At 43.2% G+C, this 139,194-nt stretch overlaps 2 protein-coding genes and 2 long non-coding RNA genes across 10 annotated transcripts; 3 read left to right on the top strand and 1 right to left on the bottom strand.

The window, feature by feature from the left end:
- Positions 1 to 15,804: 15,804 nt before the first annotated feature.
- LOC148108865 (uncharacterized) lies at positions 15,805 to 17,967 on the top strand. Its single transcript, XR_015726816.1, has 3 exons — positions 15,805 to 15,865; positions 17,255 to 17,377; positions 17,782 to 17,967. It is a non-coding gene; the product is annotated as an uncharacterized LOC148108865 (long non-coding RNA).
- Positions 17,968 to 35,464: 17,497 nt separating this feature from the next.
- On the top strand, positions 35,465 to 64,277 carry ZBTB35 (zinc finger and BTB domain containing 35). Of its 6 annotated transcripts, XM_045787368.2 has the most exons (8): positions 35,466 to 35,686; positions 36,621 to 36,759; positions 37,836 to 37,937; positions 43,814 to 43,958; positions 55,376 to 55,736; positions 55,839 to 56,061; positions 61,785 to 61,915; positions 62,736 to 64,277. In XM_045787368.2, the coding sequence occupies exons 2-8, from the start codon at positions 36,636 to 36,638 to the stop codon at positions 63,420 to 63,422; spliced, it is 1,773 nt and encodes a 590-aa protein (XP_045643324.1). In that variant the 5' UTR covers positions 35,466 to 35,686; positions 36,621 to 36,635; the 3' UTR covers positions 63,423 to 64,277. The 6 variants fall into 6 exon arrangements, with proteins under 6 accessions (XP_045643325.1, XP_045643324.1, XP_045643320.1 ...); XM_045787364.2 differs by having other exon boundaries at positions 55,376 to 56,061; XM_045787367.2 differs by lacking the exon at positions 35,466 to 35,686 and adding an exon at positions 36,100 to 36,142 and having other exon boundaries at positions 55,376 to 56,061.
- A 9,296-nt stretch (positions 64,278 to 73,573) lies between these two features.
- On the top strand, positions 73,574 to 135,503 carry NIM1K (NIM1 serine/threonine protein kinase). Of its 2 annotated transcripts, XM_087867906.1 has the most exons (5): positions 73,574 to 73,784; positions 94,748 to 94,871; positions 117,735 to 118,743; positions 132,280 to 132,548; positions 134,612 to 135,503. In XM_087867906.1, the coding sequence occupies exons 3-5, from the start codon at positions 118,452 to 118,454 to the stop codon at positions 135,359 to 135,361; spliced, it is 1,311 nt and encodes a 436-aa protein (XP_087724032.1). In that variant the 5' UTR covers positions 73,574 to 73,784; positions 94,748 to 94,871; positions 117,735 to 118,451; the 3' UTR covers positions 135,362 to 135,503. The 2 variants fall into 2 exon arrangements, with proteins under 2 accessions (XP_087724032.1, XP_045643327.1); XM_045787371.2 differs by lacking the exon at positions 94,748 to 94,871.
- On the bottom strand, positions 112,836 to 120,074 carry LOC123785528 (uncharacterized). Its single transcript, XR_006777659.2, has 3 exons — positions 119,903 to 120,074; positions 115,789 to 116,067; positions 112,836 to 114,397 (listed from the first exon to the last, which is right to left on the bottom strand). It is a non-coding gene; the product is annotated as an uncharacterized LOC123785528 (long non-coding RNA).
- Positions 135,504 to 139,194: the final 3,691 nt, after the last annotated feature.

Here is a 139,194-nt window from a genome sequence, read left to right as displayed (position 1 = left end):
CATTCTCTCTCCCTCTCCCCTTAAAAGATATGCAATTCCATATGGGTAGTTGGGGTTTTTATAACAGCCGAGCCACAGCATCCACTCTACACTGGTGGCACCCAGAATCCTGGCAGGAAGAGGAGGAAAAGGCTGGGTTTGCGTGGGGTTGGGTGGGATGCCAAAAACTAGAGGTAAGGTGAAGGGATTACAGGAAATAGCCCCCATGGAAGATAGTGCAAACTTTCAGACACCTGTGAACTCAATCCTTGTGATTTTTCCCCCCAGAGAAATCACAACAGGAGGATAAGAATAATCACAGCTAGCATGTATTGAGCGTGCACACCTTGCTGGACATCGTTCTGAGCCGTTGCCTTTTCACCCCCGCATGTGGTGGATACTCTATCATCAACTTCCCGTTTCTTTTGAGAAGTAAGGCGTCTTGGAAACTCACCAGGTTGAAGTGGGAATTGGAAGCAAGCATGTCCAGTCCGGAATCTAGGTGTATAAACCCCACACTGCAGAGGACAATTCGCTCGTTTTCCGAAGTCCGTCGCCAACGCTGCGCTCGCACTCTTTCCAGCCGCCCTGCGCGACTGCAGTGAGCCCCCGGGAAACCAGGGTTCTGGGGGGTTCCAAGCAGAAGGGAAGAAGCTCCCTGAGGAGTTCCTCAGGGCGAGAGAAATCTGGACCCATAGGAGGCCTAAGAGAATGGGTGAGTTTGGAGGTGGGAACGTGCGGAGGAGCAATGCGCAGATACCAGGAGACTCCCGCAGACGGGATCCGAGCGCGGAAGGGCCAGGGCCACGGAGCACGGGCGCTTCCCCGCTATGTGGAGTTCTTGGGGCCGCCGGCTGCCGGCGTGCTGGATCTGCTGGACGTCTAACAACCCGCCACCTCCCACCCGGCTCGGCATCCGTGCGCGCGGGAGACCCCGCCGCCCGCCCCGTGCACAGCAAACCAGGCTACCGAGGGTCCCCGCGCGAGGACCCGCACAGGCCTCTCCCGCTCCAGAGCCTCGTCCTTCCCCATCAGCCACCCAGGAACATAAGTCAGAAATAAGGATTTGAGCATTTTCGTATAATTTTATTAAGAAAGCTAAAATAAAATCTCCCAATGTCTATGAAGGCCAAGTTTACACTGATCAATTATAAGGGATCACTGCAGCATCGTTGTTCCCGAGAGAATCCTGCCGTGAATGCTCGCAGAGGAAGTCTCAGCGGCCCCGGGGACCCAGGCCGCGGCGTGCCGGACCCAATCCGCTGGAGGGGAGGCTCCTCTGGGCAGGGGGAAGATGACGTTCTGAAGAGTCCTCTGGCAACCCTCCCCCTCCGAGACGCCCGCGGAGAGGGCTGCGGGGGCGGCCGGCACCAGGCTGTCCCGCCGGGCTCCTCTGGCTGCTCGCCGGTCTTGGGGCTTTGAGGTCAGGGCCGGTGGCTCTGCCCCTGCCTGAAGGTGATCTGCTTCTGGGTCGGTGTCTCTGGCAGTATCCGCTCAGAAGCCCGCAGGGCCTACAAAGCAGCTCCTGGTTGAAGTCCTCGTCGTCCCAAGAGAGTTGGCCGAGCTTAGGATAGAAAAGGAGCGGCCAGGGCCCAGAGTCCTCAGAGTTCAAGGCTGGCAGCGTGCTTGGTCCCTGCACCGGCTTCGCGGAATCCCAGGCCTGGCGCACACAGCGCGGTAAGTTCAGCTCCATTGCCTCAGCCGAGGAGAGAATGCCTTCAGGGACTCCTTCCTTGCCTATTTATATTCCCCTGGGCTCTAAAGCACCCGCCGAGGTTATTAGGCTGGGTGGTGAAGTTTGCTAGGGTGTGAATTGCTTCAGAAGACAGAGCCTGATGAAATTAACGGAAAATTCAATCATCTTGTGTGGAATTATCCGAAATTGAGCTTTGTTGACTGATAAGATTAAAGATTGGGTTTTTTTTTTAAAGATTATTTATTTGAGAGAGAGAGCGAGCACGAGTTGGGGGGGGCAGAGAGAGGGAGAAGCAGACTCCCCACCGAGCAGCGATCCTGACAGGGGCCTGGATTTCAGACACAAGCGACTGAGCTACTCGGGTGCCCCAAAAAATTGGTTTAAAAGAAACTTTAGGTAGAGGGGCTTGGTCAAGACAAGCTATTTGGAAGGTTACTCTTTTATTTAAAAAATCCTATGTGCCTGACACTTTTAGGTAACTACATCCATTGATTCTCATGGCCCTTATGCTTGGAACAAACTCGTGGATTTTACTCGGATGACTAGAGTGAGAAGCGGGCTTCCCTGCATGAAATCACACTGCTGGTTAGTGACAGATGTCAGACTCACACCCTCGTCTTGTATTTGTCTGTTTCTAAGTTGAAACAGAATTTCAGCCAGCATGTGTAATGGGGAGGGGTCAAGGTCTAGGGATACCGAAGCACACTGTTTCTGTTCAAGTTCGGTCCATTGGGTTTTTTTTTTTTCTTTTTTTGCTTTTGGCTTGGGTTTTTTTTGTTGTTTTTGTTTTGTTTTTGAGATTTTATTTATTTATTTGAGAGAGAGAGGGAGAGAGCTTGATCAGAGGGTAGGGCAGAGGGAGAGAGAAGCTGACTTCGCGCTCAGCAGGGAGCGAGGAACAGGGCTGGATTCCAGGACTGGGAGATCATGACCTGAGCCACCCAGGCACCCCTCCATCATCTCTATATATGTGACACTCAGCTAGTTCCTAGCCTCTCTTGTTCATATAGTTTCATCTGTGGATTGGAGATAAAACTTAATATTTTATAAGGTAGTCTTTGTGATTAAATTGATAACAAAGGCTAAGTAATCAGATATCCCTGGCAGAAAATAAGTTGTTCTGTTACACTTATTATTTTCATTGTCATTATTGGTGTCATTATTGGATATGGCCATTGATATAAACATAATATCAATGAACAAAATATAAAATGTTTTTTGTGTGCATTTACTCTTGGTGGATTGCTTTTTCCTCCTTGTATCATATCTATGGTGAAATTGCATACTATTACATACTTCCTCAAGAGTTCCAGCCCTTCTGTTGGTAGATTTGTCAGTGCATCCATGCCTACATTTCCTTAATCAGACATTTATCTTCAATGTAACAAAGTCAGTTTAATTCAAAGAGCTTAACAAGCATGTTTTGATCACCTGCCATGAACAAGGTGCTATGATTGGTCCTGCACTTTCGGAGTTGAAGAACTGGTTCCTGCTCTTGCAGAGCTCACATTTTAGGGGGAGAACAGAGTCACGGTCAAGAAACCATGAGGATACAGCCAGCTCTTATTCCCTATAGTGGTTGATTTCATGCCAGGAAAGAAAACTTCTAATGTTTTGGGTTTTTTTTTAAGATTTTATTTATTTATTTATTTGACAGAGAGAGAGAGACAGCCAGCGAGAAAGGGAACACAAGCAGGGGGAGTGGGAGAGGAAGAAGCTGGCTCCCAGCAGAGGAGCCTGATGTGGGGCTCGATCCCAGAACGCTGGGATCATGCCCTGAGCCAAAGGCAGACGCTTAACAACTGAGCCACCCAGGCGCCCCAGAAAACTTCTAATGTTTGAGATGACCCCCACCAAAGACAGTCTTTTCGCATGAGCTGAGGAAAAAAAGACAATGGTAGAGGTAAAATGAAAAATAAATAGGGAAAAAAAAGAGGATGATAGACAGTCAAAGCCTAGAGAGGGGGAGAGAGAGGAAGAGAGAAAGGAATAGATTGAGTTGGTGGTTGTGGGGAGAAATAAGGAAATAAAGAAAGAATATGAAAGTGTGGAATCTGTGGTCAAGGGAGCCAACTGCTCTAAGTTGAAGGGGTTCATTGGAACAACACAGAATCTTTGCAACTAACTCAGGGCATGGGATAAAGATACTCAAGACTGAATGCTCCACTGGGCGGAGTATAAGAGTGGGACAGGGGCGCCTGGGTGGCTCAGTCGTTAAGCGTCTGCCTTTGGCTTTGGTTATGATCCCAGGACTCTGGGATCAGCCCCGCATAGGTCTCCTTGCTCAGCGGGGAGCCTGCTTCTTTCTCTCCCTCTGCCTGCTGCTCCCCTGTTCACGCTCTCTCTCTCTGTGTGTCAAATAAGTAAAATATTTAAAAAAGTGGGACAAACATGGGTTCAACATCCATATTCCCCTTGAAGGCTCAGCATGCTGCTCACTGGATTTGGTGCTGTAGAACCTTCCCTGAGAGTTGTTTGAACCACGGTTGACAGCTGATTTCTACCAGAGAGGTTAGGGGCAGCCAGTCTGTGTTGTATGTAGATGCATCAGAAAGAAGCCACTGCGTGAGAACCAGCAGTGTGGCCAGCCTGCAGATAGATGATAGCACCATTCTCCACAAAGTAGGGATCACCTGGATTCAGACAAGATCTATTCATCACACACAGTTGAGATGTCTTAAAATCTCTTTTAATCTATGAGATCCTCGTCTCTTTTACTTTTTCCCTTTCATTTTGTGGACAGGGTATGCCAAGTACAACATCTCACCTATTCTTTAAAGTTTCTTTTGTCAACAACCTTTCTGAACATCAAAAATAGGGACGTTCCCCTGACCCTGTGTGCCGGCATCGAGCAAGTTCATCCTTCGGTCTTGGGCATGTGGAACAGCAAGGAATTATCTAGGTAGTTACGTAGGTGGTCATCTTCTCAAGACAAGAATGAGGGGATTTCAAGAAGAGGAGGCAGAAGGAAATTTTACAGACTTCACAAATGATCACTGAAATTGATATGTAATAAATACAGATGGATTTTAGAATAAAATAAGCTCCATTTCTTATCCATCTATACCAAAAATAAGTTTTGACCTATTGTTAAGGAAACAGGGTAGCATGAAAGAATGTAGATTTATGAGAATGGTTAATGAGAACACGTATAGGCAGAGATTGGACTTCCTTGGTGAGAGAGAGACAGTCTCTGTGTGGGGCAACAGGGTTCCTTTTCCCAGAGTTTGGGGTTCTAGTCATTTATTTTTAAAGATTTTATTTATTTATTTGACAGAGAGAGAGGCAGCGAGAGAGGGAACACAAGCAGGGGGAGTGGGAGAGGGAGAAGCAGGCTTTCTGCCAATCAGGGAGCCCAGTGTGGGGCTCTGATCCCAGGACCCTGGGATCATTACCTGAGCTGAAGGCAGATGCTTAACGACTGACCCACCCAGGCATCCCTGGGGTTCTAGTCTTAGAACGAGGAGGTCTTGTCTGTTGATTGTCTTTTTTTTTTTTTTTAAGATTTTATTTATCTATCTATTTATTTATTTATTTGAGATAGAGTGAGAGCGAGCAAGAGAAAGCATGAGCGCGGGGGGCGGGGGCAGAGGGAGAGGGAGAAGCAGGCTCCCCGCTGAGCAGGGAGCCTGATGTGGGACTCCATCCCAGGACTTTGGGATCATGACCTGAGCTGAAGGCAGATGCTCAACCGACTGAGCCACCCAGGCGCCCCTATTGATTGTCTTCTTTTTGCTAATCTTTTTGCTTTTGAGAAAATAGTCCAATAAAATGCAGGCTCATTAAGGGGGAAGCCAAGGTAGTGTCTCTCACATGTAGTGCACAAGTTGGTGACCGTGGTCGCCTTCCTTAAGGAGGGGGACGTTATGACACGGAACTGGCAGGGTATCTGCTTAACACTGCTTACAGCACAGAGTCAGTAAATGTTCTGCTTCTAATTTGAACCATTCTTGAGCCCTATCAGTAGACTACTTCTTTTTTTTTTTTTTAAGATTTTATTTATTTATTTGACAGAGATAGAGACAGCCAGCGAGAGAGGGAACACAAGCAGGGGGAGTGGGAGAGGAAGAAGCAGGCTCCTAGCGGAGGAGCCTGATGTGGGGCTCGATCCCACAACGCCGGGATCACACGCTGAGCCGAAGGCAGACGCTTAACCGCTGTGCCACCCAGGCGCCCCGCAGTAGACTACTTCTAAAGAGGTTCACTTTCTCTAGAGGATCATAGGGTACTCTCAGCAATGATAACTTTTCTTAATATTCAGTTTAATTTTCTCCCATTTTATATTGTAATTTCCTGCAATCCTTTTGTAAAAACTGATAGCGCTGTTTGACTTCAACCTCCTGTAATGATGCTCACCCCTGGTGGGGATAAAGAAGGGGTAGTGCGGAAAGCGCATCAGGAAAGAGTCATCCTTTTGTTGGTACCAGCGCACAGACTGCAATATGCTATTAGGGTGACTATGTCCTGGCACACAGAGGGTGAGCAGCGATGATGTCGAGTTTGCTTATGGAGGAGCTGGGAATATTGGGGTGGACCAGAGTGGGGACTGTGATGTAATGGCTATGTGGCCAATACAAGAAGAGATGAGAAAATCCCTTTGCACATAGACTTGACATAGGTAACAATAAATTGGGAAGGAAACTGACACCTGGAGTCCATGGTATGATCAAATTCTAAGCCCCAGTTGCAAAACCCAGGGTAGGGACTTAGGAGCTCAGCTTCAGTAAGATGCCAAGACCTAGGCCAACAGCCAGTACCCAGTTAACACAAGGGTTAAGCATTAACTTGTCTACTCCTGCAGACACATGGATGGGGCCATGGGGGGCAGTTGTGAAAATGGGGGAGGGGTCAGATGGTGACTCCCACAGTAGTGCACTATAGCTACTTCTTCCACTATTAAGTATCAAGACTATGAGAATATTACTATTTTTGGCAAAGTTGACTTTTTCACACAGTAATTTTTGTTCTAGCAACTTATGCTAGAGCATAGTCCATAAATTGGATTGCCATGCTGCTTTAAATGGAAGACAGGATCTTTGAATAAAGGGAGAAAGGTGCCCAAAATAGTAATAACTGACAAGTTAAGTTATTGCTCTGTGTGCATAATATGATTTTTTGGAGGGGAATGATTTTTGTACATTTCCTTTGTATTGGTGTGTTTGCATTTGTATAAAACTATAAATACACTCCAAAATATATCAGTAGTGGTTACCTATCAGTTGAGAGGTTGGGAGAAGGAGGGTGTAAGTCCCATTTTCACTTGACACCTTACTGTCCTATTCATTGAAAAATATATAATTTTGATAGTAAAAATGTTTAGAAATAATTAAGAAAGAAATAAAAGGATTCTAATGTCCATTCACTTTACCTTTAAATTGTAACAGCTAATATTTACTAAGAACTTATACATGATAGGCATTATATTGAGTTTTATTTTTATTATCTTATTTAATTAGGTGCTATTATTAAGTGCATTTTGGGGAGCCTTGGTGGCTCAGTTGGATAAGCAACTGACTCTTGATTTCCATTGGGGTCTTGATCTCCAGGTGATGGGATCGAGCCCTGCATCAGGCTCTGTGAGCCTGCTTGAGATTCTCTCTTTCGTTCTCCCTCTGCCCCTCTTCCCCTTTCTAAAAAAATTAAATAAAATAGATTGTAAATGCATTTTATAGGTAAGAAAATGTAGGGTTGCAGAGTTTAAGTAATATTTCAGTGTGAGAGGATGCTCAGCAAATGTTTGGTTGAGTAATGTAGCTTCTCATTGGGAAACCCCACACCTCTGTGTGTTACAAGCACCCAGGCACTGCCCACTCTCTACAATGCAAATGTCCACCCATTCTAATGCCTGGAGAAACACATTCAAAGTCACAGAGCTAAGATATGCAATCTATTTAATTTACCTTTTTTTTCAGGAAAGGAAGATTAAAATGATGGACATTTCTTCTATCAGGAAAATAATGTGGCGTCAAAGGGGTCCCCATCCAGTGACAAATGCAGAGAAATGAGCCTGCATGCTTTATTCCAACATCAAATCTAGAGAAACAAGAGGTAAATATATAGATACATATATGTATATATATATGTTTGTTTATTTTTTTGTTTGTTTATGGTGCAAAAAGGTGGTTTTATTATTAAAGCATAGGGACAGGACCATTGTAGAGTGTTACTTAGAAAACAGACTAGGAACTCTTGCAGACAGAAACGTATCTCTGTAAATGGACGTTAGGTGTCTGGGTAATGGATACTGAGAGCAGGAGCAGCCTTAACTCTCAAGTGATTATCGGGGCTACTTCAGCAGTGACCCCCAAAAGCTGGCTTTAGCTTTGCTGTGCCATATAGCAGGGATATATCTGTCCAGGTGTGAACAGCGAGTGCATGCTTCTATTGTACAGACAGGAAGGTGCCTGGGTGCCTATAACTCACAAGAGTGGCGGTTCCCCCTGGGAAGCCCTACTCCCCAGGCAAAGACCTGCTGAGCAGCCCTCAAGCCCACAGGCCCCTCCTTCCAAACTGCACAAAGCATGGCGCCAGTTCCTTTTAACTCCCCTAGACAGAAACCGCTGACTAAGACAGAGATGACTTATTAGGGGATCTGGAATTTACGCAGTCTAAAATTACCATGTTACTTTCCAATCAGAATTCTACTGGTCTCTAGTGTCTGGAAAGTCTTCTTGAATAACCACGTATAACATTTTTCTCTTATACTCTCTTTGTTTTGTATTCTACCTGGGAAATAACAATACCTAGAAGTTAAAAAGCTCGGCTTATGTGGAGGGGGTCATATAATCTGACAAAATGAAGAAAAAAATGTGAACACACTTTCCAACACTAACAGTTAGATCTCCCTTATCCCTTGGTTTACATTTCTGGCCAATGTCATCATTTATTAGATCAGTATCATATTTGAGTAGTGTTATTGTCGGTAATTAGATCTTTCAATCAAAATGAACTAAAAAAATCCAATCTTCCATTTAAATGATCAAGTATGACTACATGCTAGTAGGGTCCTCTTGGTTAGAGGACTCTGGGATTGCTGTGGTCCAGATCTATCCTGCTTGGGCCACAGAAAGCCATCATTTGCTTTCCGTCTGCCCACGACTGTATTAATCTTGTTCTGGGCTCAGAATCCTTGAATTTGATATTGTCTCTTGATAACTGCTCCCCTAGATTCTGGATAGTGTTTTCATCACAGTGTCCAGTTTTAAGTTGAAAGAACACTCCCATATCTCTAATAAGTCTATTTTGACTCTCCAAAGTAAAATAGCACCCTCCCAGTTACCTTCTTTTCAATGAACTTGTAAAACATTCTTGATAGCACTTGTTATACTAGCCTTAAGTATTTATCTGCTGGCATGCTTACTGTCTGTTTCTCTGAATAGAAAGAGGGTAGATGTCCCTGAAAAAGAGAAAAGTACCTTTCCTAGAAGAATTTTTTTTCTATCTTGCTTCTCAGAAAATGCTAGTAAACTTGCTGTGACTGTCTAACACTAGCATGACCCAATCAGCAGACTCAACCAAAACCATACTCAACTCAGTTTTGTTCAGTGTCATTTGGGAAAAGCAGATTTATGTGCTCCCTCTCACCAGGCCAGGCTTTCTGAAGCAATTTGCACTGAAGGTTAACACCAACACCTTGTTTCTGCTAACTCAAAGTCCTAGGCTGGAAGACTGCTGCTTCCTTCTCTCTCTTGGCCCAGACATTGTTTGACCATCTAGGAGCCTGATGGATTGGAGCTTCATCTAACTTGCTGCCAGGGTTTGGTTGTCCGCCTATGAGGCAGGAACCCTGGTTACTTTCTGCCCTGCACACCACTTAAGTGTGGGTCTGGACAACCTCCAGTGACTGGGAGAAGGCTCAGAGGAATGGCACCCTCCTCCCCCTCCCCAATGGGAGCTACTGGATGGGGGAACAAAATAATGGGGACTCAGAGACTTTGTGCAGTGAGAAGTTAGAAAGCTCCCATATTGGCCTGCCTCAGAGCTGATCCTTGGGTTCCTGTCTGGTCCAACATTAGCCTCATGGATCCCAATACTACATGTCAGGTGCCTGATTAAGACTCAGAAACTCCAGAAAACACCAGCATAGGTGGTTGTGGAAGGAATTACAACAGGGTGTCCACAGAGGTAAGTCTGGGGAGACTTAGCCCTTCTCTAAGCCTGCCTGGGTGGCTGAGCCTCAGTGCTTCCCTCCCCACCTTGGTGAAACTACACCCTTTTAGCCCCATTGCTATGGTCACTGCCTTCCCAGTGTCCAGAGTCCCCCGATAGCATATTCAGCCTCAGGAACAGCTTTTCAAAATCATGCCTTCCATTTTATTTCTAAGGGCTGCATAGTTTGGGATTATGCAGATATACCATGATTCTTTTTCCCAATCTTTTCTACTAAAAAGCAGGCTTGTTTTTTTTTTTTTTTAAGGATTTTATTTATTCATTTGACAGAGATAGAGACAGCCAGCGAGAGAGGGAACACAAGCAGGGGGAGTGGGAGAGGAAGAAGCAGGCTCATAGTGGAGGAGCCTGATGTGGGGCTCGATCCCATAACGCCGGGATCACGCCCTGAGCTGAAGGCAGACGCTTAACTGCTGTGCCACCCAGGCGCCCCAGCAGGCTTGTTTTTGAACTAGAATTTCTTGCCTTTTTTTTTTTTTTTAAAAAGATTTTATTTATTTGAGAGAGAGAAAACATGTGCCCAAGTGGGGGGAGGCAGAGGAAGAAGCAGACTCCCCACGGAGCAGGGAGCCCGAAGTGGGGCTTGATCCCAGGACCCTGGGATCATGACCTGAGTTGAAGGCAGATGCTCAACCAACTGAGCCACCCAGGTGCCCCTAGAATTTCTTGCTTTTAAGAAAAAGAATTTCTGGGCCAAAAGAATGCTCACATTGAAATGTTTACTATGATATTGCCAGCTTGCCTTCCTAAAGAGCTTTTCAAATTCATTCCCAAAATGGGTATCAGAGAGTTATTATTTTCTATATGTTTACCAACATTGGATAAAATGAAAAACTTTAATGTGTGCCATTATGGTAGTCAAAGTTATATGCCAATGTTTTGTTTTTTACTTATTTAAATTCCAGTATAATTAATGTAGTGTTGTATTAGCTTCAGGTGTATAATATAGCAATCGAACAACTCTGCACATTACGCAGTGTTCATCATCACTGTAAGTGTGTTCTTCATACTCTGACAAGTTCACCCATCCTCCCCTCCCACGACCTCCCCCATAATCGTTTTAATTTGCATTTCTTTGATTTTAACGAGCTCTGACCTGGGTCAGTGCAAGCCTTTCAGCCCCAGACCCACCAATACTCTTCCGGTCCTGACACCGCCCACCCAAAGTCAAACCCGCAGGCTGAGAATAAGGAAAAAAAGGCTTTAATCGTCATGTGCATTTAGAATAAGATAAGAACTGCATCGATTCTCAGTAGATTTAGAAGAAAAGTTTTTAAAGATATTGATTACATGAAGAATGTTTTCTAATTAAAAAACCTGTAGGTAATTAAGGAAAGGAAGAGCAAATAAGGAAGGTTCTCCACCATAAAGACCTCAAGGCTCAACTCGGTTCGGGGCCAGCGTGGGGGGCGGGGAGCCGCAGTAGTCGGAGAAGTCCATACAGACAGAATGAGGGCCCCCAGTCTCCTGTTTGGACTCCTGTCGCAGTCTCCTTCCAGGGCATCGGTTGAAGGGGTGCTGGGGGCCACAACAACGCCGGAATTCTTTTCCTGTCCGGATTCCACCCAGTTTTAAGCCCTGGTTTTCAGCACCTTCCGGGGGCGGCCTGGGCTCCTGGCGGCGAGCTGGCCGTGGGTCTGTCCCCCTCCGCTGGCGCGGGCATCTCCTGGCTGCTTCAGGCCCCAGTGGGCAGCGCTGTCTGTCGCGTCTGCCTCTTGCGGCGGTGACTGTAGCTCCACCGCGGTTTCAGTCTGGACCCCTGGGTCCTGGCAGCGCTTGTGGCCCCTCTCAAGTGGGGGACCAGCTCCGGGCCCGGTGCAAGCGCGGCGCAGCGACCCGCACGCACAGTAGCTCCCGTCCATGCAGAACTGGGGGTGCTGGCAGGAGCGGCGGCTCAGCGCGGGGAAGTTGTCCAGCGCCCAGGCCCAGGCCTGTTCTCGATTCAGGCCCGGTGGCATGTGGGGCTCTGGACGTGCCCGCCAGCAAGACAGCTCTTGGAGCGTCGTAAGATGCGGATCCATAACTTCGGCCTCCTGACCAGGCGGGGAGCACAGGGGGTCCAGGAGAAGAGGCCAATGCTGGAATCCGGCGAGTGCGCCCTTTTATACTGCTCTGGCGGGTCTAGGAGGTAGGAACAGACAATCCAAACACTTGGAGTTGATCTTTATTTGCCTTGCAAATTGCCTCAGAGCCTGATAGGATTAAGGAGAAAATCGCATCATTCTGGAAGGCGCTATTGAAAGTTTGAAGGGTTTCTGTGATTGGATTAAGGGAGGGGCACGGAGAAAAAGAATGGTCTTTGGAAAGAGGTCCAGTTCCTGGCTGTTTCCATTCATTGTAGAAAACTCCTGGGTGGCTCAGTAGGTTAAGCGTCTGCCTTCAACTCAGGTCTGATCCAGATCCTGTGATGGAGGTGCCCCCACCCTGCTCCCCCCCCATGAGTCTGCTTGTTCCTCTCCCTCTGCCCCTCTCCCACTCGTGCTTTCTCCCTCCCTCTCTCTCTTTCTGTCAAATAAATAAATAAAATCTTTAAAGTTAAAGAAAAGAAAAGAAAAGAAAAGAAAAGAAAAGAAAAGAAAAGAAAAGAAAAGGCCTCTACTGCCAGGCTCCCCTAGAGAAACCACACTTTTAGCACAGGGGAGAGGATTGTCTGCTTTTAGAGGTGAGACCCTGAGGGTTAGATACTTACAAGATGGCAACATGGCTTATGCTGGAGCTGAATGGAGAATATAGGTCCTCATGCGCACGTATCAGGTAGGTAAATGAGCAAAGAAGTAATTAGGTAGAGGTGGGAAAAGGAAAGTCCCATGCCTTACTTAAAATTGTATTTTTTCTATTTTTGTCTACATTAGGTTATTTGAATCAAAGGGAGACTTCAAATATGCTATGCTTTTCATACCTATTGGGCAAAATGCACTGAGTTAATGCAACATTTTTGAGTGATTTTTTTGCAGAACCTCTATCCTGTTTTATGTGATTATGTCCATTCTGTCATTAGTGATTGCCCTTTCTCTGCTCTCCCTACTTCTATTGTAATTCTTACCATTAGAAACTATTTTTATGGGTGTTTTTCTATCAGTCTCGTAATATCTGACATTCTTTTAAGTGTATATATCTTCAATTCAAGTAAGGTTATCAAGTTACATATCTAATTTAGTATTATTCATTTGCAAGTTTCTAAGATTGTTACATGTACATTTATTTTTTTAAAACATTTTTAAGTTTATTTTTTTTAGTAATCTCTACTCCTAAGGTGGGGCTTGAACTCACGACCCCAAGATCAGGAGTCCCATGCTCTTCCAGCTGAGCCAGCCAGGTGCCCCTGCTACATGTCCATTTCATCTGTTGTTTCCTATGCTGACCTCTGATGAATCCTGCCACATTTTACCTATCTGCTGCCCACAGTGGACATTCAGAATGTTATTCACCACGTGCGGTAGTCTCCTAGTGAAAGAATTTCTCTAGGTTACATACCCATGAATAGAAGTATGCCGTGTAAAAGTGCAAAAAACTAAATTTGTTGAGTAATGCCATATTGTTCTTCAGAATACGTGCAACATTTACCCCCCAACAATAACGCATGAGGATTACACAATACACACATTCCTCACAAATATTTGGAAGGACCCAATATTCTAACATCTGCCAGGGGCTTGGTGATTCTGAACGGATCAGCAGTGGTGGTAGCTGCAATTCAGTGTTCTCTGATTTCTCTTTGGGAGCCACTTTGCTGTGTGGTTCTGAAAGCCATTCCTGATGTTCAGGCAAAAATCTGTGTCCCCATTGTTCCATGAAATTAAAAAAGATTTATTCCCTAATACATTCTTTCATGCTTAAACTATTTGAGCATATTTCATTTCTGTTCCTAAGAAGCATAAAAAGAAATAGAACAGTGGGGCACCTGTGTGGCTCAGTCGGTTAAGCATTTGACTCTTGATTTTGGCTCAGGTCATGATCTTGGGGTTGTGAGATCTAGCCCCATGCATGGGGTTCCAGAGCTCCCCACTCAGTGGGGAGTCTACTTGAGATTCTGTCTCCCTCTCCCACTGCCCCCCCTTCTAAAATAATAAATAAATACTTTTTTAAAAAAGAAATACAACAGTGATATCACATTCAACATTATATTTACTTATTACAATCTTTTCCTTTTAACAATCTTAGAAGAATGAATCCAGATTTCCTTGATAATGTGTAAATATTTAAAGATTTTTTTTTCTGTTTTCAGGATATTTTAAGAATGTTTTATATTAATCTTGATTTTTAGATGAGATCATAAACTTAAATGAAGAAAAATTTCTCTCAATTTCCATCTTGAAATTTTACATCTTTCCTCCCATCAAGAATTAAATAAACCGTTTTAATAAAGAATTTGATCTCTTCTGTATGTGTTAATTTTCTTAACACAGGGGTCCTGGGATAGGAGCAAGGAGCCTCTCCAATCCCCATGGGCACAAAGTAGTCCAGAGAGTGGGGCATCCAGAGTCTGATGTGGTTAGGGGCTGACACTGGTGCTGGTAGCGAGGGTGGAGGGTTGGGAGGACCCTGAAACTAAAGACCACAGTATAGCTCCTTAGCTAGACCAAGCAAGAAAATTATCTGAGAGAAAGACTTGGTGCTTAACCTGACTCCTGCCTCAGTCTACTCATACTCTGTGCTCTTGTGCTTGCTTTGCTGACACAGGATACCTTCTGGCTAGCTGACCTCTGCAGAAGCCCACTTGGCAAGGAGCTCAGGACAGCTCTCAGCCAACATCAGCCAGGGAATTTAAACTTAATCTCAAACTAGTAAAATTTAGCTACCCAGTTTTGTTGAAAGCAAAATACCACTCATGTCACATAAATTTCTTTTTTTTTAAAGTTTATTAAACAGGGTTCAAATTCCTAAAAATAAAATTAAAAAATCGAAACCACAGCATGTATCTTTCACCTACCGAATGGAAAAGATATTGTACATCTATATTACCAATGATCTTCGCATTGTAAGGGAACACGTATTTCATATACTGCAAGTGGGGCTGTATTTGGTACAGTAATACCGTGAGATAAAGAGGTTATGAAATGTACAAAGCACATATGCTCCAAAAACAAAACTTAAACTGCAGCCTGTTACACGCAGCACACAAAGAAGCACCCCCCACCCACATACACACACAGTATGCCCACAAGTTCAGCATGCTTATGGTCAAAACTAAAAATTGGGAAGAATGTAACAATACGAAATTTGAAATAAATCATTTTAAACCCCAAAAGAAATGTGTCTAGTGGGTAAATGAAACCAAGAAAGTTCATTTCGGGGGCACCTGAGTGGCTCAGTGGGTTGAGCATCTGCCTGCAGCTCAGGTCATGATTGCAGGACCCTGGGATCCAGCCTCCCATGGGGCTCCCTGCTCGGTGGGGAGTCTGCTTCTCCCTCTCCCTCTGCCTGCCGCTCCCCCTGCTTGTGCTTTCTCTCTCTCTCTCTGTCAAAATATTTTTTTTTAAGAAAGTTCATTTTGTAGCTACAAGAAATGGAATGAAAAAGCTAGCTACATAAGGGTATGTATGTTATTGTTCTATTTCTGTGTTACATATTTATATGCATATATATTATGACTAGAACACTGACAGATTCACAATAGCTTCTCAGAAACATTGGGGCCAGATGCGTGTTAGAATTCACCTGGTTCGGCAATTCCAAAGTGGTCGCACATGCTGAGCCTGATACTATTACCATCTTGTTAGGCATTGTTTTCAAGGGAGCGCTCCCTCTCACATCCAGGTTGGAGTAGATACTCTAATGGTATTGGGAGTTAAGGCACCTTGGGCTTGCTAGCGAGCACGCCCACTCTGAGACCCCCCCCCCCGACCCCCCTCTCTGCTGGGTGGCTAGTTTCCCAGGTCACGTGCGCAGGTCACGCTCGCCTCCGCTGTGCACGTTAGGCGGAGGCTGGCAGGCGCTGCGCAAGAAGGTTTTCAGAGAGTCGGAGGGGTAAGGGACACTAGCTGGGATTTGGTCAGCGCCTGAGGAGCCCTGAACTTCTGGGTGAGTTTGGAGAGGGGGGTAGGGGAAGGAGGCGGAGGGCGGGCAGCGCCTGCGGTGGACTCCCAGCCAGGAAGGGCCGGGGCCACGCGGTGGGGGCGCTTCCCGCGCTAAGCCGAGTCCCCGCGGCGGCCGGCTGCCTGGCTGCGGTTCTTGGAACACCCGCTCCCATAGTCGGCAGGTCAGACAAGGGGCCACGCTGTACCCCTGGCGGCCCCCACCAAGCCCCAATGCACCGCAGACCCCACCGCCTTCCCCGAGCCCCGCGAAGCCAGGCGACCGAGGGCCCCGCGCGGGAACCCGCACCGTCCCCTGCACCCCTGCGCCTCGTCCTTCCCCAGCAGACAGACCAGGGACACACGGGAGCAATAAAGGACTTCGGCATTGTTCTTGGCCCCTGAGTAGCGAAATGAAAATTATCTAAGGACTCCGAAGACAAAAACTGCTTCTGTGGTTATGGCGCAAACGCAGAGGTGATACTGTAACATATTTCGTTTGCGGAGGATGGTGTGCCGAGAAGGGTCTCGGCGGAAATCTCAGGGCTCCTCGGTGGCCAGGGTCGTCTGGGCCCTAGCGATTCGGATCCAGTGTCTTGGGACGTGCGGTGGTGGCTCCTGGGGGCAGGAACGGGGCGACCCTCTGAAGAGTCCCCGCCGTCAGTGGCCTCGGGCTCCTCTCGTGGGCCCTGGAGGGAGGCGACCGCTCCCCCAGCGGCTGAGGGGGCGGGCGGCGGCGCGGCTCCCCAGTGGCGTCCGGCTGGCCTGGGGCGCCCCTGGTTCCTCGTGGGTTTCCTGGTGGGGGCGGGCGTCCGGTCCCGGCAGCAGGCTCTGCGCCCGGAGTCGGGTTTTCGCGGCTGTCCAAGTGTCGGCTGGTCGAGTAGCGCCAGCGCAGAAGCCCGCAGCGACTGGAAAGCATTTCCCGGTTATGTCTTGGCAGTCCCAAGACGGCCCACCCAGGGCGGGAGAGAAGGGGAGCCGCCAGGGCGCAGAGGCTGCGGAGCTCGGGGCTGGGGGCGTCCGGGGCCCTGGAGCCCGGGCTGCGGAATCCCAGGCTCCCTGCTCACAGCCCGGAAAGGGGCTGCAAGGTCGCGCCTCGTCCAGCTCACAGCCGATCGGAAGATGATGATATTCAAATGAAAACCAGTCATCTTGGGTGAAATAATCCAAGGTCAATTCTCTTCATGGTAGATTGAATTGGGTTTGAACATAAAAGGTACTAGTGCACCTCAGAAAAGAAAACTGGGGAGACTAGGTTGTAGTGTTGGAAAGGACACAGACGCCCAAGTCTCCAAGCAGAACAATGAATGGGAGGAGGGACAAAGGATCATTTGTGATGTGACAGAGCTTGCTAGGGTGGTGACCCAATTCTTAAACTGGACTTTCACTTTCCCAGTGTTGCGTTCTCCTGATGAATTGCTCAATTCAAGATTTCACACTGTGTCTGGATCAGTGTTACCCCCCCAGAAGCTCCAGAAAGGGACTGCTTGGGTGAAAGGGAAGTTCCACCCCTTTCTAGGTGAGTGACCCTCAGGGTAATCTCACCTCTCTAGGTCTCCCTTTGTCATCTCTGAAATGGGGAGCAAATCACCTCTCATTATAAGGTAGCTTTCATGAATTTAATTTGCTGAATTATTGTGATTATCATTATTCTCAATATTATCATGGATAGAATTATATTCTTAATGAGAGCAATGTTAAATACTGCCTTTTGGGGGAGTTTTCTTTCTCTAAATGAATTATTTTTCCCCTTAGTTTATCATTATCTATGGTGTCTTGCATGTAATACATCCTTCTTCATCTGTGTCGAACAACCTATTGACAAGAGCATCCGTGGATACATTATGAATTTCCTCAGATAGATATTCATCTAGTTATCCCCAATACTTAGGAAGCACATTTTGATATCCTCCCATGTTCCAGGTGCTGTAATGGGAGCCACGCAACATGAAGATGAAGAAACTGCCTATAGCTTTCAGCCCTTACATCCTAGCGAGAGAGCAAAGACACAGTCAAGAGACCATTCAGAACACGGCCAATGCTGTGAGCATTGCCAGAGATGATTTAATGACCAGAAAGAAATATTCTAAACATGATACCTCCCTTCAAAGCCAGATTTTTATTGTTTGCTTAACTGCGGGGTGGGGTGGGGGGGAATAGACTACAGTAGAAGTAATAAATGAGAAATAACAAAATAGAAAAATCAGACCATAGTGAGGATGGCAGATGATTGAAAGAGCTCTAGCTAGTTGAAAGGTTCATGGGAGCAATTTAGGATTCTCACAGCTGGGTCGAAGATTGGAAAAAGATATGCAAACAGAAGAGCTCTGCCTGGGTTGTTAGAAGGGTGAGGCCACCAGGGGCGCCTGGGTGGCTCAGTCCAGTAAGGGTCTGTCTCCAGCTCAGCTCATGATCTCAGGGTCCCGGGATTGAGCCCCACATCGGGCTCTCCACTCATCAGGGAGCCTGCTTCTCCCTCTCCGTCTGCCTGCCGCTCTGCCCACTTGTGCGTTCTGTCAAATAAATAAAATCTTAAAAAAAAAAAAACGAAGAAGGGTGAGGCCAACTCAGAATTGTTTGAACACAGTCAGAGCTGAAATAGAAGGGGAGGGGAGGCACAGCTAGCCTGTGTTGTGGGAGCACCAGAAAGAAGTCTCTAGAGGGAGAACCAGCAATGGGGTGCGTCTGCAGGTGCTCAGCATCCCTTACCAACAAGACACAATGGCAAAATATATGATAATACTTCAGGGCAGGAACAAAGCGGTATCTGGGCTCGCACACTTGCTTGTGAACATTGACCAAATCCCGCTCTGGATTAACTAAGATTCTGAAGTTGAGAGAGAATCCTGATGCCTAGTAAATGCATATGAATGCATGAAGCGCATTTCATGTTAGATATTTGCTGAATCTAACATTGGGAGCTCAACTGATTTTTTAAAAAAATATTTTATTTATTTATTTGAGAGGGGGAGAGAGAGATAACCCGCACACGCCCACAAGCGGGGTTGGGGGTAGAGGGAGAGGGAGAAGCAGACACCCCACTGATCAGGACCCTGGGATCATGACCTGAGCCAGAGGCAGACACTTAACTGACTGAGCCATCCAGGTGCCCCTCAATCAATTTTTAAACATATTTGGAATGTGTCTTTTATATATACAGATAAACTTACAAGTTTTGACTGGCTTATATCCATATACCTTAGACACCTTTTGATAGGGTTCTATTTTTATTTTATTTTTTTTAAAGATTTTATGTGTTTATTTGAGACAGAGCACACTCAAGAGTGGGGGGCAGAGGAGGGAGGGAGAAGTAGACTCCCTGCTGACCAGGGAGCCCCGACCAGGGCTCAGTCCCAGGACCCTAGGATCATGACTTGAGCCACCCAGGCGCCCTGTTCTATTTTTATTTTAAAATTTTATTATGGGAAAATACAAGTATACCAAAGGAAAAAAATAGCTTAATGAACCTTAATGCATCCATCAACCTGGTTTTAGCTATTTTTAACATTTGGCAATCTTGTTTCATCTATCCCTTATATCCTCCCCCTCCCCGGCCAGTATTCTAAAGCAAATAATAGACAATGTACCATTTACTCTCAGTCTATTAACACACCAGGACTTTTTTTTCATAATCATATTGCCATTATTATCTTACAGTTTTAACAATAATTTTAGTACTATATAATAATCAGTATGTGTTCAAATTGCCCCCAGTCTTAAAAATGCCCCTTTTTCAGTTGATTTCTTTAAATCAGGATTCAGAGAAGATCCACACATTGCATATGGTTGATTTGCCTCATAATTTTTTTTTATTTGTAGCAATTTACCAAGGCCTTTTTCTTGCCTTTTATTGTTGAAAAAAGTAGGTAACATTATCCTGTAGAATTTTCCATTTCCTGGATTTGACTGATCACTTCCTGTGTGCTGTTTGTTTTATTACTCATAGCTCTGTGACCATAAGATCTTGATGTTTGTTAGAGTTAGTTTGAATTATATAGACAAAAATACTTCATAAGTGATGCTGGTCTCCCTGTTAAGTAAAAAGCACATAATATCTTATAGTGAGATTAAGAATTGTGACTGGATTTAGGTGATGCAGGTTTGATCCCTCTGTTACTTAAGCTCCCGTTAACGTGTTAATTAATGGCATTAGCATCGGTTAATGATTATTACCTAGATCCGTTATATCATTGGGATGATTACTGCATCCTACCATTCATCTTCATTTATGATTGGATGTCTGCTATAAGTACGTACTTTCTCTCAGTAATCGTTTTCTTAGACTACAATGCAACTCATATGGCAATGACTGGGTGAATGTTTAATTCTTGCCCTTTATCAGTTTGCAGAGAAAAGGTATGCCCGAGCCACATCCAACGCTGATCATGAAAGATTTTGTTAGTTTTAAGTATCAGTATGAACACCTGGTTTTTTGGAATACTTGATTTGTTTGATACTAACTGTTCAGCTCCCCCTTGAATAAAAGGACTTGATGCCCAGCTATGAGGAGCATAGCTATCTGACAGCCTCCAGCTCTCAGCTTCAGCAAAGCCTGACTCAGCTTTGGAGTCCACCCAGCTACATTTGGAAGGAAAGCACCCAAGGTCCAACCCACGCTCAACAGGAGATTACAAGAGAGACATGAATACTAGGGGGCAGTGATCACTGGGGGACTTCTTAAAGGCGACCTGCCCACTGGCCAAGGTTCTAAATCCAAGTGGTGTGCAAAGAACATCTATTCTTGGCGAACAATAGGGTGTGAAGTCCACTGGGCCAGGAGGGACTGGGGTGCCATAGAAGATTGGGCATTGGTTATATGTATGCCGAGGGACTCTACAATTTTATTTTAACATACTGAGACTCACAAATAGTGGTGTTTATAGTCTCTGAGACACTTTGGCTTTCACATTGTGCAGCGTTGTTTTTTATGCTCAGTATTGTGTTCCATTGGTCTGCTGGTCATCCCTCTCCATTTACATCACTGAATCTATCATTTCCATGACAATGGACTCAGGTGTATCTGTGAGAGGCAGAGAGGAATGATGAGAACAAGGGAGAATATGGGCTCATTTTAAATACACCTGTATTTATGCCACAGTCCTTCAAGGCTGCATGAGTCTTGGTTCTAGACTTGGAAGGATGTTGGCACAGAGGCTTAGAGCTATCAGATCAGGTGAATCCAGGGAGAAAAATAAGGTGAAAGAAAGAAAAAAGAGAGAAGGAAACTGTGACCAGGGTGCAGGGGTGCAAGAGCATCTGGCTCTGGGGGTCCCAAACAGACCAGGTTTGGCCACTCTCTGCTGACCAAATCAGAGAGACCAGCAGTGGTAAAACAAGAAAGGAATATTATTTCAGTGAGGCCAACACTGGGAAGACAGTGGACATTGGTAACATCACAAAGACTGTCCAAAGTGCTGAAAATACTTCTAGGTCTATATAAGGAAAATGTGAGACAAAGGTCAGGTCAATGGTTGTCTTGTGGTCAGTCACCTGGGGTCTTGCTAGCTCAGGGCAGTCCCTGTTGTTTGCGGGGAGGGGAATAACTGCAGTTACCATCACAGGTTGCTTTGCCCACAGAGTCTTTTGCCTGAGTTGAGAGATAAGCTGGAAAGAAGAACTTAATCAGTTAGAAAGTACAGACTGGGGTCAAAATGGGGGTGGAGGAAATCCTGTTTCAAAACCTTGGTTTGGGAGGCAAAAAACAGAAAACAAACAAAACACCCAAAACTAAAACAACCAACCAAAACACCTGTAGAATTAAGAGACGAACTAAACTGATGGACATGTCACCTTTTGTCTGCTAGAGACCCCCCCCCCCCAAACAAACCAAGGATCACCTAAATTCATTAAAAAATTTTAAAAAAGACAATTTGGCCCTGGGTCGCTGCGGAAAGATCCACTCTGTCCTCCTTCCCCTTCGTGTTCATTCTGCATCCACAAGTAGGGGAATGGCATTGACGAGGAAAGTGCTAGATCCTGCACCTCAGCTGAGGGACCACATCTCAGCCTGCCCTCCCAGTGCAGGGCCTGACGATTCCTCCTGCCTCCTCCATGATTTCCGTAGGCTTGAAGGGAGAACGATGGACTGTGGCTGATTTCAATAGCTGAGCCAATTTCAGCGTTTGATAACCTCCTGCTTGGAAGTTTTGGACGCCCTCAGCCTGGGAGAAAAGCTGTGAGGCCTGTGCCTGCTCACTCACCACTAGGGGGCAGCGGCACGCCGGGCTTCCGCAGGACCCTGTGGTTTTCCTAGGTGAGCCTGGAACCTGAAGGGGCCTAAGGCTTGCTGCACACTGTCTTGAGGATTGATCAACGTTGCCATTCTAGATACAGCCACTAGGAGGCGATGCTGCCTTCCCCCCAAAAAAGTGGAATTTGAAAACTCATTTTGTTCTTGTTTTTTCCAACTTTATTGAGCTGTAATTGATATATAATATCGTGTGAGTTTAAGGTGTACAAGGTACTGATTTGATTTATTTATTGCAAAATGATTACTACCATAGCTTTAGTTAACACTCCCATTACCTCTTATACTTACCATTTCTTTTTTGTGGTGAGAACATTTAAGATTTACTGTCTTGGTCACTTTCCGTATACAATACAGTATTGTTAACTCTAGTCACCATGCTGTACATTAGATCCCCAGAACGTTTTCGTTTCTAACTGGAAGTTTGTACCTTTTGACTGACATCTCTGTATTTCTCCCAGGCCCCCCAGCCCCTGGCAAACGTCCACTCTCTGTTTCTATCTTTTTTAGATTCTACATGTAGGAGCATACAATATTTATCTTTCTTCACCTGACTTATTGCATCTAATATAATTCCCTCAAGTTCCATCCATGTTGTTGCAAATGGCAGGACTTCCTTCTCTTTCATGAATGAATAGTATTCATACGTAATACACGCACCATATCTTCTTTATCCACTCATCTATTGATGGACACTTCAGTCGCTTCCATATCTTGGCTATTGTGAATAACACTGCAACGAACATGCAGTGCAGAGATCTCTTTGAGGTCCTGATTTCATTTCCTTTGGATATATACCCAGAAGTGAGAGTGATATATGATAGTTCTAGTTTTAATTTTTTGAGGCATCTCCATCCCATTTCCTATAGTGGCTGTACCAATTCACATTCCCACTGAGAGTGCACATCCAAATCCTCACCAATACTTACCTCTTGTTGTTTGATGACAGCCATTCTGACAGGTGCGAGGTGATATCTCATTGTGGTTTTGGTTTGCATTTCCCTGATGATTAGTGGTGGAGTATCTTTTCATGCACCTATTGGCCATTTGTGTGTCTTCTTTAGAAAAATGTCTATTCAGTTCCTCTAACCATTTTTAATAGGATTTTTAAAAATTGTGTTGTGTGAGTTCTTTATGTATTTGGGTATTATCCTCTTATAAGACCTATAATTTGCGAATATTTTCTTATATTCTATAGGTTACCTTTTCGTTTTGTTGTTTCCTTTGCTATGCAGAAGGAAACTATATTTTATATACTCCTACTTGTTAATTTTTGTTTTTGTTACTTGTGCTTTTGGTGTCATATCCAAAAAAATCATTGGGAAGACCAATGTTAAGGAACTTTTCCCCTATAGCTTTTCCTATTTTCTTCCAGGAGTTGTAAGGTTTCAGGTCTTATGTTTTAAGTCTTTTATCCACTTTGAGTTAATTTTTGTGAATGGCGTAAGAGAGAGATCCCATTTCATTCTTCAGAAGCGGTTATCTGGTTTTCCCAACACCATTTATTAAAGACACTATCCTTTCCCCATTGAGAATTCTTGGCAGCTTTGTCAAATATTAGTTGGCTGCTTGAGTGTATTTCTGGGCTCTCAGTTCTGTTCCACTGGTTCGTTTTTGTGCCAGTACCATAGTGTTTTGGTCACTTTATCTTTGTTGTATAGTTTGAAGCCAGGAAGTGCGATACTTCTAACTTTGGGTTTTTGTTTTGTTTTGTTTTGTATTTGTTTTTCAGGATTGCCTTGGTTATTTGGAGTCTTTTGTAGTTCCATATATTTATTTATTTATTTAAAGATTTTATTTATTTGGGGCGCTTGGGTGGCACAGCGGTTAAGCGTCTGCCTTCGGCTCAGGGCGTGATCCCGGTGTTATGGGATCGAGCCCCACATCAGGCTCCTCCGCTGGGAGCCTGCTTTTTCCTCTCCCGCTCCCCCTGCTTGTGTTCCCTCTCTCGCTGGCTGTCTCTCTCTGTCAAATAAATAAATAAATAAATAAATAAATAAATAAATAAATGGAAGATTTGTGGCAACAGACTTCTGTTGGTGGCATTTTTCCAACAGCATTTGTCCACTTCACATCTCTGTGTCATATTTTGGTAATCTTTACAATATCTCAGATTTTTTCATTATTATATTTTTATGGTGATCCTGCTAAAAGCTCAGATGATTGTTGACATTTTTAGCAATATTTTTTAAGTCATGTACTTTTTTTTTTTAGGTAAGTGCTATTGCACACTTCATAGATGACAGTAGAGTATAAACATAGCCTTTATATGCACTGGGAAACCAAAAAACTCATCTGACTCACTTTCTCATGATATTTGCTTTATTGCAGTGGTCTGGACCCAAACCTGCAGTATCTCTGAGGCATGCCTGTATTGTAACTGTGGTAATTTTTAATATGTTCAACCTTTATAGTAGAGATTAAGAGGCTAACACACCACCATATTACAAGTTTAAGAGTATTCTGAATTTGACCACGTATGTGTGTATTTTCCTGTGTTTTCATGTTACTCATTAGCACCCTGTCATTTGAGCTTGAAGAACTCCTTTCAGCATTTCTTATAAGGCAGGTCGAGTGGCAATATACTCCCTCAGCTTTTGTTTATCTGGGAATATCTTTAGCTCTCATTTTTGAAGGATAACTTTACCAGATAGAGTATTCTTGACTGGCAGCTTTTTCTTTCAGAACTTTGAATGTATCATCATTTGAACAAAGGTTTCTGCTGAGAAATCTGCTGATAGCCTACGGGGGTTCTCTAGTAAGTGACATTTCGTTTCTCTTACTGCTTTTAAGATTCTGTCTGTCTGTGATTTTTGACACCTTTATTCTAACGCATCTTGGAGAACATCTTTTTAGGTTGAATATGTTTGGGGTCCTATGAGCTTCCTGAACTTGGATGGACAGATCCTTCCTCCAGATTTGGGAATTCTTAGCCATTATTTCTTTAAATAAACTTTCTGCCCCCTCTGGTTCTCCAATAATTTGCAGATTGCTTCTCTTCTATCAAGAGAAAGCTTTCTTCACACTTCCATTCTTCTGCCTTTGTCCTCCTCTGAATTTCTCCTGTCCTCTACCTCACAGAGTCTTTTTTCTGCTTGATTCATGCTGTTGGTGCTCTCTGTTGCCTTTTTTTTTTTTCCATTTTATTCACTGCATTCTTTACCTCAAGAATTTATGTTTGGTTCTATTTTATGTTTTTCTGTCTCTTTATTACACTTCTCATTTGGTCACATATTGTTTTCCTGATTTCCTTGAATTGCCTTTCTGTGTTTTTCTTGTAGTTCACTGGGCTTCCTTAAAATAGCTGTTTTGAATTCTTAATCAGGTAAATCACAGATCTCCACCTCTATGGGGTTATTTACCGGAAGATTATTGTGCTCCTTTGGTGGTATGTTTTCTTGATTTTTCATATTCCTTGAAGTTTTGCCTTGCTGTCTTTGCATTTGAAACGACAGTCACCTTCAGTCTTTACTAGCTGTGCTTGGGAGGGAAATACCTAGTTAGCTCTGCTAGAGATTCTGAAGCTCTCTCAACCTTCCAAGGGTACACCTGCTTCACGCTCCCTCTTGTGGCAGAATTCTTAAGTTTGTATGCTTTCTCTGGATTCTGCCGTGAACCTGGCCTAGTGCTGACAGCTTCTCCTTTGTTTTCCCAGAGGTGTCGCTAAAGCTCAAGTTTATGGTTTCTGGCTTGCAGATTCCAGCGGGCTTTCTGTGTATGCTCGTTAGCCATCTGCCAAAGCTTATTCTTGCTCCACAGTAGGGTGAGAGCCTTCTTGTTGGCATCCTGCACAGCTGGGGAGCGCTCACTCCATCACTCTTGTTTCCCACTCCCGCTCCAGAGAACCCACATGCCAAGATCGCAGGCCCCAGGCTGTGCTCTCCTAGGGGAGGGATGATGAAGGTAAAGTCAAGCTGTTTTCTTATTCTCTCTAGTGCATCCAAGTTTGTTTGTTTTTGGTTTTGGTTTTTTTTCCTCCAGCGTCGTGCTAGAACTTCTTCAGAAACCTGCACTTCCACAAAGGCTCTTTTTGTCTGTTGGTGATTATCTAAGACAGTGTTTTCCAGGGGCTCCAAGACCATAGCTGAGAGGGGCTGGAGCTGGCTCATGGACCATGGCAGGGTCCACAGTCAGGTCCACCTCTTACCTGACACAAAGGTGAGCAAGACTTCTCCTGGGTCCCTTCGTGTATGGTGCTGCATCCCACGGCTCCCACAAGGCACTTTTATCTGTGGGTGGATGTCAAATTAATGTTGTTGAAGGGACAAAAATGAGGGAAATCTTATTTCACCATGATGCTGATGTCACTTCTCTGAAAATTCATTTTGGACCAGTCTGCCTAGCAATGTCTGCTGGAGAAGGTGTAAGGAAAGAGTTGAGGGCAAATCTTTGTAATGTTGGGGGGAAAAAATCAAGAGCCAGAAGCAACTTCTGAAGGCATGGCCACTGCTGACCATTTTAGCCACAGGTGATCTAAAGGAAAGGACGAATAATATAGTAAAATAAGATACAGGGGCACCTGGGTGGCTCAGTCGGTTAAGTGTCTGCCTTCAGCTCAGGTCATGATCCCCGGGTCCTGGGATCGAGCCCCATGTTGAGCCTGCTTCTCCCTCTCCTCCCTGCTCCTGCTGTCTATCGCTTTGTCTCTCTCTCAAATAAATAAATAAAATCTTTAAAAAAAATAAAATAAAATAAGATACAATCCAGGAGGAGGAAGAAATGGAAATTTAATACATTTAATCCTTTTCATATGATTTTTTACATGATAAAGATTCATTCACTCAACAAACAAATGTTTATTAAGCACCTACTATACGCAAGACACTGTTCTGGGAACTTCAAATACATAAGTGAACAAAAAAAATGTATGTCTTCATGGAGCTCACATTTAATGATAACACATGCTTAGTGTAAAACATTTAGAAAATACCGAACCTTGTAAGGAAGAAAAGAAAAATATTCTTTCACTCCACCATCAAAAGATAGCCAGTGTCAATATTTTGTTGCATTTTCTTTTTGCTCACTTTTGTTATGCCTATACTCACACATCTATATAATTTAAAAATTGGAGATTTCATTGTACCCGACTTACATAATACTATACAGCTTGTGAAAGGATATGAACTGTCAAACTTTCTTAAAAAAATGGCCATCTTTCCAGAAATATTATTAGTCAGTTGTTTGAAAATTATTAGACTTTAAAATCAATAGGACTTGGGGGGCACGTGGCTGGCACAGTCAGTAAAGCATGTGACTCTCACCCTTGGGGTTGTAGATTCAAGCCCCTATTGGATGTAGAGATTCCTTAAAAATAAAATCTTTTTAAAAAAATCAACAGGATTTGGTAATATATCAGTTAGATTTTTGTGTGTGAGAGAGAGAAAAGTGGGAGAGAAAGAAAAGTGTTTGAGGTTTATGAGTTTTTCTACTAATGGGCAGATGTAGGTATCAATAACCAAGATTATAATTTCAGTGAGGGGAATAAATCCAATGTACAGAAGATGTGGTTTTGAAATACCCTACGAGCATCCCGGCAGAGCCACCAGCTAGAGCTGAACATCAATGCCTAAGCCGGAGATACAGGTGTGGATTGTATATTAAGCAAAACCAAGAGTGGGAGCACCTAGCTAAAGTGTGTGGAATAAGAAGAGGATGGAAGCTGAGTTCTGGGGAATTCCCACTAGCCCGAAGACTCGGTCTTGGCCTTCCCAGTCTAGGGGAGCTACAGGGACTGCTCTAGGAATAAAGAAATTTCCCTCCCCCACCCCTCATCATAAACGCAGAACCACCTGCAGGAACCAGCATGGTGCTGGCACTCACTACATAACTTGCTTACACTGCGCCCTGCACCCCACCCCCCTCACCCCAAGCCAGACCTGCCTCAGCCCTGGTGCTGTGCATCCCCTCCCCCAGAAGACCCCCAAAAACCTTGTCTCCTGACCATTCGAGGAGGATTTGCCCACCTTGTTAAAACTGCACCCCCCACCCATGCATGTTATGTGCAATGGCCCTGCTGGCCCCACTCTCAACAGCAGTTGTGTGTCCCCTGGGGAGGAGGACTAGTGCCACCTAGTTAAAAGTGCACATCCCTTCTCTTCTTTTCTCTTTTCTTTTCCCTCCCTCCCTTCCTTCCTCTCTTTCTCTCTTTCTTTTTCTTTCTTCTTTCTCCGTCCCTCCCTCACTCCCTCCTTCCCCCTCTCCCTTCCTTCCTCTTCTCTCTTTCTCTCTCTTTCTTTCTTTCTTTCGAGAGAGGGGAGGAGGAGAGGGAGAGAGAAATTTTCAAGCATGCTCCATGCCCAGCACAGAGCCTGACACAGGCTTGGGGTCCATTTACCTAAGACCCTAAGATCATGACCTGAGCCAAAATCAAGAGTCAGATGCTTGCTTAACAGAGCCACCCAGGCGCCCCCTGCTTGCTACTTCCAAGGCCAAGAGATACAGCTCACTTTTCTAACAACAACAGACACAGAGAGGTAGGCAAAATGAGGAGACTGAAGAATATGTCACAAATGAAAGAACAGGGCAAAACCATAGCAAGAGACCTAAGCAAAACATATAAGTAACATGCCTGATAGAGAATTTAAAATGATGATCATAAAGATACTCACTGGACTTGAAAAGAGTGGAGGACATCAGTGAGACCCTTAACACAGAGATTAAAAAGAACCAATCTGAGATGAAGAACACGATAAATTAAATTAAGAATACATTTGATGTAGAATAAATAGCAGGCTGGAAGAAGCAGAAGAATGAATTAATGAACTAGAAGACAGAGTAATGGAAATCAAGTAACGGAAATCAATATGAACAAATGGAGAATTATGCAAAATGAGAATAGACTTAGGGAACTCAGTGACTCCATCAAGCTTAATAACATTTGCATTATAAGGATCCCAGAAGGACAAAAGAGAGAAAAGGGACAGAACATTTATTTGAAGAAATAATAACTGAAAACTTCCCTAATCTGGGGAAGAAAACAGATATCCAGATCCAGAAGGCACAGAGATCCCCCAAGAAAACCAGCCAAAGGAGGTCCACACCAAGACATGTAGTAATCAACATGGCTAAAAGTAGTGGTAAAGAAAAAAATTTTAAATCAGCAAGAGAAAAGAAGACAGTTACGTACAAGGGAAACTCCCTAAGGCTACCAGTGGATTTTTCAGCAGAAGCTTTGCAAGCCAGAAGTAAGTGGCATGATATATTCTAAGTCCTGAAAGGGAAAAATCTATAGCCAACAATACTCTACCCAGCAAGACTATGATTCAGAATAGGAGAGATAAAGAGTTTCTCAGACAAACAAAAACAAAGGAGTTCATGACCACTAAACCAGGCCTACAAGAAATATTAAAGGGGACTCTGTGAGTGAAAAGGAAAGATGGTAAGTGCCAGTATAAATAGAAGGAAACACAAAAGCAGTAAAAATAAGTATTTCTGTAAAACATCAGTCAGGGATTCACCAAATAGAAGGGTGTAAAATATGACAGCAAATACTTAAAACGTTGGGGGGAGAGGAGTAAAGAATGTGATCACACTTATGCGACCATCAACTTAATATAGACAACAATATGCAGATGTGATATGCAAACCTAATGGTAACCATAAATCAAAAACCACTAATAGATATGCAAAGAATAAAGAGAAAGGAATCAAAGTTTATCACTAAAGAAAATCAGCAAACCAGGAAAGAGAAGAAAGGATGATCAGAGAAAAACTACAAAAACAAGTAACAGAATAGCAATAAATACTTATCTATCAAATAATTACTTTGAATGTAAATGGACTAAATATTCCAATCAAAACACACAGGATGACAAAGTGGATAAAAAAACAAGTCCCACTTGTATGCTGCCTACAAGAGACTCATTTCAGACCTAAAGATACCTGTAGATTGAAAGTGAGGGGATGGAGAAATATTTATCATGCAAATGGATGTCAAAAGAAAGCTAGAGTAGCAATATTTCCATCAGATAAAATAGACTTAAAGACTTTAAAAAGACTTTTAAAAAAGACTTTAAAACAATCCAACAAGAAAATATAACAATTGTAAATATTTATTCACCCAACATGGGAGCACCTGACATAACATAAACAGTTAATAACAAACATAAAGGAACTAATTGATAGTAATACAATAATAGTAGGGGATTTTAACATCCCACTTTCATCGATGGACAGATCATCCAAACAGAAAACCAACAAGGAAACAGTGGCTTTGAATGATACACTGGACCAAATGGATTTAATGGATATATTCAGAACATTTGATCCTAAAACAGCAGAATACACATTCTGTTCAAGTGCACATGGAACATTCTCCAGAATAGATCACATATTAGGGCACAAAACAAGTCTCAACAAATTGAAAAAGATCAAAGTCATACCATGCATTTTTTTCTGATCACAACACTATGACACTAGGGATCGACCATAAGAAAAAATCTGGAAGGACCACGAATATATGGAGGTTAAATAACATGCCACTAAACAATGCATGTGTCAAGCAGGAAATAAAAGAACAAATAAAAAAGGACATGGAAACAAATGAAAATGAAAACACAACAGTTCCAAACCTCTGGGATGCAGCAAAAGCAGTTCTAAGAGGGATGTATATAGCAATACAGGCCTACTTCAAGAAGCAAGAAAAATCTCAAACAACCTAACCTTACACCTAAAGGAGCTAGATAAAGAACAACAAACAAAACCCAAAACCAGCAAAAGGAAGGAAATAATAAAGATTAGAACAGAAAAAATGATACAGAAACTAAAAAACAGATCAATGAAACCAGGAGCTGGTTCTTTGAAAACATCAGCAAAACTGATAAACCTCTAGCCAGACTCATGGTGGGGGGAGGACTCAAATAAACAAAATCACAAATAAAAGAGGAGAAATAACAACCAACACCACAGAAATACAAACAAATGTAAGAGAATGTTATGAAAACCTATATACCAACAAACTGGACAACCTAGGAGAAATGGATAAATTCCTAGAAACATATAACCTACCAAAAGTGAAGCAGGAAGAAATAGAAAATTTGAACATACTGATTACTAGCAAGGAGATTGGATTAGTAATCAAAAACTCCCAACAAACAAAAGTCCAGGACCAGATGGCTTCACAGGTGAATTCCTCCAAACATTTTTTTTTCCTTAAGATTTTATTTATTTACTTGACAGAGAGAGAGAGGCAGGCAGAGGGAGAAGCAGGCTCCCTGCTGAGCAGAGATCCTGACATGGGGCTCGTTCCCAGAACCCTGAGATCATGACCTGACCTGAAGGCAGATGCTTAACCATCTGAGCCACTCAGGCACCCCTCCACCAAACATTTAAAAAAGAGTTAATACCTATTCTCAAACTGTTCCAAAAAATAGAATGAAAACTTCATTTCATGAGGCCAGTATCATCTTGATAACCAAAACCAGATAAAGATACCACAAAAAAAGAGAACTACAGGCTAATTTCTCTGATGAACATAGATGCAAAAATCCTCACCAAAATAATAGCAAACTGAATCCAACAATATATTTTAAAAAAATCATTTACCATCATCAAGTGGGATTTATTCCCAGGTTGCAAGAGTGGTTTAATATTTGCAAACTAATCGACATAGCACATCACATCAATAGAAAAAGGATAAAAACCATATGATCATTTTAATAGATACAGAAGAAGCATTCAGCAAAAAACAATACCCATTCATGGTAATTGCCTTCAACAAGGTAGGTTTAGAGGGAGAATATACCTCAATAAAGGCCATCTATGAAAAACCCACAGCAAACATCATACTCAACTGAGAGCTCTCAAACTGAGAGCTTTTCCCCTAAGGTCAGGGACAAGACAAGGATGTCCACTTTCACCACTTTTATTCAGCATAGTACTGGAAGTTCCTAGCCAGAGCAATCAGACAACAAAAAGAAAGAAAGGCATCCAAATCAGTAAGGAAGAAGTAAAACTGTTACTATTTGTAGATGACACGATACTCTATATAGAAAACCCAAAAGACTCCACCAAAAAAATACTAGAACTGATAAATGAATTCAGTAAAGTTGCAGGATACAAAAATCAATGACAGAAATCTGTTGCATTTCTATACATTAATAATGAAGCAGCAGAGAGATTAACAAAACAATCCCATTTACAATTGTACCAAAAATAATAAGATACATTGGAATAAACCTACTAAAGAGGTAAACAACCTGTGTCCTGAAAACTATAAAATACTGATGAAAGAAATTGAAGACAACACAAAGAAATGGAAAGACATACCATGCTCAAGTATTGGAAGAACAAATATTGTTAAAATGTCTATACTACCCAAAACAATCTACAGATTTAATGCAATCCCTATTAAAATACCAACAGCATTTTTCACAGAACTGGAACAAACGATCCTCAAATTTATGTGGAACCACAAAAGAGCCTGATGGCCAAGGAATTTTGAAAAGGAAAGTTGGAGGCATCACGATTCCAGACTTCAAGTTATATTATAAAGCTGTAATAATCAAAACAGTATGGTACTGGCACAAAAACATACAGTTCAATGGAACAGAACAGAAAACCCAATTGTATGGTCAATTAATCTTCAACAAAGCAGGGAAGAATATCCAATAGGAAAAAGACAGTCTTTTCAACAAATGGTGTTGGGAAAACTGGTCAGAAACATGTAAAAGAATAAAACTGGACTGCTTTCTCACACCATACATGAAAATAAACTCAAAATGGATGAAAGACCTGACTGTGAGACCTGAAACCATAAAAATCCTAGAAGAGAGCACAGGCAATACTGTCTCTGACATTGGCCATAGCAACATTTTTCTAGATACGTCTCCTGAGGCAAGGGAAGTAAAAGCAAAAATAAACCATTGGGACTACAACAGAATAAAAACCTTCTGCACAGCGAAGGAAACAATTAAAACTAAAAGGCAATTTACCAAATGGAAGAAGATATTCTCAAATAACATACTCAATAGAGTTAGTATCCACAGAAGGAACTTACACAACCCAACACTAAAAAATCCAAATATTCCAGCTGAAAAATGTGCAGAAGACATGAACAGACATTTCTCCACATAGATGGCCAACAGACATATGAAAAGATGTTCAGTACCACCCATTATCAGGGAAGTGCAAATTAAAACCACAATGAGATATCACATCTGTCAGAATAGCTAAAATCAAAAACACAAGAAACAACAGGTGTTGGAAAGGGTGTGGAGAAAAAGGAACCCTCTTGCGCTGTTGGTAGAAATGCAAACTGGTGCAGGCACTCTGCAAAACAATACAGAGGTTCCTCAAGAAGTTAGAAATAGAACTACCCGAAAATCCAGGAATCACACCATTGGGTATTAACCCAAAGAATACAAAAACACTAATTCAAAGGGATAAATGCACCCCTATGTTTATAGCAGCATAATTTACAATAGCCAAATTATGGAAGTAACCCAAGTGACCATCAATAGATAAATGGATAAAGAAGTGGTATATGTATATTCAGTGGAATATTATTCAGCCATTAAAAAAATGAAATCTTGTCATTTGCAAGGACATGCGTAGAGCTAGAGAGTATAATGCTAAGTGAAATAAGTCTGTCAGAGAAAGACAAATACCATATGATTTCACTCATACGTGGAATTTAATGAGCAAAGGGAAAAAGAGACAAAACAAGAAACAGATTCTTAACTCTAAGTATAGAAAACAAACTAATGAAGGTGGGTGGGGGATGGGGGAAATAGAAGATGGGGATTAAGGAGTGTACTTGTCATGATGAGCACTGGGTGATGTATGGAATTATTTAATCACTATATTGTACACCTGAAACTAATATAACACTGTATGTTAACTATATTGGAATTAAAGTCTTAATTAATTTTGCATTAGGATGGATGAAACAAAAATCTCATCTGTTTCCATGGCTTCAATACCCACTTTATGCTAAAAATTTCCAAATCCCTAAAACTAGCTCTCTCCCTTAAATTCTAGACAGGTCTGTATATAAAATGCCTTGTTGACATCATCTGTACTTAGTTGTCTCTTTAAAATGATCTCTTCCCTCCCCATCCTTTCTCCCCATTTTCTCCAGTTATATTCTCCATTTTGGTAAAATTGTTCCAACAATCCGTCCACTCAAGCTAGAAATCTAGGAGCCATTCTTGAGTGTTCTTTTCTCTCACCATGAATATATAGATTTATTTGGTACCCATGACATGCTTTCCAGCTAATGTTGATCCTATTTCTGGATTCCATCCAATTCTCTAATCTCATTAGCCACCATGATTTCATCTAGATTACTAATAGCCTTCCACTGGTCTCTACTCCTTGCATCCTCTCCCATTTAGTCTATTGTCCATACTGGGGCTAAAAGTCTCTCTTTTAAAAAGTAAAAAAAAAAATTTTTTTAAGATTTTATTTGAGAGGGAGAGTGAGCAAGAGAGAGAGAGCAGGAGCTGGGGGAGGAGCAGAGAGCGAGGGAGAAGCAGACTCTCCACTGATCAGGGAGCCCAAAGCCGGGCTCAATTCTGGGACCCCCAGGTTCACCACCGGAGCCGAAGGCAGGTGCCCAACGGACTGAGCCACCCAGGCGCCCTAAAAAGGAAACCTTAAAATGTCACTATCCTGCTCAACTTTCAAGGTTTCCCTTTCCATGATAAGAAAATCTATCACCTTTAACACTGTTTACAGGGCCCCTGCGGGTCTATCCCATCAACATCCTTTTATTTCTCAAAATGCTATAATCCTGTTGCCTCTGAATGAGCTGTACACTTGGTTAAGAACACTCAGACTTCATATTCTTACAGGTCACTAGCTTTCCTTGACCGCCCCCCCCCCCATTACCTTGTTCTTCACATCTCATAACACTCAGAACTCTGCACCCAGGCAATTAACTGTACAAAATATCTATCTACTCCATCAGACTAAGATAAGGCCGAAACCACATACCCCTTGTTCACCACTTGATTTCCCAATGTATTAAACAGTGCCTAGCACAGCGTTGGCTCTCCATAAATGGCTGTTGAAATAATGATTACACTCACTCCTGCATATAGCCAGCTATTTGAGTCTTCCCCTAACTCCCCACTCTATTTTCTTGAGAGAAAAAAGTAAATCTCGACCTGTTATCCTCCAAAAGCATTTTTTTTTAAAGATGCACGAGTGAATGACCCAGCCAAGTGAGGCTGATTGTAAGTCACTGGCCTCTTTAAGCGCGGGGGTTGAGAGTGGAGAGAGCTGTAGTAAAAGCATCAGGTGTAAATAATCGGGGTAGATCCAGGTCCCGAGCCCAGCGAACACGTGCTGCCCGCCGAGCGTGGAGAGGGCGGGCACCCGGGAGGCAGGTCCCAGGCGGCCAGAACGTGCTCGCGCCCGTGGCCGCCGCCCGCGCCGCGGCCGCCCGGGTCTCGGAGCGAGCGCACGTGCGCCTGCCAGACCCAGCGGAGGCAGCGTCCGGGCACTCGAGAGGAAATGGAGGGCGCGGCGCTGTTCACGGGTAGCGTACAGTGTGGGCTGAGTTTCGCTCCGAGAGGGGAGAGCGAGGAAGGAGAAGCACTGAGGGCCGGAGAGGAGAAAGGGAGGATCACGAGCTAGGTAAGGCTGGCCGACCCAAAGCTTATTGAGGAAAGGGGGCGGGGCTGGAGGAGTCGGGTAATAAAAGAGCACGGGGAAAGAGTTGCGAGCTTATTCCGAGGTCCGGGTCGGAAGCGCTCACACCTGGAGCACCGCGGTGGGGGTGCTGGTGGAAAGGCGGTGATTTAGATCCCCGCCCCGATTACAGCCTGGCTCTGAGCCGGCCCAGCCCCCCCCCCCCCCCTTTGGCCGGACTTCCTCCCCCGAGCGTTAGCGGCCACGGCCTCGCCCTCGCCCTCGCCCAGCGTCAAACCCCTAGCTTGACTCCGTCCGCCACTAGCGGGGGCGGGTGGGGGTGTGGCCCGTTTCCTCAGTGGTCGACGCTTGGTCGGCGTCCGCGTCAGCCGAAGCCCAGCGCGCTGACGCAGCACGTCGACGTAAGTGACGCGCAGGCCCGGGCCGCTCCTCCTTCCCTGAGTGAGTGCCGGCCCGGTCGGGGCGGGGGAGAAGAGGGGGGGGCGGGGGAGGGAGAGGCGACCCGGGAGTCGTTGTGGGCCGCGGGCCGCACCGGGTCCCGGGGCGGCGGGAGCCAGGGCCGGGCAGAAGGGCTTGGCGGGCCGTTAGGGGGCCGCCACGGCTGTCGGGTCCCTTCCTCTGCCGGACTTGCGCGCCCCGGCGCCCGGAGCCTCCGGCGCTCTGCCCACCCCGCTTCAGCTCGCGTCTCCCGACTCCAATTAGGTCAGGCTCGGAGTCCCGCGGCCGCGGCTCCGGCCCCCAACGCGCGGCGGCCACCCGGCTCGCCTTTCTTTCTTCCCTCGCCTTCCTCTCCTCCTGCCTCACCCTCCCCCCTTCTTTTCACGTAGCTGGGGTTTTGTTGTTTGTTGTTTTACGCTTTAGGGGTTTTGTGCCTCAGCCCGAGCTCATGGGTTTACATTATCATGCTCCTCTTTTGTAGAGCAACCCGACGGCCATGGAGGCCGAAGAGACGATGGAATGCCTTCAGGAGTTCCCGGAACATCATAAAATGATCCTGGACCGATTGAATGAACAGCGAGAGCAGGATCGGTTTACTGACATCACCCTGATTGTCGACGGTGGGTAGGGTGGTGGGCTGAGCAGCGAATTTGTGCCTTCCTTTCTTATCTCCCCTTCCCCCACTCGCCTTTTTTACTCACCGTCTATGGCCTGTGCCTATTGAGTGTGCGCTGGGACCTGGGGGGGACTTGTCAGTGTCCACTCGCGTAGACCATGTTGCAGAAGGCTAGTTGGCTAGTCGCGCTTTCAACGTAATCATCGCATCTTAACTTTTTGCAGCCTTTTTAAGTTTTCTCATTGCACACTTGTGTGCAAGATGATGGCGTTGGAGATAGGATATTTCTAAATGTTTGGTTAATAGCCTTCTATTCATAAGCTGCTTTGAGGAGCCTTTCACAGCAATCATTTGGGAAGTGTTGATTGTTTCTAGTTTCCCAGATGGTCTTGGAGGGAGAATGTGAGAGATTCCTTTACAACACTGGTACCCTCTTTGGGAAGCCTCCAAATCAAATGGGGTCTTCACTGGTATTAGGAGTTGTCATTGGGGTCTTCACCGGTATTAGGAGTTGTCATTATAATGGAGGCAAACGCAGCTTTGGGTATCTTTTCTATTTAGTGAAAATAGGCATCGCAAGGCAGGCTGTTCTTTTTTATAGATCTGTTGTATTGTAGGTCTGCTGCTTCCAAGTACAAGGCATATTAACATGTTTTCCATAGCAGATACATCCAGCTTTATGCTTATTCTATGGCTTTTTCTTCTCTCTTTCCAAATGAGATATATAACATTTTGGGTTGTGTTTATATTTAGGAGTTTTAAATGAATAGGGTATACATTTGACTCTATAAGAGGTAAGAAGCTCCGTACCTCTTTTAGTTTTGTAAACTGGCTTTTATTAAACTGACTTAATAAGGTCTTTGAGGTAAAGATCTGGCTTCGTGTCTAATTAAGATTGAAATTTATCAAGATAGCTGCTAAGAACATTCTGACTTTAGTTCAGTAACGTATATAGTCTTATATTATGGAGAAAGGTCTACTTTATATAATTTTCCACTTTGTTTTTTGGTTTTACTTTTGATTTTTGAATATGTATGATACTTTTTTTTTCTTTTTTTTCTTTTTTCTTTTTTAATCTAGGACACCATTTTAAGGCCCACAAGGCTGTTTTGGCTGCTTGCAGTAAGTTCTTCTACAAATTCTTTCAGGAGTTTACTCAGGAACCTTTGGTGGAGATAGAAGGTAAATGCTTGTTTTAAATACAATACTTAGCAAACATTATAATTGATGAAGAAGTGTTAGGTAATTTAGCAGGATACTGTGGGAAATAGGCATAAGTGGTTCCTATTAAGCGACTGGATAAATTGTTCTTTTGACACTTGAGAATTCTTACTTTCAGTAAAGTGCTTGGTAAAATGATCTGTCAGGAAAAACTCTTACATTAGATGGTAGATGTTGGTCTCTTAAAAGAGTCTTTTCCACCTCTAAAACCAGTGGTCACTCTTTTGAAAGCATGTATTAAAAGTGAATTCCCATCTTTGTTCAGTGGGCTTAAGTTTCAAGCTGGTGGGGATGCTGCAGGTTACATTAGAAGGTTTACTAGCCGAGGTACGTGTGCACAAAATGAAGTGGGCTGTCATAATGTGGAAAGGACTAGGAAAGATGAACTGAAGTAGCATTCAGAAGTGCTAGTGGAGAGAGTCTGGGATAGAAGGAATCATTCAGTAGATACTGCCTTAAAGTAGAAAATGATTTTTGGGGGCGCCTGGGTGGCACAGCGGTTAAGCGTCTGCCTTCGGCTCAGGGCGTGATCCCGGCGTTGTGGGATCGAGCCCCACATCAGGCTCTTCCGCTATGAGCCTGCTTCTTCCTCTCCCACTCCCCCTGCTTGTGTTCCCTCTCTCGCTGGCTGTTTCTATCTCTGTCGAATGAATAAATAAATAAAATCTTAAAAAAAGAAAAGAAAATGATTTTTGTACTTGCTTGACTTTTATAATAATAGCTTCCCAAGTGCCAGCTATAGTGCTATGCGGTTTATGTGCCTTTTCTGAGATTTACAGCAATCCTTTGAAATAAGTGGTATTACTTCCAATTTACACATCAGGGAACAGGCTGTAAATGGTTACTTGCTCAGTGTTGTCCAGCTAGCAAGGGATGCACTTTATGCTCTTAATTACTGTGCTTTTGTCTTATACTGCTACATTACCTACGCCTCCCTGTCATCCAAAACTATAGGAAATAAATAAGCTTGTCTATGTAAATACAGAATTTTAGATCTTTCAGTGTTCTTGAGTTTTGGTTTTGTATCTTTTTCACGGTGTATATGTTCTTTGTTATGAATCAGTTGCCTAGAAACGGTATTCCCTTGGGGAAATTTGGTGCCCTGGGGAGTGAAGAAAATGAAAAAGTTAAGCATGTTCCTTTTTTTGGTACATTCCAGTTTATCTAGCATTCTGGCTGATACATCCATAGATAATCTTTTCATTATCTGTGATGGACAGAGCCACAGGCATAATGGAAATCCGCGAAGCTTACTAAAGTGAGAATCTAGCTGCCTCTATGGTATTCCTTTCTATTACAGGGCAAGATGTCAACCGTTCATTTACCTGAGGTACTGTGTGACGCCAGGCAGGTTACTTTCAGTTGCATATTTGCCGCCTCATCTGAAGAGTCCTCATTGCTTTATAGGCTTGTAATGCTTAATTGAAATAACATATGCAGAGTGCTGAGCATAGTGTTTGGTGCATTGTCAGAGCTTCATAAATTGGGGCTATTTGTCAGATTGAATACCTGTTGTATGTGCTGCACTGTATTAGACCCAGGAAATGAAGAATTGATGAATAAGACAGCCCTTAAAGAATTTGCAAATTTAATCACAGATAAGCAACAGATATAGAAAGGAGTGCAAAAAGTGTTACAGAGACTTTTAGTGTGGAATGGTGTAGCTGAGGAGAGAGAATGAGTAGTTTAGTCTACCTCGGAGAGGAAAGATTTCAAAGAGTTGACTTGTGCCTTTTAAGCAGAATCTTAAACAGTCAAAAAATAAGTGGCCCAAGCTAGAATGTGCATCGCTTTTGAAGCAACGAGTATACCTGGAGAAGTAGGATCTTCTCTTCTAGGGACTAATCACCTTGAGATTGTTCCTTGTGCCTTTTAGTACCTCTGACCTACTATCTTCATTATAGTATACCACATATAAGCCTTCAGTATTTAATATAGACAAATGAGAAAATGTAAGAACGTTTCTGTTTTTGTTACTTGCCAGATTCAGGTTTAAAAAATCAGTTTGTGTCAGTTTTAAACCATTAACTTTGGGATTACTGTACAATTTGTCTAGGTCACCTGGCTATAGAGAAAGCCCTATTCAAAAACCTGAGTTTTCTTTACTGTTGTCAGTTGTATAAGCTTGGACATGTTGGCTTCCTTTTTTTTTTTTTTTTTTTTTAATCTGTAAGATACGTCAAGTAATTTTGTATTCTGTCGTGGGCACTTTGAATATTACGACACTCTGTGCTGTCAAAATCCTCTGGAGAATGCTTTTTGTTTTGTTTTGATTTTGGTTTGTTTTATTTCTAGTAAGCAGTCACCTGCTTTAGGTTCATACTGCCTTATATGACTATGGATGCAATTCCAGTTTAGCTTTCAAAACTTTTGTTGTGGTGTTCAGGTCCCTGGTGTGCCGACCTGGGTGGTAGTCTGCATCATAGGGCGGTACTCAAACCCTTTGCTGTGCTGCCTCATCTCAGTTCTACACATGTGTAGCTCGGTGGCTAGAGCAGGACTTCATTCACAGAGGTTCTTTCTGTAGTTCTCTCTTCTGACTTCTTCTGCACTTGAGCTCCTAGGCACAACTTTTCCTGATCATCTGGCTAGAAAATTACGATTTTAGCTTCCCTGTGCTGTCATTTGCTTCCCACAGTGGTATTCATTTCCTAGACAAAGTGGTGAGAGAGAAAAAATAAGATTTCTCTCCATGCTCTTTAGATCATAGTCTGTTTCCTAGTTCTTTGTCAGAAAAACTTTCTCTAAGAATCAGTGCCTGCTTGGTGGTCACCAGCCACAGGTGTGCCAGCATCAGAACTGGAACTTGCTTTGAAGCAGGGCTGAGCAGAATAAAAACCCGCCCCACTCATACTCTCCATTCCCTTTCCTGGTTCTCTAGCCAGAAAGTTTCTTCTGCAGCTTTTTTGTCTGTTCTGCTACACAGGAATGGGATTTGCGTCTAAGCTAGGATATGTGGGAGGAAAAATAAAAACCCAGGAGACTCACTGCTGTTCTTTGAGTTTTGATTTCTCTCCCCAGCCTGCTTGCTTCTGTTTATCTTTCAGAATCCTTATATATTTGCTTTATGTGTTCTTCCCAAGAGTTGTGATTGTAAGCAGTGGACAAGATGGAGTGTGGAGTGGTAGAATGTGCTTTCTTCATCTTAGCTAGAATTGGAACCCCCATTTGTAAAATATGAATCATGACCTCAGTTTATATTTCTGGAATGCTGCCCTCTTTTGCTTCTTCCTAAGTGAAAAAAAAGAAGATTCAGGTTAAGATGTTCACATTAACAGTTTCTTTAGATACTCAGAAAAATCGTGTTCTCCTGTACCCTTCTATTATGAAAGGAGCAAGGAATTAATTAGAAAGTGGGTTGAGATTTGAAAGTTACCAGACTAGTCCTCACGAAGAATAGTGTTTTTGCAACTGTGCATCATCTGTCACCACGTCACTCACCTGGGCAGGTGTTATCAGTTTGGTTCATGTTAGCTAATTAGGTCAGTGATTTATTCCTAGGACTAGTGCTGGACTGGCGACTTAAGAAACACCCAAGATGCTTATTAAAAAAAAAGTTTCCTATCCCAGTTTTGATTCTGGAGATCAGAGACCCCAGGCTTTTGTAAAGTCTACAGTGATTCTAATTAACCAAAATTGGGAACTAAGTCTACAATTCCTTATTCAAATCCTTGGAGGCCAGATGTTTCTTGAAATCACAAATTTTCCAAAGATAATGCAGTCTGTGTATTACATTATACTCCCAGTGGGGTCTAGGGTGACATCCTGTAACCAAATAATATTTTGAAAGAGTAGCATATTAATATTTACTCTAAGTGGGATAAAGACTATAAATGGCCTCATGTCTGCTCATATCAAATTTTGCTGCCAAATTTATGGGAAAACTTCCAGTCTTAAGAGATTTGGGGGACTTTGGAATTACGAATAAGAGATTGTGGGCCTGCAGTGAATGAAGTCATAAGTATTCAAACTCTTCCAAGATGAAATGTTTTCTGCCATCATCTCATGTAAAAATCTTTATCTTGGACTTAGGAGTTGGGCCATGTGGGGTTGATTCTAGTTTCATCATTTAAGTAACTTGCCAAAGTCACAGTTATTAATTTTTCTGTGCCTCAGTTTTCTTGTCTATAAAATGGAGATTACAATAAAGTGCTCCATGGGATTGTTACGAGGACTGAGTTAATATTTGTGAGGTGTTTGGAGTTGTGCCTGATATTTGTAGTATTATATGTGTGTGTTTGATTAAAAATCAAAATCTCATTCCACTTCAAGAAAAATTTACACATGTTTTTAGAAAGGACTTTTGTTGCACTTTTAAATATTTGGTCAGAACTCAAAAAAATGTTTAGTTACTCTAATAAAGAATAACATGGTCAAAAGATAACTGAGAGAGGGGGCGCCTGGGTGGCACAGCGGTTGGGCGTCTGCCTTCGGCTCAGGGCGTGATCCCGGCGTTATGGGATCGAGCCCCACATCAGGCTCCTCCGCTATGAGCCTGCTTCTTCCTCTCCCACTACCCCTACTTGTGTTCCCTCTCTCGCTGGCTGTCTCTATCTCTGTCAAATAAATAAATAAAATCTTTAAAAAAAAAAAAAAAAAAAAGATAACTGGGAGAAAAAAGATTTAGGAGACTCAAAAGTAATCTTCAAAGAATCCAGTTATTTTTGGTTTGCTTATTCAGGTGTATAAAGTGCATGTAGGAAGAACATAAAAGCATTTTTGTATTGGCAGTTATGTATGTTGTGTGCAGTTTGGACTTGGACATTCTTAGTTAAAAATTCTATGTTAAAAGTAGTTTTCTTCTGGGGTGCCTTTCTGGCTCAGTCGGTGGAGCACGTGACTCTTGATGCCAGGGTTGTAGGTTGAAACACCAAGTTGGGTGTAGAGATTACTTGAAAATCTTTTAAAAATAAATAAAGTGGTTTTCTTTTTGTCTCGGTAGATTTTTGTAGCCTTGCATTAGCAGATTGAAATAATATATAGCATTGAAGAGCACAAAGAAATAGAGTATCTTTTGGGGCCAAAATTTAAACATAAAACTTGTAAAGAAAAGTTGGAATTGTGGAAGCTAAATTTTAAAAGTGACTTTAGCCCTTAGTCATTCCTACTTTGTGTGTCTGCATTTTAGGGAGCATTGTGTTAGATACTGTGAGGTGAGTGTACAGAGACAAAAATTATTTCCCTCAAGTAGCTTAGAGTCAAGAGATGGCCATGAGTTATAATTGTCAGAACAAGTACAGAGTTGGGGGGGGGCATTAAAGAAAGTTTCATTATGTATGTGGCATTAGGATTGGGCCTTCAAGGGTGGTAGGATTTGTACAGAGATAAAGTGATTAAGCATTCAGGAAGGGAGGGTAAATGTTAATGAAGACAAGGAAGCTTTAGAAGTGAAGGCTTTGAAGATCAGTATATAGTATGGGACTTATAGAGTTGAAATTTGGAAGAGAAGATAGTGAAGTACCTTGAAATAAAGGCAGAGTGGTATGGAACTTTATTTGCTCAGCTCTGGAAAGCCCTTGAAGATTTGGAGCTGAGTTGATGCAGAGATCCCTGACAGGAAAGTAGCATGTCTAACCTGTAATAGCGCATTCATTTGAATGGTAGGTTTTGCTGTCATAAGAGCCTTAGAAATCTTGGGAAAGATCTTAAAGTAGTTTAGTAGGTACTGCTGGAACTTGGTATAGTCTTACTGTACCGTTAATGAGAATTCCATCAGGAAATAATTTTCCAAAATTCAGATACTAATCAGGTTTCAAACACTGAGCTTTTTTTCTTTACTAATGTTAGAAGATTTGAATCAACGTGCGTACATGCTAATGCGCATCTTTTTTTTGCAGGTGTTAGTAAAATGGCCTTTCGTCATTTAATTGAGTTCACGTATACGGCAAAATTAATGATACAAGGAGAAGAAGAAGCCAATGATGTATGGAAAGCAGCAGAGTTTCTACAAATGCTAGAAGCTATCAAAGCCCTTGAAGTCAGGTAATTACTTTCTTAGCAACACACAGATAGTATATTCAGTCATGTACACCCTGTTAATCAAGAATTTATTATATGTGTTATGCTATAAAGCACTGACATTTTAAAATTAAGAATATTTAAGGATCTATAAAATTCTGGATATTGATTGCTCTTTCTCTCGCACTTGATTTCTTGTCCTTATGTAAAAACTGCTAAGGTTAACTAAAGTAGCATGTTTTGTATTTAGTAAAATAAGGAGGAGTTGTCTAGGTCCCTATAAACTGTTTTGTTGGATTTGAGTTGTTAATTGCACCAAGCCTTACTCTAAAAAGGTTTGGCTTACCAAAGTAAACCTAGTACTGTTTAAAAATAAGTGGGGAAATGGATGAAGATTAATAGACCAGATGGGGGCGATAATCAGTGAAGTTAGAAATACGGTAGTCAGTATGCTGCTGTTTAAGTCTGTTTACTTGCTAGATGGGCTAAATCTAGCTCTGAACTCTGAAGCACCTAGTGCAAAGAAAAGGGAAAGAAAAAATTCTAAGTTAGATTATTCATGAGTATGAGAACAAATCAGTTGCTTAGGAGCCATTCCTGGTATTAAGACACAAAATTTCTCATAGAAAGTATTAAGAAAACATTCAACGATGTAATGAATAAAGACTTCCAACACCTTACGTAATGAATAGTGGCACCGTAATATGGTGACAGAACAAGAACTCTGAAGTCTGGCTGCCTGGGTAATAATCCTAGCTCTACCACTGTGTGGCCATTATGAAGTTACTCGATCTGTCAGTAGCTTGGCGTCCTCATCCGTCAAATGGGGATAATGGTACTTTCTACATAGGATTATTTGTGAGGGTTAAATGAATTAATACATCTAAAGTGCTTAGCATGGTGTCTGGCATATAGTACTGTAAATGAACTGGTCTTATAATTATGTTCTGGCTCTCTTTCTTATCATAACCTTAGTAGAGGTCATTCGCATAACACTAAAGTGCATTTTGGTAAAATCAATTGCAAATGGGACAGAATGATTCAGTCCAACTCACTGGTGTGGTTCAGTCAAAAGATATAATTTAGAATAATTCTAAGAAATAATTGAACAGTAATCATCCATAAGTACCGTTTCTCCTAATGAGCTTTTAATTAGTTTGATGATGGAATTCAAGATTAAACCAAGAGTGGTGTGTATGTATTCTCTAATGCCTAGTGCCTGGCACACAGTAGGTGTGTGGTACACATTTGTGAATGGATGGCTGGGTGCATGCCGATTCAAACCAAATCAGTACTCTCCGTTAGAGAGAGCTGAGACATGGGTAATAAAATTGAGGCGTGTTGAGGATATATATCTGATGATGTCATACCTTTCAAAATGGAACTAAAGGGAATACAAAATGGATGGGACAACATCAGATTTGTGGTTAAATCCTGGATGAAAACCTTTTGGAAAATGTCCTATCTGTGTGGTCCCCTTGCTGCTTATAGTAGTGAGTAGTGTCTCACTGTGGGGAAAGTCCTTGGCAGCAGAACAGTGGAACATATTCTGACAGTACCCTAGGTTGCATTTGGGAGGGTTGGGAATTGAGTTCATGTGTATAGTTATTGGGAGATGAAGGTAAGAACAACTGGGCACAGCTGTTTTCCCAGGCTTGTTTATTTAGAACCTTTTAGAAGATTTATTATAAGAGTAGGATCCTTACAGTAATTACAACCATAAGTGAGTGCTATTCAGTATAAATACGGTAACATGTTGAATTGTTTTCTTGAACCAGTTAGGCATGCAGTATACTCTGAAGCGTTCTTTATAGACAGCAGCATTATGTATTGGCTGTTTATAATAATGCAGTTTAGGAATAAAAATTAATTTAGTTGTGGTTAAATTGACTGGTTCAGGCAACTCTGTATTGAGATATTATATAACCTTTTGCAGATACAAAAGGTGAATTAGGTGCTCTTCTCACATTTGCAGCATGCAAGTATTTTTGGAATATAGTGTCAACTTTTTGAATGACACTGAAGAAAGTATGAGGACCTTATTTTGCTTTGCTGGAGTTGCATTATTGTTTATTTGAAGCTGTGTAGGAGAGGGTTCTTGATATTTGTTAGGAAGCAGCAGTTGCCTTATAGATTTTTCCTCTCCAGCCTGTTGAGGTATAATTTACATGTGTAAAACAATTCACCGGATTAATATTGAGTTTGAATTTTGGCATTTGTATACAGTGGTGTAATCACCACCATAATCAAGACATGGGAACATTTCCATCATTCTCAGTTTTCTCATGACTCTTTAGTCAACGCTAATGCCTCGCCTCAGTTATCCACTGATTTGATCTTTATCACTGTAGTTGTATTTTATTTAGAATATCATATAAATGGACTCCTACAGTGTAGTTTTGTGTTTGACTTCTTTCACTTAGCATTATGTTTTAGAGATTTGTCAGTGTTGTTGTGGGTATTAGTATTTTATTCTCTTTTATTACCAAGTAGTAGTCCATTGTCTGGCTGTGCCACCTGTTGATAATGTTTCCACCTATTACAAATAAAGTGGCCATTCTTTCATTTCTCAGAAAATACCTAGGAGTGGAATAGCTGGGTTGTATAGTTTAATTTTTTTTAAGAAACTGCTAAACTGTTTTCCAAATTGTTGTGCCGTTTTACATTCCAACCTACAGTGTATGAGAGTTCCTGTTGCTCCACAGCTTTGCTAATTCTTGGTATGATCAGGCCTTTTCATTTTAGCTGTGCTAGGAGGTATGTAATGGTTTTAATTTGCAATTCCCTTACTAATGATGAGCATTATTTCATGTGCTTTTTGTCCATGTGCTTATCTTCTTTGGCAAGGTGTCTGTTCAGATCTTTTGCCCATTTTTAAATTGGGTTATTGTCAAGAACTGTGAAGGGTCTGAGATTTTATCCTGTTTGCAAGCTGTAAGTTGGCCTGCCAGTTCTTTTGGATGCTGGCAGAAGACATGAGATTCCTCAGTCGGAGAGAAAGGACTTCATTTCTCTGACAGCATAAGGAGCAGCTTGAGCTCCATGCTCATATCAATTTTTCTTGCCCGCCTTGGTCCCCACCCAAATCCCATAGGGGTGACAACAGTGGCCTAGGTGTGTGCTGTACTCCCAGTGGTTTGCATGACATTTGAGGAACACCTGGCTTTAGGAAACCCAAGTTTTTTTTATAATGAGCTGCAAGCAAACCAGCCCATAGGGGCCATTATCTTTATTATACTGGGCAATAAATGAACCTATCCTCCACTCGAGAAGACAAGCATTCTCTTCTAAGGCTGTTTGCTATACAAACAACCTTGAAAAGATCCAGAACAAAAGGCTGTCAGTGTCTTTGTTTATAGGACCTACAGAAACATGAGGGATCCATGGAGAGTTATCTTCCGACAGTATCCTTGTTTCTGTGTTATTTTAGCTTCTGGTAAATTTTTCCTTGAGTATACTACTCTGTGACCACTCTGATAAATCTGATCAATAGGGACTGGGTCCTAATCCGTTCAGGTTTTGTTTTGTTTTTTCCCCACACCAGATTTAATTAAGGCAACTATCAACAGAACTTGAAGCAGCAGGATGTGGCCATCCTGCAGTGCTGAGCTTAACCATACGCTCCCCGAAGGTCCTGGACTCAACTAACTGAATAAATCCCTAGAAAGCCAGGTAGCTTTTATGTTTAGTCTCTGTGTTGATTTTTTTTATTTAGCTCTAAGCATTAATCCAAATATAGCAAGATCTTTTAGCACTTGCACAGTCTCTGCATTGGCCCACTGGGAGGAAGCCTAGGGCAAGTCTATCATCCATAATAACCCTAAACGGTGATTTGAGGCTAACATGAATGACTTCCAGGGCCCAAGTGGTGTCATTGATCACATAGGCTTAAGTCAGGCACAAATTTTGTATCACCTTTTTAATTTGGATGACGCCCATTGTAGGGAAAACTACCCATGGCGCACACATAAATAACAAGTCAGTTATTCTTCTAGGAAACTCCCCCAAGTACCCAAAATTTGCCTTGCTTTGGAAAGATCAGTCACCTGGGAACTAAACTGATCTATTAGTGGTGTTTCCTTAAAAACTAGATGATCTCTTCTACCCACCCCTGAAATGCAAGTCATCATACTTTTGGGGAGGGAAGTTAGTACCTGGATCTTGTACAAGAAGTACGGTCCCAAGGGCATATAGGTGGGTTGGAAAGAGTGTTGTTCATCATTCAGGGGCACAAGCCTCAAATGTGGCTTCCCCCTTTCCCTGACTGAATCTAGTCCTTGTTTTTCGGAGGGGTTGTCTGAGGGCGGTCAGTTTGTCATGCACACTTGAATGCCAGTTGAGTGGTAATTATCCACCTCATGAACTGACCTCAGCTTTGGGAACGGTAGTGGGGCAAATATGGAACATGTAGGAGCTTGGCCATCCCCTGCTGTTTCCAAAAAACTTCTTGGTATAGTTAAGGGAAATGATCATCAAATCATGGTCAGTCATTGGACAAGGGAGGACAGATCCAGCAGTTGATTTAAAGTTGCTTGTAACAGTTGGGGAGAGCTGCATCAGAGCATTTTCCTACCGAGGAAGGCTATAGTGGCAGTTCTAAAGGACAAAGACCATTAATCCCTTCCTCCCCCATACCTCCTGGAGTCTAAGATTTTCTCTTCTCAGGTGTCAGGGTTGTTGCTCTCCCTTCGCCTCCGTAGAATCATTGTGTCCCATTCTAGTAGCTACAACTTCACCTCTTTTCTAGTCATTCCCTCCTCTTACCCAGACCTTTCATCCAGAATAGTGAGGGACACAAAGGCATTTTCATAAAACTTAGAGACCCATTGTATCTCCCACTTTGACTCACAAGGGCCACTCTTTTTTTTTTTTTAAGATTTTATTTGAGAGCGAGTGAGCATGAGCTGGGGGAAGTGCAGAGGGACAAGCAGACTCCACGCTGGATCTCAGGACCCTGAGATCATGACCTAAGCCAAAACCAAGAGTCAGACACTCAATTGACTGAGCCACCCAGGCGCCCCACAAGGGCTGCTCTTAAGTGTACCTGGCAAGCAGTATATTCAACCAAGTGGTCATTATTTTTAGGATCTAAGATGATGTCAGTTCAACAAGAGAATCCAGATGACTGAATTGGAATTAAGTTTGAATCTGCTAAGCCCACTTTTGACTGGGCTGTCACCTGGAAGAGACACCAACCAGGCTGTGCCAGGGTTGCCATTGCAGGGGGAAAAAGACTGTGTCTAAGAATAGTTAGGGCAGAATTCAAAATTTCCAATTAGGTTTTGTCTTGATCATTATCCAGGAAGCAGCTGAGAAGAGATGGTCCCTTTTTGGGGACAGCAGAATTCGATGACCAAACTGCCTTACTCAGATTTTTGGACAAAGAGGAGATGAGGGAAGTAGAGTCAGAAATCTTCCTAAGTCAGTGTTCGAGGAGGCTTTTGCAGTGCTCTACATTATCTATATGTGTGGATGGTAGGGAGCTTGCAGGGTTCATCAGTACCTTGCCTGTCAGCCAGTTATTGAGTAGCTTTAGGCACAGAATTATCAGATTGCAAATGATCCAGACACCTAAACATACGACACAGATTAGTCTCAGGGGCCAGAACCAGCAGATCAGTCTGGAAGAGCAGCACTGTAACCTTGAAAAGTGTCAGCAGTGGTGAGACAGTACTTATAGCCCTGGGATGGGGTCAGAGGTCCAGTGTAGTCAGTTTTCAGGAACAGTCAGGGACAATGCTCTGCAAAATGTAGCCTCCTTCACCATGAGACAAATAGGCCAGCTTTTGGTGGGTGTCACAAGTCTGGCATCCAGTGGCAACTTCTATATCAGAAGCATAGGATCCTTTATTCTCAGCCTGTAATGGTGGAAGTGTCACCATGTTCAGAATAGTACTGGATCTGGGGGGTCAGTGATGGAAGTCTAGGCAATGCAGGCTCGATCAACTTCATTCTGCTTAGTATCATTAGAGATGCCCCTTACCATGGGCATCTGAATCAGTGATTCAAATAGTTTGATCAGCAACTGCCTATTTGTTTCCACAGTTGTGGTCCTGAGGATAGATGTCTGTAATCAGCCAAGATTTCCAGCTCTTCCAGTCAGCTAGGTCATTGGCAGCAGCCCAGGAGTCAATAAAATATAATATGGTTCATTGTGGAGAGTGTTGTCCAGGGCTGTGAAGGAAGCTTTTTTGAGTTCTGCCCTCTAAGCACAGCAACCACATCCACTTTTGGTTTTGCGTAGTTGGTGCTAAAGCTGAGCATTTGCCCCAGCCCAGAGAACACCATCAGTCTTGAGGTTAGTCAAACCATCAGTGAATTAAAGACCGCGTTGATGTGTAGCGGCTTTCTTTGGGCAACAGAGTCGGGGGAGCTACCGTTTTTTTTTTTTCATGTAAAGCCAAGAGGTTAACTGCTTTCTTGAGTGTCTCACTGCTTTTCTTCTTCTTTTTTTTTTTTAAGTTTTTTTAAAAGATTTTATTTATTTATTTATTTATTTATTTATTTATTTATTTATTTATTTGACAGAGCACAAGCAGCGGGGCACGGTAGGCAGAGGAGATTTATTTTAGAGGGAGTGAGTGAGCAAGTGAGTGGGGGGAGAGGCAGAGGGAGAAGGAGAGAGAATCTTTAGCAGATTCCCTGCTGCTTACGGAGCCCAACTTGGGGCTCCATCCCATGACCCTGAGATCATGATCTGTGCCAAAGGAAGAATCAGACGCTCAACCGACTGAGCCTCCCACACGCTCCTTGAGTGTCTTATTTCTGTTTGACAGGTGAGACTTGGGGGCATGTTTTACCTTGCTAGTTGTGAAGTCTTAGTTGATGCACTCCCAAACGGCAGTCTCAGGCTAGAGAGCCTCAAAGCCTCAATGGATCAGGCATCAGTTTCAAGAGCCCCAAAACAAGCTAATCCTTTCTTTTCAAAGGGAGTGTACCTTGTAGTTGTGTCAGGGAATTGACAGGTACAAAACCGAAGGTATACCTTGTGGGTAGAGCCTGACTCCCTTTACCAGAAGCGGTAATCTGCAAAAGCATCAGTCTCAAAGACTTCTAGTTCAAAGGGACCATTAAGAGTTGTAGGGCCCCCAAAACGGAGAATGTGCCACAGCTTGATGGGCAACTTCCAGTGCAACCTTTTGGTTGGAGCACAACTTAAAAGTTCCTGATTTGCAGATAAGCTGATATAAAGAAGAAAGTAGAATGCCCAAGTGAGGTACGTGCTGTCTCCAGTACGCCCCAAAATTCAATAAGATGCTGATCCTCATTTTCAATAGGGAGAGGGAGGAGGTAAAGGAATAGTTTTTCTTTTACTGCTGGAGGGATTGAGTGTTGTGAATCCACGTGCTTAGTCCCAAGAAATTTCACTTTATGAACAGGCCTCTGAATTTTGTTGAGGATTTATCATCAACACCTGTAAGGTGTGGTAAAAAGCAGTAAGGGCTTTTTAGATAGACTTCTAGCTTGCCAGTCAACAGGACATCAATAGATTGTAAACTTTAGACATCATAAGATAGAGACACTTGTGCTAAACCCTGACCAGCTGCAGGTGTTTATTCCAGTAGCTCTTCTCTACCTGTGGCTCTTTCCATTTGGGACAGTCCATCTCTGGTGCTTACAGAATAGGGCAGTGTAAATACCATACCAGTTCCTGCTGTACATTCAGATGTCAAAGCAACAATAGTAGGTAGAATCAGCTCCACCCACAGGGTTAAGACAGCCTCCCTTTCCTGCTATGAACCTTGCCCAAACCCCATCAGTTGAATGTAAGTGCTGCCTCTCCCCATGGTAGGATGGTGAGTTGGACACCTGAATCCTAACAGAGCTGTGAAAGTTTGAGTCTCTCATTCCTGAGTTTCCCTCCACATCTTTGGATGGGTATATGGTGTCTTCCCTATACCCTTGGGAACAGGGAGACCTCGGCTTCACCCCTAGTTATCTTCCTCCAAGCAGGTTAAGTTAAGGTATGGGGGGAAGGAAGGTAGAAGAGGAAGAGATATGGAGGGAGAAAGTGATTGCATGCTAGTGAACAAGGCATCTTTACTTTTGGTTTCTTTTTTTCAAAGATTTTATTTATTTATTTGACAGAGAGAGACAGCCAGCAAGAGAGGGAACACAAGCAGGGGGAGTGGGAGAGGAAGAAGCAGGCTCCCAGCAGAGGAGCCTAATGCGGGGCTCGATCCCGGAACGCCGGGATCACGCCCTGAGCCGAAGGCAGATGCTTAACGACTGAGCCACCCAGACGCCCCTATTTTTGGTTTCAGGCAGATGATAGCTGCGTGTGGCTTGACTAAACAAATCTCAAGTGTTTTCGGTCCATCAAAAGCCCTCTATCAGCCAGTAAGGTCATTATTACTGACACCATCTATTTCAGTTTTGGGGATCCCTTGATTCAGCTGCCTTGTCCACATTGCTTTTCAATTGGGGCCATAAGATTTTTTCTTAAGATTTATTTGTTGGAGAAGAGGAGGATGAGCACACGAGCAAGGGGAGGGGCATAGGGAGAGGGAGAAGATCTTGAGCAGAATCACTGCTGAGCACAGAGCCCAACATGGGGCTCGATCTGAGGACCCTGAGGTCATGACCTGTGTGGAAATCAAGAGTTGGATGCTTAACCCACTAAACCACCCAGGGACCCCAGGGCCATAAGATATTTATACCTTTTGGCTGACTCAGATGACTTGCGCACTGGTGGCTTCTTAAAAAATCCTGGACATTTGCTGCCCTGTTGTCATGATAACAGCTCTTATGTTTTTACCTGGTTCAACATAAAGGATAGGAGGATTTTCAGGAGGCCTGACCACAAGAATTTATATTGCTTTGGATTCTTTTCTCATTTCCCAGTGACTCATCTTCATCAGCATTAAAAACCCAAGTGGCGGGAAGACTTACTAGTCAGTGCCTCACCACAGAAGTTGGTCTCAAAGAAATCTCCCCAAGAGCACCATAGCACTCTTATGGCAGCCAGGACGTACTACAGAAAAAAACCCCTGAGACCTTTTACAGTCCTCTCCACATGGATCTAAGGTGGACATGACAACACTGCAGGAGAGGCGAACCCTGTGATGGCCCTGGTGTTGCCATTCTTCTTGACGAGAGCATCATGTTGCCCCCCCATCTTTCACGTGTACTAGCCAAAGTTCTAATTACTCATTTCTGTTAGTAGCAGTTGCAAATTTCCCTCCTGTCACCCTTGGTTTAGGTAACTTGTTTGTAGTGGAGCAAAACCTTCTGTCTCTACCCCTGCCCCCACCATAAATCTTAGTTGTTTTGATGGGTTAGACTTAAGGCTGACCACCAGGTTGGCAGGGAAGTCCTCCCCCAACCCTGGGAGAGTTTGCAGCACCAGGGAACCGTTGTAGCAGCTGTCCTTGAACTTAATGCCCAGTACTCATCCTGCAACTTCTCAGGTTTTCCTCATTATAGGTGTTTCAGTTTTCTGAGGCTGCCATAACAAAGTACTACAAACTGGGTCCAACAGAAGTTTATTGTCTCGCAGTTCTGGAAGCTAGAAATCCTAAATCACAGTGTTGGCTGGGCCATGCTCCCCCAAAGTCCTCTAGAGGAGGATCCTTCCTTGCCTCTTCTCGATTCTGCCAGCCTCAGGTGTCCTTGGCTTGTGGCTGTGTGACTCCGGTTTTTGCCTCCATCTTCATTCACTTTGCTGTCTTCTCTCTCTCTCTCTCTCGCGTGTGCGTGTGTGTGTGTGTGTGTATGTCCAAATGTACCTCTCCTTATAAGGACAGAGTTGTATTAGAGTAGGGCCCACTCTAATGACCTCATCTTAACTTGATTACCTGTGTGAAGACTGATTTCCAAATAAGGTTACGTTCGCAGAGATCAGGGATCAGGACTTCAGCATACCTTTGAGGGACACAGTTTAACTCATAGAGTAGGCAGTTACATGGAAGATGATGCATTGCCCAGTTGACCATAGTTTGGTCAACAGTTTTACTGCCAGCTCCGATGGACTTCCTCACATCCCATTCATTATTTGGTTTGTGGGGCCTCATCCTTTGTCTTCCAGAAAATGTTGTCTTTTTTGGCATCTTGTCCTTGTTGCCAAAACCTGGCAAGAAGTGTGACGGATCTGAGATTTTACCCTATTTGCAAGCCAGCAAGTTATACTGCATAGTTTCATGGATGCTGATAGAAGATACGAAACTGTTAAGTCAGGAAGATTTTACTTTTTGCACAGCAAGCAGCATGAGTTTTATATTTATGCCAGTTTTCTCTTCTCCCCCAAAGGGGTGACATAGAGTGGCCCAGGTGAGTCCTGTGCATCTAGTTGGTTTACGTGTACATCACAGCTGAAGAATCTCCAGCTTGGGAAGCCCACATCTTTGATAATAGGCGGCAAGCAAACCTGCCCAGCTGTCACTCCAGAGGGAGCTACACTCTCTTTCCAGATTGCTGGCGGTACTGCAGATAGCCTTGAAGAGAGTCCAGAAGAAAAGCTGTCAGTGCAGGAGACATGCAGAAACATGAGACTCATGGATAGTTGTCTACCAGTAGTTGTCTTCTCTTACTGAGGATATTGGATTGTGAGAAAACTTCTTACACTGTCTATACAGACCTTTGCAGATGTGTATGTGCATATGTTTTGTCCTGGTCTGTGACTTGCCTTTTTGTTCTGTTTTGTTTGTTTGTGGCTTGCCTTTTTGTTACTATTTCAAAGGGCAAAAGTTTTTAATTTTGATGAAATCTGTCAATTTTTGCTATTAAGTTTTCTGCTTTATACATGCTATTTAAGAAATCTTTCAGTAACCCAATTTTACAAAGATTTTCTCCTACTTTTTTTTTTTTTTTAAGATTTTATTTATTTGACAAGAGATAGAGACAGCCAGCAAGAGAGGGAACACAAGCAGGGGAAGTGGGAGAGGAAGAAGCAGGCTCCTAGTGGAGGAGCCTGATGTGGGGCTCGATCCCAGAACGCCGGGATCATGCCCTGAGCCGAAGGCAGACGCTTAATGACTGTGCCACCCAGGCGCCCCTCTCCTACTTTTTTCTTGAAGTTTAATAGTTTTAGTTCTTATGTTAAAGTTTGTGGTCCATTTTTTGTGTGTATGATTGAAGAGTGATGGTTGAGGTTTATTTTCTCCATATAAAGACCAGTTCTAGCATTACTATTAAAAGATTTTCCTCCATTAAATTATCTTGGAACCTTTTTTTCAAAAATCAGTTCAATAAGTTGGTCTACTTCTGGACTTTACTGTGTTCCATTAATCTTCATGTCACCAGTATTGCATCTTAACTTACTGTAGCTTTACATTAAGTCTTGAAATCAGGTAGTATAAGTCTTCAATCTTGTTTTTTGCCTTCCCATAGAAATTTTACTATGAGCTTAACAGTTTCTTCCCAAAAGCCTGCTAGGATTTCCACTGACCTGCTAGGATTTCCACTGATTTAAGATTCTTAAATCCATACATTATGTATTTCAGGAACAAAGAAAACTCAGCTCCACTAGAGGAAAATACCACAGGAAAAAGTGAGGCAAAAAAAAGAAAGATTGCAGAAACTTCAAATGTTATCACTGAGTCATTGCCCTCTGCAGAATCAGAACCTGTTGAAATTGAGGTGGAGATTGCTGAAGGCACAATTGAAGTGGAAGATGAAGGCATCGAAACATTGGAGGAAGTGGCTTCTGCCAAGCAGTCCATAAAGTACATTCAAAGCACAGGTTCCTCTGATGATTCTGCTCTGGCACTGTTGGCAGATATTACCAGCAAGTACCGTCAAGGTGATAGGAAAGGGCAGATTAAAGAAGAAGATGGTTGTGCTTCTGACCCCACAAGCAAACAGGTAGAAGGTATTGAAATTGTGGAACTTCAGCTGTCACATGTGAAGGACTTGTTCCATTGTGAGAAATGTAACCGTTCATTTAAATTGTTTTACCATTTTAAGGAACACATGAAATCACACTCCACTGAGAGTTTCAAGTGTGAAATATGCAATAAAAGGTATCTTCGGGAGAGCGCATGGAAACAGCACCTCAACTGTTACCACCTTGAAGAAGGTGGAGTCAGTAAGAAGCAAAGAACTGGGAAAAAAATTCACATATGTCAATACTGTGAGAAACAGTTTGACCACTTTGGACATTTTAAAGAGCATCTTCGAAAACATACAGGTAATTAGCAAATCCTTTATGTTAAAAGTATATTTTTCCACATTGACTGTAAGTCTGGGTATCTAATCCTTTCTTTTTAATTAGTACCACAGAAGCCATCTCCTGTATTTTCTCATATGCAGGCTGAGCTCACATTGTTCTCATGATCCTAGTTTGTTGAAATATTGATACTTTAAAAGCAAAATCATATCAAGTTTGAAAGTAGTTACTCTTACACCTTGCCAGTTTTTGTTTTTAAAAGAAATACACAAAACACACTTTGTGATTATTGACTAAGGATCATAAATTATGAAATCCTAATTATAGGGAAACTTCACTATTAGTATTTTTACGTTTCCTGTCATTTATACATTACGTAGATAAGTACATTTGCAAACAATCCCTGGCATGTTTGTAACTTTGCATACATGTCACCTGTTTTGATCTGGTAGCTAGGTGGGCAGTATATATTCATCTTCCCACACCTCTCCCAAGAGCACACAGTGTCAGGACTGATGGACAGCCAGGAGATGAGAAAGGTAAAGTCTTTTACTGCCCTCCTCCTGGGAGCCCTCTCAGGCATGCAGGAGCGATCCCAGGGAGTCTCACTTTGGGCCTCTGGTCGTTAGATTTCTGCATCCATCCCCTATGCCTGTTTTTCCCTTTGTCAGATTCCCTGTCCTTCCACTTCCCAAGCATTCTTTTGCTAAGTCTCCTGTGTCACACACACGAGCTACCATCTGTGACTTGAATCTTGTGTGTGGGGAGAGCAGTGGGTATGGTGTGCTAAGTGTCAGACTCTAGACACTTGTTCCTAGGTTCTTCTGTGTGGTGGCTAAAGCTGTTTAGACTGTTTAATACAGTGAATACAACATAGGTATTCCATACTATTCAGTCTTTCTCTGCTGGAGTTTGGAGAATTTCGAAGAAATTTTTTCATAGATCCCGTGCTGTCCTGAGTTGCTTGCTGCATACTGCTTGAAATTGAGGAAATGGGTGGATTCAGATAAATGTGGTAACCCTCACTTTTAAATGCTTGGTATCAAAACTCAGGGACTAAATAAATGCTTGATATCAATATTTAGTGGTTACATGAAAGAGAATCTCGTGCTTAATTAAGTCTCCGTATAGATTTAAAAAGCTTTAGGGTACTAGTTTGGGTAATTAATAGGCGTTTATGAAATCTTTTGGGAAAATGCTTTCTGATTTTCAAACATGTAGGAATATACCTATTGTATATTTAGAAACTGCCTATAGGAATATTTTTTGGTCCTTAACTATTCATCTGTTTTAATGTAGATTAGCTTTGCAAAGCGCTTGCTATACAAGCAGCACATTAAATTAGTAAATAAATGTTACTTGGTAACTAGTATGCTTTGATAAAGGGTTTCCAGTATCCTAGCAGATAATCAGTCACTTTTATTTTCGAGCGATGTAAAAGTAGAAGCAGTTGTCTCTTTTATCCAAAACGTTACCTGGTGACTTACCTGTTGAAAAACAGGAACACAGACTATTTTAGAAGTTTTAAGATGTGCTTTCCACATCCTAACCTTTGTTTTTTGGATTAAACAGAATATAGAGCTAAAGTATATTATGTTGTATGTCTTTATAATTATGTGAGATAACTTAATTAAGTAGTTAGAAATTATAGAACTAGATGTCCATTGGGAAAATAGTTTAACACATAAAGCGAGCTGAACTTTTGTTGGCATACCTCAATTAACTATACTAGTAATTAGTAACAAGATAGTTGCAGATGTGATCAGTGACTTGGTGAATTCAAGAGGAGCATAAGTAAACAGCTTTAAATTATGCTTATGTTAATAAAGGATGGATCATTTTTTGCTTATAACAAACTCAGTGTAAAGATAAGGAAACGATCCCGTTCCTGTTTCCTGTCTTCGAAATATACATAAATCCCCCTCAGTTTCATATTTTGCATACTTTTATTGTTTATTTTATTGTTAGTGGTTTGGTTTCCTCAGTGTTCTTAAAGCATGCACTATAATCTATGGCTTGATGTGCAAAATTTTGATTGTTATTTGTCCTCTGAATTATTTTGTTTCCATTTGGAAAATAGTAACAGTAATGCCAACCTGCTAGGTCATGGAGATAAATGTTAGAGTCCCTGCCTTCAGGGAGCTTATTGTTACATTGGGGGAGACAAGAAGGCATAGTCACATGTGACGGGTTCAGGGCTGGTAGAAGTCAGCACACAGTCTTGTCTTATGGGAATGCCTGCTTGGGCCGCTTGTTTATGATGGAAGAGACAGGGATGGTTTCCTGGAGCATTCACCCTGCAGTGCCTCCCAAAGGAGAAGGAGTTAGCCTGGAGATGGGCATTCCAGGCACAAGAAATGAAGCATACACAGGCACAGAGGAAAGAGAGATAGCAGCATGTTTGGAGTACTGCTGGTAGGTTATTATGGCTGCTGGATTGGGTCCAAATAGAGGAGTGACAGGAGATGTAGTTGGAAGAGTTAGGAAGGGCTGACCAAGTGGCACGCACTTAGGCATCATGGACAAGGGCAAGGGAGAGAAAGTGATGGAAGATGAACCCCAGATCATGTAGTTATTTTCGTAAATCCTGTGAATTTGGATTTTATCTTGAAAGACCAAGTCATTTAAAGAAGTTTAAACCAGGATCAGATTTATGTTTTAGAGTGATGACTGGCAGGGTAGATTGGAGTGGGATGAAACCTCTGAGGTCTAATGACGAAGCTGCTGGAACAGTATAGGCAAGAATGAAGAGTTGAGTAAAGGCAGTGATAGTGGAAGAGGGTTAGAGATGTGAATAACTTTAAGTAGGCAGAATCAACAGGCTTTGGTGACCAGTGAAATATGGGAGTAAATCCCAGCTTTCTGGTTTGGGTGCCTACACGATTGGAGGTTAATTATTAACTTAGAAAAATATAGAAGGGTGAGCACTTTAGGGGTGGGAGGAGATATCAGACATATTAACAGGTTTACCTGTGGCACACCTAGTATGAGGGAGAACTGAAGGTGATCTTTAACCATGTCTTCAGATGTTACCTTGTTTCCCAGAGAGGTGGTGTGAAATTATAGAAAGAATGTGGGTCTGGAAATCCGAATTAGATTCCAGCTCCAGTTTTGACATTTGCCAGTGTGATGAAATTGATTGGTCACTTTATCTTTGGGCCTCTTTCCTCATCTGTGTAAATGTGGGCAATGGTAACCTGCTTTACAGGGTTGTGACAAATAAGAAAAAACGGTAAAAGCACTTTGAAGAGTATGCCTTCTACACATCTAAAATAGAAGTAATCTGTTTCTATTTCTAGATTTTACTGAACTTACTAAGCTGATTTTTTAAATAGCAAAGCTCAAATGACATAAAAGCTGAAATGACATGCAGTGATCAGTAGAGAGATTCAGTAGATCTCTCCAGAAGCATCTATTGCTATCATTTTCTTATTTATCCTTCCCTGTCTGTTCTTAGCATTTTTGAGTCACCATGGTTTTGGAAGAAAAAAACAAGAGGCATGCAGTACAGTGTCATGCCATTTCTCTTAAACTCTTTAAATACATGAAAATTCAAGAATCTGTACGTGTTTGTTAGTTTTTTTTTTCCACTGTGGCTGCATCGTGTTTCGGTGTATGGGTATGCCGTAATTTACCTATATCGATACACATTTAGGTTGTTGCTAGTCTTTTACATTACAGACTGTGCTGTAATAATCATACTTGTGCATGTATCTTTGTGTATGTGTTCAAGAACAGAATTGCCAAGTCAAAGAATATGTACATTTTAAATCTTGGTGTATGTCATGAAATTACCATTTAAAGAAGCTATACCAATTTATATTTATAGTGAAAAATTATGCACTACTAAAACCACAAAACCTTTTTATTTAGGAGTATCTCTCAATATTTGAGGAGTTGAAAAGGAGTTTTTGTACCAACACTAATTCTAGATCATAAGATCTAATTTTTTCATCTTATAACATTATATAAAAAATAAACTTTTTTGTCAGGGAAAAAAACACAACTCAAAGTTACTTAACTAGTATGGAGGTGCCAACTAGGACCTCATCACTGAGGCCTGTTCTCTGGCGCCTTTTCTCTGCAAGCATCATGGTCTCCCTTGAATCCTCCCTCTCCTTCCCTTATTCTGACTCTCCCTCAGCCTGCCAGTCCTTCCATATCCTTCTCCACCTAGCTTATTGCCCCATTTCTGACTTCTCTGTCTTATCTTGTCCTCCTTGTGTACAACTTGAATCACTTTTTCTTTCATGCTAAGCATAGTCCCTTTGGCTTTTGAACTGCACTTGCTCTAAGAAACCTTTTTAAAAATCCTGCCTCTACTCCCTGCTGAGGACTGTTGGAAAAAATTCATATTAGACCTTAAATTAGGCCTTTTGATGTCTGATTTATATCTTTCTTGGCCAAATTGCTATTCTAGACCTTCAGTCCGGTACTCAAGACCCTGCCCGCGCCCCACCCCAGCAGCTGACATACGTGTCATCTGCCAAAACCTTTCCGTCTTCTTTACTTCCAGGCCTGTTTGGAAGAATTTCTGTACTGTTTTCAGTGATTTGCCTCTCATCCCACCATAGTCTGGCTTCTAACCCCACCACCATATCACCCACTCTGTTCTCACTAGAGTTAGTATAGTCCCTGTTGTTGTCCTACCTCACATCTCTTCAGTTTGGCACGGTTTATTGCCCTCATCTTCCTGAAATTTCTTAATTTCCCTCAGTGTTCTCTCTTCTGCTTCTGACTATTCTGATTCTCTTGTCTTTGCTGCCTCATTTACCTGGTGTTTTAACTGTGTTTCGTTGAGTTCTGTCCTTGATTCTGTTATCACATAACATACTTAGAGTTTTAACCACATCAGAGGTTTTTATTGCCACCTAAAGTAACTCCTAATCTGTTTATCAGTCCGCTCTCTATTTGGCTTCAGATTAGTCCATAAAGCTGTTTACCAGACTTTTCCACTTTGAGTACCTTCAAATCAACGGATAGAAAACTAAATTTATAATCTTTCCTAATACACTGCACTCCAAACCTACTGGGATTTCTGTGTTCTTTATTCTGGGTGGCATTCTAAGCCAGAGATCTGGCAGTCATAACTGATACCTTCCCTCCTTACTCCTCACCCACCATGTTGTTTTATACTTCTGTGCCTCTGTCTAGAATAAACTTTCCCTCTTTCCTTCTCTTACTCCATTCCAAGCAGAATACTCTCCTCCTTTAGTGCTGCTGCAGTACATTTTCCATTGCCCTTTTTTCTGAAACAGGCCTTCTGTGGTACATTTCAGGTGCTCGTTTCTGTGTATTTCACCTTAAATACTCTGGCCTGTGATAGAGTTTTTAAAAAGAAGGACAGTTTATTTCTCTACATCACCTAGCACACGGTCAGGCACATAGTAAATGCTCAAAAAATGCTTGTGGAGTGGATGGTGATGCATTTCCCAAAAATAGAGATTGATTTTGATTTTTACCTAAGAGAAAATACACAACTTTTTAAGAAATGTGAAAACATGACACAGAACTCAGATCCATATTTTATTTCTTCCTCAAAGCACAAACACAATTAAAATAATCACTGAAAACTTAATATTTCCACCTCTAGAAGAGTCTTTTGGATATGGTAGAAACATCTGAATTATAAATTCAGATCTTCCTTTCAAGAAGGTGCTATTAGAATTAACCAAAAAGAAAAACTTTATTTGCTTTTTCTGTTTTTCTTCATTTGTCAATATAATTTTTTTCTATTGTAATAGGTGAAAAACCTTTTGAATGTCCAAACTGTCATGAGCGATTTGCTAGAAATAGCACCCTCAAATGTCACCTGACTGCGTGCCAAACTGGAGTAGGGGCAAAAAAGGGAAGAAAGAAGCTTTATGAATGTCAGGTATGTGTGAGTGTATTCTGTCCTTAGCAAAGGAGTAGTCTGAAGGGTAGCAGAGTATAGAGTAAAAGTATAGAGCTGATAGTTTGGAAAGACTGAGAGTAAAGAACATCACTGTCTTGATTTTAGAAGGAAGATTACAATAGGATGTTTTTTTACTTAACCCTAGATGACGCCAATGTCAATAAAATTACATCCTAAATAGGGGTGCCTGGGTGGCTCAGTCGGTTGAGCATCTGTCTTCGGCTCGGATCATGATCCCGCAGTCCTGGGATCGAGCCCCATGTTGGGCTCCCTGCTCAGCCGGGTATCTGCTTCTCCCTCTGTCCCTCCCCCTGCTCATGCTCTCTCTCTCTCAAATAAAATCTTTAAAAAAAAAATTACATCCTAAATAATAGATAATCTGAAATTGTGGTTATTCTTAACTGTTGAGCAATTATTAGAATTCGGGAGTGATGCAATGGGGGGGCTGACTAGCTGTGATCAGCTCTTCTTCCATGATTAGTGTATATATAACACAAATAATGTAGTTCTAAATGTTAATATTATGGAAGAAATTATAATATTGGTACTTTATATTTTTTGAATTTATATGACATAAGCAATGAAGGCAGTGTTAAAATGTTTCCCAAAATGTATTTAAGTTGTTAGCTACATCAGCTAAAAGATCAAATAAAGAATTATGAAATCTTAGACCACATTATAAATATCATGTAACATTTTTCAGAAAAATTCAAATTTTTCCTTACAGAGAATAAATGCGTTCATATTTTCCTCAGTTTAAATATTAGTAGTATTAAAACCATATATTTGCTTATTTCAGGTCTGTAACAGTGTGTTTAACAGCTGGGACCAGTTCAAAGATCATTTGGTGATACACACTGGAGATAAACCCAACCATTGTACTTTATGTGACTTGTGGTTTATGCAAGGAAATGAATTAAGGAGGCATCTCAGTGATACTCACAATATTTCAGAGCGTCTAGTAACTGAAGAAGTTCTTTCGGTAGAAACGCGTGTGCAGACGGAACCTGTGACATCAATGACTATTATAGAACAAGTTGGGAAGGTGCATGTGTTACCATTGCTTCAGGTTCAGGTGGATTCAGCACAAGTGACAGTGGAGCAGGTCCATCCAGATCTGCTCCAGGACAGCCAAGTGCATGATTCACATATGAGTGAGCTTCCAGAGCAGGTCCAGGTGAGTTACCTAGAAGTGGGTCGAATTCAGACTGAAGAAGGTACTGAAGTACATGTGGAGGAGCTGCACGTCGAACGGGTAAATCAGATGCCAGTGGAAGTACAGACTGAGCTTCTAGAAGCCGACTTGGAACAAGTGGCCCCTGAAATCATGAACCAGGAGGAGAGAGAGCCCACCCAAGCAGATGCTGCTGAGGCCGCCAGGGAAGATCACGAAGATGCTGATGGTTTAGAGACCAAATCAACAGTGGATTCCCAAGCTGAAAGGGCAGGGAATGAGAACAGAACACCTATGCCTGTTTTAGAATGAAATAACAAATGAATATATTTTTAAATTTATGTGTTGGATTTTTGAACTGATGATGGGCAGTGTGACTGTCCTTAAACCAAGAGACAAGTGGACCAAAGTTGAAGTTTTTCATGTTGTGCTGAACTGTTTCTGTTGAAACAAACTGATTTCCCCCCACTTAATGCCACAGAGGAGGGATCTTGCCCATAAGTGAATGGGGAGCTTTGAGAAGTATTATTTCTGGAAACTTAAATGGATTATATTCTTATTATATAGTTGGGTACGAATGTATCTATTTTCATTGTGATGAGGGTTCTCCCTTCTCTCTTTCCCAGGTCACATCCTTTCTCAGATTTTTTCCATGTTGTAAAATCAAACAAAATCATTAGAATACAAATTTATGTATTCTAATGCATGTTAGAAAATTGAATATATAGGAAACACAAGGCTGCATGAAGAAAAGTACATTGTTACTGTGCAGTTAAATTTTGGCTTCCGGCTTTCTTTAGTTTGAACAACCTTCTTGTCTATACTGATAGTCACAGATGTCATCTCTGCAACAGAAACAGAGTGGTGGTGGCAAAATTTCTAGAATGTAAAAAAAAAAACAAAAAACCCAACCACACCCATGTGCCTTTTCAAAACCAACTGAACTTCTATAAAGTGTGTCTGGTTCTTTCAGAGTTTGTGTTGTAAGGAGCAATGTAGGCGATGCTGTAGAAATTTTATGTTTTTGCTTATAATGGCAACTACCAATTCTTTTTCTTGGTAACTTAGGTTGAGAAATTTCATTTAATGGCAACTGAAGGGCCATTTCCAACTGGGAAAATTGATTTATATCTGTGGTAAACTTTTTTTTTTTTTTTTTGATAAAAAGTTGCACTAGTATTTTACCACCAGATGAAAAAAAGATGGGCATCATTTAAAAATTAATGTATTTAAAATAAAGTACAGAGAAAAACATGTATATAATATATCAGGCTTTGTTTTGAATGAATCTTTTCCCCGATCCTTAATGTAAAGAGCTGTGCTATAACTTTTAAAGCCATACAAATAAGAGTGCTAAACTGTGGACTTAAAAGTAGGTGTGTAAATATTTTTAATCAGTATTACTTGGAAAATAAAATATAACATCCACATAAAATAAACCAATATGCTATTTTCTTTACCTGTTAAATATTGGGAGATATTTACATTTTTAAAGTAAAATTTAAAATTATGTGTTCATGACTCTTTTTTTTTCTTTTTGATTACTAGTGTAGAAGTTGGTTTGTGGTCAGAGGTCTTTTCTTATTTTTAGTAACATGACTGATACATTAAGATCTACATTTCTCAGTAGGCACCTCCAATCCCAAAAATCAGTTCAAAAGAATGGAAGAAGGAAGAGGTTGGTATTTGCAGTTCTTCCATGGTAGGGCACAACAGCCAATGGAATTTTTTAAATAGAGCCTATTTTTAATATACTTTCTCCACTCAACCACTAGTATGTTAAAATTTAAAAGATCAATTCAGGGAGCCTGGGTAGTTCATTCGTTAGGTGTCTGCCCTCGGCTCAGGTCATGATCCCAGGGTTCTGGGATCGAGCTCCACATTGGGCTTCTTGCTCAGTGGAGAGCCTGCTTCTCCCTCTGCCTGCTGCTCCCCCTGCTTGTGCGCTCTCTCTCTCTCTCTCCCCGTCAAATAAATACATAAATAAAATCTTAAAAAAAAAAAGATCAATTCAGCTTATCCTCATTTGGTAACCTAATATTAAATGGTATCACATTTATGAACTATTTGAAAGAGAATGGCTTCCCACGCACTGGAGAAGTCAAGGATTTAGAACAGGAATAGGAAGTTGAGTTTTTAAGATCAAAAAATTGTATGCAAAAAAACATGCACATTTCTGTCCTGCTTGGCTGTTGGGTACTTACTACAAAGCTTACATATATATATTTTTTCTTTCTTTGAAGTCAAAATACTGATGATAAATTATATTACGTGGAATTTTCAGTTTGCCACAAGATGTTCATGTTCCTAAGTTAGTTGTAGTTTTAAAAGAACAACCTGACCCTGTTTTCAAGTATGTAAATTACTAGTTAGTATCTAGTGAATTTTGAATGCTGAAAATAACTCACGATGTGCCCTTTAAGCCAAGGTATGAAGTGGGGTTTATTTTTAAACAATCTTTCAAGACCTCTGACCACAAGGTAGAGATCAGGGACAAAGGCACAACAAGGTGTTAAAATTAACGTTTGAGTTTTCAAATTTGGCAAGCCCTTTCAAAACAGGTCTGAGGGCCAGGTATAGTTTATTTTACTTTCCCCAAAAGGTACAAAGGCTGTATCAATGTACCCTGAATGCTACTAATTTGATTGCAGTAGAGTAAAGCTACCCACTGGTGATAAACCTTATGTTGAATAGCACTTTGTAGTTTGCAAAACATTTTATTACATATAATAAGACAACTATGAAAAACCAGGATGTATATTTAAGTACCGAAGTGAATATTTTATTCCTCCCATTTTACTCCTAGTGGGGTTTTTAGGTCTACAGAGGTAGCTGGGCCTTAGAGTGCCAGCCACTGGTCATCACTGGAATCCCAAGTGCACTGCAGAATGATAGGAGAGCCTCCTCTGTCTCCCCTACTCCACTGTTCAAACAGCAGTACTTCTAAACTCCCAACACCACCTGGGTGTCCCCGTCACTTCTGACACCAGCCAGCATTAGCATAGGCTCCATAAGTTAAGTGATCAATACCACAAGACAGTAGCCAAAAATGAGGCATCCAGGATACCTGTACTTCTGCCCTGCCAACTACAGTTGAGGGGTTCCTACCCTTGTCAGGTTCAATACACTGAAACAACTTGGAGATGAGAGCACTGCATTTATGAGTACAGTTTTATTATAAAGGGTGCAACCCAGGGACGTCTGGCTGCCTCGGTCGGTAGAGCATGCAACTCTTGATCTCTGGGTTGTAAGTTCTAGCTCCAGGTTAGGTGTAGAGATTACTTTAAAATCCCTTAAAAAAGAAAAAAGAAAAGAAACCACCTAGGACCAGCCAAGTGGAAGAGATGTCCAGGACAAAGGGAGTGGGGGGAGGTGGGCAGAGCTTCCATGGCCTCTTGATGCTCTACTCTCCCTGCACATGGATGTGTTCACCAACCTGGAAGGTCTCAAGCCCTTAACCTTGTTTACTAAAGAACATTACCTAGATGTGATTGATTACATCATTGGCCATCGATGATTGAACTCACTCTCCAGCCCCCCCTTCCCTGGATATTTTGGGATGTGGCTGATCGTCCTAGCCCTCAAATCATGTGGTTGTTTCCTCTGGTGACCAGTGCCAAGATCACCTCATTAGCATAAACTCAGGTATGGGCAAAAAGTTTATCACAAAAGATGTCACTCAGGAAATTCCAAGGATTTTAAGAGCTCTGTGCCAAAAACCAGGGAAAAGACTGAATATATATTTCTTTTATTATACCACACCTACAATCTGATTCAAAGGAGAACTAAACGGAACCCTAATAGGAATACATTTAAAACCCAGAAGTCTTTTGAATGTGTACGAAAACAGAAGGCTCTTAGAGCCTTTCTAGTTTAAAAGGGCTGCCATCCAGGGCACCTGGGTGGCTCAGTCGGTTAAGCATCTGCCTTCCGCTCAGGTCCTGATCCCAGGGTCCTGGGATTGAGTCCTGCATCAGGCTCCCTGCTCAGAGGAAACCTTGCTTCTCCCTCACCTTCTGCCACTCCCCCTGCTTGTAGTGCTTCCCCCCCCCCACCGTCAAATAAAATATTAAAAAAATAAAAAAAGGCTGCCATCCTCATACACTATTGAAAGTGGGAATATTTTTGTGGAAACAAATGCTTCTGTTTCTGCTACATTCAACTTGAAATTAAAGATTTCGAGACTGGAAGGGGTCTAGACTATTTACCCGCTTTATAACTGGAATAAGCCAACAGTACTGAGGCCTAAACGCAGACAAAGTCTACACCAGAAAATTAAGTCCGTTTTAATGTACATCTTCAATTTAACATGGGTTGTTTTAAACCCATGATCAGATAAATGGTCATTAATGTGTTCACATGGAAATAATGTTTTATAACTATGCCATGCAAAATTAAAAGGAAATGCCTGACCTTAAAAGTTTAGCCTGATTCTGTTGGAGAAAACTTATTAATAGCTTTGCATTCATTAGGTTAACTCCGTGTTAGTTACATTAGGAGAGGGGGAACCTAAGCTCAATCTTTCTCAGAAATAATGTGCTGAGGTGTGCTACGGCTCTTACACAATTTGTCATAAAAGATTTATTCTTTTTAAGATTTTATTTTTTTGAGAGAAAGAATGAGTGGGTGCACGCACACAAGCAGGAGGAGTGGCAGGCAGAGGGAGAAGCAGGCTCCCCGGTGAGCAAGGAGCCCGCCACGGGACTCAATTCCAGGACCTGGGATCAGGACCTGAGCCAAAGGCAGACGCCTAACCGACTGAGCCACCCAGACGCCTGCTGTCATAAAAGATTTAAATGAGAAGCAGCAGGAATTTAAGAAACCGTCACCACCACCACCACCAACTGATAGGATCCTTTGTAGTTGGAGGCCTAGAAGTGTACTGCTTTAAAATGTAAAAACAGGGGCTGTCATTATAAATGTATCCTGACCTTATGGGGATATCTTAAAACTTCTCTGTGTTGTATAAACATTACTTCATTAATCCTGTCGACATGGTAGGTAGGAAGGCAGCCTGTGAATTCAATATTTTTTTCTTCTCACCTTTCCTAAAACCTAATATGACATAATTATTCACCTGAAGCAATGCCCACCTTGATGGGCATTGTAACCAAAATACAGCCTCGGATTGAAAAATCTCATGACATAATAGCATCATTTATGAATCACTTATCCTATGCTGAACATTTAGTATTTAATCATCTCAGTGACCTCCTGAGGTAAATATAAATGGGGGAAAGTAAAGGATGGAGGAGATGAGGAACCGCTGGTAAAGGATGGAGCCAGTATTTGAAACCAGGGAACTTGACTCCACCGACTACAGTCTTGATCACTGAAATACAGTTAACCTTTGTATGAGGTCTCTTTGTGGTTGACAACACTGGATTGCACATCCATTTTCTTTTTGGAATCCACGTCAGCCCTTGGTGAGGTTTGGGGTGCAGGGAACAGGAGATCAGAAAAGCTGGCAAAGTACATGCAGCAAATTGTCTTTTGATGTCTCCTTGCCATCTCCTTGCCCTGAGATGACACCTTCTTGGCAATGGTTCTCCAACTTAGTGTGCATCAGAATCTTGTTAAAAAATACACGTTGCTAGACCCCCACACTCTGAGTTGCTGATTCAACTGGTCTGGATTAGGGCCCCCAAAATGGCATGTCTAACAAGTTCCCAGCTAATATGAACACCCTTACTCCTGGAACCAGGGTCAATTGGGGAACAACAGGCATAGGGCACTTCAAGGAAGCACAGACGAGTAGCCAGTGGAGTGGACCTTTCTGATGGTCTCTTTTTTATAGTGTAGCCAGGTGTTACTCTAAAAATATCTTGTTACCTATTGTTCATGTTTCTTTTTTTTTTTTTTAAGATTTTATTTATTTATTCAACAGAGACAGAGACAGCCAGCGAGAGAGGGAACACAAGCAGGGGGAGTGGGAGAGGAAGAAGCAGGCTCATAGCGGAAGAGCCCGATGTGGGGCTCGATCCCATAATGCCAGGATCACGCCCTGAGCCGAAGGCAGACACTTAACCGCTGTGCCACCCAGGCGCCCCCCTATTGTTCATGTTTCATTCAAGTAATGGACTGGGCTAAGGCAGCTGTCTTAGATTTTTTTAATCTCAAGCAAGAACATTCTGCTTACTCTCAGTAAATAATTGCTTTTCTGTTTCTAAAATGAAAATGCCACAAAGACAAGAAATGTTAGAGAATAATAAGAAATTAAATGCCAAAAAATCAGGATGCCTGGGTGGCTAAGGTCATGATCCTGGGGTCCTGGGAGGGAGCCCCACATTCGGCTCCCTGCTCAGCAGGGAGCCTGCTTCTCCCTCTCCATCTGCCGCTCCCCCTGCTGCTTGTGCTCTCTCTCTCTCTGCCAAATAAAATAAAATCTTTGAAAAAAAACAAAAAACCAGAATAATTGACTAGGAATAGTTATGCTTCTTCTGAGTAACCCAAATATACTTTAGACACAAAATGTTAGCTAATATCTGCTGAGAAGTAAATGCCAATATATGAATTCACTTAAGAGACTAGCTGATCATTAGCTGTGGTTTTGCGGTCTGGTAGACTGCCTATATTAGGACAGAAACTGTCCTGTGAAATAATAGTTGTCTATTAGATACAGCTGGGAGATACTACGGAAGGAATACTAGTATTCAGTTTAATTTTTGCTTGAATTTAACAAACAAGCAGAATGAAATGGTAAAGCGCAGATAAATCTTTCTTTACTACAAGAAATATTAGTTCTTAAAAGATTCTTATAAAGTGAAGGACAAAAGATGTTAAGAAATACTAATTGTGATTCAATTTTGAACTGTCAGTTGACCCCCTGCTGTGAAAGGATGAAATTGGCATTCTCATACTTTCACCTCTTGATTTCATTGTATTTGTACTGTCGAGGTTTATAAAGCCAGGAATCAGTTTAAACAGCTAATTAATTACAGCTCAAGAGAGAATTAGTGAAATATAACTTCAATCAGAAGAAATTACCAGAATATAAAAGCAGTTAAACAGAAGGTAAAAATCTGGAAAACATGAAAAAAGACATGAACTAGAATGAGACATACATAACTTATACATAATATCCAACCAGAATTTCTGAAAGAAAGATTAAACCATGAGGTCGGGGTCATAGTCAAAGAGATGGAGAATTTTTCTGAATTGTTGAAAGACAGGAACGATCAGATTTAGGTAGCACACAGATCCTAAGCAGGATAAAGAAGACAAATTTTTCTGGAAGAAGATATGCCTTTTGAGCTGCAGACCCAACCGTGCAGTACTATGCAGTCTTAAAGATTTTTCTCTGCCTCCTCTCCCAAGATTTGTCCGATATCCCTATGGGAGGAAGGGAGGAAGGAGCATGGGGGTCGGAAAAACCTAGTCCAGGTTCACATTCGGTAGGGGCGCAGTGTACCAGTAACAATGTCCACAAAATGAATAGAATGTCCCTATATGCCCCAGAATAATACCGAACGTGGAACAATCCCTCAGAACTCGAAATAGTAATAATAGCTATTATTATTAAGCACTTAATAGAGGAAGTACTGACTCGTTTGTGGCCCCACCTTCTTAAAGGTTGTGATAAAAGTATCCTTTAACACATTTTCAGGTGGCTCCTCTTACTAACTGCCCCCAAGCCCATGGACTCCAGGTTAAGGCAGAGTAATTTAACTGTTTGCCAGAAACTTTATCTAATTAATTCTCACAATTCCCAGAGTACAGATAAAGAACCTGAGGTTAGAAGATGCTTGAAGCAGGGGTGCCTGGGTGGCACAGCAGTTAAGCATCTGCCTTCGGCTCAGGGTGTGATCCCGGCGTTATGGGATCGAGCCCCACATCAGGCTCCTCCGCTATGAGCCTGCTTCTTCCTCTCCTACTCCCCCTGCTTGTGTTCCCTCTCTCGCTGGCTGTCTCTATCTCTGTCAAATAAATAAATAAAATCTTAAAAAAAAAAAAAAGATGCTTGAAGCCGAACTAGGAGGCAAGGTGTAACTTTGTGTCTCAAAAGTCTAAACTTTGAGCCATTGTCAGTGTTTCTCAAAGCATACAACAGTACCTCCTGTGTTAGAATCATGCAGGACTGTTCCTAGGAACGTATTTGACTTATTTTCTGCCAACACAATGGAGCAGGGGTTAGAAAACTGAGACTACCTACATTGACTAGGTCTGACTGTTTCCATCAATTCTTTTGAAAAATAATATTTTTCTGACACATATGCCCATTGTAGAAAAAAGAAAAAAATGCTGGAAACTATTAATAAGATCATTTAAATCACCTGTGATTCCACCAGGTAACAAAAAACATTACTAATATCTAGTGTATTTCCTTCTACTCAAACATATCACAAATTTGTATTATTCTGCTTTGTAACTTTTGCTTTCACTTAATATGTTGAAAATACTTCCCCATACTATTCAAAACAAGAATTTCTAACTTCTATATACTGCTACATTGTAATCAACCTATGGAATGGCCTATACAGCTGGGGATCCCAGGATGTCCAAGGGAAGGGAAAGCATGAAGGAAAGGTTCTGATTTGAAAGGGAATCGGCCCTAGCAGGGTGGCTGCGAGAGAAATAGTGGTACAGGGGGCTCCTGGAATGGAATCTGGTTTATGGACTTTGAAAGCGGTCTCTGATGCTGAAGTTTTCCTTTTCTGTGATAGCCTAAAGTCTTCAATCACCATCCAAGCCACTAGAATCTAGGATCTATGGTGCTCTATGCGGGCATGATGAGAGGGTCTATGGGAGAGTCTGTGTTAGGTTAGAAGCTTTTGGCTTCTAGGCAGTTTCCGTATGATCTCCTATCCTGTGTATCGCCATGTTACAGGATTCAAGGAGCATTTTATATTTTTAAACATGTAAAGTCTTACCCTATACTTTACTGCTTTAGAAAGAAGACAGGGGCACCTGCCTGGCTCAGTAATGCTCCATCTCTGTGGAGCATGTGACGCTTGATCTCTGGGTTGTGTGTTTGAGCCCCGCTTTGGGTGTAGAGATTACTTAAGAATAAAATCTTAAAAAAATAAACTGATGGCATGTACTATTTTAAAGATTGCTCTTAAAAGAAAAAAAAAACCTTTTGTCTTTTTAGGAAAGGGCCTTCCTCTAAAGACAAACCCTTCTCACAGAGAACTTTTATCCCACACAAGGAGATAACCACTCTCATCAACCAAGGAAGCAATCATTCCAGGTTGTTTTGGGTTGCTTGCCAATCTCAATGACCAGTCCCTGGAGCTGTCCAAGGTTTTACTTCTTGCTGTTCCTGTTGTTCCTGGCCCCCTTAATCATACAAAGAGGCAGCAGAGTAAGGAAGAAGAGTGCTGACTCTGGAGTCGGACTGCCTGGGTTTGATCTCAGCACCAGCACTGGACAGCTGTGTGATCTTGAGCAGTCAAGTAACATTTCTGGGCCTCAGTTCCCTCATCTGTCAAAACAGGGATGGTAACAATAGAATACCTAATTTATAAGGTTATTCTGAGGATTTAATCAGTTGCTCTTGTGAAAGTGTTTGTAATAGTGCTTGGCAAATAACAATGAATCTTTGGCTTCCCTAATTTCTACCATAAATGGATTTTAAACTGAAGTTATTTGTCTCCTTAGCACTTTTGCTTTTGTAAATATTACCCTGGCAATCAGGAATACAGAATACAAGAGCATGAAGAGGTGGAAAGAGTGTGACTTACGGTGCCTGCTCTTGGCTTTGCCATGAACCAAGCTGTGTGACCCTTGTTAACTGACTTCTCTGACTTCACTTTCCTCCTCTGTAAAATGAAGGACCTGAACTTCAGTAAATAACCTCTATGCGTTTACTATTCTGCGACTCTCATTCCCTGTTCAACACTCAATTCAGTGACTTGGCTTCCCTGTTTGTAAACTGTAAAAATATTTGGCACCTACCACTAGCCGGAAGGTTATAGCTGGGGAGTAGACAGGAGATTGAGGAGTCACTCCTTAGTGGTACCAAACGACCCGGACCTAACGTCTGCGAGGGACCCAGGCAGAGAGTGGCATTAGCACTTCTGCAGAGCCTAAACCCTGCCACACTCACCCGAAGGAGCTGTCACGTTTTTTTGTTGAAAACCCCGTTCTGTTGGGAAGATTATTGGGTCGCGGTCTCCCAAGGACACGGAAACCTTTGATCAAGAGGCTCGAGCGGCTCAGTACGAGGCGTGAGTTAACGAGAGCTGTGCCAACCCTCTTTTGGCCGTGTCGCCGCTTCCCATCCACGCTGCAGGAGGGACTCTCTCTGCGAGAAGACCAAACCCCCCTCCTCCAGTGTCTGCGATGGGTGTCCCCGCGCCGCGCACCCCCCTCCCTCCAGCCCCTCCTTCCTGGCTGCCATAGAAACCGGCCTACGAGGTCCGGGCCCGCGTCCCGGCGCCTGACCGGCCCTCGGCCCCCTCCCCCGGGCCAGCCCCCCGCTCCCGATTGGTCCTCCGGGAAACGCTGCGGGGCGCCTCTGTACCCTCCGCAGAGCCCGGGCCGGGGCCAGCGGGCGGGGTTTGCCGGGGCCGCTGTGGGTCAGGTCGGCTGTCCCTGACAGCTCGGGGACCCTCCCGCGCGGCCGCGGCGCCCGCAACCCACGCACCCACCGCGCCGCGCGCACTCCAGCGCCAACCGCCCGGAGCTCCTGGCCCCGCGCCGCCGAGCCAGTGAGCCGGGCTCGCCACGAAGGTAAGCGAGGGCCGCGGGGCTCGCAGCCAGCCCCCCCACGCGCCCGCCTCTCCTTCGCCAGGTTGCTGACCTGGGGGGGGGGGGGGCGGGCCTGCGAGCGGCGCCCTTGACCCCGGCGAGCCGAGGGGCAGACGGAAACAAGACTGCGGGCGGGGCGGGGGGCGAGCTGGGGTCAGGAGAAGGGTAGGAGCTCCGGGGAGGGGGGGGCCTCTCGGGCCGCCCGGCGCGCGCGAGCAGGGGGCTTTGGAGCGGGAGGCGCGGGTGCCGGTGCCGGTGCCTGTGCGGTGTGTGGAGCCCCTGGGTCTGGGCGCGCGTGTCCCCGCGACCTGGCGCCGTGCTGGCCCCGCGTGGGGGTGCGCGCCCGCACCCCAGCCCGGGAGGACGGCTTCGCGCCTCACCCGGCGCACACCTGGCGCGGGAGCGGAGCCCCAGGGCGCGAGCCCAGGTGTGGACAGTTTGTACCGAGCGCTGGGGACTGGCAGTGAGGGCAGTGACAGCGAACAGCTGTGGCCCAGCACACCCCATACCACGACGCTCCCTAAAGAATCGTGCTTCTTTTGAAGACTGCACAAGTAAGGAAGAACCTCGTCTCCTCTTCCCGGGGGGCCCTTCAGGAATATTAGGAGCTCCAGGATGGCCAGGAAAGGATGGCAACGGGGTCTTTAAAATATCGTTTGTGGTCAGCTTTTGCGTGCCTGAGACAACATCTGGGCAGTTGGAGAGGTTGCTCTTAGGGCAGCAACGATTCAGTCGTCTGCACTTTTTTCTTCCCTTCCTTCCCTCCCTCTTCGTCCCCTCCTTGCCTCTCCTCCCCCTACCCCCATGCACCCTCCCCCCGTTTTCGTCCTCCAGAGTTTAGTAGACAAGAGGGCTCTCTGTTAGATCCACCCTCCCCCACCCCATTCCTCATCCCGTTTCAAAATGCGAGCAAATGAACCACATTCTAAGCTCTTACTCGTGCAATTCAGACAAGTTTGGAAATGAAACAAATCGCGTTTGCACTTGAGACCGCGGGAATCCAAAAGGGAAACAAACAAAACCAGACTGAAAAATCTATTCCAAGTTAAGTCAAGATTTCAAGGGGGAATCTAAAAGGAATATTTGTTTATGGCAAAATGGTGTGTGTGTGTGTGTGCGCGCGCGTGTTAATGTTTGAAAAATATGTATCACTCAAGCTTGCATCATCAGTATTCAATGTGATTCACAGAAGCGCTTCAAAAGATGGTTTCTGTTAGTGTTGCAAAAGCACTTCTAATTTTGGTTACCATGGTAACCGAAGAAGTCGCCCCGCACCGTTGAGACGCTGCCTGGCTGGAAACAGGAACTGTTCTTGAGATCTGCTCATGTCCCCTCATGTCACCATGGTAATAATAATTGAGCTTATAAGATACTTGTTTCTTTTCCTTAAAGTACTAAAAGCCCAGGCATGTTGTTTTTAAATTTTATCTTTTCAGAGTTTGCAATTTGTGAGACAGACTTCCCTCTCAGACAACTGAGTGTAAACACTGCCCTCCAGCCAATCAGCCCTGCTGGCCCAGCTCTCTTCCCACAGCTCACTGCACTAAGGGGAGAAGTATGAAGGAGGAGAGTGTTTGATGTTAAAGGAATCCTGGCCTGGCACCACATCTCCCTCCCCATTTAGCATTTAAATCTGGAGTCCTAATTAGCTCTCTAATTAGGAGATGGGGGAATGTGGGTGGGGGTCCCAGAAGGAGGCCAGTGGGGGAAAAGCTAAGTCCTGCTCTCCTTGGACTCCTGTTTTTTTGTGCTGTTGAATTTGCCTCATGGGTTTATTTCTGGTGTGACCACTGTTCAGTGGTAAGCCTGGAAAACCCTTATGAGAGGCCTCCTTCTGTGTTAGGAAAAAATGTGGATTGGATATTTAGTTTGAGGTGTGTGCTTTTTCCTAATAACTAAACTGCATTTAAAGTAAAGGCAGGTTTGTATGAAATCTAAATTTCCTGGTAATAACTACAGGTAGGCCATAGAGCCCTCTATGCTCTTTGTTTAAGCCTTAGGTTTTCAGTTAAGATGGATTCATCTGGGGGCAGCAGTGGCATCATTCAGATACTTTCATTAGCAAATGTCGGTGACTTTAAAGAACGATAATTCTTTACACATCCACGATTCCTGAGCAATGAGTCCTGTAAGATCAATTTTGTACATTGATGGCACATGACTGGAAAATTTGAAAGCCTCTAGACTTACAGTTTTAAAAGAAGAAAGAAATATTTCTTCCTAGTTAATGTTTTTCAGCCAAAAGATAGTTTCATTTTGAGAAATTTAAAAATTAAAATATAATGTGAAATCCAACTTCATTTTTTGAATCTCATTACAGTATTTCACTAAGGACTAAAAAGCCTTAATTCATTGGCTCCTTTCTTTCAGTTGTTGAGAGGACCAGTTGCTTATAAAATTAGTTTCATTCTATTGTTGTCACTACCTATTGTCATTCTAGAAAAAGTTTTCTGGAATTGAAGTTATATATTTCAAGAGAAGAAAATATTCAAATTACGTATGAAGGCAATAGTCTACAATTTGATTAAGCAGATCACAGCTTCTAAAATTATTTTCTCCCAAGAACTTCAAAGATAGCTCAGCCAGTATTATACAGTATAGTTGTGGAAAATTAACCAGTTCTCCAGATGAGCAAGTTGCATTCAAAAGACTCAAGTCATTTCAGCTAACCACATGGAAAATTAAGAGACAGAAATACATGAGAGTCATCCAAGACTTAGAGAAAAATCAGGATGAGAAGATAGACAAGGTAGGAATGGTGAGAAGAATTTAAGATTAGAGAGAAAAATAAAACTGTAGGGAAAAGGAGTCTTCAGGGAGCAGAACACACACAGATTAAGGGAAAGAGAATCAAAGAGAAAAAGTCAGGTGCAAAGAGAGTTGCACAGAAACAAGCAGACACACAAAACCAAGACAGAGAGCAGGAAACTTAAAAAGAACTCTTCGTCTTCCAAGGAGAAGAGAGAGCTTGATGCTTTTCCAGAAAGCCCAGGTATCCCATTTAGCAAACTCCTCTGACTTTGTCAGAGAACCTGGGAGGCCTGAGCAGCAGATCTGGGTGCACGCTGGCCCACCGCCTCCTCTTGCACTCAGGCTGGGACATGAGCAGCTTTCCCTTCTCCAGGCCTGCCACAGGAGCTGCTCACCATGCTGTCTTCCCAGTCCTTACGTCACCGAGAAAGCCTACATCTCCATTTGTTGGCCTCATTTACTGGAAATAATTTGTAGACACACTTGATTATGTAAGTGTAATTTTTACTTTAAATTACAAGTTTTGACTTTTAAAAATTGCTTGTCATCAAATAACGCATTCATCTAATTTTATGAATTAGAGCATTTTAAAAGATTCTAACAAAAATCACAGTCCCCCTCCTCGGGTACAGTCACTCTCTGCTCTTGGGTGTTTGATCACTTATCTCCATATTTCCGAGTAATTTGCTTATGTAGCTGGTCTTGATTTATCAGCTTTAGACAGCATCTATGTGCTTTTTCTTATTGTAGGGGTGGATACAGCTCTCTCACTCCACCCCTTCCAACTTCCCTCCCTTTATTTTTGCAACATAGTTGGTGGAAAGAAATCAGCCAGGGCACCGTTGGCATAACCTTTTATTTGAAAATGCCAGGCATGGGAAGGCCCTTAACAGCATCTGGCTAGGGGCAGGAGGGGTAAATGTTTCCTAGGACTTTAGCCAGATCAGCCAAAGTTCAGTGATCAAGGATGGCTCTCGGGAAGATGGAGGAATTGCTCTCACAGATTAGCACCCATTGTTTGCATAATTTGGGTTTTATACAAAGGAATGAGGAGGAAAAGTCAGGGGCTAAGTCTTTGAAGAAAGGTAAGGAGCCAGAGCTGCAGGGGACAAGGCCTTTTTTGAATGACTTGGTTGCTGCCCTTGGAATTCTGCATGCTGCCAGGCCATTTTGCATTCCATTTGTTTCCTTACCACTTTCTGTCTTTTGAAAATGATCAGTGCTCTCACTCATACAGGGTCATACCTTTAGCTCTACTAATAGTTCTTTTTTTTTTTTTAAAGATTTTATTTATTTATATGACAGAAAGAGAGGCAGCGAGAGAGGGAACACAAGCAGGGGGAGTGGGAGAGGGAGAAGCAGGCTTCCCTCTGAGCAGGGAGCCTGATCTGGGCTCGATCCCAGAACGCCGGGATCATGACCTGAGCCAAAGGCAGACGCTCAACGACTGAGCCACCCAGGCGCCCCTCTATTAATAGTTCTTATACTCTGTGCATTTGCTTTATGGGACATGTGGGTTTTAAAATGTAAATTAAAGCACAAAGACAGCAAATTTTCTGTAGACTAATCAATGATGTGATCCCCAAGCCTAAAATGATGAGGCTTCTTTCATGCCAACTATTGGTAACATGCAAGGTAAATATTTCTCTAGAATGTAGTCTTGTTCACCCTCTCGTTTTGCAGGTGAGGTAACAAATCCAGAGATTTGTCCTGACTCCATGCTGGGCGTGGCACCTAATGTGGGGCTTGAACTTACCACCCGGAGATCAAGACCTGAACTGAGGTTAAGTGTCAAACACTTAACCAACCAAGCCACCCAGGCGCCCTCTCTTGACTCCCTTTTAAACACTCCTTCTTTCACCTTCTCTCTCCTTGTCTACCTTGTCTTATATTCCTTTTCTTTTTTAAAATCTTTTTTCTTTATTAGAAAGAAAGATTAGGGGTGCCTGGGTGGCTCAGTTGGTTGAGTGTCTGCCTTTGGCTTGGATTGAGGTCCAGGCGTCCTTGGATCAAGCCCTGCCTGCATAGAGCCCCACGTTGGGCTCCCTGATCAAAGGGAAGTCTGCTTCCCCCTCTTGCTCTGCCGCTGCCCCTACTTGTGCTCTCTGTCAAATAAATAAATAAAATCTTTAAAAAAAAAAAGGAAGATTATACTTCTCTATTATAAACTATGTATTATAAAACTATATATTCTAGAGATAGCAAGAAATAGTGGTTGTCTTATTTACATTTTTTAAAAGAATTTTTTTAAAGATTGTATTTATTTGAAAGAGAGAGAGAGAGGAGAGCATGAGCTGGGGGGTGTGTGGTAGGGGCAAGGAAGGAGCAGAGAGAAAGGGACAAGCAGACTCGGAGCCACGGAGTCTGACAGGGGGCTGGATCCCATGACCCTGAGATCACGACCTGAGCCAAAACCAAGAGTCAAATGCTTTAAACGACTGAGCCAACCAGGCGCCCCAAGTCTTATTTACTTTAAAAAAATTTTTTTTATAGTTGACATACAGTGTAATATTAGTTTCAGGTGTACAATATAGTGATTCAACACTTCCATACATCACCCAGTGCTCATCCCAAGCGCCCTCTTTAATCCCCATCACCTGTTTAACCCATCCCCACACCCACCTCCCCTCTGGTAACCATCAGTTTGTTCTCTATAGTTAAGAATCTGTTTCTTGGTTTCTCTCTCTTTTTTCTCCCCTTTGCTTGTTTGTTTTCTTTCTTAAATCCCACATATGAGTGAAATCCTATGGTATTTGTCTTTCTCTGACTGACTTAGTTCACTTGGCGTTATACTATCTAGCTCCATCCATGTTGTTGCAAATGGCAAGACTTCATTCTCTCTTATGGATGAAGAATATTCCATTTTATATACGCATACTATTTCTTCTTTATCCGTTCATCTACTGATGGACACTTGGTCTGCGTCCATGATCAGGCTACTGTAAATAAAGCTGCTATAAACATAGAGGGTGGCTGTATCCCTTTGAATTAGTGTTTGTTTGGTTTTTTGTTTTTTGTATTTTGGGGGTTATTACCCACTAGTGCAATTCCTGGATTGTAGGGTAGTTCTATTTTAACTTTCTGAGGAACCACCATACTGTTTTTCAGAGTGGCTGCACCAGTTCACATTCCCACCAACAGTGCATTTTTCTCCACATCCTCTCCAACACTTGTTTCTTGAGTTGTTGATTTTAGCCATTCTGACAGGCATGAGAGCTACACATCTCATGTAGTTTTGACTTGCATTTCCCTGACGATAAGTGATGTTGAGCATCGTTTCATGTGTCTGTTGGCCATCTGTCTGTCTTCTTTGGAGAAATGTCTGTTCACGCCTCCACCCATTTTTAAATTGGATTATTTGTTTCTTGGATGTTGAGTTGTATAAGTTCTTTATATATTTTGGATACTAACCCTTTCTTGGGCATGTCATTTACAAATATCTTTTCCGACTCCAGTAGGTTGCCTTTTAGTTTTGTTGATTGTTTCCTTCGCTGTGCAGAAGCTTTTTATTCTGATGTAGTCCCAATAGTTTATTTTTGCAGGTGGTCAAATCTTAATTCTGGAAATAGCTTCCTGCGTTTGAATCCTGGCTCTGTGACTCACTTACTCCGTAGGTGACCTTGGGCATGTAATTTGATCTCTGTGCTCACCTTTCTTGGGCATAATAACAGCACCTACGTTCTAGGATTATTTTAAGAATTAAATGAGTTGGTTCATGTAAAACTCTTAGAGTGGTCCCTGGCACACAATAAATGTCATCATTGCTAGTATTATTGTCAAAAATACAGAAATGAATGTTAAAATGATAGAAATAATCATTTATAATTCTATCTCTAATCCTATCTTTAGTTCCAGCCAGAGAGATTACAATGGTTAACATTTCAAAGGGTTGTTGTTGTTGTTGTTGTTGTTTTGTAGTTAAAAACAAAACCAAAAAATATTGAGATATTGTTCATAAATTTTATTTGTTGCTCTTTCCACTTATCTTTATGTTTTGCTCTTTTCTCCCATGTTTTTGGACAGTCAGTATTCTTCTGTATGGCATATTTGTTTTCTGTATTGCTCCTAACACAGAGCCTTACAAATTATATTCTCAATAAGTACTAATTGTCGGGGAAACCAACCTTTCTTCTGGACCCTTTGGGCTTGGGACTGGTGTAAAGAGAGGTCCTTCCATCATGAATTTGAGAAGCCCCCCCCCCCCCCGCAACTAAGACCGATCTTATCTTTTCCTATGCAGTAAAAACATTCTGGAAATGGTACCTGAAAAGTGTGGACACAGCAGAATGAAGGAATACTCATGTGGGAAGATGATGGACTAGTATGGGGGTGACAGGGCAAGAACCAGAAGGGAAATAGTGAGGCATGACTCTGTGGGGCCACCAAGGTGGGAGGTGTGGGTCTCTGTACAGCACAGCAGAGGCCAAAAGAAACGTAGGTCTGATGTTTTGGTTTTTCCTTGCAACCTCAGAGATTAGGTGAGGCTGGGAAGCCAGTGAGAAAGCTTCTGTGTATGGACATCTCCTAAAGGCTGTCCTGCGTTGACCTCCCCGATCTCCTCCTGGAAGATCTGACCCAGTTTGGCTCTTCCACAGTCCGTGGCAGTCACCTGCCTGCTTTACTCACACACGACATGTGTGGGCAGAAACAGCCACTTAGCAACACTTTCCGGGTTTTGGAATTAAACCTTGAGCAGCCCCAGTGAGGATTCATGCCTCCTAAGAGCACTGCATGGAGCATTGTGGCAAATTTGTGTTTGTGGGTTTGTGTTCTGTCCAGTTGCACATGCCAGAGCATTGCTGTCTCCCCAATAAGGGGAGACGATATTCAGAAGAGCGTGGGCTGCGTGGCCGGCTTTGGCTAGAGACCTGTCATAGGTACTTTAGAAGGTAAAGAAGAATACTTCTGTCTTGCCTGAATTCAGGCTTCCTTAGGAAGCCTCTATCTGTGTAGCACATCTCATCCACGTGAAAACTACTGTGTGGTGATTTGGTGATTTGGTGATTTGGTGATTACTGTCTGCCAAGGAAAGTAAAAAAAGATTCGCCAAAGCTCTGAAACAATTGCATTGGTTAATACCTATAGAAAACAGGCCGTCACACTTTTAGAGGTTACTATCTAGCCATGCTAAGTAAGGAGACTCTTGGCTTACACCTGCTTGTCACACTGCTAGCATAGTTGGTGAGAGTTGCAAATCGGTGACTTAAAATCTTTTGTTCACGATGTTAGATTATTTCGTGAAAGTTGTCCATCACAACAGAGACCAAGACTCAAATACAGAATGTTAGTTCCATTCTTGGCTAACAAAATACATTCTGATTGTATTTATTTAATCATGAAGATTTCTTTTAAAGCCTTTTAAACTTTTCTGAGCCTCTGGTTTAGACAAATATGCCTTGGCCATAATCAGCGCCACCAGTGCTGAGCTGCTGTAGAAAGCACTGAGGTACAGACTTGCCCACCTTTATCTTGCCTCACATTCAGTGGTCCATTTTTATTTTTTATTTTTTATTTTTTTTAAAAAAGATTTTATTTATTTATTTGACAGAGAGAGAGACAGCCAGCGAGAGAGGGAACACAAGCAGGGGGAGTGGGAGAGGAAGAAGTAGGCTGCCAGCAGAGGAGCCTGATGCGGGGCTTGATCCCAGAACCCCCAGTCCCAGAACGCCAGGATCACGCCCTGAGCCGAAGGCAGACGCTGAACGAGTGAGCCGCCCAGGCGCCCCTCAGTGGTCCATCTTTAAATGTCACATTTCACTTTCTGTTTCCCTGACCTATGTTTCCTTACCTTAGTGCTTGCTTACTCACAGGGGCAAATTCCTTCAGGTCTCATCTGCTTCAGGGAGTTTTCCCTACACTTTCACGACACCCCAGATGTTGTCTGGGCTCTTACTCTCCTGTACACATCTCTAGCCAGGTGCTCTGTACATTATATTTAAATGACCATTGGCATAAAGTAAGTAGGCAGGCACTTAAAAATAATGTGTGCTGAGCTGGACATTTCATTGATGTTGATGGTGTATTCCATAGTAGAGAGAGAGGGTGGGAATGAGGGCAAGAACGCAGGGGAGAATGAGCTTTTGTTCATCCTCCTTCTTTCTAGCAACATCTGTTTAGTGGGATTGCCTGTGACATGCACGGCTGCCGCTCGTGAGAGCAGATGTACCAGCAGCATCTGTTGTGTTGAGGTGCAGGCCCTGAGGTCAGATGGGCCTGAGCCGGAAATCGAACTGATGTTTATTCCATGTACAACTTTGGACAAGTCACCAAGTCCTTCTTAAGTTTAGTTTCTTCATTGGAAACATGAAGGTAAGTGCAGGCACCTTTCAGGACTGTTGTAAGGATTAAGGAAAATATGTATCGACTAATTGGAACAAAATAATGATAGCTATTCTAAGTAAAAAATGCTTTCGGCTGCAAGGAATAAAAGAACTTTTCTTTTTTTTTTCTTAAAGATTTTATTTATTTATTTGACACAGAGAGACAGCCAGCAAGAGAGGGAACACAAGCAGGGGGAGTGGGAGAGGAAGAAGCAGGCTCCCAGTGGAGGAACCTGATGTGGGGCTCGATCCCAGAATGCTGGGATCACGCCCCGAGCCGAAGGCAGACGCTTAATGACTGCGCCACCCAGGCACCCCGAAAACTTTTCTGCCTAGCTATAAGAACTTTATTTTCACATAGAAAAAAGCTCTAAAAGGTGTATTAATCAGCCCAAGATGCCATAACACAATACTGTAAACTGGGAGGCTTAAACAACAGCAATTGATCTTCTCACAGTTCTGGAGGCTGAGAGTCTGAGATCAGGGTGCCAGCATGGTGGGTTCTGATGAACACTGTCTTCCTGGCTTTTAGATGGCCACATTCTTGCTGTGTCCTCACAAGGCAGAGAGAGGGGGTGGGGCGAGGGAGCTCTCTGGTCTCTTCTTATAAGGACACTAATCCCCTCAAGGAGGCCCCACCCTTGTGATCTCATCTAAACCTAAACCCTGCCTCTAAATACCATCACCCTGGGGGGTAGGGCATCAACATATGGATTCTGGGGGAAGACACGATTCATACACAGCCTCAGGTTATGGTAGCTTTGGTTGTGCTGCCCCCAGAGACCTGGTTTATTGCTGTCTTTCTGCTCTGCCATTCTTCCTCCTACTCTCATATTTATCATTTCACTGTTTTTAGTTGACCACTACACCTCGAGACAAGGTCCACACAGCAAGAAAGGGAAAGGGGTGTGCTGGTTTCTTGGTGTAAGCCAAGAGCCTCCTTACTTAGCATTGCTATATAGTAACCTTTGAAAGTGTTATACCATGTTTTACCAGGAAGCACAAATTATCAGATATCCCTTACTAAGGTCCCATTCTCCAGAGTTGTGGCTCCTGGCCCGCGTTAGGTGTGGGAGAGAAGGAGAAAGTGGGCTTTCCAGCTTCTGTAGCAGAAGAAGTCAAAGAAGGGAGAAAAGAGTTAGTAAAGATGGTGAGTGAGCCAGCCCGTAGTGTTCGCCACACTGTCACTTATCGATAGGGTGCCCGTATGTCCCCACATGCCAGGGGCAGCCCTGGTTAACACCTGTTGTCCCAGTGTGATTATTAATAGCAACCTTCTGTTCTCAGAAGTGTCCTGGTTTGAATGACAAATTCTACGTTCACTCTACTTATTGACCACTTGCTGCTTACCGTAGGCTCTCGTTAAATCGTTAAATCGTGGTTACGGATTAAAAAAAGATAGAATGCAACCGTAAGATACATAATAAGCCAGGATTACATGTGGTGAATGCCTGTGTGGTACAGGCAGCAGACGTGTTGGGTTTACAGGAAAGAGAAATGCGTGAATCAGTAAATGAGTTGGGGTGAGCTGATTGGGGTGGAGACGAAGTATAGGGGGAGATGTGACACCATGGCATGAGAAAGAAATGGATTTGGCACAGTTTGCAAGATGGAAAAGTTTATGTGCCAGGACTTGCTTTGAAAAGACCAACAACAGGGGTCCTTGGGTGACTCAGTTGGTTGAGCACCCAACTCTTGATTTCGGCTCAGGTCCGTGAGATCGAGCCCCATGTCAGGCTCCATGCTCAGCATGGCGTCTGCTTCACCCTCTCCCACTGCTCCTCCCCCCACTTATGCTTGGTTGCTCTATTTCTGAAATAAATAAATAAATCTTAAAAAAAAAAAGACTAACAACAAATGTTTTAATGCTGCTTTTGTTTGAGTGATGAACACTTTGTAATATGGGATACAATACAAAGATATTGATTTGGCCCAAGAGTATTTTGAAGACTTACGACACAAAATAAAAAGCCATTAGTATATTAAGTCAAATAGACTTTTCTGCCATCACAAAATTTATCAGAGAAATTTTGCATATGTGAAGAAACATTGGTTTCTAGATTATCGTCTTGCGGAGCGTGTGGTAGTGTGACCTTGAGCTGTTTAGTAGTGAAGTCCTCTTTAATCAAGAGAAAATATTTGTATCTTCCACATTTTCTTTTGAGTTGATTTGAAATGAAAATATTTACTTAGTTGTTTATTTTATTTTCCTTAGCTTGGTTTTAAAATCCCAACAATTTGTTTTACATATTCAATCATTCTGTTGGGCTGGTTCGTGGGCTGACATAGTGGAAATAAACAAAATAAAGAAATTTGGTTCTTGTCTTGTCCCTGGCCACTAACCAGTAAGTCTCCTTCTTCTCTGGATCTGTTTCTCGAATACAAAATGAGAGATTAAATAATCCTGTGGCTCCTTGACTTTGTGTTCCTAAGAGTCCATGAGTGTGTTTGGTTCATCAAGGGAAACCGTGAAACAGCCAGTCTGTTTGCAGCCTCAGGTCACCTTGGTTTAAGGAGGTGTTGAGAAGTAAGCCTGCAGAGGAAAACTGGCATGAGGCCACGAAGTGCTGAATGTCCATCTAAGCAACTTGCCATTTGTTTTTGGCAGAAGCAAAGCATTTCCTAAACATTGTGGAAGATCAGTGACACTCAGTGGGTTGGAAGGAAGAAAGACAAGGAAGGAAAAGACTTGTTTTATTCCAAGTTCTGAGCTATTTTGCAGTGTTCAATGACTAACATGGTCCAAAGAGCAGTGAGGCTTAGCTCACCTGTTTCTGGGTTTGTGTCCTGAGGAGTTCTAATGGCACATCACGGGTATAATCATTTTGATGCAGTCTGTTGATGGTGGTCCACCACCAGCCCTCCCACTCCCTTTCTGCTGCTAGAGGTATCCCCCACTTTTCAGAGTTCACGTTACACCATTCCGCTGTTACGGAAGATCTACATTGGTACCTGCTTTTGCTAAACTCAATGACATCCGAAAAGGATTTTGGCTTTTAGGGAAAGGGGCAAAAAATGAAAATGCATTCAGCATTGGTTCTGCAGTGAGCTGTTCAAGAGGCAGTGCACCCGGAGCAGTGGCAGAGGCCCCACCGAGCCCCTTCCCTGGGAACTACACTCAGCATCTCAGCCTCACGCCCCAGAGCTTCCAGCTGTGGTCTGTGAGCCTCTCTGCTTTATCTCAATTTATTTTGCGCATCCACTAGCAAACTGTGTCCTAAAGTATCAGAAAAGCTCAAGAGGGGTCTGGAAATGCTAAAAAAAAAAAAATCCCATAAAAATTAATTGGCAGTTGCTCCTTTACTTTATGCCATTTCAGCTTATGAAAGGTTTCGCAGGATCCCTCTACTTTCAAAAAGTGGCGGAAACGTGTATCTCCTTTCTAAATGAGATCGCCAATATTCTACGGCCTCATTTTCCTATTACTTTTATTTTTGAAGGGAAAGATTTAGAATCTAGATAATTTGCCTGTTCAGTCATCTCAACCACTTTGTGTTCAGATTTTCTCTGGGGAAGTAATGTTGTCAAAGAGCTGAAGAGAGGAGCACTCGGGTATCATGCCTCCAGTGTCAGGAGTAACCGCACTGCGGACTGTGGCCTTTAAGTTGTCTGTTGTGGTGGTTATCCCAGACCGATGTCTTCAAGGTTCCAAAGACTGTTGGTCCTGACCCGTTCCATGATCCCATCTCTGACCACCTTTAATGTGGTTTGGAATTATTTTGGAATTTTTTTCCTCCTTCTAAATCCTCATCTTTACTTCCTGTCTTATCTTCCCCATTCCTAAAAATTGGTTTCTTTTTATGAAATCTTCCTTACGTAGATTTTGGTTTTCTCAACTTTTCATTTGTCAGATTTAGAATCATCTGCAGAGCCCTCCCTACTTCAGCTAACTGTTGGAAATATTGAAAAAGATTCCTCCTTGTTCCATTCCCAGGACAACTCATTGCCTTGTCCAAGATTGCTCAAAGTGCTGGGCTTCTGTGGCTGTTCTGAACCACTCACAGGTAACAGATGTGCTCATCCCTCTTTTACGAAGATGTTTGCAGTTCCAGTGTCCAGTGAAATTGCAGCAGGTCCGCTTGTATGTGGGTGGTATGGAATACAAGACTAAATATACCCTTTCAAGCATTTTCACACACAGAAACACACAACAGTTGAGATTTCAACTGAAATCCATTAAATTTGTAGATTTTTGAGGGGAGAGTTTACGTCTTCATGCTAGTGAGTATTCCCTTACTAAACATTGTATGTCTTTCCATTTATTAGATCTTCTTTTATGTTTTCCAATAGGCTTTCTTGGGTTTTCATAATTTATGTCTCTCTCAACTCCTTTGTTGGATTTATGCTTAGGTATCTCATGAATTTTATTGCTACTCATGTCAATGAAGTATGTCTTATTATTTCCTTATCACCAGATTATTATTGGTGAATACAAATGTTATTGAATTTGCACTAATCTTGTCTCCAGCAACACTGTTAAACCTACTTAGTAGTTCTAATGGTTTGTGAGTAGGGGCTCTGGGATTTTCTATGTTTAAAAATCTGTGTCTGCAGGGACGCCTGGGTGGGTCAGTCGGTTAAGCGTCTGCCTTCGGCTCAGGTCATGATCCCAGGGTCTTAGCAGGGAGCCTGCTTCTCCCTCTCCGTCTGCCACTCCCCCTGCTTGTGCTTTCTCTCTCTCTCAAATAAATAAATAAAATCTTTTTAAAAAAATTAAAAAAAATAAAATCTGTGTTTGCAAATAAGAACAGTTTTATTTCTTCCTTTTCAGTATTTAGTTATTGTCTTCTTTCATTGGATAGAGGCCCCAATAGATGCTGAACAGAAGCAGTGTTAGCAGGCACCCTTGTTGTCTTCCTGACTCTGTAAAGAGTGCTTTCAATATCGAGCCACTTAAAAAGATATTTTCTATAGGTTTTTGGTAGATAGCCTTAATTTGCTTGAGCAAGTTCCCTTGTACACCTAGCTTGCTAATATTTTTATTAATAATGAGTGTAAAATTTTATCAAATGCTTTTTCTGTATCTCCTGAGATATCCTCTTGCTCTTCTCCTTTGACTGATTTAAACCTACACATCTTCTATTGTTAAGCTATGCTTATATTCTTGGGAGAAATTTTACTCAGGTGAGCTGATATAAATATGTTGCTAGCTTTGATTTAGCACTACTGTTTTATTTTACATTTTTGGTATCTATGTTAGGGAGTGAAATTGGCATATAATTTCACTTTCTTGTACAGTCTGCCAAGTTTTCAACAGGTATTCTATTCCAAAAGAGCCTGAGTTGTGGTTGTAGCTTAAAGTATAATTTGTTTCTTCTGTGGTGTGTACCTAAACTACAAACAGTGGTATCTTTTCTTATTTATTTATAACTTCCTTTGAGGCATTTGGAATCATTTACTAATTATGATAATAATCAAGACTCATTTTGGACTTTCTCTCTATAGATTGTCATTCAAAAGCACAGACTTATCTAGAGCTTCATCAAGTCAGTTTGGACACTTGCCGTGGTGATAACAAGTCCATTACGAAATTGGGAATAAAGAATAATTAATCTGTGTATTAACTATCGCTGATGTTCATCAGGCCCAATGGTTTATCTAAAAACAAAGCACTTTAAAGAATATTTCTTTCTGGGAACGCCTGGGTGGCTCAGTTGGTTAAGCGTCTGCCTTCGGCTCAGGTCATGATCTCGGGGTCCTGGGATCGAGTCCTCCATCGGGCTCCCTGCTCAGCGGGGAGTCTGCTTCTCCTTCTCCCTCTGCCCCCTGCTCATGGTATATCTCCCTCCCATGCTCTCTCTCTCTCAAATAAATGGATAAAATCTTTAAAGAAAAAAAAATACTCCTTTCTGATTCTCCTGCCAGCTTTTGCTACTGTCATGCCCAACCTTGGACTTCATGGCGGCTCCTGGTTCCTTCGAGCATTTTGTTCCACAATGAAATACACCAAATGGAGGCCGCAGGTGCAATCAGGCAGGCTGAGATGCCATGCTGGCCCGGTGACTTTAAGTTTGGACAAATTCCTTAGCCCCTCTAAAATTTTAATTTTTCCATCAGTGCAATGGGAATTTTGATATCTGTCTTACAGAGTTTGTTATAGTGATTAAATCTGTAAGAGCACAGTGTTTGGTATATTGTAAATGCTTAATAAAAGTAGCTTTTAGTATTTTTTCACTGTTAGAATGAATAAAATGATAACAATAATATGTTCACACCAACTAAAAATATGGCTTCTTTCAAATGTCTTTCAACATGGGCTATTAGTTTGTAGATTTAAAGTTTATCTTATAGTGCCTTTCATATATTCTGTCTTAATTCTTTTTCTTTTAACAAATATTTATTCGGTGCCTCCCATATCCCAGGACTAAATGCTGGGGAATATTGAAGATATGAGATAAATAAGTAGCAGACATCAGTCTAGAAAGACTAACCACAATTAGAATATGAACTGATAGAACATAAGATATGAACTATCAAGATGGAGTATGAGAGAAGTTATGAGAATATCAAGATATGAGTTCAGTGGGACTGGTGAGGAGGAAGCCACTAACTGTTTAGGTAAGTGGCAGAAAACACCAAGATGGTATTTCAGTAAGGTCTTAAAGGCTGAAAAAGGTAAGGGGCAAATGTGTTCCAGGCCGAGCAAGCTGGGTATATAAAACTATCCAGGCATGAAAAGATACTTTAGGAAAGGAAAGGTAAAACTTTAGGAATAAATTCCATAACTGATTCAGATGTGAGATCTTCCCTTCAGGGCTGGCTATGTAGCTCTGGGTCTTTGAACTTGGGGGAAGGGGACGAGGGATGCCTTGGAGCCCCGGTCAACAGTGACCCTCTAGTGTCCTAGAGGCAGGAGTTCATTCACTGCTAATTAGTGTTGGTTTTGGCTCCCCTGGGGAGGTGTAAACCTGAAGAAGGAAAGGAGAAAGGCAAGTGCATGGACGTGCATATTTACAGAAGTTTGGGAGGAATTGAGAAGTGCAGAGAAGGACTTGAAATTAGAACAGGGATTATTTCGCATGCTTTAAAATAAAGCAAATTCTGCCGGAGACTGCTAACATTATCACACCCTAAAAATAAAAACAAAGGGATAGGGAGCCTTTTTCACTCTTAACGTGATCATTTTAACCTCGGTAACCTTCCAAAGGGAAGCCACAATTGGGTTGTTTTTATTGCCTGTGGGCTGGAGCAAACGCTGGCGTGTAAGCATTCTAATGCTTCCAAGTCAAAGAGCCTTCTTAGGGACGTCTACCCACGCCTGAGGTGCGCTTCACTGGGAACCTTAGAATGTTGTGTGAAAGCAGCAGGGCATCTCACCAAACCCCACGATGTTTCAGAAATTTTCCAGCCAGAGGTGTTCTGGTTAGGGGCACTTGTAACAAACCTGCCCTTGTTTCAGGAGAGAACACTTGAAAGAGTTTGGGTATTTTGTTTTTAAAATTTTTTGCCTTTATTTTTCCTTTATCAAAGAACAGTCATTAGTGGTGGTGGTGTTCTTCCACCAGAGAAGGATATGAAGAAATATCTATTTCTGTATCTTCTGGGATCCATACTACCTTTTAAAATATCTGTACAACTCAAATCAATTCAGGCAGCATTTATGAACTGCTTCTGGGTACTTGGTGTCCAGAATCATGAAGTTAATAAGATTGAGGACTGGCCCCATAGAAACCTGCATTCCAGAGGGGAGGACAAATATGTACACAAGTGCCACAAACACTGGACAGAATTTGAAGATGTTCAAGGAAAACACAGAGTTCATGGGGGAAATACCAGAGGAAGAGCTGAATTCCGCTTGGAGTATCATGAAGAGAAGAGAAGGGAGTTTAAGCTAAATTTGAATAAGTAGAATTTTAACCATTAGATGATTGAAATAAGAAAAAGAATGGGATGTAAAATAAGAATTTAAAATAATTGTGCTTAACAACAAAATAAATGTTTTGTTTATTCATTCATCTATTCCATAAACAAGCACTGACTCCCTACGATGCGCCAGGCATCATTTAGAGGAAGAGGTGAACAGAACATCCTTTGTCCCTGCCCCCAGTACCCTCACTGTCGACACAGATCGACAGAGAGGGGCACACAAGAGACAGATGTCCACAGAGAGGTGCATGAAATACTCGGAGAGTACCTTGGACTTAAGGGAGGCAAGGAAGACTTCACAGTGGGCTAGAGTTTGGGAGGTTCAACAGGGAATGGGTTGAAGAAAATAGTCCTTGTAGAAGAAATGCCACGTACAAAGACATACAGGCACGAAGCAGCCTGGGACGCTTGTGGGACCTCAAGTATGGCGCCATGTTTCAGATATAGGGCTCCGTAGAGGAGAGGGAAAGTGCTCCTTGACCTTCTTAGAGTCCTTGGCTGGGTCTGAAAATTAAACTGACAAAGATTAACAGGAGAAAACCATAAACGTGTATTCAGTATAAGTTTTATGTGACATGGGAGACTTTATAAGGAAATGAAGACCTGAGGAAGCAGTGGGACCTGAGTATTTTATGTTAGGTTTGATGAGGAGTGGATAGTCATGGAGGAATACGATAAACTAAGGAGGACAGTCATCCCCCCTTATCTGCAAGTTTGCTTTCCATGGCTTCATTTACCTGAGGTCACGTGAGGCCCAGAAGCAGAGGATTCTTCTTCTGACTTAGCGTCAGAAGGTCCATAGCAGCCCAAAACTCCATCACCACATCTCCTCAGGTGGGCATTTTATCATCTCACCGCATCACAAGAAGGATGAGTACAATCCAATAAGATATTTTGATAGATCACATTCACATAACTTTTATTACAGTATATTGTTATAATTGTTCTTATGAGTTATTGCTATTAATTTCTTACTGTGCCTAATTTAGAAATTAAACTTTACCATAGTTATGCATGTATAGAAAAAAACATAGTATATACAGGGTTCAGTATTATCTGTGGTTTCAGACATCCACTGGGGGTCTTGGGACATATCCCCCAAGGATAAGGGGGGACTACTGTATGAGGTAAGTGTAGTAAACTGGGGGAAGCTTATTAGCAAGGCCTGTTTGTTAGGGTTCTAATTGGTGCCCCTTGTCTTCCGAGATGAGGCTGCTCCTTTCCTCCAGGTATAGGGACGGCACCTCACACCTGAAGGTTTTATAACATGTTTCGGGGAAGAAGGGCAAGGGGAGAAGGAAGTCAGACTGACTCTCCTGCTTAAAATATTCGACATATCAAGGCGCCGTGGGGTAGCATGCCCTGAACCCTATCAGGGCATATGGAGGAGGGCAAGTGGGAGAGGGGAGATTAGAAAAGAGGCTAAATAAAATCAAGAGCCAGATGTTGAAGAGCTTTCTGGACCATGCAATGGAGATTGAATTCTATCCGATGTTTATTGTAATGAAGTTAGTTGAAGTGGAGCAGGAATAACTACATTTCCGGAAGATCCTGCAGGCGGCTTCCTGGAGAACAAAGTGGAGCTGGGAAGACAGGAAGTAGGGGGCAGTTTCGGCCCGCCAGGTCCTCGTGGGATTAAGACCATTAGAAGCATTGCCCCTCATCAGCCCAAGACGCAACTTAGAATTTAAGCAAAGATAACCATAAGATGTCTCAAACACAGATTCTGATTTTTCTCAGATGCCTTGAAAAAATATACCAAATATCAAAATATTTTAAGACTTTTATTGCCTCCTCCCTGGGGTGTCTTAAAGCATGTGCCTCTCTACCTATTGTGGGATCCAGCCCTGCTCGGTAGACAGCAGTCAGGGTGATGGGTAAAGGAGTGGGGTGGTATCGAAGTAAGAGGATTTACAGCGAGAGAAAACTCGGGATGGCGCTTAGGTTTCCGGCCTGGCTGACAGGGTATCGGCCATGCCCTGCCTTTGGATTGCTACGACGCGTCATTCCCCACGTCTGGCAGAGGCCTCGTCCGAGGCAGGCACACCTCCAACATCTGCTCCCCTTGCAGAGTCCCTCCATTTTTTTTGCTCTTAGTCCAGGCTCCAATGAGTACTTTATAATGCTCTCCTCTGAGGGCCCCAAGCAAAGCCCTCACAGACTTTCAATCCTCAGGACCAGATTCAGCCTCTGACATAAGCAGCGTCTCAGCACAGCTCTGTCATGAGGCTCCTGACACAAGCGTGGCTCAGGAGAGGAGGGCTCAGCAGGGGCTCCCAGGGCTCTCACGCATCTCTTGCAGTCCCCTCTCTAGTGCTCCTCCGTGCAAAGGTAGCCTGGTCCCCTTCCTCACTGTGGGACTGATGCAGCCTGCTGGAGACATGTCTTCATCCCAGCATCAGGCATAATTAACCCACTCCCAGCCCCAGATCTGCCTGGAAATAAAGCCCCAGGCAACAGCCAGATGTATCTCTGGGATTGTTCCTGAATATTCTGAAGTGTCAAGTACTGAGAAGAGAATTTTCCTAATGGTCCTGGGCCTAGTGTTCATTACACTGTTTTCTTCAGGATTCCCCAAACCCCAACCTCAAAAGAAACAAAACGATATTTACAGATACATTCTCGGTAGAGGGTTAGCTCCTTCTCCACGGGCTTCCGGGCCCAGTGCAGGAGTCGGGGCTCTCCTAGTGCCATTTCTTTTCTTTCCTTTTTTTTTTTTTATAAAGTTTTTTTTTTTTTTTAAGATTTTATTTATTTATTCGACAGAGATAGAGACAGGCAGCGAGAGACGGAACGCAAGCAGGGGGTGTGGGAGAGGAAGAAGCAGGCTCCCAGTGGAGGAACCTGATGTGGGGCTCGATCCCAGATCGCCGGGATCATGCCCTGAGCCGAAGGCAGACGCCCAATGCTGAGCCACCCAGGTGCCCCGTAGTGCCATTTATTTTCATGACCAAGAATTGAGCGTCTACTTCTGCTTGGGAATATATTCTATAGTTAGTCGGTAACTATGTCGCCTTCTCAGCTGCTTGATTTAATACAGTGCCAGATTTCATTTCTTTCTAAGTCATCTTATTTCTGGATTCAAAACTTTTAAAAATCTCATCTTTGAAGTGCCGGGCTAGACCATCTCAGTCACGGGGGGCCAGTGAATCGTATTGGGGATGAGTCGTTTTTACATACGTGGTCATCAAAAACCGACCACAATCCCCAGATACTGGTGGAGATAAATGTGTATTTCTGTCCCTTAAGCCACGAAAATCTCTGTTGTAATCACAGTTAACAAGGCATCAACAGCAAAGGCACATGCAGAAGTATATAGAGTAAAATATGGTAGAGCTCTTTGAGTCCCCCCCTCCACCCCAATTTAATTTCCCTCCTCCCTGTCCACAGTTGGGAACTCATGCATCCAGAACTTGGCCTGCACTTTGCAGGTATCTTTCCTTATACATGAACAGATCCCTGCATAAGCGAATAGTGACTGTTTTCACGAAGCTCTCAGAAATGTGCGCATTTCGTGGACTCTGTGGCTGTTCCCTATGATCCGTTATCCTTACAATTATAAGTAATTCATAAAATTCAAACAATTGGTACAGGGCAGGGAGAGGGGACTGTGGGCTGAGAATCACAGTGGAAACCTCGATGCGTCATTCTGAATCTTTTCACGTTCAATCCTCGACCTTCTTGCAGTTCTACGCATTGAAATAATATCTAGTCTCTGGAGCTCAAGCTTTGTTTCCGAGCTGCCCTGTGAGATGAGAGATCCTCATTATCTACTTTGACTTGCCTCCTTGGGGAAATGGTTCCAGCCAGAAATACCGGGTCAATCAGTGAGCTCTAGGGAACAGTATGTAGTGCTCAGAACTGGCTCCGAGAGCCTCCGGGCTCCCTGGTGGGCAACACTTGAACTGCCTCCTCGCCCCGTGTAATCACTTCTTCCATCGGCCCCAGGATGGTGCCGGCTCTGGGGCAGAAAGTGTCTCTAATTACATTTGCCTTTCCCTTCCGCAGTCGCGAAGGTCCTATGAGTGGACGCCCGTGCCAAGAAGTTCTGGGAGCAGGAAAGGCACAGCCAGACACGAGAAGGCCCTGCCTCTCCCCTTAGAGAGCAGTTTCTTTTGCTTTCCCACGCCAGGTAGGCCCGCATGATCTTTGACTCCACCACTCGCGTTCTTCAGTGGATTTGCGTCACTACTTACTGGGCTCCCTGCAGATGAAAGGCCAGTTTGGGTTTGATGACTTTTCTCTTCACGTGAAGTCCAGAACGACTGCATGATTTGTGAATTTCCTGCCCCCCCCCCCCAGAGGTTCTTCTGTTTCCCATCAAGATGAATACTTTGTTTTAAAAAAGCAACTTAATCTTTGATCGCGGAAGACTTATAGGTATAAACTTAAAAAGACACTTAAATGCCTTTCGTTACCATTTTCTTTCCTGAGAGCATTTAAAAATATGGAGAGGCTGTATTTTATACGGACTAAATCGCTCTTTTCTGAAGACCTTAGGAATGGTTTTCTGTGAGGTGAGTTGAGGGGGTGTCCTGTATGGAAACCGGGCAGGGAGTTTGTCCCTGTGTCTGCTCCCGGCTGGCCCGAAGCCAGCCTCCTGCAAATTTTGAGTTGTTCTTCATGACAGCAGACGAAAAGCTGCAGCAGCTGAGATCAGATGTGGTGGCCAAGGAGATGAAAGCCCTGCTGTGTGCCTCTGGAATGCGAGATTGGAGTTTACCTGTGAACGATGTCTTGAGATCAATGCGTTTGATTCCTTTTGGTAATGCAGTAAAGAAAAGTATCCGAGATTGGGTAGAAAGATAATGAATGAAAGCTTTTTGGGGAAGGTGAGCAAGGACAAAGTATTTTGGGAAACCGTGGGCAAGTCACGTAACCTCTCTGGGCCTTTGTCCCCTCATCCCTAAAACGTGGAAGTGGGAGGAGAGGAGCACTGAGGTGTCTTCCATTTCTGACCTTCCAGGATTGCGTAATTCTTTGTTCTAGCCATTTTGGACAGTCTGGGCAAAGACCAGTAGGCACGAAAGGGGAGAAAGCTGTTAAGAATGTAAGCAGGAATAGAAGTTGCAGGCAAAGATGTGAATGGGTGAAAAGGGAACATGAGTGGTCTGGAAGCAGAAGATTTTTTTTAATCCAAAAACATGGTCAAGGTAGTTACAGAAAAAGATTTGGAGGCAGCTGGCTGGGCAGTTTGCATTAAGTGAATATTTTCTGGTGTAACATTTTAATTCTTATCATTTTAAAAAATGTATTACAATTCAATGGCTTTTTGTGTATTCACAGAGTTGTGCATACATCACCACTACCAATCGTAAAATATTTTCCTTACCCTAAAAAGAACCCCTGCTCTGCTTAGCCGCATTCCCAACCCCTCCCCCAAACCCCAGTCGGCCACTAATCTACTTTCTGTTTTTATAGATTTGCCTATTCTGAACAATTTATGTAAATCAGATCATACAGTATATGGTCCTTTGTGACTGGTTTCTTTCGCTTAGCCTATGTTTTCAAGGTTTGTTCGTGTGGTGGTATATATCAGTACCTCATTTCTTTTTCTTGATGAATAGTATTCCGTTGTCTGTATATACCACATTTTATTTCTCCCCTCATCAGTTGATGGATATTTAGATTGTTTCCACTTTTTAGCTATTATGAAATATGTTGCTATGAACACTTGTATAAAAGTTCTTGCATAGACATATGTTTTCATTTCTCATAGGTATAGATCTAGGAGTGAAAGTGCTGAATTATGTGACAGCTATATTCAGCATTTATTTATTTATTTATGGTGCAAAAAGGTGATTTTATTAAAGCATGGGGACAGGACCTGTAGGCAGAAAGAGCTGCTGCTATTCAGCTGTTCTAAAAACTGGCAGATTGTTTTCCAAAGTGCTGAACCATTTTACTTTCCCATCAGCAGTGTACCAAGGTTCCAGTTGCTCCATATCCTTGCTAACACTTGTTATTATGTCTTTTTGATTCTAGCCAGCCTAGTGGTGTGAAGTGGTGTCTTGTGGTTTTATGCTCCCTGACGACTAATGATGTTGAGCATCTTTTTGTGTGTTGATTGGCCATTTGTATATCTTCTTTGGATAAATGTCTATTCACATCCTTTGTGCATTTTTAATTGGATTATTTCTCTTTTTATTATTGAGCTTTATTTGTAGATTCTAGATACAAGTCCCTTACCAGATATATGATTTGCAAAAATTTTTTCCCACTCTGTAGGTTGTCTTTTCACTTTCTTGACGGTGTCCTTTGAAGCATAGAAGTTTTTAATTAATGATGGCCAGTTTATCTATTTTTGTTGTTGCTGTTGCTTGTACTTTTGGTATCACAGCTAACAAATCATTGCCTAACCCAAAGTTGTGAAGATTTATACCTATGTTTTCTTCTAAGAGCTTTATAGTTTTAGCTCTTAAAATGGTTTTTGATGCAATTGCGTCAACTTTTGTTTATGGTGTGAGGTAGGGGGTCTAACTTCATTCTTCTGCAAGTAGATAGCCTTTTAATTATTGTTAACTATATATTTCTAGTTATTTTCTGTGTGGTTGCCCTAGGGCTTAAAGTATATTTTTGAACTTATCAGAACCCAGTTTAAATTACACTAACATAATTCCAGTGAGATCAAGAAATTTTATTCCTTTATAACTCCATCCCCAGCTCTCCTTTGGTTTGCTGTTGTTAAAATTATTACATCTATATGTGTTAAAAATACAACATATTTTTATAATTATTACTTTGTATATTTTATGTCCTTTAAAGAAACTGAGAGAAGGAAGGATAGCAAGTATAGATAGACTTGGGGGTTATTAGGAACCCCTTAGGTGCAGAAATGATCTCTGCTTTGCTCATCATCATATTCCCTGCACCTAGAACAGTGTTTGTCAGATAGTAGGTGCTCACCTAGTATGTAGATCAATGAATAATGATCTCCATACAGATAATAAATAGACTCCCAGAGAGACAGAACATCCCAGAAAGATAGGAAGATGAATAAATGAAGAGACCAGAAGAATAAGATTGCATGATTATGGAGGTGTTGTGGGAGAAGTAATAATCACAGTAAAAAGTAAGTCTTTCTCATTCAATGTCATGTATCTGATGCCTAGCAGAGTGTCAACAATTGGGAGAGGCTCAGTAAAGACTGAATGAATAAGTGAAGCATCCTGTGGCTAGTGCAGATCTTGGGAGATGAAGCAAGAGAGCTTCAGTCTTAGAAGTTCCTGTGTTCCCCAAATGGACACATTCTCTGCCTCTTCTCAGTGACCGTGGCCCCCACCTTGTGCCCCACATCCCCACTGGACTATCAGTTCCCTTTGTGTGCTCTCATCAGGGTGTCTAATCACTGAAGGAAGAGAAGTACAAGCCTGTTGGTTAGGACTTAGCAGAGGGAAGACAGGATAAATTTATCACTAACCAAATTGGTAGGGTGGAGGGTGGGCCATGAGAAGAGGAAGAAGAAAACTATTGGTAATAGATGAGACAACTGAGAGAAAGCCTGTGATATTCTAGACTTATTTAACTCATTCATTCCCCCACAACACCTATAGAAATCCTGTTTTGTACTAGGCTAAAGATGCATATAACGAAGTGTTCAAATTTCCTTATGCCAAATATTAAATCCTAGACATAAAGAAATTTACTTCATTGTTGTAAGAACATTCTGGAAATAACTATATAGTCCTTTATAGTGGCTCAGATATCTGAGATTGGAGCCTCCCTGCCTGGGCTTGAATCCCAACTGGGTAGAGTCGCCTGATGACCTCCCTAAGCTGACTAAACCTCCCTTTCCTGTAAACCGAGGTATTAGTACTTACCTCCCAGACTTCTGGATGAAATGGTTAGTACATATAAAGCACCTAGGACAGTGCCTACCACATAACATATAATATATAATAGCTAACTACTATTATTGATATAGACCACAATACCTAGTAAATTTCAATACAATTTTAGAATTCCCATTATCCGTAATACCTAACTACCTAGAAATCTTCTTAGCAGCAGCCATTTATGTACATACGAATTCACTTATTTAAAAGCTTGAGCTGTTAAGAAAGAACAACCCTCTTCTCATGTATGTTTAGTTCATTTTGTTAAATGATTACTACGAAAAAGAGCTGTTTTCTACCTTTGAAAACCAACTCCATTCCAGAGGGTACCAGAACAGAGGGGAGCCAGAGGGCTGGAAAGAAGTTCCTTTTTTTTTTTTTCCCCAAATTAGGTTAATATGAATGAATTCCTATCTGAGATTTCAAAGCTGTGGCAGATCAACGGGCTCAGGAATCAAAGGCACCAAAGGTGCTGCTGCTACTAAAATGTAGGGGCCATTCAGAACACTAATTAAAGACTGGGCCTAGTTGGTTTTATCATGTAAATGAGCAGCGTCCTGCAAGATTCTTTTCGAGGCTTAAAAAAATCTTTAGAAAGATACAGTAGAAAGGTCGAATGATTCTTTCCATCACTGTATGCAAGAACCTCCCCCGTCTCCTCCTCCAAGTGTTCCATAACCCACTATTGCTTGGACTCCCAAAGTACAATTCAGGAGTACAATTAAGATTTGTCTTACTGTAGAACTGCAGGTTCCCTTCAGACAATTGTTTTCTAGTAGAAACATAGACCTTACTTCAAACATTGAACATGAGTACCTGATGTTCTTTTCTCAGCAGCAGAATGCCTCTGTTAAGTCATGCGTGTGCAGTGAGTGTTCAGAACTTTGGGTCCTGAATAACGCATCATGTGCAGCAGAAGTTGATAGCACGTTATAGGCATCTAATAAGTGTTTGTTAAATGAATGAACGATGGTGGTGAAGGTGAACTGAAAGTAAATCGATCATAAATAGGAGTCTCAGTGAGATAATCTTACCCTGAATGATCCCAGACAAGTCATTTAACTGGATCACTCCATGCCTCAGTTTCCATGTCTTTAAAAGAGTATTGATTAATATATTGTGGTTTAAAATGAAATTGTGGATTAAAATATTGGCTTAAAAGTTTCTATCCAACTTAGATAGAAACTATGTTAATTCAAAATAATAACATTGACGGTTCCCATTGTCCAGCTCACCTGGTTACAGTAAGGAGCAGGGAAGCAATTTAAACACCAGCTCGTAAAGTTGCTCAGCCCAGTCTTACATCATCAGGAGAGTGAGCGCTCACTCTTCTTCGGCTGAGATTCCTTCCAGGGAGTGATGATAACATGTAAAACAACACAATGGATATGCAACTATGTGATTCTTCTTTTTTTTTTTTTTTAAAGATTTTTATTTATTTATTTGACAGAGAGACAGCCAGCGAGAGAGGGAATACAAGAAGGGGGAGTGGGAGAGGAAGAAGCAGGCTCCCAGTGGAACAGGGAGCCCAATGCGGGGCTTGATCGCAGAACGCTGGGATCACGCCCTGAGCCGAAGGCAGACGCTTAACGACTGAGCCACCCAGGTGCCTCAACTATGTGATTATTCTTATCCTCAGAGACTATCCAGAGGAAGAGGAAGAAAAAACAAACAAATAAAGTAAGAGGAAGAAATAACACATATAACTAGAATGATCACATTATGTGTCATGCAAACAAAGACACTTTCAAGAGTGAAAAAGCAGCTAATATTGATGACGTTGGGAAATGCTCGGACGGTCTTAGGCAAACCAGAATGTCTGGTTAGCCTGGGTCTATTGGTGCCCAGAAACACACTCAAGCGTATAGGATCAGTTTAACCCTTTTTACCTATTTTTTCCCCTTCCTGACCCCATCTTTTGTGATAAAACTCCTCCCAGCTCCTCTAGGTAAAACATTGGTAGCTCCACTTTCATTTGCTAGTTACAGCATCTACAGTTCTCTTTATAAAATCATTAGGATCAGTGAAACAATGAGGAATGAGATATGCCTTCTGCTCCATTTGGTGAAATTCCACCCATATTTTTAGCTGATTTACTTCTGTGAATGTTCTATAGTTATCCACTCCTTATCTTGTCTGATTCACTGTAAGTCCTCTTAACCTGTAGACAATCTCTTGAGTTTGCTGACTCGACACATTTTATTTCTACTAACAAACCTTGATACTTTTCTTTCCTCCAGCACAATAGGTTTTCCCTCTAGCTAGCACTGTCCTCTCAACAGTCCCACGGGGTTGACCTCTCTCGGCTGGCAGTACCTGTTAGAGTAGCTGTGTGTTGTGATGGGAAAGAGGCAGGTTTTTTATACATTTATTCAACAAATATTTAATTAAGCATTTATTTTGTGCCAGAAACTGTTTAGAGCCCTAGATTTGTAGTGTAGTCTGTGATTTGTCTATTGGTTTTCATAATGGTATCTTTTGATACCCAGAAATTTTTAGTTCTGAGGGAGTCAAACTTTCCAGTTTTTTTTCTCTTTTTATGGTTTGTGCTTTTTGTATCTGGTCCAAAAAATTTGCCCTACTTCAGGGTTCCGGATATATTCTCTTATGTATACTTCCAGAAACTTTATGGTCCTAGGTTTTATGTTTAGGTCAATGATCCATCTCAAATTCATTTTTGGGTATGGTGTAGGATAAAAGTCAAGGTCCAACTTTTATTTGCACAGATATCTAGTTGACCCAGCACCATTTGTTAAAAAAAAGTGTTCCCTCTCTCCATTGAATTGGCTTGGTGCCTTGGCGGAAAAGCAATTTACCGTGTATTTGTAGGTCAATTTTTAGACTCTTTATTTTGATATATTGGTTATCCTTACACACCGTCTTGATTAATATAGTTCTTGTGAATATAGTCTAAATAAATCAAACACAGTCACTACCCTTAATGGATCTACAATCTGATTAGATAAACAGTCTGATATAGAAGTCATAATTGTACAAAAAGGTGGAGAAAATCAGAGTGCTAGCCACAGATGTTGAAAGTACAAAAGAGAACTCCAGCTGGTTTAGGGTGGGGTGGGTAGGGAAGCTTCCTAAAAGAGGTGACACTTAAAGTTGACCTTAAAGAACCAGTAGGAGTTTGCAGAAGGTGGGGGCAGGACTGCTGCCCTCCAGGAAGAGTGAGGGGGCCAGTGTGGCTGAACTTCAGTGAGGGAAAGAGAGACGGGGGGAGCTGATGCCAGAGGGAAGACCACCTTGGGCAGAGCCTTGAAGGCCATTTTAAGGGTTTTGGCTTTTTTTCTGAGAAAGAAGAGAAGCATCAAAAGGCTTTGAGTAGAGTAGTAACATCTTTGAGGTTCTTCCTAGATGTTCAGTTTGAGATAGGCCATGTTGGGGGCTGGCATGGGACAGGTAAAGACAGAAGCTCTGAGGCCAGCTATGAAGACCGTTGCTATAATCCAATTAAACCTGATTGTGGCTTGGACTCAGTAGTAATAATGCGATGATTGTGATTTGGGTAAAATGGGATAAAGTGATTGTGTTATAGACATATTTTGAAGGTAGAGTCAATAGGATTTGCTGACAGATTGAACACGAGATATAAGGTAAAAAGAAGAATCAAGGGTTTTGGCTTCAGCCGGAAGAATGTGTTGCCGTTTACCAAGGTGTGAAAGAAGCACAGTTGGAGAAGAAAATCAGAAGCTTGTTTTTTCTACTTTATTTATTTATTTTTTTTTATTTTTAAAGATTTTATTTATTTATTCGACAGGATAGAGACAGCCAGCGAGAGAGGGAACACAAGCAGGGGGAGTGGGAGAGGAAGAAGCAGGCTCCTAGCGGAGGAGCCTGATGTGGGGCTCGATCCCATAACGCTGGGATCACGCCCTGAGCCGAAGGCAGACGCTTAACCGCTGTGCCACCCAGGCGCCCCTGTTTTTTCTACTTTAGAGTAAATATGAGCGATTACTACCCAAAGTACAAGCAATTTCCCCTACAGAGGAAGTAACTGGAGGACACAGTAGAGATAGTCATATTGTGAGTTGTCAAGCCCAATGTGAGCAGCACTGTTCTAGGTAATGGAGAAGTGGTAGGAGGAAGACATGATGCCCCGCACATGGACTCTGCTCCCAAGGAGAGTTTGTGAGAAGCTTGACTTACATGGCGTGGAAAAATCCTGAAGTCAAGGACCAGATAAGGAGATGCGGGTCTCAAGTAGTAGCATAGTAGCAGCGCAGTAAGAAGTAGTCAAAGAATGCTTCTAGAAGGAAATGAGAAGGGAGCCCATCTTCACAGGATGGGGAAAACTTAAAGGAAAAAGGGCAAGATTGAGGGAATAAGCAAGAGCCACTCAGGACACAGATATTCTTGGCCTGGCTGGAAGAGTTGTTGGAAGGATTTTTTTTTTAATTGGTTAAAAAATTGGTTCTTAGCACATAGTAGACATTTGATAAAGGCCAACTAATAACATTTACCATATTGGGGGAAAAGACGGAGGTACTACTGTGTGTAAAACTCTCCTGAGTCCACCCCACCCCCACGTCAACACCTACTCCTTTGATGCCCTTTGCCCTTTCTCCTTTCCTGGGTTGTCTTGTAATACTTTTATCGGAAAAGCTTCAAGTTGGGCTTTCTAAACTGTTTGTGAGAGGAAGAGAGTTGAGCTATAATAATTTCAGCATGTCCATGTTGGCAAATGGATTTTTAATAATCTCATTCATGTGAATGTTACAAAGGTCCAGAAGGGGGCAATGTGACACTTGGACTTCAAGAGGGTTGTTTCACAAATGCTTTGGAATTCATCCTATATTGTTAAAGTCAAGAATCTTAGGTCAGGGAATGATTCTGCAGACCTTATGGGGTCCATCACTCTCGCTTGCCAGTAAAGAAACTGAATCCCAGAGAAGAGAAGGGACTCGCTTAAGGTCACACAGGCATTTAGTGGGAAGTTCTAGACCCTAACCTCATTCTAACGCTGTCTTTTCCCTTATAGCTTGTATACAGCTATCAAGCAAAACAAATTTTATCAAGTTAAATACAAACAAAACTTCAACCAATGAAATTAACAATATCATTTGAAAAGTATGGATGGTATTGTTCTGTTGAAACTAATTTTTTCCTCATAAGTAAATTAAGAAATTATGGTGCTTTTAAAAAACAATGACATAGTTATTCATATCACACCTTGGTTTCTTTCATACGACCAAGCCTTGATAAATATTTGTGAATTTTCTTTGTATGAAGGTATAATTTGAAATATTTTGAAATATCAGAAAACCATCTGAAGTCTCTGCTATTTTTATTCTCTCCTTGACCCAAGTGCTTTCTCTCTATGGATATATACATTTCTCATTTTTAAAGTAATTATACACGTTACAAGACATTCAAACAATATGAAAACATAGGGAGTAAGAAATGAAACAAGTTCATTTTGTAAACATTGTAAATATTGTATAACATCGGGTTGTAAAAATATTAGGTTGCTTTAACAGAGGTCAAAACAGTGGAGGCTTAAAGAAGGTAGAATCTTAATGTTCTCACAACAAATATACAAGTAAACTAACCCAGGCTGATAACGGTGGCTGTGCACTGAGGGGGGGCCCAGGTTCCTCCTCTCTTGTGGCTCCGCCATTCTCAATGCATGGCTTCCATCTTGGTCTAAGATGGTTATTTCCATCTACACCCCATATTCCAGCCACCAAGAAGAAGGGAAAAAAGAAGAGGAGGATGACATACTTCTTCCCTCTTAAAGGCACAAACTGGAATTGCATTTGTCATGTTTGCTCATAGCTCATGACCAGAACTCAGACAAATGGTTAAACTGAACCAGAAGAGAGACTGGGAAATACATCAGCAGGATAAGATGGTGCCCAGATAAAACGTTTCTGTTGTAGAATAATGGCTTTCAAATCTGGTTATGCAACACAATCACCTGGGAAACTTAAAAACAGACAAAAAAAGTATGCCATCTCCCAAGATCACTGAAATCAGAATCTTTGGAGGCAGGGCCTAGGTTTCTGCATTTTAAGAAAGTTCGGTGGTGATTTTGATGTGGGTCGGGGCTAAGACTCAGTGCTATAAGAAGGAAGGAAGGAAGGAAGGAAGGAAGGAAGGAAGGAAGGAAGGAAGGAAGGAAGGAAAAGAAGAAAGAAGAAATAAAAAAAGAAAGAGAAAGAAAGAAAGAAAGAAAGAAAGAAAGAAAGAAAGAAAGAAAGAAAGAAAGAAAGGAAATGAAAGAAAGAAAGAGAGGGAGGGAGGGAGGAAGGGAGGGAGAGAGAAAGAAGGAACAGATAGAGGGGGTACAAATAACAGCCTCTACCATAGCCCTCTTCACTACTCCCAACTCTGCCCCACCCACTCCCGGCCTCCACCCCTGCCGGGTCGTCATCCTCTAGTTCAATCTGTATTCTTCCAGACCTTTTTCAGTGAATACACAAATGGACACATAGATACATATTTGCGTGTCCAAACACCCAATAGTGACTCTCGAATTTCTATATGTATGGGTCTTGGGATAGTAATCTTATCAGAAAAGGTGTCAGCCTCTGTGGTTTTTTTTCTTTTTTCTTTTTTATGGAAGCTTACATTAATTTAAGAAAACATGAATATCAGAGAATGGGGAAATCTGATGGGAGAATTTGGGGTGCTGGGAGAGCGGAAGCCTACCTGAACCACCTGTTGGCTCAGTCTCTGCAAGCATCATGTATGGAATCATTTATCTTTTGCCAGTGGTTTGGAATGCCATGTCTATTACATGGGAAATTTCCATAATCCATAAGGTCTTTTTTTTTTTTTTTATTTCTCTGTTCTGTTAGTTCAGTTTGCTATTGTATGCTGACACGGCCTCGCTTTTTCATATTTGATAACTCCTGTCCTGTTCCCTGTCATCGCTACCCTTACTTACCTTCACTACTGGGTAAATATTTAAGAATTCTCACTCTGAGGGATCACTGAAGTATGGGAGTCTCATAAAAAAGGTTTCAAATGCACCTGAACTTTTTATATGGTAAAGTAAGAGCTTTTGTTCTGGGACACTTTTCTCCCTTTCCCGGACTCTCGCCCTCCAGCCTCTTGTTAGCTTTCTTGAGTTCTGCTCAGATAGAAAAGGACAACGTTTTCCACTCTTCTCCTGAGGCCATCACTCAAATGTTATTCCCTGCTTCCTAGTGAACATACTATATCAGAGTTGAAGAAAGTTCTAAGGCAGCAAAAGAGCAGTTTCTGCTTTGACTTGCAAATATTCTTAGACCCCTAAAAATAAACGATGAGCTGCAAATAGGCATGAACGTTCCCACACTGTGTTTCCTAAATTCATTATTTCTGAGGAGACGAAGAATACATTTTGTTTTTCTGCTCAGGGCCACCTGCTTGTGAGTCAATCCATGATTCCATTCTGTACCTTAATGCAATTCCTTGTTCATCCTGTAGCTTAATGTTATTTCTTACTTGTTTAGAGGCCGGCATAATCCCTCAGAAGAGATGGGAAGATTTGTGTTTTGGAAATGAATCACGAGTGAGATTGAAATCTTTACGGGGAAGGCCTTGGGTTTCTGCTATGTCCTGACTGGAGCATGACAACATTCTCTTCCTTATGTGTTTAGAATTCCTGGCTCCACATGTTACAAGGCTTATTATCTCCACCCTCATGGAGCTCATAGTCAAGAAATCAAAGGCAACTTCCTTCTTCTTTTTTTTAAACTTAAATATGTGTTTCCATTTTTAAAATAATTTGTTTTTTTCATCATGATAAGTGCACTCTCGAATCCTCCTCCTCTATTTTCCCCATCACCCACCCACCTGCCCTCCAGTAACCATCAGTTTGTCCTCTGTAGTTAAGAGTCTGTTTCTTGGTTTGTCTCTCTCTTTTTTTACCCTTTGCTTATTTGTTTTGTTTCTTAAATTCCACCTATGGGTGAAATCATATGATATTTGCCTTTCTCTGACTTACTTCTCTTAGCATGATACTCTCTAGCTCCTTCCATGTCGTTGCAAATGGCAAGATTTCCTTCTTTTCTATGGCTGAGTAATATTCATATACTTGTTCTATAATATGGCTGAATAATGGATTATTCAGTGAATTATATGATTATATAATAATTATATATAGATTCCACATCTTCTTTATCCATTCATCTATCAATGGACACTTGGGCTGCTTCCCAATTTGGCTGTTGTAAATAACGCTGCAATAAACATGGACTGCATGTATCCCTTTGAATTAGTGTTTCTTTGTATTTTTGGATAAATACCCACTAGTGTAATTCCTGGATTATAGCGTAGTTCTCTTTTTAGTTTTTGTGAGGACCCTTCATGCTGTTTTCCACAGTGGCGGCCCCAGTTTGCATTCCCACCAACAGTGCACAAAGGTTCCTTTTCTCCACATTCTCCACTGACTGTCTCTTGTGTTTCTGATTTTAGCCATTCTGACAGGTGTGAGGTGATACCTCATTGTGGTTTTGATTTGCATTCCCCTGAGGAGTGATGTTGAGTATCTTTTCATGTGTCTGTTGGCAAAAGCGACTTTCTTAACTTTAGTCAGGCTTAGTTTGTTTTTTGTTTTTGTTTTGATCTATGAAAGGGGGATGACAGTACCCCACATCACAGGACTGTCATGTCATGTCATTCATCCATTTATCACTGTCGTAAAGTACCTAACATTTTAAAATTACAAATGTATTTTTGATCTAGTAAATTTTAACAATCTTTTTTAAAATAGCATTATAGAAAATTTTAAACAGATACCAAAATGGAGCATAGAATGTAATAAACTTCTGGGGCACCTGGGTGGCTCAGTTGGTTAAGCGTCTGCCTTCAGCTCAGGTCAGGATCCCAGGGTCCTGGGATCGAGCCCCACCTCGGGCTCCCTGCTCAGCTGGGAGTCTGCTTTTCCATCTCCCTGCCACTCCCCCTGCTTGTGTTCTCTCACTCTGTCTCTCTATGTCACATAAATAAATAAAATCTTAAAAAAAAAAGAATGTTATCAACTTCCACGTGCTCATTACCCACCTTTAAAAATGATTAATTCATGGCCAATCTGGTTTCATTTAAATTTCCATTATTCCCTCCACTCTTGGTTATTTTGAAGCACATCCCAAACATATCATTTCATCTAACAATCATTTTTTCTGGAACTTTGGTTTTTTTTTTTAATTGACTTATAGTTGACACACAGTGTTACATTAGTTTCAGCTGTACAACAGAGTGATTCATCAAGTCTATACCTTATGCTCACCACAAGTGTAGCTACCATCTGTCACCGTACGTTTTTACAATACTATTGACTGTATTCCCTATGCTGTACCTTTTATCCTTGTGACTTATTCATTCTATATCTGGAAGCCTGTATCTCCCACTCCCTTTCACCCATTTTGCCCATTCCCCCACTTCTCTCACCTCTTGGCAACCATCAATTTGTTCTCCAAATTTGTGGGTCTGTTTCTGCTTTTTGTTTATTTGTTTTGTTTTTTGGATTCCACATTTAAGTGAAGTCGTAAGGCATTTGTCTTTCTCTGTCAGATTTATTTCACTTCTCATTACACGCTCTAGGTCCATCCATGTTGTTGCACATGGCAAGATCTCATTCTTTTTTATGGCTTAGTAATTGTATATATACACCACATCTTTATCCATTCATTTATCGATGGACACGTGGGTTGCTTCCATATCTTGGCTACTGTAAATAACAGTGCAGTAAACATCGGGGATGCATATATCTTTTTGAATTAGTGTTTTTGTTTCCTCTGGGTAAATACTAGTAGTGGAATTACTGGATCATATGGTGTTTCTGTTTTTAGAGGAACCTCCATACTGTTTTCCACAGTGGCTACACCAATTTATACTCCTACCAACAGTGCATGAGGTTTCCTTTTTCTTCACCTCCTCGCCAATATTTTTGTCCTTCTGATTTCAGCCATTGTGACAGGTGTAAGGTGATATCTCATTGTGGTTTTCATTGGCATTTCCCTGATGATTTATGATGCTGGGCATCTTTTCATGTGTCTGTTTGCCCTCTCTATGTCTTCTTTGGAAAAATGTCTATTCAAGTCCACTGCCTATTTTTAATCAGATTATTTGGGGGTTTTTTTCGTGTTGGATTGTATAAATTCTTTATATTTTTTGGATATTAACCCCTTATCATTTATATCATTTGTGAATATCTTCTGCCGTTCAGTAGGTTGACCTTTTGTTTTGTTGATGTTTTCTTTCATGTGTCATGATGTGTCAACAGTTTATTTTTGCTTTCATTTCCCTTGCCTCAGGAGACATATTTAGAAAAATGTTGCTAAGGGGCGCCTGGGTGGCACAGCGGTTGGGTGTCTGCCTTCGGCTCAGGGCGTGATCCCGGCGTTCTGGGATCGAGCCCCACATCAGGCTCCTCTGCTATGAGCCTGCTTCTTCCTCTCCCACTCCCCCTGCTTGTGTTCCCTCTCTCGCTGGCCGTCTCTATCTCTGTCGAATAAATAAATAAAATCTTTAAAAAAAAATGTTGCTAAGGCCAATGTCCAAGAAATTACCTCCTATGTTTTCTTCGAGGAGTTTTATGGTTTCAGGTCTCGCATTTAGGTCTTTAATCCATTTTGAGTTTATTTTTGTACATGGTGTAAGAAAGGGGTCCAGTTTTTTATCTAACAATCATTTTTAAAGATGAATGTTTGATCCCATTCAAAACTTTAAACCTTTTTAAACATTTTAAACTGCATCTATAATTTAATGTATTTCATTTCCTTTTAAATAAGTATTTTATTTGATTAACAAAATACTTCTAAAATAATGAGAATTTTTATAAATATAATGACTTAAACATATAAACAGGATAAACCTTACATTTTCTTAAATACATTCCTATGCTATTTATGAACAATAAAATTTCAACTCAAAACCACAAATCTAAACCAATTTTCAATTCTTCATTTAAAATTAGAATCACCAAGCTTTTTTTAACTTTATTCTGCTAAATTTTATTCACGTTACCAGTACATAAAATACCAATTCCATACATCATCAGAACAAAAGTATTAATACTATGGGATTTGAGTCTCTTAAACATTTCTGGGTTTGACGATAAATCTTCCCAAGGTTAAAAGATACTTGATCGCTGAGTAACTACCATGTCATTCTAGATGTCCCAGAAGTAGGCGTCTCCCAGCCAGCCTGCCACATACGTGGATTAAACTCAACTAAATCCATCTTCTGTTTCATTCTATATTGAATAGTTTTACTAATTTTCTTCTTGGGACCCAAATTCCTACAGATATTTAATGGACAGGTGAGTATTTTATAGCTTTATCTAACTCTGAGGGCAGAGTTGTAAGAAAAATGCCAATGACATGGGGCACCTGGGTGGCTCAGTCAGTTAAGCGGCTGCTTTCGGCTCAGGTCATGACCCCAGGGTCCTGGGATGGAGCTCAGCAGGAGCCTGCTTCTCCCTCTCCCTGCCTCTCCCCCTGCTTGTACTCTCTTTCTCTGTCTGTCAAATAAATAAATAAAATCTTAAAAAAAAAAATGCCAGTGACAAAAAGATATTCTGTGAGAATGAATTAGATGGTTAAATAAGCTTCAAGAACACTGAATTAAACAAGCAAATGAACAAAACACAGACTCTGTGTGTGTGTGTGTGTGTGTGTGTGTGTGTGTGTGTGTGTGTGTGTGTTTTAAATACCACAAGACTTCAAGGTACTAATGCAGATAGCTGAGTGGTATCACCTGTGCCACTCCCAGGTGACCTTGACTGCGGAACTTTGGATGACCCTCCCTTTTTCTTCTGGTGATGTTCCTAGAGAACCTAGAGCAGACTCTGCAAATTGGCAACCTGAATGGCAAATCTGGCCTGATGGTTCAGTTTTCCTTGGCCACAGGGTATTTTTTAAATATTTAATCCACCACTTAAAAATTAGAGAGCTCACCAAAAATTTCTTGATTTCCAGCTGCTCTTAAACAAAAATCCAGGCGAAAATAAGCCTGCATTCTAGCATGGCTACTCTGGCTGGAACTGACTGTGGGCTTCTTCATCATGCTTGGGATGGGCACTAAGCCCCAGAGAACACCTGCATGGCCCTCTGGGTATTTGAGTCTGTGACCTTGATGGTTGAGGTTGACCTTGATAGCTGAGAGAACCTCAAGTGTGATAGAACTCTGTGTGGGAAGAGCTGATGTAATAAGTTCATCAGACTGGGCGGACTGGGCATGGATGGTGTATGTAAGTGGAACGGGAGAGACGCGGGCTGAGTGGCGGGTAAAGTAGCCTGTGAGGTCAAGCAGGGCGAGAGGTAGTGTTAGGAACAGCACTGCTCCTCATCACTAGGGCACACCCAGTTCACATTGATTTTCCATTTGCTACAAAATTTCCCAGTGGCCCCCCCATGAAGATCTTGACATGTGTGTTGAGAAATAAAGAGCTAAGGCCAACAGCTAAGGCAGTGCAAATGATTTTTAAGTAGTAAAATACATTTTTAAATGAAGCCTATTTCCTGGGGCGCCTGGGTGGCACAGCGGTTAAGCGTCTGCCTTTGGCTCAGGGCGTGATTCCGGCGTTATGGGATCGAGCCCTACATCAGGATCTTCTGCTATGAGCCTGCTTCTTTCTCTCCCACTCCCCCTGCTTGTGTTCCCTCTCTCGCTGGCTGTCTCTATCTCTGTCGAATAAATAAATAAAATCTTTAAAAAAAAATGTATTGCATTGTGCATTTAAAAAATAAATAAATAAATGAAGCCTATTTCCTAAATATCCTCCCTGAGGGTGCACCGTGCCTGGGAAAGGATTAAATGGATTTGATCCGTCATCGCATCCTGCTGCCACACAGAGAAAATCCAGCTTTTCCTCTAAGCAAACTAGTGCCTGCCTTTGCCAGGCAGTGAAAAGATTGTCTGAAAGCCTTGCTCAGAAGTTTTGTAATTTAAACTCAGACAAAGAGAACAAAGCCCAGATGGTTTTCTTTGATATACTCTTCCCAGTGGGTTGCAAGTCAAGAGAATGAATTACTAAGTAAGTTCTGTTTTCTTTAATCTTGTTTAATGCAATGCTATTCAGCAACAGTAAGCTAATAATGAAGGACCGGTCTGCCTCCTCCAGAGGCTTTGATCTATAATGATGTGACTCCATGTTTTTGGCTGGTTGGGTTTCTAAGCTCTCATTTATGTCCATAAAAATTGGTCAAAATCAAAAGGGCAAAAGGTAAAACCCTCGACAAATGCATCTGAGAAAAGGGTGATCTCATTTGCTGTTAGCTGTGGTCATCAGATCCATCATTTGCGTATTTTCATCATGATTTAACTTGATGTTTTGGAACACTCCTAGAAAGTAATCTAAATATAAGCTCTTTATAGCATCCCCAGAACCTGTAATCAGGATTTCTATTTCCAAACATCTAAGAAAAGTCTTCAGGGGAAAAAAAATCATGTAAAATAAAAACAGTATTCATTACACACATACCCAAATGGGATTGATATTTCCATTAGATTTTTTTCTTCTTTTTTATTCTATTGGAATATTTGAGAATCCAGAGTCTTCCCTTATTCATTACTATTTTTTAAATTTTTGAAATTTGTTGGCAATTCAAGTACAATAGGAACCATATGTCTTACTTTCCTGGGGACACAATAGTGCAACTCTAGAAATTTAAAATAATTAGATGTTGGACTTCGTGAGTTGATTACCTAATTTTCTTCTTTTTCTTCTCTATTGTTCATGTCTTCTAGATTTTTTTTTTGTTTTTGCACATCTTCAATCGAATTATTTAATTTCACTTTTGAAAAGAGCTCTTTTTGGTTCTCTGAGGGTTTGTGTTTGTTTCTTTTAGCCTTTTGTCCTGGTTTTTATAGATGCAGTATCTTTTCTTTGGTCTTCCGCTTCCTGCATTGCTCTCTGTTTCCTTCAAGTTCCTTTTGGTGGTGGTGGTTGTTGTTTTGGTTGAGAATGGTTTCTTTCTTTCATTTTGGAGCCTTTCCTCAGGTGTCTGGTGCTTCTCAACTGGACATTCATGCAAACCAGAAGGCGCTGAGATCTGATTGGAAGCCCCCTGCCTGCAAGTGCACGGGGCACCGAGGATTGCATAGTAGGTGGTCAGGCGGCCCTTGTGTTGAAGAATCTGCAAATACTGGTTTCGGGAAATCTTTCCTCTTGAGCTAGTTGGTTTATCCAAAAGAGGAATCCAGGGCACCTGGCTGGCTCAGCCAGTAGACACACTACTTTTGATCTCAGAGTCATGAGTTCAAGTCCCACGTTGGGGATAGAGTTTACTTAATAAAAGCAAGCGGAAGAAAGAAAGAAAGAAAGAAAGAAAGAAAGAAAGAAAGAAAGAAAGAAAGAAAGAAAGAAAGAAAGAAAGAAAGAAAGAAAGAAAGAAAAAAGGAAAGGAAGGGAAAGGAAGGGAAGGGAAGGGAAAGGAAAAAAGAAAAGAGGAATCCCCTGCCTGGAAGATTATACATGTGTTTCCCTCCATTCTGGAAACTCAGAGTGCAGGGGTATGGAGAGAAGGGGATGGGAGATCCCACAACCCAGAGTCTGACTGAACCCTCTGTCCTGAACCCTCTGGCCTTGCGCTCCTGAGCTGGGCTGTGGGTGGGAGGAGAAAGTAACCAGCTGGCTTTGAGAAAGGGCTGGGGCTCTTACTGCTCCACATTTCAAACAATTCCCGTTGTGTTTTGGTCTGCTTCATTCCTCCGAACATGGAGACACCTGGTCCCTCATAGTTTGAAGTCTTTCGAGTGTTCAGAAAGGTGAATCTCGGTGCCATGCCAATGAGATAGACGTTGCAGTTTTTGTCACTGTCTTTGCCAAGTTACTCACTGCTCCTCGATTTGCTTGCCAAGCCCTTAGAAACATGTTGACAGCTCACATTGGCTGCTCTCCCGTCTCTTACTCTCTTTGTCTTTGTGAGTTTATGCCCTTTTTCTTCTTATTCCTATTGTGGGTTTTTGGAAGGATGTAGAAATAAATGAAAGTATAAAATTTTCTGTATTTAATCAGAATTCCTAATTATGTTTTGACTTTAAAAGCAATCCATTAGTATTAGAGAATTAGGTGTAATAGTTTCTCTGCATAACCAGAATAAACAAGCTTATTGTGTAAGATGGCAACACATCACATATTTTTAATTGTTTTCTTTTTTAAGTGTAAATACATGCACATGGGGGAAAATGTAAATCAGATAAAAGAGTAAATAGTGAAAAGTACACCTTTCTCTCACTTGGGTCCCCGGTCCAATCTTTTTCCCCAGACGCAGTAATTATTGCCAGGTCCGTAGGGATGCCCTTCTCTCTCTCACTCCTGACATCACATTTATAGACACTCTTCTGATCTCTTCACAGTACATGCTGGATATTGTAACTCATTCTTTTCCCCAAGTGCATTGTAATCCATTAGATACAGATTGTCATTTATTTAACCAGTTCCCTATTGATGGCCACATAAACAATTTCTAGTTTTTGCTGCAATGCAGGAGTGACTATCCATCTAGCAATGCTTGTATTAGAAACAGGCATATTTTTGTGCAGCGTGCATAAGTCAACTCTAGACGCGGGATCACTGAGGCAGAGCGTGTGTACGCTCACGCTTTACTAGCTACAGCCAAACTGCCCTCCAAGCCCTTGTACCAATTATACTCTCAGTAGGAATGAATGAGAGTCCCTGTTTTCCCAAAGGCTCTCTCGCCGGTGCGTCATCAAAAACATTTTTGTGGGGGCACCTGGGTGGCTTAAGCATCTGCCTTCGGCTCCGGTCATGATCTCGGGGTCCTGGGATGGAGCCCGGAGTTGAGTCGTGGGCTCCCTGCTCAGCTGGGAGCCTGCTTCTCCCTCTCCCTCTCGCTCTGCAACTCCCCCACCTTGTGCTCTGTCAAATAAACAAATAAAACCTTTAAAAAATTTTTTTCTAGTTTCCAAATTTATTGGTAAAAAATCTAATTTCAGTGTAGTTTTATGTGCATTTCTTTGGTTGTAAGTGAGGTTGAGCACCTTTGTCTATATATAGACCCATTTGTATTTTCTGTGAAATGTTTGCTTATGTTTTTTATCTCCGTTTTTTTTGGAGATATTGGTATTTTTCTAATCAATTGTAAAAATTCTTTATCTAAAAATCAGACCTTTGTGTATCATATATGTTGGCAAGATTTTCCAGTTTATCATTGAATTTGTTTTATTTGGGGCACCTATTGGCTTAACCAGTCGATTCAATGTCAGACTCTTGATCTCAGCTCAGGTCTTGATCTCAGAGCCATGAGTTCAAACCCCACATGGGGCTCCACGCTGGGTGTGGAGTCTACTTAAAAAAATAACAATTTGCTTTATTTGTTTATGATAACTTTTGGCAAACAGAAAGTTATCACTTTAGGTAGTCAAATTTAATGTTTTCTTTTATGGCTTTCTCTGAGATCATAAAATTAAAAAAAATTTTTTTTTCTAGTATTTTATGGTTTCATTTGTTTTACATTTACTCAGGTGACCTATTTGGAATTTATTTTGGAGTAGGATGAGTTAGGGGTTTAAATTTTTTCTAGTTGGCTTGCTACCTGTTTCAACAAGTTGCAATTCATCCTCAGTACAAACCCACCGCAACATTTTCAAAATTGCAAAAACTTCTTTATCTGATCTAAACAGAAGATGAACTACCTCCCTCACCATTAAGGCAAGACACTTGGTTTCAAGGTCATCATGCAAGAAATTTAATTTGCAGGTAGAGGATATGTAACGCAAGATGGAGTTTGACACTTGACAATTGTGCCTGACCCTCTATATCAAATTAGGAAGAGAGAGGGGAGGAATTCCTGGGGGTGCCTGAAGTTAATCAGGGTAGCAAGTCTAAAACCCAACTGGAAATCCCAGGCCTGAACGGAGTTCAAGAACAGAGCCCAAATCAGGAGCAACAGGTGGGGGCGGGGGAGCAGTGGGGTTACCCAGGAAAGCAGAGAAGTCCTGGCCAACATGGGGAGTCAGAGAGCAGGTTCCGGGAGGCATGGGTGAGGCGCGGGTACTTGGGGAGAGCTGATCCTTTGGAAGGAGCAGGGATGGGGGAGACTTTGCTTTTCTAAGCAGCCCCCTAACAGTTCGCAGTGGGATGGTAGAATTCTGACTAAGCTTTCACCTGCACGAGAAGGTGGGGCCAGAAATCCTAACAGCCAGTAGAGGGTACCTCTGGCCTTGGACATATGGACTGAAATAAACTTTCTGAGATAATTCAAGTAGATGTTGGGACAACGTGATTAGTTTATAAATAAAAATATTTACCTCTACTAAGTCATACCCAAATGTAGCGGTCGATACATTGGTGAATTAGTTCATTCCTTCTTCACTGAACATTTATCGGAGAAGTGGCAGGCAGGGTGCTGAGCTCTGGGAGAGAGAAGAAGAAGGCGCAGGTCCTCGCGCTGCGGGTGCTTAGCCAACTGGGGTACAAGTAGGGGAGCTGCAGAGGCAGCACGGCGCTGAGGGGCTCGCGGAGAGAGGCCCAGGAAGGCCAAGCGCTGCTTCCTGGCTCAAGTCCTTACTCTCCTTCTATGGCTAAAGCTGCAGAATGATAAGGTCAGAATTAGGATTAACGTTCCTCCACTTCTCATCTGTGCGGTAACTGGCTGCCAGGGATCCGAGATCTAGGGCCACTTGATCTTCGTAGAGATTCTTTTTTTTTTTTTTTTTAAGATTTTATTTATTTATTTGACAGAGACAGCCGGCAAGAGAGGGAACACAACAGGGGGAGTGGGAGAGGAAGAAGCAGGCTCATAGCAGAGGAGCCTGATATGGGGCTCGATCCCAGAACGCTGGGATCACGTCCTGAGCCGAAGGCAGACGCTTAACCGCTGTGCCACCCAGGCGCCCCTTCATAGAGATTCTTAATCTGAGGATGGGTTTCAGAGTGTCTGTTAACCCTTTAAATTGGGTGCAAATTATGTGTGCATGCTTTTTATTTCTAGGGGATAGTGTCCTAGATTCCATGAGAATCTCAAAGGAGTATGTGACCCCAGAAAGCTTAAGAACCAGTGACTAGATTTTCCTCAACTTAATTAAGGATCTTTTATCTTAAGAACATCTTTTAAAACATCCTAATTGGACTCTAACCTAGAGATGTGTGTGGTTACTAATATCTGGTCCCTTTTAAACCTTTATCCCTGACCCTTCCTCCAGCTTCCCGTCTCCTTGTCCCAAAAGAGGAACAGAGCTGGATGGCAGTTTACTCTTTCCTGTCTTTATCCTTATTTGGCAACCCCTTATTTAACCACAATAATAATATAAGCAACTCTGTACTTAATTGTAATAAAGTGATATCATCAAGCAGAATTCAAAATTCGCATTTCCCAGGCAGTCTCCATGTTCACTCGGGCTCTGTTTCAGAATGCTCAAGTCCAAAAATCAAGTTCAACACACTTTTTTTATGTAGGACATTGTGTTCCATGCTGAGGCAGAGAGGAGGGGAGCAGGACACAGCTGAATTAAACCCAGTGCCCACTTTCATAGAGATAAGGCATCTTGGAAAACGCACAAAGTGCAGTGGGAATTCAGAAAGTGAGTATTTCTCACTGGAGAATGCAGGAGAAAAAGTCATGAAAGTATTTCTTCACTGAGGATGCCGTAGGCTTTTACAACCTCCAGCAACACTACCTTTGGTTTCTGCACCTTCAGAATGATCTCTGGGGCCTGGAGGCTAAAACCTGATCAGAAATACCCAGAAAATAAGCCTGGAGGAAAAATTAGCCTTTGTCATCAAACAGCACATAAAGAGAGAGTAGGAGCAACCAATATAGGAAAAACTGTACCAGAACATACAAGATAACAGGAAATACAACACATTGTTATTTGAATCAATGTAAGAATTTTTGAAAACTGATATTAATAGGAAATCTTTATCATCATTAGTGTTATTATTTTAAGTCTGGCTTTAAAGCAATTCAAGGCAATATGCATATTTTCCTAAATGTCAAGAAACAGAAAAATAGTTTTGCTAAAAATATTTATAGGCTGTGAGGGCTTTTCTAAAATGTAGATGGAGGAGTGTGTGTGTGTGTGTGTACATTTTCTTCTTAGTAAATCATATATAATTAAGCATTTCTACTGAGAGTCATAACTGAAATTTGTATAGTTTTTTTTAGATCAACGCTCACAGGGCAGTTTCACGTTCATTATAAATCCCGTACAGTACATAGCACAGGCTAATACATTTTCTTATTCTCTGTTCTTAGGGTGAATCAGCACTTGCCGAATTTTTGAGACAGCTCACGGCTTAGAGGAAGGCTCGTCTAAATAAAGGCCAGCTAAAGTGACATTGCCAGGATTTAATCCCTCTCTGGCAGCCCTTGTGACCAGAAGGCTGATTTGCAAGTTTCTTCTTTACCGGGGTCCAGATCATTGCGTGCCCAGGGGCCCTGCGACTCACAAGCAGAAGTGCAAAATGAAGGAGGTCAGAGCTGGAGGCCAGCAGCAGGGACCTGGAGCCCTCCACGGGGCTCTTTCCCACCAGAGTGGAAGATTCTCAGGCCATCAAAGGAAATAGTAAACTGGAGCCTTTGTCCTGGGACGCGGCCACCTACCACAGAGCATCAGACCACATGGGCAGCCAGGAGGTTCCTGGAGCCGATCAGGGAAGTGGTTATGGTAACTGGATGTTACCAGACGGTGAGAGCTGGGCAGCGCACTGTGAAGGAAGGCGCGAAATGTCTGCGGTGAGGGGGGCAGCTCTTGGCCTGGCCCGGCAGGCTCTGCCGGCCTGTTCGCCTCTGCCCTCCTCTCCCTGAAGCCACGAAGGGGACTGCGTGGCTCTGCAGGCCAGCCGTCAAGGACGCGGGGCTCTGGCAGGCCCTGACTCCCCTCGCCCAGCCCCTGGGCCCTTTGCTCTGCTCCTCCCCTGCCCTCCGTCGGTGCCTGTCGGCCGAGGCGGAGATGTGAGCTTGTGGTGGACGATGACCGCCGTGTACGTGAATGGAGGCGGCCTGGTGACCCCCCACTATGCCCGGTGGGATCGGCGGGAGAGCGTGGAAAGCGGCTGTCAGACGGAGTGCGGCAAGGACGAGGACGAGGGGCAGCCCCGCCAGCTGACACCCTTTGAGAAGCTGACGCAGGACATGTCCCAAGATGAGAAGGTGGTGAGAGAGATCACGTTGGGGAAACGGATTGGCTTCTACCGAATCCGAGGGGAAATTGGAAGCGGGAACTTTTCCCAAGTCAAGCTCGGGATTCACTCCCTAACCAAAGGTAGGATCTGACCTTCCAGGATCATCTCCCGTGGTACTGGGACCTCGGCTGGGGAAGGGGTTAGGAGGCCAGAGCCAGGGCAGCCGGTGAAGCGACGTCACCGAGGCTCTGAGGGTCGCGAGTGCTGTGCCACACACCTTCCGTTGTCACCTCGGTTGATTTTCACAGGAACACTGTGAGGTTAGTATCTTTATTTCCATTTACAGATAGGGAAACTGAGATCCAAAGAAGCTAATATGGTGTCGCCAGTTCAATCTTGAGAGATTTTGACTCTAAAAGCTCTCCCACTGTACCATGTGGGTGAACTCACTCCAAGGGAGAGGACTCTGTCCTCTCCACTTAGGCCTTGGAGAAGTGGAGGGGGGGTGTGGCTTGGTTCCCAGGCCACTCATCTTCCAAGTCCTCATTTATAACGTGTGTGTGTGTGTGTGTGTGTGTGTGTGTGTGTGTGAGCGACAGGATGGCACAGGAGACCTCCCAGGTCGCCACTGTCAGTGGATAGCAGAGTTCAGGCTCCCCTCCTCACCCAAGGCTGCTACTTCTGTTATATTTGGGGGAAAGGCTTTGGATCTCAGGACTGTCTCTGCTCCAGTCTACTCTGTACTAGTTCTCATTGTGGCTTGGCTGCCTGCTCTCTACTGAAGGCCCATGCTGGCTTGCCTGTGGACACTCTGGACCCCAGAGCAGCAGCGCCCCCCACTCTGGCCTCAGGGAGGAACTATGCAGAGAGCCCAGCAGCCCTTTGCTGGCCCAGCCCAGTGTGGACACATCCCCATACCACCTGAAACTTAGCTGAAGCCTGGAGATCATCAGGGAGTTGTGAGGCAGGAAAAGAACACTTGCAACTTGGTATAATCTACCAGCTTCCTAAAGCCCGAGAACTCTACCCAGTCCCTGCGAGTTCTGTACCGACATTTTCTCACCTTGGCCCCAGCCTGCTACCATATCTCCAGGGCCACTCTTTTCTTATATTAGAGTTGTCTTTTGTTTTCTTTTCTCCTCCGACCCCCAATCCCATCCCTATATTTGGTCCCTACATAAAAAGCACCCGCACATACACACAGGTGTGCACACATATTCCCGGAGCTCCAAGTCTCCTTCCATCTTGCTCGGAGACCAGGAGTCAGGGTCCACCCGTCCTCACGTCTCTGCTACTCACCTGACTTGCCCTGGGAAATGCCAGGACCTCTGGGAGCCTCCGCTTCCTCACGTACAGAACGCAGCCAGGGACCATGCTGACCTGACCCACAGACGTAGCTCTAGCGTGGTAACGTGAGTCTGACTGCGGCCCGTGGTCTGGAGCAGGAATGAGAGCCGGAGCTCAGACACCGGGAGGCAAGGGCCGGGAAACCGAGACAGAGGACATGACCAGGAAGGGGAGAGGAGAAGGTGGGTAAAGGCAAACCGGGAGAGGAGCTCAGAAAGGAGAGTGTGTCCAGTGCTGCAGAGAGGCCTCGAGGCGAAAGTCCGAGCGAAGGCGGCCGGGTGGCCAACTTGGAGCTGTTTCCCAAGTGTGGGGTCAGGCGTTGGGTTCCAGGGCGAGGAGGCAGCGTGGGGCAGTGGAAAGAACAGGCACTTCGGGTCCCTTGTTGCCTCAGCCATAAAATAGAAATAATGATTCTTTTCTTAGAATTGTTGGGAAAATCAGAAATAACACATACAAAGTACGTGGCACATAGTAGCCATCATTGGTACAACTCAATTTTTTTACTTAAATAAACTTACTTCAAAAGGAAAAGTAGTATATTCTTTTTAAGATTTTATTTATTTATTTGACAGAGAGAGACAGCCAGCGAGAGAGGGAGCACAAGCAAGGGGAGTGGGAGAGGAAGAAGCAGGCTCCTAGCGGAGGAGCCTGATGTGGGGCTCGATCCCAGAGCACCGGGATCACGCCCTGAGCCGAAGGCAGACGCTTAACGACTGCGCCACCCAGGCGCCCCAAAAGGAAAACTAATATTATTTAAATAATGAAAAACCAATGTCACTTGCTATGAATGGAAGGTAATGGCAAAAATAGTTATAATGCAAACAAATGTAAAAGTTTTATTACTTATTTATGTATTTTCCCAGTTGTATTAGACACAATTGACATTTAACATTGGGTAAATTAAGATATACATCATAGTGATTTTCTGTCTGTAGATATTGCAAAATGATTACTGCGATGAGGTTACTTAAAACATCTGTCACCTCACAGAGTTAGGATTTTGTGTGTATGGTGAGAAATTTTAAGATTTACTCTCGTTAATTAGCAACTGCCAAGAAGTTTTCAAGGAAAATCGCCAAGTAATAGAAAGTAAAGCACGCGAACAACCAATCTGAGATTTCCTCTTTGCCTAACTTAGGAGAATTAAAGAATAACTCAAACGGGAACGATGTTTGTATGCTGTGATCCAGTGCTATTTAAGGCAGTTTCTCTGCATGAAAATCATTCGCACCCCATGAGTGTGACAGGCTCCACTTTGGGAAACACTGACCTCATCTAGTCCTCACGTTTTGCAGAAGTAGCACGGATTCGTCTTGCAGGCTCGTTTCTGCCAGTCCTTCTCCCTGTTCAGTGTCTCAGTGACAGCTGTGTCTTTAAGTAGCAGAAGGGCATTCAATAAATACTGTGGAACGATCCTAGCGTTGGAATCAGTGAGACCTGGGTAGAATTCCTATTGTTTTTATCTCTCACTGTGTGACCCCAAACAAGTGACTTTATCATTCTGTGCCTCAGTTTCTTCATGAATAAAATTTAAACATGCAATGTATTGAATATCTACTGTGTGCGTAGACAGAGCACACAGTAGGTATACATTAAATGCTATTATTAGTCTGATTTCAGAAAAGTCTAGGTTCTTTGGGCCTGCTGAGTCACACATCATTGGAACATGAAGTCACACATCATGGAACAGAAGCCTGTGCAAATCAGCTCACGTGGAAAAGGGGCATGGTGGACAGGGGAATTCTGTGCACCCACAGCAGGGAAGCAGAGCGAGTTTCAAGATCGTACTGTCTCCATCTCCTCTTTCTCTGGGGCGTCACAGTTTTTCATTTCTACTTCCCTTGATCAAAGTGTTCCATCTTCAGACTCCATTCTGCAGGGTGGCTTACTCTGTGTAGCCATCAGAAGACTCCTGGCCAGGAATGGTTGTTGCCAGTCCCATGTCTACATGGTCTCCCGGCGTTATTACCCATCTTTGTACCGCTGGTTTCATTCTCTGCCGGCTCACATTTTAAAGAGAGAGAATGTGACTCCTCCCCAGCCAACCGATGACAGACCACCGCAGAGTTCAAGGGCACGCCCACGTCAAGTCAGCTGCAGCCTCTACAGTCACGTGTCCCACGACAGCGTCAGCAGAGCCTGAGGTCCTAACTAGCGTCTCTGGGAGGGGAGAGTAGTAGAGAGCACAGCAAATGGACGGACAGGCCCACCAGGGAGGCAATAACCAGCTGACCAGAGAAATCACCACGAGCCAGGAGCAAGAACGTTCAGTGAAGAGGGCCGAAGAAAGGCGAGCAACAGCAACGGGGGTTGATGTAGTGACTTCCTGCTCAAATGCCACAGGCTTCTCATCTGCAGTATTGTAAAATTAACTGCATTCTAGCTCCCCGAGTTCCAGAGAACATGGCATTCTCCTGCTGTGCAAGTTGGGTGTGTCAGTGGCCTCACCCACATGCTCGCTTCACTGCCCACCTGCCACCGCATGGCCCTACTGTCGAAGGTTCAGTGTCACCCTCTGGCTGTGGGACACAGGTGCAAAAAAGGAAGGCCCAAAGCATAGGCAGTGGGAAAATCAGCTCCATGCGCAAGTTTGAGCAACAGAAAACGTAAGGGCAGGTCACTGAGCAACAGAAAAATGAATCCTGGGCCTCGCCTGTGGGTGCACCGGGCAAAGGCCTGCTCCCAGAGCTGCACCCCACCGCTGTCTCCGGTGGTTCTGCCTTCGGGGAGCCCCCTGGTTAGGAAGGAGCAGGAAAGTGGCAATGAAAGCAGCTGAGAAAGGGGTGGGGCGGGGAGAGGGGGCCCAGAGGCAAACGGATATGAGAGCTCAGGAAAGAGAAGGGTGCTCAGGTACTGGGAGATGGAGTCCCAGACTGGGAGACTTGGCCTGAGAAAAGGACGGGGGACGTTTGGCTGCCCTGAGCCGACTGGACTGGACTGGAAAGATAGATGCCACCTGCCTCCAAAGTCTTCACCTCTGAAAGAGGAAAGAGAGCGAAGCGGCTTAGTGAGCGGCTTCGAAAGCCACGCTGGGAATTTCAAATAGCTGTCCCACAGCCCGGCCACATCAGATCGTGTCACGTGGACAGTGATCGTATAAATATGGACCCACACAAAGCCAGCTGACCCAGAATTGTCATCAGGTTTTCTAGGAAATGTGGACAGACTAAATGAGACAATGGAGGGGTTCCCAGGAGAGCAGAGGTTTGGATCCCGGGAGCAGCTCCTAGGACAGTCGTTTTAAAAGGGCACCAGCTGTTCTGAATGGATCTCTAGAAAGAAGGCTCCAGGAGGGGCCCCTGTTGGCTGGAGTTTATTTTGATAGCTAACAGCTCCGATTGCCCCGGGCCTTGCAAGCTGATAGGGCAGCTATGAGTCCCCTTTTAAGCTGATTAGAAATTTCTCCAAAGAGGTGATGCACTCAACTTCTGAATATTTTATGTGCCATCTGTTGTCACAGACAAAAGTAAATGAGGCCACGGGTGCCTGTTCCTTTCTCTATTGCTGCCCTTCCTGTAGTCTCACATTTCTAGAACTCTTCTTTTCTCTCGATTTACTTATTCATCAGTTAATTCATGCCCCCCACCTTCCTTTTTAAAAATATAATAAACTCTCCTGGGCCCATATGTTGTTCTGGGCCTTACAGAGATGAGTAAGATATAGTTCTAGCCTGTTAGGAGCGAACGCGCGGTAGGTCATGGAGACAGGATAGAATTGGCAGGGGCTGCCACAGAGTAAGGCCGAAGGGTGTGCTCCGCTGGGCCTGAGGGCAGCAGGAAGGGTCGCTGAGCAGGCCAGGCTCGAGGTAGGCCTGGAGAGTTATGAAGGGCACGGAGCTAGGAGCCAGTGAGGGGAGTCTTCGGAGATTTAAAAGGAATTAAGCAGGGGCGCCTGGGTGGCTCAGTCGTTAAGCGTCTGCCTTCTGCTCAGGGCATGATCTCAGCGTTCTGGGATCGAGTCCCACATCAGGCTCCTCCACTAGGAGCCTGCTTCTTCCTCTCCCACTCCCCCTGCTTGTGTTCCTTCTCTCACTGGCTGTCTCTCTCTGTCAAATAAATAAATAAAATCTAAAAAAAATTAAAAAATAAAAAAAAATAAAAGGAATTAAGCAAAGGGGACATAGAGGGTGTTGCAGGCAGGGACTAGATCATGGAGAGTCTTCTTGCACATTTGGGGTTTGTCATTTAGGTGTTGGGGAACCACTGAAGAGCTTTAAGCAAGCAACTCATACAAGTGATTAGTATGATTAGTTTTCAATGAGGAAAGCAGATTGAAGTTGGGGTGTGACAAAAGTCAGAGAAGTCAGAAAAAATATTAGTCTAAGGGTCCAGATGAATGATGATCTCCATCTCAACTAAAGAAGTGACAGAGGGGCGCCTGGGTGGCTTAGTTGGTTGAGCGTCTGACTCTTGATTTTGGTTCAGGTCGTGGTCTTGGGGTCGTGGGATCGAGCCCTGTGTTGGGTTCCATGGGCATCTGGGAGTGTGCTTGAGATTCTCCCTCTCCTTCCGCCCCTTTGCTGTTCTCTCTCTCTCAAATAAATAAGTAAATCTTAAAAAAAAGAAAAAATTTGTTTACCCCACACACAAAAAAATTTTTTTAAAAAGAGAAATGACAGAAAGGATGGAGAAAAGAGCATGCATTTGAGAAATATTTCAGAATATTGGAAAACCCTGTGGTGTGTTGCATGGGTGAGAGCAGGGAACGAGAAAAGGTACTGAAGGTGACCCCCAGATTTCCAGCTTTAACAGCTCAGCAGTGAAGAGTGACTATAGGAGAAGAAACGGATTTGAGAGTAAAGACTTGGAAGCCTGACTTGGAGGAACATGAAGGTCATGGAGTCCAACGGCCACCCTGGAGCCCAAAAGAAAGCATGAATGGGAAATAAAGATTTGGGGCTTAACAAATCCAGGAGATAGTGAAAATGTTGGGTGTTCTGGTTACAGCCTCCTTGGTGTCATTGAAGCATTTTGATCCTTAGAGTTTCCCCACATGGGTTATAAATAATAACTATTCAACAAATATTTGGTGAATTAAATTAGTTTAGAACTTCTCATGAAAACGCAGCAGTGGCAGAGAAGAGATTTTCGAGGGAGCAATGCATGGCAGTATTCTCTGGTACGTTCTCTCTGCTGTTCCCTCCTGGCAGACAGGACTGGGGACTAACTCAGTCTTGAGTCAGGCTTCACAGAGAAGGCCCACAGACTTGAAAGAAGCAATACCTCCCCACCATTCATTAAAACAGCAATTAAAGCTTGTTTCCTTATTTTAAAAATGTTTGCTTAGTGGCTTTGTTGAATCCATCCTAAAAATAAGTCCAATATTAGAAATACTAGAACCCAAAAATGCTCCTTGTGGTGTTATTTATAGCGCAAAGGACTAGAAATCTCTGATGTGATCCAACAATACAAGAATGGTCAGGTAAATGAAAGCATATATGCTGGATGGAAGGTCATACGGCCATTAAAACTCAGGATTATGAAGAGTCTCTGGTAACATGGGAGGTGCCTGGAACAAAATAGTAAATGAAAAAGCCAAGTGCCAGACTGAGTTTACTCTGCAATGATAATACTCACCCTGGGTTCTTGTGCGGTTGGGGAGAGCATTCATTCAACAAATATTTGTTGAGTACCTACTGTGTAACAGGTACTCTTCTAGGGACTGGGGGTACAGCAATGTACAAAACAGGCAATAATCTCTGTCCTATGGAACTTACATTCTAGTGGGAGAGACAGACAAAGATAAGTCAGGAAAGTATTCACTCTGCTACATAGTGATAAGTGATAAGGAAATCGAGGGGGGATAGGGAAGAGCGAGGGCCACATTTTAGATAAGTTGGCCAGGACAGCCTTACTGAGCTGGTGATCACTGACCTGAAAGAAATACATTCTCTGACCACCGATATGGGGGAGGGCGTCGTCAGACAGAGGGAGGGCGTGCCTAAGGAGGGAGGGTGCCTGTAGTACCCCAGAATGGCCAGGGGGACGAGGCCAGGGGGCAGTGGCAACCAGATCGTGTGAGGTCATTATGTCATAGGAAGGACTCTGGCTTTTCCTCTGAGTGAAACCAGAGCCCTTTGACGGAGCAGAGAAGTGACACGATCTGGCTTATGCTTTAATAGGATCACGCTGGCTGCTCTGTTGAAAATAGACTGCAAGGGGTCAAAGGCTGAAAAAGAGAGATCAGTGAGGAGCCTATTGCAATTATCCAGGCAAGAGAGAACTGTGGCTTGGGGCAGGAACGTAGCAGTGGGGTACTGAGAAGTGGCTGGATTCTGGCTGTGTCAATAAGGTAGAGATAACAGGATCTGCTGATGGATTCAAAGTGGAATGTAAAAGAGGACTCCGATACTCAAAGATTTGTGGTCTGGACAAGTGTAAGACTAGAGGGTCCATTTGCTGACACCAGGAAGACTGTAGGAGGGACAGGCGTGGGTGGGGGGAGATGCGGAGCACAGTATCGAACATGCTCTGTTGTGCATGCTCATTACATCTCTATTACACGTACGGGGCAGGGGCTGTGGGTGCTCCCCTCCTCCACCATGTCTCCTAGCGCCTTACCACGTCAGTGCATGCAAGCCTGACCTCCACATGCCGGTCTCTCCAACGCCTAGCCTCTGGGCTGTCTCTGGCTGCTGGAGCCTGCTCTTCCTGCATGCGTGGGAGGCCAGAAATAGACGGGAATTTATATCCCCCAGAGCAGCCAGCCACCAATTACTGGCAGTAGTTGATGTATAAATACCCCAGTTCTTCTCGTGCTATTTAGACACAGTAACTCTTAGCAGGGCTGACTGGTAACTTGCTTGGTAATACACCACGTACTGGCCATCTTTCCTTTCCCTCTCTGTTTCTCGTTCTTCTACCTGTATTTCCCAGGTTACCTCCTTCGTCCACCTGAATCCCTGCCTCAGGCTCTGCTTCAGGCAGAACCCAAACTAAGACAACTAAGTGGAGAAATCATATAGGCAGATGTGTTTATGCATCTGGAATCACCAAGGAAATGATTGTAGGGAAGGAGTCCAAGGACTATGCCTTCAGGTAGCCAACATTCAGAGGCTATGGAGATGACAAGGACACAGCAAGGGAGCCCTGGAAGTAGGAGAGGCAGGAGACAAGACAAATACCATGTGATTTCACTGATAAGTGGAATCTAAAACCAAAACAGATTCCTTTTTTTCCCCCCAAAACAAACAGACTCTTAAATACACAGATCATGTGGTGTCTGGGTGGCTCAGTTGGTTGAACTCTTGATTTTGGCTCAGGTCATGATCTCACGGTCATGATCTCGGGGCTGGGAGATAGAGCCCAGCATCGGGCTATGCACTTAGCAGGGAGTCTGCTTGAGATTCTCTCCCTCTCCCTCTGCCTCCTCCCCCACTTGCACACACACACCCTCTCTCTAAAATAAATAAATCAATCTTTAAAAAAAAAATAAACAAATAAATAAATACAGAGAACAAACTGGTGTGGTTGCCAGAGGCGAGGGGGTGGGGGGATGGGCAAAATAGGCGAAGGGGATTAAGAGGTACACACTTCCAGTTATAAAATAAATAAGTCACAGAGAGGAAAAGCACAGCATAGGCATATAGTCAATAATATTGTAATGACTTTGTATGGTGACGACTTACCAAGGTGAGCATTAAGTCCTGTGTGGAACTTGAATCACTACATGAGCCACTTGAAACTAATATAACATCGTATTCCACTGTGCTTCAACAATAATAATAAAAAGAGAGCTAGGAGAAATGCCAGGAGTGTGTGTTGCCCTAGAAACCAAGTGATAAAGGTGTTTCAAGGAGGAGGGATAAAGCCCCCTAGGGGATGCCCAAAATGATTCACTGGATGAGGGAAGGCAATGTTAGAATTTCCATTTATATTTATTTGTCATTCTCTCTTTTTAATTTTTATGATTATATATATTTAAAATGTGCATGTTAGTAGTACATGTATATAATTTATAAATATATATATATATATATTAGAATAGTGCTCAAAAATACTTTATTGATAAAGAAAGCCAATCAAAAGGTATATAGACCAATACCCTAGGGTATCAGGGTCTTTTCCTGCTTTGAGACCTCTCCTACGCATCCCTACCAGTAGAACCTCTCCTGATCGCCTCTCCTCTACTTTCCTCTAGCTAATAGTCAGATTCCAGAGAAAGCCTTACAAGTCTTCTCTGACCCCCAGACTAGGGGCACACCCCTTGCTTAATGCCAGCATTGCCTCTCACACCCTGACCCTGTAAGCCTGATGTGCCAGCGGCCTTCCACCTCCTCTCCAGACCCACTCTCCGCCCCTTGTTCTGCTCTCGGCCCCAAGCTACATCGAGTCTCCTCAGTTCTCTGAGTTCCAGTTGGCTTTGGTCTCCTGCAGCAGATCAAAGGAAGGAGAGGGAGGGCCTGACCTCTGTTCTCCCAGCCTCTCACTGTAAGTTGGCTCAGCCTGGCTGTGTGTCTGGAAGGAAGGTCTGCACTCCTCTCACAGCAGATTTCTCTACACAGCATTCTGTGTTCGAACATCTGTTTTCTCCCGTTGTCCTTTTAGTCCTACAGACATAAGTTTTGTTGGTCCACTCTAGGTCTAAAAATTTGAATTTGTTGCTGACACTTAGTGATTGGAACATTTACATAAAAATTCAGATGTCTGGCTTCTCTTGAAAAAATCAGATTTGACAACACTGAGTCTGCATTCCAAACAGGGACAACTGTCTGGAGTGGAGTTTGCACTGGGGCATGTACTCCTCAGGACTCCGCAGTCCCCACTACTCCCTATTGCCTTACAATAAGCTTGCCACCCTATCACCACCCTGGCTTCTCGAGATATTTGAGTTTGCAAGTCCTAGTTTAAGGAATGTGTTGCCCACTACGGGAGACCTGTGTCAGACTCTTCACTAGATTTGGAGAAAGGGGATGTGTCTACTCTCTCTCTCTCTCTCCCTTGCCAACACCAAAAGAGTACTCTCTCTGTGGGATTGCCATGACCACCTCCTAAACCGCCAGCCTGGCCTCAGGCCCATTCTTCTATCCATTTCACACAGTGCAGCCATCGTTCTGACACAGAAATCAGACGATCATACTCTCCCTTAAAACTGCGGACCGTCTGCCACTGTCCTCCAGATAAAGGCTGCCATTCTTTTTTTTTTTTTTTTTAAAGATTTTATTTATTTATTCGACAGAGATAGAGACAGCCAGTGAGAGAGGGAACACAAGCAGGGGGAGTGGGAGAGGAAGAAGGCAGGCTCCCAGCAGAGGAGCCTGATGTGGGGCTCGATCCCACAACGCCGGGATCACGCCCTGAGCCGAAGGCAGACGCTCAACCGCTGTGCCACCCAGGCGCCCCAAAGGCTTCCTTTCTTCAGACATCCCCCGGAGCCCTGGATTTTCCGACCCGCCCACCACACGAGGCTGGTTTGCGTCCACTCCCCTCATGCTCTGAGTCCGGCCTCGGGGCTTCCCTCGGGTGCGCAAACACACCCGTCGCCCCCGCCCAAGCCTGGCAAGCATGCCGGTCCTGCCGCCGCGTGGGGCCTCCCTCCTCAGCTCTCGGCCACAGCTCCCGTGTCCTTTCCAGGACAGGCCGCGGCGTTCTCCGTCTGTACTCCTTCCTCACACGGCCGCACTTGTAAGAGGGGCTTTTTCAAAGTCTTTGTCCCTCACTGGGCTGTAGGACAGTGCTTTCCTCGTCGCCTGCTGCATAGGAGATGCTCGCTCGTGCTCACCGAACACGTGTGGAAAGAGTGGAGGTGGAGCCCTCGCTCTTCATGGAAGAGTAGTTTCTGCCACTTAGCGACCATTTCAAATACCAGGGCTTTTATTTATTTATTTTTAAGATTTTATTTATTTATTCGACAGATAGAGACAGCCAGTGAGAGAGGGAACACAGCAGGGGGAGTGGGAGAGGAAGAAGCAGGCTCATGGCGGAGGAGCCTGATGTGGGACTCGATCCCATAACGCCGGGATCACACCCTGAGCCGAAGGCAGACGCTTAACGACTGCGCTACCCAGGCGCCCCATGAATACCAGGGCTTTTAAAATGTTTTCTATGATGATCCATTCATGAAGCACGGCAATAATCTGATTTAACACAAAGTGGAGGAAGCAGGTGGGGAGGGGCGTGAGGCCCCGGGATGCCCAGGGCACAGAGTTTAAAGAAGCTCCTCTCCTACCTTACTCTGTTCCAGGCCCTGGGACGGCGGCCTTGCCAAGAACCACTCACACGGAGAATAAAAATAAAGTAAGAGGAGGGCTGTGCTCGAGGGAGGCTTGTGAGAGCAGCCTCACCGCACCACGACCTGGTCGTTGGGTGCCCGCCATGTGGGAGACAGCGTGTGGCCGCCGGCCAAGCAGCAGAGGGGACGCGCGCCCTCCCAGAAGTCGGGGTCAGGATCCAGGGGGAGCAGCAGCGGAGGGCTCTTCTGTAGGCAATCTGCCAGATTCGGGGGTGGGGCTCTTTATTCTAGCCCTCAATATGGCAGCTCACCCAACAGGCTACCCACACCGGAAGTTTCTGTTTCTGGAAGCAGGTGAAGCGAATCTTAATCCTAAAAACTGAACGGTAGAAAAGCCGAGAGCCGGGCGGTGGCGTGGCACGCCTCCGGGCCCGGTGGTGGGCGTCCGTCCCTGGCACTCACTGCCTGCAGAGGTTATGCAAACCCCAAGGGTTCTGCTCCCTTACGGCTGGTCTCCTTCTTCCCCAGTATTGCCGCCAGCGGAGCAAGTGCGCTCACAGCAGACGCCAGCGACCCTGCCCCTCCCCCTCCCAGAAGCCCCAATGGCCCTGCGTTATTCCCCTGGCAGCGCTCCGATCTCCGACCGGCCGCGTCTGTCTTACAAAGTTCTGCGGAGCAGTTGTTTTGCAAGTGGGTCAAAGGGGGCCTTACAATCCTGTTTTTCCCTTTACTTGCCTGGAAATTTCTTTCCTTACCTAATAGAAAGTCTGGGCCAATTCGAACCAAAAAATGAATTGTTTTACTCTGGAGTGGTTTCATCATTTTCAAACATTAACCGCTTTTATTACATTATTTATGTTAATTGTATAAATTAATTGTAGGAAAATTAGAGAATACAGAGAAACAAAAATTTTTAAAACCACCCATGATCCCCTTATTAATAAAATAGCTATTCTAAACATTTTGTGGCATCACTTGCCAGATGTTTTTGTATGCAGATGTGCATGTATATGTATGCAAATGTATATTTGATTTTTTAAATTTTTTTCTCACTTGTTCTATAATGAACATTTCTTCATTTCGATAGATAAGGGTCCACATCATTAAGTGGACAGTCGCATGGTGTACTGTTACACAGGTAGATAAACCTGACTTCATTCTAACCCTCTCTCTTGCCGGATGCTGTTCCCAATATCACAGAAGTCGTCTTCCACGTCCACTCTTGTACACGTGTCAGATGATTTCTTTAAGATTAATTGCCAAAGGTGAAATGGCTGGGTCAAAACGTGCAGCCATTCTTAGGGCTCTCAATACATAATAGCAAACTACGGTCCAGAATGATCGGACTGGCGACCCCTCCCTCCAGCTGCATGACCTGCTGCAGGTCCGTCTGCTCATGCCCTCGTGCCCTTGTGCCCTCTCCGGGACTCCGCCCATGAGGAGCGCCGGTGTGGCCTGCGCTGTGACGTTATGTGCCTGGCACGGACAAAGTCAGATAAAAAACACAGGAAGGGGTAGGAGGGGGAGACAGACCAGGAATGAACAGTTATAGGCCAGCGTGCTGAGATCATCGTGCAGAGAATACACGGGGTCTGGGTGTCCCGGAGGATGCTGGTTCTGAGGCTAGCTTGCAGGGGTCATCAGGAGTTATCCGAATAAAGAACAGGGAAGCAGTGAAGAGCCAGGCAGAGGGAATGATCCAGATGGGGGAAAGGTCCCAGGCAGGGTTGTTCAGTCCCTTTTCAGGAATGAGAAGCAGTTGTGTAACGGCTGGACTAGAGCTGTGCGCAGGGCAGTGGGAACTGTGGACAGGGGTGATGCCTGAGGAGGCAGGGGACGTCGGATCTGGGCTAAGCAAAGAAGCTTTAACTTTACCCAGAAAACTGGATAAAGATCATCAAACTGAAACTTCCTCAGAGAGCAGGAGTTGGCATCAAAATCGGTGTGTGGAAGACTCCCACTGATCCAGGGGATGAGTAGGGATGTCAACTCAAGGACAGATGTCATCCCCGCTGGCGAGCTCTGCCATTAGACACAGCCATTTACCCTCTGTGTCCAGTGAAGGAAAGGGTCCAGTCTAGGTCCCTTATGGTTCTAAATCTCTCCATGCTCCTATGAACACTGCACATCCTTTGACTTTTTTTTTTTTTTCCTCCCAGAAAAGGTGGCCATTAAGATTCTGGACAAGACCAAGTTAGACCAGAAAACCCAAAGGCTACTATCCCGCGAAATTTCCAGCATGGAAAAACTGCACCATCCCAACATCATCCGTTTGTACGAAGTTGTGGAGACCCTATCCAAGCTCCACTTGGTGATGGAGTATGCAGGGGGTGGGGAGCTGTTTGGAAAAATTAGCACCGAAGGGAAGCTCTCAGAGCCGGAAAGTAAGCTCATCTTCTCCCAGATTGTGTCTGCCGTGAAGCACATGGTGAGTGGGGGCGAGGAGTGGAGTCTTGCTCCCACACTCCCCACAGTGGGAGCATGGGCTTTGGTTCATCACCATCCAAGCACCCTGGAAGGCTTTAGTCTTCAAGGGCTGACAGGAGTCCCTCCTGTGAGAGTCCGAAGCCTGCATGAGATCACACTCTTAGCCTCTGAAGCAACGCCCAGGGATCTCCAGTTCCACGGCAGCCTTCTGGCTTCTGGGGAAGTTGGCAGGAGTTGCTCCGCGAATCAGGATGACCCTCACCACGGCCATTTCTCCACCCCCATCCTCCACTACCGGAGAGCTGGCTCCTCACTGCTGCTTGGCGCTGTCTACCTACCTCTGTGTGTAGGATGTTCTCTCCCCTCTTACCATGTCCCACATTCCAAATCCCATCCACCCTTCATGACTCTGCTCAGCTCTGTCTCTCTCTGGAATTTTCTTTGATCTCACATCAGCTCATGCAGATCCTTCTTGCCTTTGGTGAATTCCTCCAGCTCTGGCTGCCTCCATGCTCAGCAGATCAGCATTTGATGTCATTCTCACTTTAGTTCTCCAATTATTTCTTTAGATAAATCTGGACTCCTAAAGCATACCCCCTAGTTTCTTCAAGAACTGGTTCTCCTGTGCCCTCTCCACCATTGGCCATATTGTCACGCACATAGAGGAGCTTGACACGCGGGCCTGACCACCACCTCTATGGCTCCGTTAGTCCAGAAGTCTGGCCTGTCCTCTCTACCCAGCTGGCAGAAAAGAGACACTTGTCTGGGGTCTGTGTGAATTGGGAGGCTGTTTCTAGTTCGTTCCTCTGACTAGATGCTGTGGGGTTAGGCTAGGATCAGTGACTTCCTGGACAAATTACTAGCAGGGAAGTTAGTGACCTAGGGACCCAAGATAGGCATCAGAAGAGAGAAGGGGAGGAAAAAAAATGAGCAAGAGAGAAGAGCCCGACTATCATGGCGATGGGTGTTTCAGACCTGCGGTGCCACGGGTTGACATTCGAGTGGCCCTATACTGCCGTGAACTTTCCCAGAGCCAGGGAGTAGGCAGGACCCACATCGAGCAATAGAACACATAGGAAGAGTCCTCCACATTCTCCGTAGAAAAGAAATTGGGCAGGAGAGCAGAAGAGAACTCAGGCTGAGTCCTCTCAGCTGTGTGCCCTGACATTTCTCCCAGCTACCTGGTGTCCGAATCATGGTTCCCCTGAGTGCGCGGACTCGGAGCCAGGACCTTGCTGAGCACTGCAAACATGGCATCACACACCCTCCTCACCGAAGTCGTGAGGTGCTGTCGGTATCTCATTCTACAAAGAAAGAAAACACATTACACAGCTGGTATTGTTGAACCTAGAATTAGCCAAGCCATCAGGCGCCAAAGCCTGGATTCTTACCCCAGGAAGCCCAGCAAAGTAACATTAAACCACCTCCCAAGAGTTCGTGGGACTAAGGAGGTCAGGGGTCCCAAGGTGGTCTGTCTGGATCCAGAACATGAGAGCGGGGGTGGGGCATGCGCTTGCCATCCACAGTGGGACCTGCCGCTAGAACCTTGCCAAACATAACCTCTTTCTTTCTACTGAATTCTATAAAGATAAAGGACCCCCACCCCACCCCCACCCTCCAGGAAGGAGCATAGTTGAAAATTTGGGGGAGGGTTCTAAACCTTCTTGGTGTTGGCCCTAGTCAAGAGATTCCTCAGCCAGAAAAAAACATTCATGGCCTCCAACATGAAGGATTAGTTGCATCGTGTTTCAGAACACGCAGTTGCAAAAAATCTGGGTGTCATTTCTGGCCCTAATTCCTGACTCACATGTGTGGGACAGACTCCAACCGTTGCCTCACCGAAGAACAGAACCTTTGGTCTGTTTGGGGGTGTGTGGGTATTCTGTTTGCCAAGGGTTAGGACAAGGCAGCCCTGGAGGTTTGCAGATCGGAGTTCAGTTGACATCCATTCAACTCCTGTTATTACCCCATCATCACCTCCTTGTTTCAGAGCAACTGATGCATTTTTTAATGTTGGTATTATACCTTGAAAATGATGGCTTTTCCCTATGTCTTCTTCCACAGCATGAGAACCAAATTATTCATAGAGACCTGAAAGCAGAAAACGTATTTTATACCAATAATACTTGCGTGAAGGTGGGTGATTTTGGATTCAGCACAGTAAGTAAAAAAGGCGAAATGCTCAATACTTTCTGTGGGTCGCCTCCTTACGCTGCGCCCGAGCTTTTCCGAGACGAGCATTACGTGGGCATTTACGTGGACATCTGGGCCCTGGGGGTGCTCCTGTACTTCATGGTGACGGGCACCATGCCCTTTCGGGCAGAGACCGTGGCCAAGCTGAAGAAGAGCATCCTGGAGGGCACCTACAGCGTGCCCCCGCACGTGTCCGAGCCCTGCCTCCGCCTCATCCGCGGTGTCCTGCAGCCCGTACCCACCGACAGGCACGGGATCGACTCCATCATGAACAACGAGTGGCTGCAAGGGGTGCCGTGCCCCACCCCTCTGGAGCCCTTCCAGCTGGATCCCAAACATTTGTCAGAAACCAGCACCCTCAAAGAAGAAGAAAATGAGGTCAAAAGCACTTTAGAACATTTGGGTATTACGGAAGAGCACATCCGGAACAACCGGGGGCGTGACGCCCGGAGCTCCATCACCGGAGTCTACCGGATCATTCTACACAGGGTCCAAAGGAGAAAGGCTTTGGAAAGTGTCCCGATAATGATACTACCGGACCCTAAAGAAAGGGACCTAAAGAAAGGGTCCCGTGTCTATAGAGGCATAAGACACACATCTAAATTTTGTTCAATTTTATAAATTGTGTTAAACTGCTGGTCATTAACAAAGAGCATTGTTGCTGCTTTTAAATTTTTTCATGGACAACTTGGGTGGAGACATTTTTGTAATTTTTAAATAAATTTAAATTTAAGATATGCGTTCCCCCCCAAAAAAGTCTAGATTTGCTCTCTGTTCTCAAACTCTGGCATTCATTCATTTATTTAATCAAGAAATATTTATCCAGTGCCTCCCATGGGCCCAGCAACTAACTGTTCAAGGTGCCGAGGAAAGAGCAAAGAGATAGGCTGGGCCCTTGCTCTCCTGTGCAGGACATTCTAGGGCTGGACAAAGGCATTGATGAAAAAAAAAAGTTGTAAGAAAAACATGAGATAGTGACAGATGCTATACAGAGAATTCAGATTGGGTGATCTGATGTTAGAGACTTGCTCCCTGGGATGGGACCATTAGGAAAGGCCACTCTGAGCAGAGGACAGTCTGAGATCTGAACAGGAAGCAGGGGTGATCTTCAAAATGCCGGCCAAGAGCATTCCGGGCAGTTAGGGGTTCTCCACTGGGTTCCTCCCAAACAGAGCCTGGGACAAAGGCTCCATGTGGAGTAGCTTACTGGGGAAATGAGCCTGGAGAGGAGGGAGGGGCAGGGAGGGAAACAGGAAAAGCCACCCCGAGTCAGCCGGTGCTGCGGGTTGTTGGCACTCAGTCCTGCAGGGGCTCCAACAAGCCTCAGGAAGCACATCTCAGGGGTCTGATGCCCAGGGTGCAAAAGGGGAAAACATGGACGCATCAGCTCCTATTCGCCCCTGGCCCGCAGTTCCAGACTGTGCTGGGTTGAAGTACTACCCCAACCCACTGCCCCACTGGGGCCTGTTTTGGAGGAACATATGGAGATTATGCTGTGTGAGTGCAGGTTGGGTTCCTGGCGCTGCCCACGCCTCAGCGGAAAAGCCTTGGACGAACAGTCCACAGCACTGGCCTGAGACCAGATGCGGTCGAGTAGGGCCTGCGTGATGCTGTCCAAACTTGCGTGGAAACGGTCACAGCCTCAGGGGCTGGAGGGAGAAGTGCGGCTGAAAGGATCGGAATGGTGCCTGGGAGCTGACACAGCCGCCCTACCCAGGTCCCACTCCGAGCAGCCCTCTGTTCAGCCCAAACCACTGCAGGCATCTCCTTCAAGGCACTGGGGCCTGGACGGACTCCTCGCAGTGGGGTGAGTAGGACAGCTTGCGGGAGTGGCTCTCAGTTCCAGCGCACGAGAATCTCCTGGACGGCTTGTGGAGACAGACCGTGGGGACCCACCTCCAGAGTTCTGATTCAGTGCCTCGAGTGGGGCCCAAGAACATGCATTTCTAACAAGTTCCTAGGTGATGCTGCTGCTGCTGGGGAGGGACCAGGCTCTGAAGATGCGGAGCCACGGTCTGCGCTGTAGAAGCATGGGGGCCTTGATTAGAAACTTGAGGAAACCTTCTTGGAAGGTGGGAATCCCACATCACAGTGAGGCTAAAGTGAAAGGTACATGGCAGGAATCCAAAGGAAGGTGCTAGGGTCTTCTCTGAGATCCTGGTCAAAGACTGAATGGAAGCAGTTGCCACACCTGGGCAACTGTCTGATTCGGGCAGGGCAGAGAGTGTCTGATTCGGGGCCCAAGCGTTTGGATACGTAGATCAAAGGCTCTAAGTCTGGAAGAATAAGCTTGGCATATTTGAGGAATGGCGAAGACAGGGTGGATGAACACCCTGTAAGCCCGGTGAGTGTGGTACTGACTTGAAGTAGGCAGAGAACAGACCCCCTAGGAGTTCACAAGCCTGAACAAGAAATTTGATACATCGGGGAAACGTGCTTACTGCAGAGTAAGGCCGTGCAGTCAGCCTTCAAGGAGGAAGCAACTCTGGAGATGAGGCCCCAGAGATCAACAGGGTTTTGCTAAGATGGGTTGGAGGGGCTAGTGTCATAGCATCTGAAAGACACGGAGGCATGGGGACGCTCCTGCAAACTTAGCCCAGCAAAACTTTTCTTCTTTTTAACTATAGATGCCTGCGCGATGATGAAATAGGACAAAGATGAATTCCTTGTTTTTTACTTCTGAACATTTAAAATGAAAACATTTTTTATTAATAAGCTGGAGCCCTGATGATCTATAAACTTCCCGAGGATTGGTATCCATCATTTTCAGCATCAAATTTCTATGTTTATAGAAATTTTTTGTGGCAGGGTGGGGGGGGGGGGAGGAATCACAGGTCAACTATTTACTCTGACCACAAATTAGGAAAAAAAAAGAGGAACCCAGGGTTTAATTAAAAGTAGTTGCTGGATTTCTTCCCATTCAGTTGATGATGTACTATATGTTGGCTAATTGAACACACACACAAAAGAAGTTGCTAGAAATTTTAAAGCGTTCATTTCTATGTCAAGATTTCCTAGCTTTAAATTATTTAAAGATCCTGCTATGTTTCCTGCTCTACTGACCTCTTTACTATTTCTTTCAGGACATTTCAAGGAGACATGACATGAAGTGTTTCAACTGAGTGACAGGAAGATCGAAAGTAGTTGTTTGCATCTGTCTGAGTTTTATCTCTGTTAAACTTACTCATTAGTGCCATAAAAAACCCAGAAGGTTAAAAAAAAAAATTAAGTGCTCAAATAGAGAAAGCACAAATCCCAACAAGCAGAGACGAAAGGACAGAACTCCTAAAGCACATTAATTAGGACTCAAGAATTTGCAAAATGACCTTAGAGAAAGAACACTAGCCCATTTCTTAAATGACCCAGAGGGACAGACTGGCCCAGAAAATAAAATAAATTATCACTAAGTATTGAATCTACACATGACATGATGTTATGAGCTAAACAGGGCTAGAAAATAATCTGGGTTAATTCCTAATTCACACAACCCTGAGAGTGGCTAGGGGTCTTAGAGGTGACCTAGTCCAGTGTTACCGCCACTGCAAAAACTCTATAAAACCCCTGGAAGCACCAGCAACATGTGGCTCTTAGTGGTGACTACGTGGCTCAGTTTGATTGAGTGTCCAATGCTTGATTTTGGCTCAGCTCATGATCTCAGGGTCATGGGATCAAGCCCCGTGTCAGGCTCCACGCTGAGTGGGGAGTCTGCTTGAGAGGCTCCCTCTCCCCCTCCCCTGCTCATGCTCGCTCTGTCTCTCTCTCACATAAATAAATCTTAAAACATGTGGCTCCTAGGTTGGAGGCTCTTGCTGATAGTAGGCCATTCTATATGGGCTGTTAAATTTGCTTTTAATCTTTAATTAGCAACCCTTAATCTCAGGTTGTTTTTAGGAAAACATAGCAATCCTCTTCATAAATGCTTATGGCAAAGTTTATACATGTTTACTACCCAATTTGGGAGTTAATGTCTTTGAAGTGTAAGAATAATAGATTATCAGTACAAATTCTTCTATACTAGATGAATAGCTCCTTGAAGGCAAGACCATATACCTTATAATCTTTAATCCAGAGTGCCTTGCTTATATCAGGTTTCCAAATGTTTGTTGAATGATAAATGAATAGGGGCACCTGGGTCCTCAGTCAGTTAAGCGTCTGCCTTCAGTTCAGGTCATGATCCCAGGGTCCTGGGATCAAGCCCCACGTTGGGCTCTCTGCTTAGCGGGGAGCCTGCTTCTCCCTCTTCCTCTGCCTGCTGCTCCCCCTGCTTGTGCTCTCTCTCTCTCTGTCAAATAAATCAATAAATCTTAACCAAAAAAAGGATAAATGAATAAATTAGTGAATGAATGAAAGAAATGAAATAAACACTCATATTTAAAAATAGCATATTAGCTGATTTCTTGCCTTTTTCAGGAGGGAAAAGGAATACACAAATAACTGAAATATTTCTCTAAAAC

This window comes from Ursus americanus, chromosome 15 (genome assembly GCF_024610735.1).
Source record: "Ursus americanus isolate L20-20 chromosome 15, mUrsAme1.1.p, whole genome shotgun sequence".
In the NCBI taxonomy this organism is placed as follows: Eukaryota; Metazoa; Chordata; class Mammalia; order Carnivora; family Ursidae; genus Ursus; species Ursus americanus.
Note: the sequence above shows the minus strand (reverse complement) of the source record. Positions and strands in the feature narration are given on the sequence as shown.

Excerpts from the sequence above, each read along its gene's own strand:
- ZBTB35 (XM_045787364.2), top strand. The coding sequence starts at position 36,636 with ATGGAGGCCGAAGAGACGATGGAATGCCTTCAGGAGTTCCCGGAACAT. Across the intron at positions 56,062-61,784 it reads GCATCTTCGAAAACATACAG|GTGAAAAACCTTTTGAATGT; the intron begins GTAATTAGCAAA and ends CTATTGTAATAG. Across the intron at positions 61,916-62,735 it reads AGAAGCTTTATGAATGTCAG|GTCTGTAACAGTGTGTTTAA; the intron begins GTATGTGTGAGT and ends TGCTTATTTCAG.
- NIM1K (XM_045787371.2), top strand. The coding sequence starts at position 118,452 with ATGACCGCCGTGTACGTGAATGGAGGCGGCCTGGTGACCCCCCACTAT. Across the intron at positions 118,744-132,279 it reads GATTCACTCCCTAACCAAAG|AAAAGGTGGCCATTAAGATT; the intron begins GTAGGATCTGAC and ends TTTTCCTCCCAG. Across the intron at positions 132,549-134,611 it reads TGTCTGCCGTGAAGCACATG|CATGAGAACCAAATTATTCA; the intron begins GTGAGTGGGGGC and ends CTTCTTCCACAG.